Source organism: Camponotus floridanus, unplaced genomic scaffold, assembly GCF_003227725.1.
Source record: "Camponotus floridanus strain SB8 unplaced genomic scaffold, Cflo_v7.5 scaffold3, whole genome shotgun sequence".
NCBI classification, from domain to species: domain Eukaryota; kingdom Metazoa; phylum Arthropoda; class Insecta; order Hymenoptera; family Formicidae; genus Camponotus; species Camponotus floridanus.
In genome coordinates, this window is record NW_020229436.1 from 3,798,567 (window position 1) to 3,913,033 (window position 114,467).

The 114,467-nt window shown below is 31.4% G+C and overlaps 8 protein-coding genes across 24 annotated transcripts; 4 read left to right on the forward strand and 4 right to left on the reverse strand.

Annotated features, from left to right (window-relative positions):
• Window positions 1-3,221: 3,221 nt before the first annotated feature.
• Window positions 3,222-6,015, forward strand: LOC105251315 (26S proteasome regulatory subunit 6A-B). The gene is made up of 3 exons (XM_011258016.3): window positions 3,222-3,413; window positions 4,079-5,212; window positions 5,519-6,015. The coding sequence occupies exons 1-3, from the start codon at window positions 3,372-3,374 to the stop codon at window positions 5,627-5,629; spliced, it is 1,287 nt and encodes a 428-aa protein (XP_011256318.1). The 5' UTR covers window positions 3,222-3,371; the 3' UTR covers window positions 5,630-6,015.
• A 138-nt stretch (window positions 6,016-6,153) lies between these two features.
• LOC105251321 (RNA-binding protein 8A) lies at window positions 6,154-7,427 on the reverse strand. The gene is made up of 4 exons (XM_011258030.2): window positions 7,228-7,427; window positions 6,725-6,871; window positions 6,387-6,648; window positions 6,154-6,287 (listed from the first exon to the last, which is right to left on the reverse strand). The coding sequence occupies exons 1-4, from the start codon at window positions 7,286-7,288 to the stop codon at window positions 6,257-6,259; spliced, it is 501 nt and encodes a 166-aa protein (XP_011256332.1). The 5' UTR covers window positions 7,289-7,427; the 3' UTR covers window positions 6,154-6,256.
• Window positions 7,428-10,284: 2,857 nt separating this feature from the next.
• Window positions 10,285-12,448, reverse strand: LOC105251405 (E3 ubiquitin-protein ligase MARCH2-like). Its single transcript, XM_020027526.2, has 4 exons — window positions 12,148-12,448; window positions 11,531-11,700; window positions 10,790-11,031; window positions 10,285-10,571 (listed from the first exon to the last, which is right to left on the reverse strand). The coding sequence occupies exons 1-4, from the start codon at window positions 12,275-12,277 to the stop codon at window positions 10,472-10,474; spliced, it is 642 nt and encodes a 213-aa protein (XP_019883085.2). The 5' UTR covers window positions 12,278-12,448; the 3' UTR covers window positions 10,285-10,471.
• A 537-nt stretch (window positions 12,449-12,985) lies between these two features.
• Window positions 12,986-15,122, forward strand: LOC105251326 (testis-specific serine/threonine-protein kinase 4). The gene is made up of 7 exons (XM_011258043.2): window positions 12,986-13,026; window positions 13,183-13,377; window positions 13,504-13,673; window positions 13,831-13,980; window positions 14,110-14,383; window positions 14,694-14,870; window positions 14,942-15,122. Exons 2-7 carry the CDS (start codon window positions 13,207-13,209, stop codon window positions 15,080-15,082), a joined length of 1,083 nt encoding a protein of 360 aa, XP_011256345.1. The 5' UTR covers window positions 12,986-13,026; window positions 13,183-13,206; the 3' UTR covers window positions 15,083-15,122.
• A 78-nt stretch (window positions 15,123-15,200) lies between these two features.
• On the reverse strand, window positions 15,201-19,344 carry LOC105251333 (glycerol kinase). Of its 8 annotated transcripts, none has more exons than XM_020027547.2 (12): window positions 19,028-19,344; window positions 18,193-18,391; window positions 17,601-17,859; window positions 17,298-17,515; window positions 17,009-17,221; window positions 16,719-16,829; window positions 16,374-16,630; window positions 16,073-16,278; window positions 15,921-16,008; window positions 15,651-15,784; window positions 15,488-15,565; window positions 15,201-15,419 (listed from the first exon to the last, which is right to left on the reverse strand). In XM_020027547.2, exons 2-12 carry the CDS (start codon window positions 18,271-18,273, stop codon window positions 15,322-15,324), a joined length of 1,743 nt encoding a protein of 580 aa, XP_019883106.1. In that variant the 5' UTR covers window positions 18,274-18,391; window positions 19,028-19,344; the 3' UTR covers window positions 15,201-15,321. The 8 variants fall into 8 exon arrangements, 5 of the variants coding, with proteins under 5 accessions (XP_019883106.1, XP_019883102.1, XP_025265899.1 ...); XM_020027543.2 differs by having other exon boundaries at window positions 18,962-19,344; XM_025410114.1 differs by lacking the exon at window positions 19,028-19,344 and adding an exon at window positions 18,716-18,777.
• A 4-nt stretch (window positions 19,345-19,348) lies between these two features.
• LOC105251351 (zinc finger protein 431) lies at window positions 19,349-23,897 on the forward strand. 7 transcript variants are annotated; one of them, XM_011258097.3, is made up of 12 exons: window positions 19,349-19,517; window positions 20,453-20,676; window positions 20,756-20,911; window positions 21,001-21,204; window positions 21,281-21,609; window positions 21,694-21,935; window positions 22,072-22,252; window positions 22,354-22,591; window positions 22,686-22,826; window positions 23,026-23,142; window positions 23,349-23,501; window positions 23,579-23,897. In XM_011258097.3, exons 2-12 carry the CDS (start codon window positions 20,461-20,463, stop codon window positions 23,807-23,809), a joined length of 2,208 nt encoding a protein of 735 aa, XP_011256399.2. In that variant the 5' UTR covers window positions 19,349-19,517; window positions 20,453-20,460; the 3' UTR covers window positions 23,810-23,897. The 7 variants fall into 7 exon arrangements, with proteins under 7 accessions (XP_011256399.2, XP_011256409.2, XP_011256418.1 ...); XM_011258107.3 differs by having other exon boundaries at window positions 19,407-19,517; window positions 20,456-20,676; XM_011258116.3 differs by lacking the exon at window positions 19,349-19,517 and adding an exon at window positions 19,528-19,662.
• A 182-nt stretch (window positions 23,898-24,079) lies between these two features.
• On the reverse strand, window positions 24,080-114,061 carry LOC105251396 (midasin). Its single transcript, XM_011258204.3, has 20 exons — window positions 113,834-114,061; window positions 113,201-113,442; window positions 112,166-112,417; window positions 110,992-112,046; window positions 108,112-110,853; window positions 107,515-107,998; window positions 106,839-107,202; window positions 106,426-106,743; window positions 106,045-106,353; window positions 105,725-105,949; window positions 105,502-105,630; window positions 36,724-36,868; window positions 36,378-36,604; window positions 35,364-35,575; window positions 34,039-35,030; window positions 32,733-33,868; window positions 27,848-32,274; window positions 25,162-27,600; window positions 24,713-24,953; window positions 24,080-24,582 (listed from the first exon to the last, which is right to left on the reverse strand). The coding sequence occupies exons 1-20, from the start codon at window positions 113,900-113,902 to the stop codon at window positions 24,403-24,405; spliced, it is 16,188 nt and encodes a 5,395-aa protein (XP_011256506.1). The 5' UTR covers window positions 113,903-114,061; the 3' UTR covers window positions 24,080-24,402.
• On the forward strand, window positions 58,564-101,540 carry LOC105251377. Of its 4 annotated transcripts, none has more exons than XM_025410115.1 (9): window positions 58,564-58,969; window positions 76,845-77,254; window positions 94,104-94,305; window positions 95,464-95,716; window positions 98,174-98,428; window positions 98,757-98,876; window positions 99,194-99,376; window positions 100,661-100,972; window positions 101,220-101,540. In XM_025410115.1, the coding sequence occupies exons 2-9, from the start codon at window positions 77,245-77,247 to the stop codon at window positions 101,388-101,390; spliced, it is 1,506 nt and encodes a 501-aa protein (XP_025265900.1). In that variant the 5' UTR covers window positions 58,564-58,969; window positions 76,845-77,244; the 3' UTR covers window positions 101,391-101,540. The 4 variants fall into 4 exon arrangements, with proteins under 4 accessions (XP_025265900.1, XP_011256468.1, XP_025265901.1 ...); XM_011258166.2 differs by having other exon boundaries at window positions 76,871-77,254; XM_025410116.1 differs by having other exon boundaries at window positions 58,564-58,730.
• Window positions 114,062-114,467: the final 406 nt, after the last annotated feature.

The following is a 114,467-nucleotide window of genomic DNA, read 5'->3' on the forward strand; positions in this document are numbered from 1 at the left end:
ATTATTAATATTCTTTTCTTAAATCTATCGCATCTTCTTGATTTTCACACCAACAAATAGAAGATAAGGTATGTGCAGAATTATCTAGCTTGTTATTTCATCTCTATTTTACGATATTTCGTAAATATACTCAAAAATGAAAATATTGACAGAGAAAAAGAGAGAGTCATAAAATTTAAAGATGTTACGAACAATATCTCTATTTCCTTTATTCATTTTCTTGATACTTTCACAGTTATCATGTTTCAAAAATAAACGAACTCCAATGAAATAGCAGAGTTAAAAAGCAGTAAAATAATAAAAAAGAAAAAGGAAAGATAAATTACTTATATTTCTTATTTTTTTGCAGTACAACTGTAAAATTTTGAAATTGGAAAGATAAAATTGCAGACATTTTTTTTCTTTAATTGGTCACACATATTAAAAATATAATATTGTCTCACAGATAATTAACAGTTCTAAAACAATGAAAGAAATTATAAAATTATAGTACAGTTGTAAAATCTTGAAATTGGAAAGATATAATTACAAACGTTTTTTTCTTTAATTGATTACACATATTAAAAATGAAATATTGTCTCATAGATAATTGATAGCTCTAAAACAATGAAAGAAATTATAAAAGACCCAAAATAAATTTTAAATAAATTATATGTATAAGTGTCTAAAACTGAAGGTAAAACGAGATGTTTGCGATGATAGATGACATCGACATATGCTTTCGTGGTTCATTTAAGAACATTCAGTCTTGTCTTTCATCATGCTTCACTAAGAGAAGTATTATTATACGTGACTCTCTCAAGATGACAACCAAAAACCTGGCAAGGTTGATAATGCACGGCTTTGAATTACGATGGGTTATAAAAATTTGGAGTCGACGGACTCTTATTCGGCGACAGAGGACGTCGATATGGAAATTCGATAATATATCCTTCCAGATATTTTGCACGCCCGCGATAAAAGTTGTAAAACTTCCGGCACTTCTCTTAAGACCTGAACTTCATAACCGAGATGAAATCTGATACTTTATACGATTCGGGATCGTGCTTAAGAACGCGATAGTTAGTTACCGGTAAAAGGAGGCATAAGCATTCGATTTATTGAGCGGCAAACTTTCTTGGCCAATTTAAACACGATAATTTCTTCTGATACTAATCCGATTATAAAGTACAACTAATGTATAGCACATTGCGATGTTCAAATTTCAGAATCACGAAGGTATTATATATTTCGCATTCTTTATATTACCATAATAAAAATATACGTTATAAAGAGATACATTAAATCATGTTTATTTACAAGTCGTCGAATCGTATGTAAGCAAACAAATTTATCAACGAAATTATTTTGCCTCTTTTCCAAGGTATAATCTACTCTACAAAATATCGCACGGGCACTTGTTTGTAGCACTTCTACGTTATTTTACACACTTTGTAAAGCCAGCTGGTAATTAAAAATTATTGCACGGGGACGAGAGTTGCAGCTCGTCCCTAAAGTAAGATTTGGTGTTCAGGCCACGGTGCGCGATATATCAATATGTAAATTAAGTCATTTATTAACTGTCCTTGCGCGCTACATAGAACACTTATTTATGTGTGCCATAATTATTCTCTAATTAGCCTTCAGTTATTCTGTAATTTGCGTTAATGAAAGCTGCAGTTATCCGTTATAAACTCGTTTCTTACCGATTAGCTGGAACATGCCTAGATGCATCCCTTGGAGATGCGAGCCACAGTACAGCATAGTGATCCTTGTATGTAGAATTCGTGAGAAAATAGTGAACATCTTCGTGACTGTGGGTGTATAGTACGTAGTTTCTGCAACAATTTATCGCAAATTATTAACTCTGACCTTGGCAACATGTATCTCATTAAGTACATTTCTGTTTTTCATTGCTTATAATATTTATAATTTCTTATTTGCAATAAAATTATGTTAAAATATGTTAAATTCCACGCGATTTGTTACATATTCTCTTTTTAACTCATTGTAATTAATTTTGATAAAAAAAGTACAATATTCAATGTAATTAATTTTTATTTAAAAAAGGCAATATATCCTAAAAAAATTACAAAGATTACAAAAAAAATTATTATTATATTTGCAAGTTCACAGGCATATCTTTTCTTTTATATTTTTAATTGTAATATATAATCTCAAGATATATCTGTGTATGTTACATTATATCTGTTACATAACTGTTATATCTATTACATTACTGTTACATTAAAAACAGCTGCGTGTATTTTGGTGCAATTTATATAGAAAAATAAAATATTTTGCTTGCAATATAATATATATACGAGAAAAAAAATGGACGTGATATACAAGGGCTCCGAATGCTTTGTTTTGTCGTCTAAGCCTAATGTTACAATTTTCGTACGATACATTTTTTAAGCACATTGATTGGCTACTAAAGATTCAAAAAATTATTATTCCGCAGCCAATCAACGCGCTTAAAAAATTTGTCGTACGACAAATGTAATATTAGGTTAATCGAGTGAAGTTAACATTTAGAAAGAGAGCGAAAATAGAGGATCTCGTTTCCTCTCTCTTTCTTTTTGTTTTTTTGTTAATTCATCTACGCAGAACAAGACAAAGAACAGAAAAGTTAGATTATCTGTCTCTTTCTATATGTTGGCTTCACCTTTTTGGTCATATGCGGAGGCGCCAAAGCCAACATATAGAAAGAGACAGATAATCTAACTCTTCTGTTCTTTGTCTCTTTCTGCGCAAATTACAAAAAAAAAAAAACAAAAAGAAAAAGGAAATAAGCCTCTCTATTCTCTTCCTAGATATTAGCTTTACTCAATTAAACAGTAAAACAAAGGGAGTCCATGGAAAAAAACAATTTTAACACTGATTTGTGATATGTCATGTTTGTACCTTGTCTTCTTTTCAAAGTGATATGTCATGTTTGAACCTTGTCTTCTTTTCAAAGATTTATACATTATCAGATTTTAATTCTTAAGTCTCAAATAACTTTCCTTAATACTTACTTTTAAGTAAAGACGAAATTAAACTCGAAGAATGAAGATTTCAAACGGAGACTTCACATTCGACTTGTTTGCCTCTCAAAAAATTATGAAACTTCCAGACTTAAACTGAAATAGGAGAGAGAGGGAGCCACATAAACGCGACATGTGCTGTCATCTACAGGAAGCTTTGCTAATTTAGCCAAACAACAAGTAGTCGGTGACAATCATGAATTCATACGACTATTTCCGCTTGTCGGTATTATCGGTAATTTTACGTTCGGGGAGAGAGAACGCTATTCTAGAAGTTCTAGGATACCAGGCTGTCACATCTCAAGGATCCCCTTAAAAAATTTAGAACAGTGGACTAGGAAAGAGTGACTGAAGAGCTTTCAAATGGCTACGCTCGAGGATAAATCTATTTGGGAGGATGGCGAGGTACGTTTTTTCTTTCTGTTGGAAAGAATAGCTCCGAGAAAGAGTTATTTAGTTATCCATAAATACTGTGTTTTGTAGGTTATGGCACTGAATGACAAGCACATCTGAGCATACATATATGTACAACATCGTGCTATTTATTTCCTAGCAAATTAATTATCACTTTTATTGATAATATTTTCTGCTTCTTTTTCATGCTTTTTCAGTATAAGTCTTTATTGCAATGTCAATGAATCACTGCAATTTTCTATCTGCTTAACTCAAGAAATTTACAAGAAAAAATATACTAGTCAAAATCTTTTATCATTTGTTTTCTTCCATCAAAATTGTATGTCTTATCTTTGCGAAAAATTATAAAAAATAAAACTTTATTTTAATTTAATTTGATTAACGTGATTAATTGCATTGATTTAAATTCACTATAAATCATAGAAGTCACACCAATATTCCTGAAATATTTGTACAGTAAATATCGCATATTTAAAAAAACATTTGTCTTTATGTGATTATATAAAATATTGTTGTCTAAATAACTTTATATGTTTTTAGTTTCAATTCTATGTATATAAAATATATAATATATAAAAACATATTTCTGTTACATATCTATTGTTTTTTTATAAAGAATAACTCTATAAAAAAGATAACGGATCATTGTTTCACAGGAGACACTAGGAGAAGATGTACTGCGAATGTCCACGGACGAAATCGTATCACGTACGCGACTTCTAGACAATGAAATCAAGATAATGAAGAGCGAAGTGATGCGGATTTCGCATGAACTCCAGGCACAGAACGATAAGATCAAAGAAAATACAGAAAAGATCAAGGTAAACAAGACCCTACCATACCTAGTGTCGAACGTTATCGAGTTGTTAGACGTCGATCCGCAAGACATGGGTGAGGAAGATGGAGCGGTAGTCGACTTAGATGCACAGAGAAAGGGCAAGTGCGCAGTTATAAAGACATCTACTCGTCAAACATACTTTCTACCTGTGATCGGGCTGGTTGACGCCGAATCGCTCAAGCCAGGTGACTTGGTGGGTGTGAACAAGGATAGTTACCTTGTGTTAGAGACACTTCCAGCTGAGTATGATGCCAGAGTCAAAGCCATGGAAGTAGATGAAAGACCCACAGAACAGTACTCTGATATTGGTGGATTGGACAAACAAATTCAGGAGTTAATTGAAGCTGTTGTATTACCCATGACACACAAGGAGAAATTCGAAAATTTAGGAATACAGCCTCCAAAGGGCGTTCTACTCTATGGTCCACCTGGAACTGGAAAGACTTTGTTAGCTAGAGCCTGTGCTGCTCAAACAAAATCTACCTTTCTAAAACTTGCCGGTCCGCAATTAGTGCAGATGTTCATTGGTGATGGCGCGAAATTAGTTAGAGATGCGTTTTCGTTGGCCAAGGAAAAAGCACCGGCAATAATATTTATCGATGAGCTGGACGCTATCGGCACAAAGCGTTTCGATTCAGAGAAAGCGGGCGATAGGGAAGTACAGCGCACTATGTTGGAGTTATTGAATCAATTGGATGGCTTTAGCTCGACGGCCGACATCAAAGTAATCGCCGCCACGAATAGAGTAGATATTTTAGATCCGGCCTTGTTGAGATCCGGACGTTTGGATAGAAAAATTGAGTTCCCACATCCCAACGAAGAAGCCAGGGCACGCATCATGCAAATTCATTCACGCAAAATGAATATGTCACCCGATGTGAATTTCGAGGAATTATCCAGATCAACGGATGATTTTAACGGAGCACAATGCAAAGCTGTTTGTGTGGAAGCAGTAAGTCTCTTTACATTTAACAATAATAATGCAAATGCGGCAGTGAGTTATTCAATATGATAAAAATTTATTCTTTAGAGAGTGTCTAAAATTAAATGAAGCTTTTTTTTATTTATATGTACAATATAACATTATTTTATTCAATGATTGTTTTTATTTTTAATTATTTTATAACAACTCTTAATAATAAATCAAATAATATATTTTATTTGTTGTATATATCCAATTAATTTATTCTAACTTATTTTAACTCGATTTTTTATACACACAATTCGTCAAAATAATTAAGACATGATGTATTTATAGGGTATGATAGCATTACGACGCAATGCAACAGAAGTAACTCACGAAGATTTGATGGAAGCTATCAATGAAGTTCAAGCAAAAAAGAAAGCAAATCTTAATTATTATGCTTAATATGCCACGCCGAACCATTTATTTATTAAGGTATCTTTTGTATAATATAGAAGAAAAAAAAAGAAGAGAAATAAATCTTGTCTCAATACTGCAGATTTTTTAACAAATTAATTATTTTAACAGATTATTGTTTATACAATAAACGACTAAATTAGCATTCTTCAAAGCCGTTTGTATGAAAAGATTTAAAGAAAAATATTACATTTATCTTATCACTAGTTTTCTTGTACACTAGTACATATACTATATATTTAGTACATATTTAAATATATTTGCAATATGGATTGAGAGAGAGAGAGAGAGAGAAAGAGAGATTAGACTTATCAATTAAGATTTGAATGTTATTTGTTGCTAAATCATTATGGAAATAAAATTTTAACGATTAATTTAGCATTTAAATGTCTCACTCTATATATGCTTTATAGGATTTTGTAATATTTAATAATGTATAAAAACAAAAAATTTTCCTAGGAAGATAATGAAAGGAATATAGAAGTAAAATATTCGTACAAAATATTAATATTTTCTTATGTGATTGATTAATATAGATTTGTGATTTTTTATTGATTGATTAATTGTATAAAGGTTTTTAAAGTTTTTAATGGATATATTTTACATAAGATATGTTTATCGCCTCCTATGACTTCGTTTTCTGATTCTGTAAAAATAGACATATCAAACAAATATTAATATGTACATCATTTTAAAGTATCATAATTATTTAAAAATCTTAAATTAGCTACATAGTATTACTTACTTTTTGGGTCCTTTCACGAAACACCAATCGACAGAAATAGCCTGACCTAAAATCTCTGTACCATTCAAAGCTTCTTTTGCAGCTTGTGCTTCCTTAAATGTTTCGTATTCCACCAATGCGTAGCCTTTCAGAAATCCTGTTCTTCTGTCCAAATTTAAATGCAAGTTCTTAATTTGACCAAATTCAGAGAATTTATCTTGAATATCGTCCTCTTGTGCTTCTTCATGCACTGAATTTATGAATAAAATCCATCCTTCCACAGCTAAAAATATGAAGAGATTAAAGATACGTTGTAACAGTTTCATAATTTTAAAAGTTACAAAGAAAATATATCTTACATCTTTGAGGCCCAGGCTCATTATCATCTTCCTCAACAACATTCATGGACTCATAATGACCAACATCATCTCTTGTAGATACTAATTCTGCACCATGGCCTCTACCTTTCCTTCTCTTTGCCTTCTCCTTAAGACGAGCAATACCCTCTGAAAGCATATCAAAGTAATTAAAAGTCTGTCACATTCTAATTCGAATATTTTTATAACAATTTCTTTTTATAAAAATTTGTTATGTAATGAATTTAGTCAAGATTGAGAAAAAACTTGCTATCAATATTACTCAATTATATGTAATAATTATATATTATTTTAAAATATAATAAGAGAAATTTCATAGTATTAAACTTACAAAAAATTAAAAATATAAATAATGTATATTGTATCATTAAAAAAGTATCTAAAACAATACAAATAATAAAATATAGAAAACATTAAAAATGAAAGAAGAGGTTATGTACTAAAATTGATGCTTGCAAACATCCACAAACGGAAACGAAACTTACGATCTCCTTCATCATCTACTTCGAACTCTTCAGCGTTATCAATGTCCAAAACATCTGCCATGGCGATTTTAATAATATGTAAATGTTTCTGTTTTATATTTTACTTTATTATTCGATTACAAACAAAACTTGCAAAGAATAAGATGGATGACACGAATCCTCCCCGAAGAACAGACACAATTCCAGAAGAGCGCCACTAGGAAGCATAGATGATATAAACAATCTAGAAAGCGGTCATCTCAACGTTAACTAACTCATTTAGTGTCGCCATCTATATATGCACACACATAGACACACACACAATATATGTATATTTTTATATATATAAAAAATATTAAATATTAAAAATCTTATAATTATGTTACATTTTTATATAATTATAAAATAGTCAGATATGCATTTTGTATTGCTTTATTCAATATACATATAAATTCAATAACAAGTAATATAGACGCATAAAATGTACATGTATGAAAATTATATAAAGGATGCAATCTTTTTGTACCTATGCATAAAGAGGAATTTTTAAAAATTATTTTTGTATTCAATAAATCACATTAGTATTTTTAGAAATACAAAAAGCATTTTTTCTTTATTAATATTAATATATTTATAATATTATGTTATTATATTAATATTGTAATATTATATTACTATATTAATAATAAAAATTTATAATATTATATAATTATTAATATTAATATATTCTCTTTATTAATGCACAAAAAAATTTTGTATAATTTAAATTTACACATATATATATATATATATATATATATATATATATATATATACTTATATTTCTAGAAATATAAAATTAATCTTCTTAATGCATCGTCGAAAACCAAAAAGAAACATCTTATAAAAGATTTTCTACATCTTTATAATAATACATATTACATAATATATATAACAAAAAAAAATTATTTACATTCAAATTTCTCGAATGTAAAATTTTAATATTATTTTTTCATTTAAATTTAAATGTTTACATTTTAAATTTCATTATTCTCTGTAAACAATAAATAAACATAATTTATTTTATTAAAAAATTTTATTAAATCTATTATTCATATTTCTTATTTCATTCAATTTCTCGAATGTAAACATTTTAATATTATTTTTTCAATTTAAATTGTAGAATGGTTTCACACTGTTGGTAAATTTCATATATTCTCTGTAAACAGATAAAAATAAGACCAGTAATTTATTTTATTAAAAATTTTATTAAATCTATTATGTCATATTGCTCTCTCTCTCTCTCTCTCTCTCTCTCTCTCTATATATATATATATATATATATATATATATATATATATAGAGCAAACCAAAATATTGCAGCTACATTGCCGCAACATTGCCGCAACATTGCTGCAATTTTATGCTGATTATTTCAGATCTTTCATGACTCACCTGAAATACTGATTTGTATGTTATTTTTATGTGATAAATGTTGCATATGACAATGTGAACAAGTGTTCTCAGTATTTCCCAATATCTCTAGACATTTAACGTGTATAAATTGTGTGTGATTCTTACACGGGCTGAATATGAATAATTTTTCCTCCTTCACATCTATTATAATTATATACAATTATTTTACAATTTATTTATGTATGTTTGCAATGCAAAATACATAAATAACACACATTTCAAATTTTATTCTGTAAATATTTTTATAAAGAAAATTTATTCAAATTATTATATAAAAAGAATGCATACCCTTATTATCCTGCAACGCCAGCAAGATATTAATACAATCCTCTTTGTTCAGTCGCTTATCAATAATTTCATCATAATTTTCCATTTTAATTATGTTATTGATGTTAATTATGTTAATTATATTATTAATTTATTGAGCAGTAAAGTGTTAAATTTTTATTGCGATAATATAAAGTTAATATTATCTAAAAGTTTTATAAATTTTACTCTACACTTCTATCGCTACGGTGAATTTATTAATACTGTTACTTTTGATATTGTCTTACTTTATTTACATTTGTTCTTTTAATAACAACAGCTGTTCAGAATCCATATTTGAGACTTCGAAACCTTAAGATTCTAAGAAGCTTTTTTTAATATTGTATATATTAAATTTTTTGTTACTTATTTTTAAAATATATACAAAAAACCGTCGAAGCCAAATCTACACGGCCTTTTTTATATTTTATATTGTATTTAATTAAAATTTGAAAATTACATAATCATATTTTTGTTTATTATTATATAGATGGAATATAAAAGTATTATAGGTATTGTGTATAATAATATATATAATCTCTGTTGAAATATTAATTATTTTAGCCGTTTCTACAATTTAGATTCTATTTATATATTACAGTTCAAATAGTTTTGACTTGTATATTCATTAATATTTTATTTTGGCTCTGAAGTTATTTGATTTTGTTATCCTTTTTTATATTAATTTTATATAGGGCCGTTTTTATTTCAGTAAGAGGTACAATTTTAAATATATTAAAATCTTTACTGTTACACAAATATCAAAATTAAATTATTATATATATATATATATATATAATCCCAGGTAGCAAGATGACGTTTCCAAACGTCTTAATGACGTACAATGATGTCATTAAAACGTTATTAAGTTGTCATTTAACGTCACTCTGCTACCTGGGATATATAATAATTTAATTTTGATATTTGTGTGACAATAAAGATTTTAATAAAGTAACGGATTTGGATATTTGTGTGACAGTAAAGATTTTAATAAAGTAACAGAAATATATTTTCGATAAATAGAAAATATATTTCCATTACTTTATTTCACATTAACATTTAAGTTTATTTTATTGAAAAAGAAATAATTATATATAAGTATATACATATATTGCATATTACATTATTATTATAAAAATGGATTTTTTTCGTCATATTCATATATAAAGGAAAATTTTACAAACTGATTTTATAATTATAAAATTAACCTATAAAATTTTTCTATGTTCACTTAGATTTCTGAAAATAAGGAGGAAGTCATTTTTCTTTATATTCCTATATAAAGAAAAATTTTGCAAACTAAATTCATTATGGTGCATTCTGCAAATAATAGTGCATTCTGAAAATATCCAGATTCTAAATTTAAATTTTATTTTAAAATTACTCAAAATGTAGTCAAAATGTAAAATTATAAATGCAATTATTTTTTTACATTTATAGTTCATAGTATAGTCATAGTATTTATAATTATGTTATAGCATGAAAATATAATGATAAAATTATTTTATACTGTTTCTTCACCCGCAATCAAACGCTGATATGAAATTGACTCCAATTTCATTTCTTGATTACTATCATACCATCTTTGACAACTTTCACGCATGCTGCAAACAAATAAAAAGTAAATAATTCATTTTACTGTAGACTAAAAAATATATGTTGCATTATACATGTTTAAATATGACAATTACAATTAATAAATTTTCTTTTATAATCACAGTTAAAATATTTTTCATTTATGCATAAACTATTTTACTGTTCAAAAGAATCCGAATGTAAAAAGCTGAGCATAGTTATATGTAATTAATTAATTCCGACATACCTTATAATACATTTCCGCATTATGCGATATTCGTTAGCAAGTGGAAGTAGAAGTAGACCAAAAAGAAGGATAACAATAATTAAAACTGGTATAAATTTTCCAATCTTTGCTACAATAAGGTATTCAATTAAATATTTAATTATAATAATTAAACCAATCTTCAATAGTATCAAAATAAGCATTTTAAAACTAGAAACACAGCAACATTTTAGCATGTTTGAAGTAGTTGTATTTGTGCACCACTGTTAAAAAAAAATTAATAACATCATAAATTATCATTAATAAAATATTTTATTTTTTTTAAATTAAACGAAATGTTTTTATAAATAAAACGTTTCTTTTTTAGTATATTATTTTTATTACAATTAATATCGAAAACACAAGTTTGAAATTATTACTTTGTCATTAAATTTAATTATTCTCATATCTTTGTTATATTTGTGCTCGAAAACGCTATAACTTATGTTATATATTAAATTAAATAATCATATTAAGTTGTAAACAGTTCGCGATAAAAAACATTATAAATCTTGTTACAAGTTTTATTACTTTTACATATAATATTTGGATATTGATATTTCTTTATTTTATAAGTCTCATTTTTTGTAAGAACATTATTCTTTGAGTTGCAAAATAATAATCCATTTTACAAAGGAAAAATTCTTTTTTTCATTTTCTTTTTTTCAAACTTACTCTACTATTTTCTTTAAATATTCAATTTTTAGCTCTTTCAAAATTTACCTTTATTGGTGGTTTATTTTCTCGTCTTAATGGCAAAGAAACATCACAAATTCTGCAGTGATAGATACTTCTAACGTTTACCGACTTCTCTAAACACTTAACATGCACAAATTGTAAAACATCACTACATAAACACAGACGTATGAGTTTTCCTTTGTCTATACTTATACCTAAATATAAACAAATTTATATATGCAATATTTGATTAATAATTGTATATGTACATACACACACACACACACATATATATATATATATGATACATTTTCATATTATCATATTCGTCCATATATATTATTGATCTTGTTAGGAAATCATTTTTAATCGGATTATTGCAACTTGCTTGCAATATTAACATACTTCTTATTTATAATAATATGGGCAAGTTTGAATGTAGATATAAATAGATAATAATCGAGCAATGATTATATTGAAATAGATAATTTATTATTTCATACAATTCTCTTTCTTTAAAAAGCGATAGCTATAGAAAAATTTGTAGTATTTAAACTTATCTTTTATGTTTACTTTAAATTTTACAATATAAAATTTGTTATGCAGATGAAAGTTTTATCATTTTCCTTTCTTTTATTCATGAAAAAAATAAAATTACGTACCTTCGTGACAACGCCAACATTTAGCTATTCGCAGAGAATCGTCGCTGAGAGCAGCAGAATTTAAATTTTCGTTCTCTATATTTAACGTTTCCATTTCTATTTTCACTGTTGGTTCCTCTTTGAATTCCATTCTTAGTTATTAAACAAACCAATGACTATTAAATAATTATATACGTTGTTAAATAATAAAGAATGCTATATACATTTATATATTGCACTGTATTAAAAAGTTCAAATTTTTCACTTTGTGCGATGTCACCGTACGGTTGACTTATTCATACTGCTATCTTTGAAGGAAAATATTTTGATGTATTTATACAAACATGATTTAAAAGCAACTGTTAGGAATATTTGAGAGATTTGTTTTGAAAACATCCTTTTTCATCCTATCACATATACATATTGAAAATATACGATTCAAATCGTCAGTTAGAACCAATCCAAGCAAGTGTGATTATTTATACATTTTTAAATATAATTAATAAGGGTCGACACGTCATAATTAATATATTATATAATTATTTTCTTAATTTTCTTAATTCTTATCTCTTAATTCTTATCTATGTGAGTTGATGACTCGATTCTAGCATTTATTTAATTTTTAATTTAATATTTATCCCCCTATCCCTATCTGTTTCATTTCAAATAATTGAATATATCAACTTTATCATAATTTCAATCCCCGATATTTCTCACATTTCAGTTGTTACATTTATCTTTCCAAACATATTAAAAATTCAAAATTCTTGTTCACATATATCAAAATCAAATTAAATCTATTATTTCAACAAATAAAAAACATGCAGCTATCCAATATAAATAAAATAAATCATCTCTTAAGTAAAAATTTACTTAAAGTAATATGAAGAAATTATTGAGGTTTGTATCCAAAATCCATTCCAATGAATTCTAATAAATTAAATAAGAATCTAGTTTTTATAAAAAAATAATATTAGACATATAATATATGTATCATAGAATAAATTTTTTTAAATTTGTAATTTATTCTATTTCTTTGTCGTTTTTTTTTTGTAGCCAAAAACCTTATGTTCGCCGGAAATGGCGATGATACCAGTAATAAAGCATACATTAAACGAACGAGTGCTTAGTACGAGATCGACAGACGACAAAAAGGATGACGAGAAATCAGAAAAAAAATTGACAGTTCTCGAGTCGCACGGTTATATTCTCGGAAAGACTATAGGAGCTGGATCGTATGCCACAGTCAAGGTAATGCATTCCAAATCTACTCTATTTCCTTTTAAATGTCAAATTTCTTTTAAATTTTAAATATTTTTTATTCATTATTTTATTATTTAGAAATTATTAAATTATTTAAATTATTTTATTTGTTAGATCGCAAAATCTAATCGGCATGATTGTCACGTAGCGGTAAAGATAGTCTCGAAATTCCAAGCGCCTGAAGATCATCTTACAAAATTTCTACCTCGTGAGATCGAAGTGGTCAAAGGATTAAAACATCCAAATCTGATTCGCTTCCTGCAGGCCATAGAAACCACTCATCGGTTGAGTTGTGCTTCCAATGTTTTATTGTTGATTAATTTTCAATAATTAACATTTTTAAAATGACCTGACGAGAATAGGTGTATTAAAAGCGATTTACAGGATTTTGTTATATGAAATTTTTGTCGATATTTTATAAATCGTTCTGCTTTTTCATAGAGTGTACATTATCATGGAATATGCACAAAACGGCAGTTTGTTTGATGTAATACGTCGCGATATTTACATCGATGAGATGCGTAGCCGGAAGTGGTTTCGCCAACTCTTGGAGGCTATTGATTATTGCCATGATCGTGGCATAGTACATAGGTAAAAAATTAAATAAATAAATAAATAAATAAATAAATAAATAAAATTAATGTAAAATGAATATTTGTTAAGCTTGTCAAGATCATCTTCTAGTGTTTCGCAATAATTTTTTTCTGGAAATCTTTACAGAGACATTAAGTGCGAAAATTTGCTTATGGATCATAATTTTAATATTAAATTGTCGGACTTTGGATTCGCACGAAGTCAAATGAAACCAAAAAATGGCGAGTCGCTTCTTAGTACAACTTATTGTGGCAGTTATGCTTATGCATCACCCGAAATTCTACGAGGTATTCCATATCAGCCTCAACTTTCCGACATATGGTCCATGGGAGTGGTGCTTTATACTATGGTGTACGGTCGGCTGCCATTCGACGATACAAATCACGCGCAACTATTAAAGGTATAGGTATATGCCAGGTCCGGGAATATTCATTGTAGTCCAGATCGATGCTAATTTTTTCGTATTTACGTCTTTGGGATATAAATATAATGCATTTGCACCTAGAAGTTATAATATTTTTAACTTAATCACATTACAAATAAATTTAAAATATTAATATAGAGTATAAATAGAAATAATAAACTTATGCACACAATGTAAATTAAAAGAGATTATTTGTTATCATTTTTTACATAAATTATTTATAAATTACCATATATTTCACATATTTATTCGCTGCTTTAATGTAGTCCTTTCTCTCTTTTTTCAGCAAGTACAAAATAGAGTGGGATTTCCTAAACTTCCTAAAGTATCTCGATCATGTCGTTCTCTCATTAGCCGTATATTAGTACCCCAATCGATACGATTGCGCATCAAAAGTATAAGAAATGACGCCTGGTTAGAGACATCCGTCGTCGCTCAAACGTCGATCAGTGGCAGATTTTTTGTAAGAATTAATTGATAAAATTATACAAGATTTTCATGAATTGTGCTTGATTGTATTTTACATGTTATCAGGAACTAATATCTGCTGTACCATCAAATAAGGAATCCAAAGTATTCAATGAACATATAATATCAATTGCTTCAGCAAACTTTCAAAAAAGTGAGAATTCTGAAAACGCTATTGTTCAAGATAACACAAAAAAACCGATTTAAAATGTGAAACTATAACTATACTAACGTAAACTAATGTAAAAAAAATTAATTAAGATATTAAAAATGTTTGAAATAATTTGATGACGTTATTACATTAATATGGCACTTTTTATTCTTGACTTTCTTTTTAAATCAATAATACTATATTTATACTGATATAAAATAATATCACGCTTAAATGTTATTTTCAGTTCCATTGATTATGGCTTGCTTAAATGAAATATGTTGTATACGAATCATTATAAGGTAGATCTGCACTTAGCAATCATAAGCACTATCATACTGGTAATTATAAATACACCGGCCGCAGTCGACCTATGTATATCTATTATATTATCTGTAATAGAAATATTTGCCATTTAAAAACTTATGTAATAACAATCATCGCTAATATTCATTACTTACCATTTGTTTCTGGAAGTAATTCCCAACCTAAGCTCCTACCAATAGCCATTTTCCACTGAGAATATAAAATATCACGTTCTAAAATAAATATATTCAAGTAATTTCTATAAAACAATTTTAATGTTTAATAATAAAAAAGAGATAATTGTTGTGTTATAAGCACCATTTTCAGTTATTGACGGCAAAAAAATGTCACTAGGAACGGCGGCATCAATCTTGACATCCCACTTGCGTATTCCTTCTGCGCTTCCTGCGGCAATTGCGACCCCAAGTGCAGTAGTTTCACACATCAGTGGCCTGACTTATAGAATTTCATATATTTGTTTATTAACTTATAAATTATAAATTAATTTGTATTATTTTTTGTGTATAACTCATTATATGTATATATGTATATACATATAATCTATTTAGTAACAAAATATCAATGGACCTGATGAAAACTCGTTCGTTTCGCCAAGTTTCTCCATGGAATGAAAAAAGCCAGTAGTAACATGCCACATTCTCCTTACTTTGCTCATCTATGCATAACATGTGTGTGTGTATGTGTGTGTGTGTATATGAATTATTTGATATCTTATTTACCTACTGGAATTCCACAGATATCAGCTTGCATTTGCATTAATAAATCATTAGTAGTCATTGCACCATCGACTAATAGTTTTGACAATACTAAGCCAGTATCTTCTTTCATAGCTTCCAAAATGTCTCTTGTCTGAAAGCATACTGCCTGCAAAGCTGCCTTTATAATATGTGCGCTATTAGTATCTTCACTGATACCACAAATGATACTGAAACAATTGATTTATAAAAATTTAAAAGTTGTGCTTCAAAGTTTAATGAAATGCTTCCATATTAAATAAAATTCCATATAAAATTAAGAAACCTTCGCGCATCTTTTCTCCAATATGGAGCATACAGCCCAGCAAATGCTGGTACAAAAACAACACGGTTGTCTGTTGGTATTTGTTCAACAATAGTTTCACAGTCTTTTACATTAGTCAATATTCCAAGATTATCTTTCAGCCATTGTATAACAGCACCTGCGATAGCAACTGACCCTTCAAGAGCATATACTGGGGAAGCATCTGCTCCTAATTGATAAGCAACTGTTGTTAATAAACCATGAGATGAATCCACAATCTGAAATGTATGAAGACAATTTTTTACAATTAAACTTAAACATTTATTTTTATATAATATTGTAACAATGCAATAAAATATTTCTTACAGCTGTGCCAGTATTGTAAAGAAGAAAGCAACCAGTGCCATAAGTACTTTTTGCCTGTCCTTGTTGTAGACACATTTGACCTACTAGAGCTGATTGTTGATCACCTAAGCACTAGAATAAGTAATTTTCATTTTAGAATTAAATCTTTTCTAGCACACATTTTACATTTAATATTTTAGAATGAAATAAAATCTGAGGATAGAAATATTATATTATCATCATTGAAAGCTCTATTGAATATTACTTAATATTTTATATTACAAATAATTAAATATAAAACAAGGGATTACCCCAGATATAGGAACGCCCTGTAGCAATTCATCTTGTATATAACCATAAATCTCGGAAGAGCTTCGTATTTCAGGCAAAATTTCAGCAGGTATTTTAAAAAATGATAACAGAGTAGGATCCCATTTCAGAGTCATAATATTCATTAACATTGTTCTCGAAGCATTTGTAACATCTGTACTATGAACACCACCATTAGCACCACCAGTCAAATTCTAATTGCAAAATTGAAACATAAACATTATATATTAATATAAGATTTGTTATATTATAATATTTTTGTAAACAAACCCAAATTAGCCAGGAATCAATGGTGCCAAACATAAGACGTTTAGCAATCAATGCTTCTTGAACTTTAGGTATATTTTCCAACAACCATTTCAACTTTAATGCACTAAAATAGGGGCTAATCGGCAAGCCACAAAGTGGTTTCAAGTAATCTTTGTTTTTATTCCGTATATTCTTTAATATATCATCCACAATCGATGTGGTTCTCATATCCATCCATACTGTGTTTTCAAATCATAAATTATTGCAAACAGAAAATATCTATTTTATATATATGTATAAATATTTATTATAATGCAACTTTACCTATGGCATTGTAAAGTGGTTGTCCTGTGATAGAGTCCCATACAACTGTAGTTTCTCTCTGGTTTGTTATACCAATTGCAACTATGTCGGCTGGGTCTATCGTCAGTTGTCTTAAATTAAATACAGTTTGTTTAAGGCATTCTCTAACTGCTTTTAATATTTCTAAAGCATCTTGTTCAACCCATCCCTCTTTTGGGTATGTTTGCGATATTGGGACTTGATGATATGTTAAAACTTCTGCTGTATTCGCTGCAAAAACCTATATCACAATACACAGAAAAATAAGTACATTCTTATATTAGAAATATATTAATTAAAATTAATAATGAAAAATTAATTTCAAGCAAATATAAGCAAGCATAAAAAATTTACTTATAATTCTTATAATATCACTAAATTATAATCTACACGCACACACACATTTACAAGGCACTGTTATCATTTTAAATTTAACATTAGGATAATATTCAATTTATTTTCATTATACAAATTACTTGTGACAGATATGTTTTAAAAGTTAGATTATTTCGTAACTCATTATGCGTGCTTATCGTTGCAATTATTTATATGCTACAAAAAAAATATCTCGTACCAGAAACCTAGCACTGCTCGTGCCCTCGTCAATTGCGCCGACAAGAGGCCCGTATCTGCTCATCGAGTCATTTTTGTTCATTTGAGCAAACCTAATTATACCTCGACACGAGCACGATTGTCACACGAGATTACACGTGAGTTTACTGTTCGTGCGGCAGTGATACTCGAAGTTACAGCTTTTTGATCGCGTCAATAATCTGAATTAACCAAGATTATTGAATGATTTTACGTTATTTCTTGAAATACAATATAATAGAGAAGAATCATGTCAAATGAAATTTAAATTAATGTGCAACTGGAACTTTGAACAATTTAATTGAATTCCAATGTAAATTCAAATGCAAATTAATTAATCCAAAGTCACTTGAACGACTTGCTTAGAATAAATAAATGATACATACATTTTATTTTTAGAGGAAGGTTATAAAAAAATATGTAGATTATAAGAAGAATAGGAGATTACAAGAATATCTTTTCCTTTATATTAATATTTTTATTAAATAGGATAAAATAATTTATACCCCTTGATTTTAACAATCAATAATTTCAAGGAAATTATAGATAATTCACCTAAATGCTGATCTATATACAATGTATATATATATATTACAATATTTATGTCATAATTTTAAATTTTCATCAAACACAGATATCAGAAATCCGACTATTTTCATTCAATAAACTATTTAAATAAACTGAGAATTATTTTAAATCCGTAAAGACATCTATTCCTGTCAAATCTACATCTTCCTCTTCCCTTTAATTACATCGATTTATCTCAATTACAGCAAGCGCAAAATTACGAAGAATGAATCTAACAAAATTATACACACATGCAACACGACGTTACCATCAGAGCACCTTGTAAAAGACTCGAAACGTCTCTATTTATACGAAGAAAAAAATAAATAAATAAAATAAATTGACTTCTCATTTCTCCTTTCTTTCCTGTATCTTAAGGAAAAAGGGATTTTTATTGCGAGATACTGTCTCTTAATATCTTCGACAGAGGTAAGTCTAATATCAGCCGCTTGCGTACAAGGCAGGAACGCGGCGTCCTTTGCCGTGTTTCCGGCAGAGGGCGCGCTCTACCCGCCGCAACCTTTGACGCGACACATGTAATGTTCCAGGTCCTTTCTGCGGTGGGACAGCTGCCGGGGAGTAAAAACGCGCGGCCGAATAACGCTGACTCGAGATTCCAACGTCAGTCGCCATTTTCGGACCGGATAAGCCTCTCGCGCAAGGGCGTGAACGCCGTCGTCAGGACAGTTTCGCCGTTTCACTCGCTGCCAATCGTCCGCATCCGTGGGACGAAAATTTCAAGTCAGTGCTGGCAACTTTTTGTCTGTTATCATTATATCTGCCTCTCGCTCTGCGTGCGTCTCGTCCGGACGATGCGACACGCGGAGCTTTGGACGACGACGTTACGTTTGGCGACGATTAAACATGGCTGTGTCGAGACGACTAGGTCTCTATTTTCTCCTTTCTCGCGCTGAATATCCTCGGCGATCTAAGATGTAAGATAAGACGTAAACGTGGCATGAGACGAGACAGCCAGGTTTAACGCCGAATCGAACGACGATGTCAATTGATGGCAATCATTTGATTATCCAAGCATGCCAACAAACCTTATCGCGTCTAGCGCTAAACCCAATTGTTCGAGATCCCGGGATTTACGCGTTACTTGATTCACGTCGGGTGTAAACACCATGGAAAGCTGAAGGGAATCGGAGCAGCCATGTTTAGCGCTAGAGTCGGGACAAACGACACGCGTTCACGTTTCGCTCGTCAAGGGCGAGCGTCGTGTCATGGTTCGCCTGGCGCTCAGGCATAATTAATTGACGATTTTAAATATTAAATACTTTCGAGATGAATTATAATTTTAAATATTAAAATTAATTTCTCTCTATATGCATGTTCAATCCATGATAGAAATTCCAAATTATGTAAAAATATACAAATTATGTAATAATGTTACAAAAAATATCGCTAGATTTTTAAGTGGCAGAAACAATTTGAATATTGAAATAATATTTGAATATATGTTTCTTAAACAATTTGAATATCAAATTTCTAAATAATTTATTACATTCGATATCGTATTCATACTTTTTTTCATATTTTAAGATAATTCTCGAAATTGAATTTTTAAACTATATATTTAAAGTCTGAATTTTTGAATTATATATTTAAAGTTATACTATATATTATATACTTAAATCTAATATCCAATAAGAGAGAAAATTTTTTAATTATAGCAGAAAAAATGACAGCTGATAAGGATTGCACACACTGCTTAGTGTGCAATAGTAAAGCTGGAGTATCTACTAGAAATAGCGTTCGCATCTTCAATGATTCGACTAATACTACATCGGAGAAGTCACTTGCTGATATTATAGCAACCGTTTTAAAAAAAGATATTAATGAGGAATCTGTTCATTCCCTTGTCATTTGTAAAAAATGCTTTAAATTATTCAATGAGGTAAGGCATTACGCTCATAGTTTTGTTAACAGTCAATTTGTTGAGAAATCTTACTACAATTTTTTCATGATTCATATAGGTTGATGAACTTGAAACTAGATTAACAGAAATCAAGCTTGAATTGTTTAACAATTATAAAAAAACAGTAAAGAAATTGCCTAATATACTTTATAATGAAGAAGAATATAATGATCATGATTACATAGACAGTACAGAAAACAATGATGAAACAGAGGTAAAATATGCTATATAAAACTTGATAAAAATCAATAAATTACATGTATGATACGTAATATTCTATAATTGTACTAATGATATTCATAGGAGAGAGATGATGTACGAAATGATAAGGACTTTACACCAGATGATACACCAGAAGAAGAAGAAGAATTTCTTGGAAATACAGAAGAAATTGTATTGGAAGTTGAAGAACTAAATGATAATTCGGATGAATCTGTCACAATACAAAATTTAAAAAAGAAATTGAAAAAGAAACTCAATATGAAAGTAGACACTAATCAAGAACAAGTATGTACAAAACAATTTTTTTGTTTACATTAGTTTATAAAAAATTATGGTACATATTAATATTTATCTTTTTCAGATTGTACTTAGAGATGAATCTTCATACAGTTGCTTGTTATGTACAGATGAAAAGGAAAAAGTTACGGCAGATGCTAAAACTATTATAGCGCATATGAAAGATGTACATGACGCTCGTTTGTATATTTGCGACGTGTGTGGGCAAGATTTCAGGAAAAGAAACGAACTTTCCTTACATCTTGATGATCATGTTGCAAAGGAGGAAGGGGATTTTCAATGTGAGATATGTAATAGAATATTTAGTAACTTACGATTATTCCGAATTCATAAAAGGATACATTATCCGCAAGTGAAGTCATGGCCCTGTGACGTATGTGGAAAGAGATATAGGTATAGTATACTATGCAAATAAAGTAAAATTGTAGGATATAAATAAAATGAGTGAGATGTATAAGATCATTAATTCTATTTCAGTTCTAAAAATTTATTGGATGAACACATGAATATACATATGGGTGTACGCCCATATGTGTGCGAGACATGTAATAAAGACTTTGCATCCAAATATACATATAAAGCGCACGTAAAAACACACGAAGTACGACCTCGTCCATTCGAGTGCACTCAATGCGATAAAACATTTTTGAACCAGCAAAATTTGAATCAACATGAACGAACACATAAGGGAGTAAAGGAGCATGTATGTCACCAATGTGGTAAGATTTATATGATATTTTATTGATGAGAGTATATTTTTTGACAAATTAATGTCTTTATATATCAATAATCAACAACTATCTTTTATTTTAACACTTTCTTATTTACATTAATATCTGTTTTTTTTTAAACTAGGCAAAGCTTTTGGCTCACATCACAATTTAGAAGTACACAACATAGTGCATACTGGATATAAACCCTATATATGTAGAATATGTGGCAAAGCATTTGCACGTAAAGCAGAAATACGCGATCATGAACGAACTCATACAGGTGAGAAACCTTATCAGTGTGAATTCTGCGGAGCAACATTTAGGTAAGTATTCAGCAAAATGGGATTTATAGCAATACAAGTCCATGTAGTTACATTAATAATTCACAAACGATAATTGACATAGTTGTTATTTTTGTATTCAGTCAGAGATCAAATCTGCAATCCCACAAGCGAGCAACACATTATAATGATAAACGTTACATATGCGACAAATGTCAAAAAGGTTTCAAACGAAGAAGGTTGTTGGATTATCATATAAAAGCAGCTCATACTGGCGAAAGACCATACAAATGTGACGTATGTACAGCTACATTCGTCTATCCTGAGCACTTTAAGAAACACAGGCGCATACATACGGGCGAGAAACCTTTTCTTTGTGAGGTAAGAAATTAGCTTTAGAATTATTATTAAAATAATGTCTTTTCATTCGATTTATTTTCATTCTTGAATGTTTAATGTAAATATGTTTTTTCAGGTCTGTGGTAAAGCTTTTAATAGCAGGGATAACAGAAATGCACATAGATTTATTCATAGTGATAAAAAACCATATGAATGTTTGAGATGTGGAATGGGATTTATGAGAAAACCATTGCTTTATGCCCATATGCAAACTCAGGTAATAAAAAAAAAGTTAATCTATTCTTCTCAACATAAATATATAAATCATATATAATTTATTACAAAATATTTTTTATTATTTATTATGTGTTATATTATTTATTATATATATTTATTATCTATATTGCTCCATATATTGCAATGCATAAAAGATTATTAGTAACATTACTTATTAAATATTTATATTTATTATCTAGGGTCACTTAAATGATACCATAGTAGTGAATCAACCACGATTGACAACAGAAGAAGAGCAAGTAATAACGATTCCTGATAATGGCGAACTATTGATGGAAGACGCTGAAACTGGACAGGTAATTTTTTTCCATAATATAATTCCATGATATAATATGCTATGTAAACTGTATCAACTCTTAATGTTGTGCATTGACAAATAGAAAATGTAAAAAGATTTTATATAACATATTTATTTTTAATAATAATTTAAGTATTTTAAAATGTAAAATTTACATTTTAATATATACGGAATTTTAATGAAATGCTATATTTGTTTGTTTAGTTGAATGAAACCGGATTGTATGTGACTGAATTGAAAGACCACGTAATTATACAAGAAGGAGATCAAATTTATAACGACGAGGCTGTTTTATTGAAAATACCTGCAGAAGAAACTGTAAGCGGTGAAGTGAGTCATATCGTTGTTGAGGATCAGGTAAACTAATATTTCTCGAAAGCTTGCAGTGATACTCGTTTGTCGTATCAAATATCTTTATATGTTTCCTCTTATAGATGGATTTCGTGGAAAATGATGATATTGAATGCAAAACCGAAGCTGTAGAACAAGTGGAAACGGTTTACACTTATAATGAGAATGATGAAGGTGAGACAATAGTTGTGCCAGCCACTACGGATTATAAAGAGATAGTAGAGGACAAAAATGTGCGATTAGTACAGATCAGATTTCCCTCATCTGTTGATGGAGAGGGTAGAAGTTGGTTGAGTTTAGTACCAAATACTTGAATTTTTCAACATTATTAATATACCTTACATAATTGGCTGAAAAACTATAAACATCTAATTAGAAAAATGATATTATTTTTATAGGTTTTATTAATAGGTAATATTAAAAATTTGATAATTAAATTAATTATTTATTATATTCAAATGCTTAATTACCAAGTTTTTGTCCTTATGTGACAAATTTATATATAAAAGTTTAAATCAATTAAAAAAAAAATGTTAAGCATTATTTTCATGATATATATTAAAAAGAAATATAGCATGTGATAAGGTGTGTTAAAGAAAATAATTTAGGCTTGAGACATAAAATAGTAAAAAATAACAACAAAGGATTTTAAATACTGCCTGATTATTCACTTTAATACAATGTAATTCAGTTTATATAGTATAAGATCTGCAAAGGATAAATTCTTATTACTTAAAAACCAGTAAAGTTCATAATTTCTGATATACACATGTCCACAATTTCTGATATACATATGTATACACGTTACATTACACATTACATACTTAATAATTAAGAATTATATATGAATATAACAAATTTCTAATAACTAACTAATTTTTTAAAATTACTTAAGTTTAAAATTACTTTAAGTATCCATTTTCCCAACTATTTCAAACCATTGGCGTAAAGCATCACTTAGAACACCTGGTAATGTGTTTATATCTCTAAGAATTATGTAAAATGGAAATGGGAAGCTATCCATGTATGATTGAAATCTTACTTTTGAACCTTCAAATATAGGTTTACGAATATCCAATATGGAATCCTGAAAAGATAAAAACCGAGCTTTTTAGTAATTGCTCTTTTTTTTTTAATGTATCTATAATTAATTTGAATGAATAATATATCGCAATGATAATAATATGATATCACTTTAAAATACGATTAAAAATTACCTTGTTAATTGGATTATCAACTGCTATAAACACCAGAAAAATATTTGCCAATTTAGCTCTCCTTATAGCATCGTTCACGGTTTTTATTCCTTCTGAAAATATTCCTCTACCATCCGATAATACTACTAGCAGCTTAGCATTATCAGATGAAGTACACTGATTTTCAAACATATTCACTACAGAATTAACTAATTGACCAATCATTGTTTTTCTTTGATCAAATCTCACTTCTTGTATTAATCTAAAAAATGAAAAGAATAAAATATTAAAAGATTTTCATATATTGAATAAAATAAAATTATCTTAATTAAATGAAATTAAAACAAAACTGAATAATGGCTATTGAAAGATTATTTATCACTAAACTATATTTTTAGTTTATAATTTATTGAATTAAAAATATTTATATTAAACATTTATGTAAAATGTTTATATTAAAATATAAATACCTAGATCCACTTTGTTCTGTGAAGGCTTCTCCCAAAGGATGCAACAGCTTTACCCGTTCTCCAAAGCTTACAACACCAAGTTGCCCTACTTCCAGATATGTCATAGCTTTGCTAATCAGTGATAAGGATTCGAAAGCCAATTCTTTGGAATGATTATCCGCCATGCTGCTGGAATCATCCAATGCAAGAATAATCTGATAATCACGTTTAAAAGGCTTTGTACGCCTGAGCCAGATTTTATCCTTGCGAAATTGGCTGGCTATATACGGAATGATCTTCCGCATATTGATGCGTTTGCCTGTCTTATAATCGCCCCTCAATCTCGACGCCTGCGTAGGCTCCAAAACCAGTCTCAGTTTCTCCGATAAATCCCGAGCAGCTACATCCGTGACTGAACACAAACAATTCCACGCGACTGCAGCTTCCTCCGTAGATGGTATTTGCGTCCATTCGGCTAACATGTTTTCTACTTCAAATCGTTTTTTTTCCATATAATTAGAATCAAGATAGTTCTCCTCCATATTCCATTCCATCGTATGAAATGTGGTCTCATTCCCTCTTTGTACCCTCATAGTCTCTATTATGTCTCCTTCTAACTCGATCATCGTCTCCTGATTGTTCTCAATATTATTTCTTTTACCTTCGGAATCCTTGCGTTTATCATTTGAAGTCTCAGAAATTTTTTCCGGTCTCTGCTCCTTTATTTTATTATCTGTCATGTTATTTTCCTCATCTTCATGCATTTCCACATCCATAACGTCATCTTTTTTCTCTTCCTGATTCTCTTTTTCTTTATCTATGTTAGAAGCTTGTTCCCTGACTTGATCTTCTGTCGCGGCATCGAGCGTGTAATCGTCGAATTTCTCAGAATCCTTTACGTGTTTGGCTAGTTCGGCTTTGTCTCCATCAGCGTTACTCGAATCATCCTCCTTCTCCTCCTTCGATACTTCATCCTGCGTGTACATTGTTTTCAACTTTTTCAGCCTCGGTTCGAGTTTGTTTAGCAAACTGCGATCTTCATTGCTCTTGCCTAGGTTCTTTCTTTTTTCAATTGATTTTGTCATGTTATTCCTCTGCGAAGCTGGAATAATTTCCTGCTTAGAAGACCCTGAATGCCCATTTTCCTGCTGCGACTCCGATTGACCGGTGCCATTATCATTGCTATCCTCTTGAGTATTTTCAGCTGACGTCTCCTGCTGATCGTTGGCCTTATTTGATTGTTGTGCCACTGTATCTCGCGAACCTTCCATCGTTTCTTCAACTTGCTGTGCAGCGTCCATTTGCTTGCTCGCATCATTTGCACTTGGCGCTGCCTTCTCCAGCTTTTCCTCTTCTGTTTCTTCATCCCGATTTTGTTCCTCATCTGTGTTTTCGGTTCCTGCATTTTCTTTATCATTCTCTTTAGCTTCCTGATTAGTTTCGAGCTCTTCCTGCGTTTTATCCAAGTCCATATTTTCGCAATTCTTGTCTTCGTCTTCGCTAGATTCCCCCTCATCGTTTTCTTCATTTTCTGCAGTTTCTTTCTCAAGTTCCATATCCATATTTTCTGGCAACAATTCAGAGTCCTTCATCTCATCGATGTCGAACGGATTCTCCTCTTCGCCATTATCTTCTTTATCCTCTTCGTCTAAATTTATATCTTCTGGTAAATCGAGTTGCTGAGGTTCGGGTTGAGGTTGGAATTTTCCATGATGAGGATTAATTTGATCTTCATCTATTTCTGGCTCGTTCAATTCATTTATTTCTTTTTCCTTTTCCTCTTCTCCTTTATCATTCGTATCGTTATCATCATACTGTTTTCTTTTATCTTCGTCGTCTTTTGCATCTATTTCCTTCTCACCGATTTGTTCACCCGTACCTTCCTCCTCATCTTCATTTTCTGATTGCTGATTATTCTCTTCGGATTCTTCTTTATCATCACCCCAGATTTGTTTATCAAGCTGCTCAGCACCTTCTCCTGTCTCTCCCATTTCCTTATCCAAGTCATTATTCTCATCATCATCACTTTGCTCTTCATCATCATCATCATCATCTTTCTCCATATCCTGTGGCTTACTGTCGAAATCCTCGGACATGTCAATTCCCTTTTCCTCTTCCTTACACATTTTATCGTTCTGTTTTTCTTGTTCTTGATCTGCGGGTCTTGCATCCTCAAGCTGGTCTTCAGATTCTATTTGATCGGAGACGTCTTTCGTTCCTTCACCATCAGCTAAGCCCATTCCACCTTTTCCCGTCTTCTCCCCCGATTCATCTGTTTCGGCTTCATCGAGATCTAAATCTTTTGGCACACAGAATCCATTTGCAGCCAAATCCAGGAAAACATTTAATTGCAGATATAGCATTTTACACGTGATGCGGAACGACGCTACTTGTTCATGTAAATAAAACTGGGTAAATAAGAGATATTGTTCCAGCAGTGGTAAACATTTCAGGAGCAATCTGAAAGAAATAAAGCATTTATCTATATTAATTTATTTCATAGAATTTGAAATTCGTGTTTCATATTTATAAAATTTTGATATTTAATTTATTAATTTTATTAATATTTTTTTCATTTATAAATATGGATCATATAGATTTTTTTCTAAAAATTTCTGAGAGAAACATTAAATTTTATATTAAATTCTTATATTAAATTTTAAGATCATGCTATTTAAAAAATATTGAATAATAAAACAATTCTTACCCGATACAGTAATTTGCTGATTGTAGATCGAATTTATGTATCAATAGTAGAAGATTGAAAAATGAATTAGATACTTTGGATAATTTCAATTCGGTTATATCCCGCTCGAGGAATTTAACAAGTTTTTCATTTAATCCATTATCTTCTATTTTTTCGTCTACATTTCTATCATTTTCATTATTCTCATTATTCTCATTATTTTCCTCATTTGATTTCTCATTTGAGCGTGTCACATCGTTATTCAAATTAATATAATCTTTATATTTCTTTTGTATAATAAGCAATATCATATTTATTAACTGTTCTAGAGCCAATTCATATTGCTCGACAGCGTTACTGCTTTCTTTTAGTTGCACTTCATCTTCTACAAATTGTCGTAAATTTTCATCATAGTCACGAAGGAAGCAGTCCATTTTCGTATCCAAGAACGCTATATTTTCACAGATAGGATGCACAACATCCGAATTCTCAAACAGTTGTTTCAGTTGTTTAGCTTGCAATCTTACGTTTTCGATTGTCGCGTAGCAATTCTCCAAGAATTCAAAGTGCTTCGAACTTAATAAAGCATGGATAGAATCTTCGGAATGATCTACTGGTAATATTTCAAACGGCATGAATAAGATATGAAAACGTTTCACGGTTGCTTTTATCGATTTTAAACTATCTTCCAGCAGAGTGTTCGCGCTTTTCCAAACTTGGTCAGTTTGAGAGATGGCAATTATAGGAAGCGCGTTCGCGTTTAATGTGAGCACGGCTCTATTCGAATCCGCCGGTGATTCTGTGGGACAGCATTGCAGAAACAGTAACAGCTGTTCGAATCCAGCTTCCAACGTTATCAACAATGTCTTTAAGCTCTTCACACAATCTTGGCCATTGTGTTGCTTCGATATATTCAGATCCTCCTTGCGCATCTCGGACAGATTTGAAATCTGTATACGTAACGATGAAAACTGATCGAACGACCGGGCTAACGTCATCTTCTGTCTATGAGCCATCAGCATCATGTGCGCGGAATATCCTCGGCAACGTTCCATATTTTGCAATCCCAAATCGGTTTGGCTTGTGCTGAGCATCGCGTTGAGAGCGTTTAATCTGATGAGAGACTTGTAATAATACTTCTCGCAGCCCTGCCATTGCCTCAACATGTGTTGATCTGTATTTTTTAATTTGAAATACCGATCGATTGTGGACAGATTCAAAGGTGACACCGTGTAGTCTATCACCTTGTCCGTGTTGTTCTTCAACGTTAATGCACCGGTACGATAGGACACACCCATTTGAGTCAATGCCTTGAAGTAATTGGCGAGCGTCATCCTCTTCTGCTGCAAGATACTCTTCGCCTGAGATTTTTGTTTGCCCTTTGGCAAGCTTCTATCGACGTTCATGTCCCGAAGACGTGCGCTCTGCTCCATGAAGCTCATCACAAAATTCTCAAGTTCTGATCGTATACCTGGATACGAGCTTGTCAGGATTATTTCTTTACATAGATTCTTGGCCGTTGTCAGCAACGTGTCTGCTCTTAGAATAAGTCCGCTTGTAAACAGCGTTTTCACCTCCATAAATTGCGAAGGTTTCTCTACGATAAAGTCTTCAAAATTGATCATATACTTGTGATGTTCTTGAACATCCCAGATGCCTTGTTGTTTGATCTCGGTATTATAAGATCCTGATTTAATAATCAAACAAGAAGATACACTCTGTTTCAACGCCTTCTGAAATTCCTTCACATACTTATGCAAGGTGCGATGCGTCTTATCGACCGTCTCTTTCACCATCCAATAATTGAGCTCGTTCCATCGCGCAATTTTAACGTAGTCTTCTAATTTTTTCTTGATGGGCGTTTTCAATGCGGCAATTCTCGCGTTTACGTCGTCCACGAACTGCTTGTAATAATTATATATATTCCACAATACAGCCGAGAGCTCGTTCTTGACATCACTGTCGTCAAAGTAATACACGTGACAATGGAATGTCAAGAGAAGATTCAATCGCGATTCAAATTCGACGAGAGATGACTCATTCATGAAACGCTCTACTGATTCCACCAACTTTTTCCTAGTGACAATCTCATCGTTCGCATTCATACGCTCGATGTCACTCTTTACGGTTTTCTTATTGTAACTTTCGATCAATGCATATAGGAAGAACCACCACTTTGACGTGTTTGATCTGAGATCTTCATACGTTGCATCGAGGCATCCCTTCCAGCAAGACAATTCCAGTTTTCTCCACGATATTATTTGCTGTGTCAATACAAGTATATAGTCTTTCATACTGACGCCACTATGCGCGTTGTCTTCCCATTGCTTCATCTTGACAAACAGCAGCTCGAGACCTGTCAAGAATCTGGAGATAGGCGATGTGATCGAGAATGTATAGATTCTCTCTATTATACATCGTATCGATTTTAGAACAGGATGCTCTGGCCATTCTTTCAGCAGCTGATTGACGCGATTTAGAATTGTCTCGCACAACGGCAGACATTCCTTTGCTTCCTTGATGTTGCATTCTTTATAAAAATCGTATGCTTTTGTTTGTCCACTGTTCTCACGTAAAATTCGAGCTGCGTTTTCCTCTTCACTCGCTTGCAGGCCCAAAGTAACTAGGAGGTTTAAGCTGTTGTATAGTTTAATTGTAAGGTCTTCGCTCAAACTCGGTAGTACATGATCGAGCATTCCATGTATAATATTATATCTCTGAATTAAAGGTCCGACATAATCCGTTGAGCATACCGAAGTAGAATTGTTGCATATCCATTTGGACGTGATGAAGGATGTAACAATGTTTGAATGGATCTCTTGAATCTCCTTGATGTCATCCTTAGTGATGAGACCGCTAAAGGTTGATTCCGATTCATTTGATTTGGGTGGCAATGCATTATTTTGATTGAAAGAAGACTGCGAGTCATTCTCTATGTCGTGAAAATCTCTTTCGCGATGCGTGGGAAATAGTTTGCGAACTTCCAAGGCGAGTTCTTGTTCTTCAGTCAATGTACTGCCGTAACTTTCAATCTTGTTCTTGTATAGACTGTCTCTTTCTGCGGCTCGTTTCTCTTCCTCCTGTTGCTGCTGCTTCCAAATCAAGACTATTTGCTGCAACAGCTCGTTCGCGTCTCGCCACAGTGCTTTAGTCAGGCCTTTGTTGAGAATTATATGATTTTGCAATTCATATAAACCTGACTTAAATATTTGAAATTGTTTTTGCATCTTGACGAACGCGTCCGAATTTTCAATCAGACCTCTCGTGCTTCTAGAAACGCACAAATCTCTCAGATTCAAAAGGCTTTCCTGTCCTTGACCAATCGTCGGAAACCGGATTAAATTGTATATTATAGTTTCGAGATTGACCATTCCATTTATATGCAAAGATATCCGTCGTCGAATTTCATTACTTAGTACATCGATGCCATGATTTAATTGTGCTAAGGCTGTCAGCAGTGGAAGAATCACATCTGGATAAACTGAGAAGTACTTTGCTTCAATTTGTTCAGTGAATCCTTGCAGCGACAAACTCCAAATTTTCGTTTCTTCTAAAACGGTGTTGAAAGTTAAAAAATTGGCTAATTCGCACTCTTGACTTGCGATCGCGCATAGATTACTCATGTGCTTTTTCACCATTTTGTAAGAACCTATTTGATTCCTGAAATTGGCGCAGTCCTTGCTGAGCGAAGCAAAACTGACGGATGGTGATCTGAATGCTTTCAAACTGCTAAGTTTATCTTTCATTTTCAGCAAATTTTTCTCGCAATTCTTCGTGGCTACGATTCTGGGATGAGCGTATTCATTTTCTGCTGATAATCCTAAAATACGATTCTGTAACGATGTAACATATATCGTTCTTTTGCAATCAACAACGTCCTCCTCTAGATACTTGAGCTTCAGTTCCACCTTGTACACGGGATCGATCAGATCCAAGTTTCCAAAAATTAGCAACTGAATATAACCGAGTAACATCCACGCTCTTCCTCGAAGAATTATATCTTCCTCTTCACCGATACTTGTCTCGTCGATGCTATTTATCTCATTGCACACTTTACGGAATTCTTCTATAGGTTGAAAATAATCGGTTTGCATCCTGTTTCTTATTTCAATCGCGTTACTTCCACCTTGCTTTTCTATAGCCTTCGCAATTAGATCGGGTACGTCATCCTCGGCGTTCATTCTATCGATTGCGGATAAGTACAAGCGTAAATAAAACTTCAATGTTATCAAGTCACTGTTAATTAAATCATATCGTTTGTTTGTTAACGAAATGCTATTTCGCCATAAAATCTCATTCAGCAGTTGCAACTGATCTATTTGCGCCGTATATGTTCCAAGCGCGACCGCAGAAAGTACATTCTTTCTTTCTTTTTCTCCATTTGTTTTATTTAACATTAATTGCAGCACCAGGTTTAAGAGAACGGCTCCACCAAAGTAGCTTTCCGTCTATAAATATACGTAAATAAAAATTAATGTAATATTTATCAATAACATTTTTTTCAATGAATGACTTAGAAGTTTAAAGAAAAAAATTTCAATGAAGATTAAATATATTTATGTATATGATTATTAATTTGAAATTAACTTGAAATTGTATTTAATTAATTAATATATTATTATATTATTTTAATTTTGAAAATATATTACAAGTTTTATATATATATATATATATATATATATATATATATATATATATAAGATTTATAATATTTACTTATTATAATATATATGTGCAAACACACATTAATGATTTAATATATCGGATCTTGAAAGATTCTTATATTACTTCTGACAGAAATAAATGATAAAATCAGAATAATTCGTTTTAGAGGAAGAGAATTTCTGACTTCTAAAGTTAAATATATAAGTCAAAATTCTTTTCTATACAAAAACAAGATACAAACCTTGGACTCGACATAGGAAGTTTGTGATCCCTCCATATCTTCTTCTGTTATTCCATGCCAATGTAAAAAGCGGTTCGTGTTCTTGACTGCGTAAGATTGCCGAGCGAATTGGGCGAGCTGATAGAACAGTTGCGGTAGCAACAAAATCTTCTGCGTATATTCGATCTCCGCTCGAGTTATCGCATTCAGCAAGCCGATCAAATTGCTTGGTATACTGGGCACATCTGCGAATCTTGCGAGGCATTCGATCAAGGTGGCAGCGGAAATCGTTCCTTCCTGACATATCTCTGCCTGCAGTCTACAGGCAAACAACATAAAGACATACTCATGAATCGGCCACAAGTGTATCTTTGCGTTCAACTGCGTTATTTCCTTCTCTGGAAGTGAACGCACTTTATTCAGAACATTCTCGATATCTGCGGAAACTCGTAGACGAATGTGGCTCTTCTCGCAGAATTGCTCCACTTCAACGATGCTCGTCATTTCGTCGATCGGTTTCCTCGAATAAACATCACTCCACAGAGAGATCATTTGATGTCTCATCGATAGCGCGTCCTTCAATTGTACAGATATAATTTTCAGTTCTTGTTTTTGGAGACCCGTACCTCCTTCGTTCTTTACATTGAAATCTTTCGTTAGTCTTCTTAACTCTGAGTGGACATTCATGCAGCTCTCCGAGGAGTGAGGCGGTGGAAGTATTAAGTATTTCTTAATTCTCTTCGATATCTTTTTGATAGGATCAAACACCGAATCTAGTTGATTGTTTACTTGAGATACTATCTCCCATAATTCGATCTCGCTTGCCGTCTTCTCATTCGGAAATTGTCCAGCTATTGTGAACAATTTGCGTAGAAATTTTAGCAGCCACTTATAGTGCACCTTTAACAACGAAGAGATCTGTTTCAGATTCGTAAATTTGCTTTTGGACTTTTTCAACTTGTTTATTAATGTCATTTCGCCCAGTGTCTCGAATCTCGTATACCATTTTAATTCCCTCCTCAGTTCAACATATTCTTCAGAATTCATGTTTATATCGCTGTCTCGTAAAATTGTCTCGATATAAGAATTCGCTCGTTCAACGAATTGCACGAAATATGTTATAAGCGGTTGGTTCTTCAATTGCGAGAATAGTTTACCTGTAAATATTATCTTGTTAATAACTTTGATTTTAAATATCGTGTCTTGGACTGAAAAGAATAAAAAATAAATAATCGAAAGAAGCATTTCTTAAAAAATATTAAAGATTTTAATTTTAAAAATAAAGAAAAATTCACACGGCACAGAATAAACAATCTAGAATATTTACCATCATGTACAATGCTGGAATATTGTTTGACAGATATCACGTTTTCATCCTGTAATATTTTCACTTCCCGTATGTCATTTTTGAGTATCGTACTGCGAGCATACAATAACAGTAACAATTTATTTGCGTCATTGCATGAAACGTCTTCATCTGCCATTCTGCCAACAAGCTGCCGCAAATCCCAAGGCAAACTTTTCACATTTGCAGAACGGAAGCGAAACAATGCAATTACATTCGCCATTAGCGCGTTCTGCTTCTCAAGTTCACTAAATATTGTGTTTTCTCGCAACATCCTCGAGATCCACTTCTTCCTGAGTGGTGCATCCTCTCGCGAGGATTGTTCGTAAAAATTCAACAGGAAATATGGTAATACCTCATTAACGTCAACGTTTAATATATATTCCTCATCCTCTTTAAAGCCGCAAAAGTCGTTTAATAATTTCGATGTAACAATATTTTTTTGAATATTTTCTGGAGTAGATTTCAGACCTAATTCGCACACGTTGACAGCCGCCTTCAACAGTAAGCTTTGCTGTCTGATTAGAGTGAGTCTCGAATTGTCTTGCAGATTTTTTACGCTCCACGTAGCGGCATCCAAATCGATCACCGAGATCTCTTCATTGTTCGAAATATGTCGGTCGATGGCTTCATCGATCAAAGAAATTAAATACTCCCTGGATCGCGAGTCGCGCATCGATCTAGCTTTTATATAGACGTCAATACACGCGTTTCTGATCGATTGCTCCGCGGAGAATCCGCGCAGGGATCGTTGCTTCGTCAGGAACGCGGTTTGCAACAAATCGACCATACTAAATCGGTCCACCGTGATCATTTCTTTCGACATCCTGTCGTAAATCTCGAGCAATGCATCGCAATTTGTCGATCTCAGGATACCGGCATTATACAGCAGCGACTTGAGATCGATCACATCATCATAGATGTTCTCTTTCGGACCAAACATGTAAATTTCGACTCCTCTATTACGCATAGCCCTAAAATCCAAGATGATAAATACATCAAAAATAATAAATATGTTATTATCATGATAGATTATTGTAGCTCCATCTCTCACAACGATTAATTGCGATTATCGTATTCTTTGAATATTATAACAAAGTCATCTTGCCAGCAACTTTTTTATTCTATTTGTGTTATATGTATATTGATAAATATGTTTATATAATAATATAATGTAGAGTTATGAATTGATATATTTTTGGAGTCGAATAACAACTGAATTTTAATTTTTATACACGATTAACTATAATGAAATCACATGATTAAAATATGATTATCATATGATTAAGTACCGAAAGAGAAATTACCTGGAAATTTCGCCGTATCGGGGATCCATAGTTAAAAATAGACGGAAATTTTCATGTGGCTTAATGGTGATGACATTGCCTTCGCTATCAACACCTCGCTCTCCGATACTGAGAACACCGTTTGGCTCTAACAGTCCATTAAGTCTGTCTAATACAGCGGGGCTGCATAAATTAACTTGGTCAATGAGCAACCAAGTGCCATCTTGCAAGCACTAAAAGATTATATTGTTATTATACTGTCTTAAAAAATGTTTTGTTAATCAAAAGACAAAATTCTACAATATCAATATATTTTCTTAAAATAGGCACAAAAAAGATATGTATATTTCAACATTTTCAATTTGTAATTAATATATTATTCTGTTTTTTTTTTCTTTTTAAGATAAATGTCCTTTTTTTATATTTTATTTTAGTTTCTTTCTAAAAGCGATTAAAACTTTAGAAAATACGAACTTTAGAAAATACGAAAAGAAAACAGACAATTAGAAGTTTATCTGAATAATATATGTATGCGTAATATATGTAGACACAAAGAATATGGATATAAATATGAATATAAGATATATTATCTAGATGTAGAAAGGTTGCATATAAGATATTAAAGTTTCACATTTCACAATTGCAGTAAAAATGAAGTAGCTTTACGCGTTAGAAAAGTTTTGGAAGTCGCAATTTTTGACTCTATTAAAACTTCAGCAACACTTATACATTATCGTATGTCAAGGATAAAATATTGAGAAAGCCAACGTGCGAAGTAAAGTTCAAAGTGGTGTGACTTTACCGCTACTCGCGATATATAAAATATGAGAAGCATTATAAAGGATACTTTTAGAAAACTATCATAAAAGTTGCCTAAATCATGTTCGGTGAATATCAAATATGACGAACATTCATTTTAAAACAATCTTGCCAAAATGTTTCCTACAAAATATTTGTATCTCACAAGTTCCGGTAATAGAAATATAACTCTTTCTATCTAAATCTACAAAAAAAAGTTTGTCGCTGATAGAATACCTTTACTAATACACTATCCACCCATTCGAATTTTCCACCGGCATTCAGACATCCCTCTTTCTCGACGGAAATTGACAGGTTTTCCAATCTTGACTCGATATCTTGTAACTCCAATTCGCGAGAAGATTCCCATAACTTAATCGCTGATACCAATTTCGACAATTTCTCGACTTTCTCTAAGAAATGGGTTCTTTCTGCTGCCATTGTTTTATCAGTAACATTTTCATCTGGCGATAAATGAATGGTGAATGATAAAATTAATCATTGTCTGTAATAAAGATTAGACTTTTCTTTCTAATCAGTCAAAAAGAAAATTTCATCCTGATAGTTAAATCCCTTTACTTACCGAATAAATGTCGCACTTGTTCCAAATGCTCATGAAGCTCGACAACTTGGTCCAATTTGTCAATGGCTATCTTCGTCTGCAGGCTATCCATAAGCAGAGTCGTTACGCGTTCAAATAGTTGCTCGAGATGTCGATTGTAATCCGTCTAAAAAATGATAAAAAATGTTTTCTTGCTTATCAGGTTCAAATTATAATAATAGAGAATATAAAAAGTTATTTTATTAATTTAAATTTATTTATATAACATTAAAAATTAAAAGAATGATTCTTTTCTAAAATAATACTTTGCTTAATAATAAAAAAATATAGAAACACATATAAATATTTTTTGAGAGATTAAGATATGCACGAAATAAGGCTCAATGTAATATATTTATATATGTTATTAAAATGTTTTTCCTCTTTTTATTTTCTGACCTAGGAAATTGAATTGCAATATCAACGAGCGGATCGTTGAAGATGTTGCAGTCTTGCTCGTCGAATAATTTGCGACCGAAGACGACGATAAAATATCGGCCAAAAAGATATTTACCGTGGTAAATAAGTCGGCATATCGACGAATAAAAATCAACCACCGAAAAAATTCTATATTGCCGCAGTGCGAGAATTTTATACGTTCGTATACATACAGATATACGTTCATCGCTATATATCACTATATTTGTGCCGCGAACGCAATCAAACAAATTTTCACGTGTCGTCCGTTTTCATGCATATGCACGCATGACACTCTTTTCAATCGCAACTTTCAAATTTTTTGTACGGGAATTTAAGAATATTAAAATTTAGTTAGAGTTGCGCAAATATTATGCAAGTGAAATGCATGGAATAATAATTATAAATATAATATAAATATAATAATTATAATTTAAATTATATATATGTTTATTATATAGTTATATATATTTATTATATATTTTATTATATATATAATTAAATCGACTGTGGTATAACATAATTGATTCGCGCAATAATGGTTAATTTTACGTTCCGAAAATTATGTAAATATGTTCAAAGACCAAACTATTGTTTAACGATATATTATGACAAATTATATGCAAAGTTAGCTCAATGTGGGATGTCAATTTAAAGAGGAAACTATAATTAGTTAGTTATAGGAAATACATACAGTATTTGCTAAATTGATTTATGAATGAACAGTAAGAGAGCATTCGAATTTCGAGGAGATTTCGATGTCAATGAAAGCTAGAATCGCGCAAAGTATACATAAATTAAAAGAACATGCTATAATCAGCATGGAAAATTAGGCGAATGATGGTACGTATTCGACGTAAAATATTCACAGACAAGATTGCAATAATATAGCATACATAGTGTTACATAATTAACAGCTTTAGTAGCTTACGAACTGAATACAGGTTTCGCTAGGAAGTTTGTAAAGCTTTTGCTTTGTGCACGATATAATATCTTGTAGGAACTTTATAGGATCGACTGCATTTGATTGAAAACTTTATCATATTGTAAATGAAAACTGAAAATTAAACTGGCATGTGTAAAACGAACTTGTAATCTTTTTAAAAATTATGTGACAAAATAAGAAATTATTTTTGTAAGATATACTGTAATTAATTAATTAATTTTTTATCAAACTATAAAATTTTTATCAAGAGATTATCGATTTTTTTCTCTTTCTTTCTCTCTTTAATTAATGCATGAAAAGTCATGGAAGATTAATAACAATCGTATGTTTACGCGCAAAATTTTAGAAGCAAATGTTTTCACATGAGATCAAAATTTAATATCCATTATTATTCTAGCCGACTTGATATCTCTTTTCTTTCAACGATGAAGCCGCTTTCGTATTTTAAGAAGGCGCATTAACTCTCCGACGCGTTCTCGCAGTCGAGGGGGAGATTCTCGAAGAATATCCGGCAGGATAATCTTCTGAGTGAATCGAAGGGTATCCAAAAATATCAAGCATTAAAGTGATTGATGTCGGTCTGATATGGATTTACGTACGGGTGATAATCTCTCAAAGTCGCCCATTTTTCACAAATCCGTCAAAAATTAACGTGATCTGATGGGACAGTTTGCCTCACCAGGCGAAATCGTCAGGTGAAATCGCTGCCGATGAAATTAGCAGCTTAATTTGCTTAAAGCAAATAAATTGATTGCAAGTAAATATTCGTCATGCTTGATTGCGAATAATCGATCACCAATCGTGTAATTATTCTCGATTAAGTTTAGAAATTTAATTACATTGAAGCTCGTTTTAAAATCAGAATTCGTCTCGAACATCCGTCATTTACTTATTCGTTATTTTTATTACGAATAACGAGAAACACAAGCATCACAACAGCTCACATCACAATGCATTTTAATTGGACATAATGTTGATTGGCATTGAATGTATGCATTTATACAAAATATTTATATTTTTGTTCAAAGTGCTAATAATATATTTTGAATGGAAGTTATAAAAATGTTTTTGCGAAGATATTCTGTACAGATGAATTTGCTATCGTGGTTCGCCCCCGTTATATTTTCTATGGAAAACGACATCGTCGAGCATGAAATTGCTAAATGTGTTTTCTGCGTGAGCAATATAGATTATGAGAAATAAATGCAATCTTCAAAGAAATCGGTCACTGAAGAAATATCTCACGATAATTTGCCTCGTGACCTTTTCAGCCCGCAAAATATATGTCTATTAACAGGAAAATATAACGACTGTTTTATTCGAATATTACATTTTGAAATATAAAGATAAGAATATTGACAAATGCACATGACAATCGCATTAAATATTTTTTAAAGGAAAAAGATATGAAGAAAAATATCCGATATAGAAATGACCCATCCTGCACACTTTGTACATTACACGCGCATTAAATATTTATTGCATTCGTATGCAGAAACCTCGAAACGACGCCATGAATTCATCTCTTGTTGGTTACGAAGCGAGAAAACTCAATATCGAGTTTCTGCGAGCGCGCTTTTCGGCGCGAGCTTCACTGCCGGCTTTCTTGTGTGGGAAATATCTCAAATTTTTTACAGAGAAATTCAAGATGGTGAAAAAAGCAAGTGACATTCCTCACCAAGTTGCAGCAAAAATTTTATATATGCGTATCGACAAAGAGAGCTACCAACAGACAAAAAATTGTGATGTAAAAATATACATTTTCTTTTAGTATTTTCGAGAGAATATAACTTTAACTCAATTGTTTCCAACATTTTTCAACAGTACAAACAGAAAAAAATTAATTTCTTATAAGTCGTATTTTTTAAATCTTAATATTATTAATTTTGCATCAAAATGTAACAAAAGATAATGACATCAGGGAATATTAATTGCTTTTAATATATATATTGATTGTTACAATTACATCATCTTTTCATTTAATTTTGGAAAAGTATTACTTATGTCATGATTTGTACAATAATTGAAATACATTGTAAGTATATTCATTATTACCAGCATGAATGGTCAATTACTGATATATCCATTCTACTTTCATTCGATTTTATATCTAAAAATCTGCGCTCTAAGATATAAAAAAATATGTATTTTGTTTCGAGCAATTTTATTGCATAATGAAAGATATCAAGATTGAACATTTTCGGCTTTTCAAATCTTTAGTCTCGTTTGCAATAAAATAAGGAGTGTGTGATTTTTTTTTTAAGAATAATACTCTTTCACGACAATTTTCTCGAAGGATTCCCGTATTCGGAACACGTAAAAATTCAAGGAGGAGTCAACTATGAAGTGCAAAGACGAAATTCGGAAGGTGACAGAGGAATGCAAATTCCACGATAACGGAGAAAGTAGAGAACCGTCTGGAATAAACTCTCACGCAGTCAGAAATTTTTGATTTCCTTTTAACGACTTCTTTATTGCGCGAGAGATATTACATTCGTGAACGCAATTGTGGTGCGACAAACGTTAACACATATGGAAAGAAAAAATTTAAGCTAGAAATAGAATGATTGTTGCTTGTTTTGTTTTCTTTTTGGAAAAATAAATATATTTTTAAATAACTCTAAATAACATAAAACACATTTTACTCTCTTCTATTACATTTAATTATTACATGCTTACAGATGTTATAATAATTTAAAGCAAATTAAAGCTATCATTTAGATTCTCTTTCTCTATTAACAATTTTAGATACTATATATTAGATACAAAATTATCGATAACATTTGCAAATTTAGCATCATTGAAAGAATAATTCAGATTCAATCGGAATAATATATAATTTTTATTTATTTAATAAATATATTTTATTACTTAGTAACATATTTCTAAACGTAATTCAATTCTGCTTTCATGATTTGACTATGATTGTAAAAGATTAAAATTATGAAATTAAGGAAATAGTACGAACTAAAAAATGTAATAATAAATAAAAAGACAATGTGAAAAATTATATATTTATTAATGAGAAATTCAAACAGATTTTCCGATAAAAAGTTAATGTAATATTCGGGCAAAATATATTAACTTCGCGAATTGATAGAAACGAGCTCATTAAATTGATTAAATTATTTCACCCGTATGTAAAAGTTCATTAGTCAGCAAAAAAAAATATTTGTTCAACCGATCTCTAATCTTCTATAGTATCATTGAATAACGCAGTCTATCCAATCAGTTTATCCAGTTTAGAGGAAAAATAGGAAGCACATTCGACTTTGCCCAATCCAACGCGGAAGTAAAACAGGACGTGACTTAACAAATCGATTGCTCAGAGTCACTACTAATGGAAAAAGATTCTGTTTTTGAAGAAAAGAAAAATACACACAAAACGCGATATCTCCACGATGGCGCCACGTATTTTAAACTATACGTATATATGTATAGTACATATATATGTATAGTATGTGTACGATTCGATTTCTATATTTTATTTGTATTTTGAATTTTTATTGTAATCAAAGTAACAGAGTGAATTTTATCTCTTAAATAGATATCTTTAGACAAAAATTTTAGAAAAATATTTAATAGTATTCTATAAATTAATATAATTTTTATTATAATAATTATATAAATATTATAATAAAATATAAATATCTGAAAAATCTTTTTATCGAATAAAAGTATTCTTATCGAAAACGTAATACAATTTTATATGTTTGTTTAATGTTAAGCTATCAGATAATTACATTTGAATTAAAAATAGTGGTAGTAATTCTTGAAAATAAAATTTAATTTAGCAAGGTATTCAATTTCAAGAAATCAAATATTAAAATTCCAGATTTTATGAATACAAGAATATGGAATAATATGGATCAAAAAGGATTAAAAAACTTATCAGAGCTAGAAGTTCAAAAATCCAACGCGATTCAAATAATAATATTTAAAGATTTTATATCTCAAATTCCATATAAATCTGAATTTTTAATTAAATCCCTCTTATCAGCAGAATTGCTGTAACATTTATAGCTCAACTGTTACAGATTCTGTCATTTTAAAAAATTGATATAGTAAATCAATAAAAATAGATAAATAAGTAATCTAAACACGACGGAAAAATCAAGAGCATATTCTTAGAGATTGCTTTAATAATTTCATACACTTTTATTTTTTGAGGGTTCCGAAAAATCAATTCTAAAGGTGAAAATGAAGTTATAAGATTATGGATGAAGTGCAAAAGAAGATTTAACGAGTTCATAAGAAGTAGACCATGAGTCGTTAGCGTAAATTCTTACTCAAAGATGTGCGCTTTTTGGCCATTGACTGGCACTAGTAGAGCGTGATAATGATGACAACGGTCTTCCTGAAAGGATCGCGCAAAAAAAAAACGATGCTTTTCAGCTTATTCCTTCAAGCTTGTCTTCTTGCGATATCTTATTAACGAAGAATGCTGGTTGCGTGAAACTGTGTAAATTTCTACGATAATGTAAACTGATTTTATCGTAATAAAATTCATTCTATTAAAAATAATATTTATTTTTAAATACTTGTAATTATCAATTAAATATTGAATTAAATTCGTTGGCAGACAAAGACCAAAATCAAGATTACGTTTGATAGAATTATATTAAAAAATAATCGTTGTACTGTCATAAAAAAACTAAAAGAATAAATGTGGAGATCATGTAAATGGTTTTATTCGGTGAGCACGAATAACGAATTTTTTATGACATCATATAACATCACTAGACCGCAAAGGGATTTACGTGTTGACTGTTATGCGTTTTCGGATATGGTTTTAAAGTCTACCAATGCAATATCATTTTAATGCGCTTTCATCACGATGACGCTTCTCATACATTTGAAAGAGGTTCGCCACCTTCATAAAACGAAAAATGCATGAAAAGATTATAAAATACACGAAACAGTTTTTTTGTCAATTCATAACGTTAGCTTTGATACAGTATTTTAATGTCAGCAGCAATCGGATCTCAAGCAAATATTGCAGTTATATTTTTATAAAAATATCAATTTTAAATTTGTCAAGAATTATGTCAGTCGACGTTGATTTAAACGATATTTCTGAAGCTATTATATGTTTATATTTATCAGAAATTTTCTATTACTCTATTAATAACTTATATTATTATACATTATTATGCACGTACATTTATATATTCATAATGCGTAAAAATAATAAGTTATATTTTATGTAAATTCTTCTTCTTCTCTCCTTTAAAATACAAGCTTTACAAAATTTTTTATATTAAACCTTTATCTGACGAGAAGCAGCATAATCTTGTTACAGTTTTTATAAATTGTGCAGAAGTTTTAATTGCATAAGAGAGAGAGAGAGAGAGAAAGAGGGAGAAGGAGAGGTAATTGTGGTGAGAGTGACATAATATCGCGCTAAATTTTAAATTTTTAGATGTTCAGAGAGTAGGCAGCCTTACCATGTAAAATATGATTATCGCGCACTATGGGGATATGGAACAAAAATTTTGGTATATATAGAGTATGTACCGTTCGTCTCTCTCATGACTATAAAAATAAATCAAACATAATATTAAACGCAATTTTAGTCGGCGCGTCGTAAAATGGTCCTGCAGTTTTTGGTGTCTTGAGAGAGACGATACATCTTTAACGTTCCGCACTTTACTCGAGACTTCCGAGTTTCTCAAGACGATCGATCCCGGTTTGATGTACTTAGCGATTTTACAACATAATTAAGAAGTACTTACGTATAAACCGCTAATATTGAGAAATATATAAAACGATTATTATCTATTAAAACGATTACGTGCATTTCAACATTTAAATTCATCAGGATTTGAAGAAAATTTATTGATGTAAATTCACTAAATATTATGTTTATCATCAATTAGTATAAATATGTTCTGTAAAATATAACTATATATATATATATATATATATATATATATATATATATATATAATTAAAAATATGTTATAATTTTTGCATCGATTTTACACAAAAATTTCAATTAGCAACTATAATTTTAATCAAATATTTTAGTAAAACGTCCGTTTGATATTTTACAAATTTCAGTATAAGCTTTTTATATAGATATAATTTTTCTGAAAAACTTATTCCATAAAAAGGATCGTAAGTATATCACACATTGTAAACAACAACAATACATATAACTGAAATTTATCATTAAAGAAGAAATTACGGATATGAAACAAAAGAGAATTTTCAGACAAATACATTTGCCAGGCATTAAACTTAAAGTACAGCAGTTCCGTACCATTAAATGAGGATAAGAAACCTTTATAGAGATAAAAGTCTTTCTCTCCCTAAAGTAGAAAACGAAGCAATCCTTCGAATAAATAGGAATTTTGTCATGAATGAATATTTTTAAATATTGGCATGAAACTTTTTTTTAATCATATATCTTAATACACAGTGGAAAATAATGCAATATTTTATGAATAAAAATTATGAATAAAGAATAATGCAATATGAAAATTATGCAATATAAAAATGCAATATAAAAATTATGAATAAAGAATAATGCAATATTTTTGCTATGAATAAAGGATAGTATATTTTTTTCTACATATTTAAAAAAAACCTCTTAAAATTCTAAAATTGTGATAATTACTATAAATCTTTACATCTTCTTATAGTAATATATTTTAATCATATTTACTTTTATATCTTTAAATTTTAACTTGCTCTTTAATCTTAATTATTGCATTATAATTATGTTCTTATGATAACATAAAAAGCAATTGATATTTTTAACTAAGTTTTCATTATCTTTCTATGTAAAATTCTATGCAGGTAGGTCACTAGTAAAAAAAGTTCACAGAAAAGCTTTTTACTTGATTGCAAATTTTTATCTAAATGTTTGCTTTATCCTAGGAACTTATTCTTTTTCTACGCTTCTAATAATGTGTAATATCTTCTTCGATAAAAGAATATCGATAGCATGTAATGAAAAATTTCTTTAATTTTTATTATGAGAAAATTAATAAAAAAATTAAACTTAAAAGAAAGAGTTATTCGTACTAAATTTATATGGCTTCAGAAAAAAGCTCTTTAATCTCAAAGTATTTCACACAGTTACTTAATTACATGATAATCCACCACTATTGTGGCAAGATGTTCTAACAATGCAAAATGCTGTGCACATTATTGTGCATTTCAGAGAACATTAACGGAATATTGAAGATGTAGATAGCTACTTGGAAATTGTGAGTTAGATATAGAATTCACAATTCCTTCACATTCTATGTCATAATCAAATTAACAGTTACTATTGTCTTGCGCCGGGAAGTTAAATTAAACTTTGAATTTTACGTAGGAAACGAAATGAATTATTTGAATGTAGATATTCTCAACGAAAAGTTTGCAGGTGCTTTCCGTCGCTGATAAAACTTGTAAAAACTTTAGTACTGATGATACTTTCTTTTAGTAATTCCCTCGTAATAAAAATAAAAAGAAAAGCGTAATTACATGCTGTCGATCTTCTTTTATCAATATATTGCGAACTATTATCAGCGTAAAAAAGAAATATAGTTATATGATAAAAATTATAATTTTTTATATGACAACGATATTGTAGTAAAAAATTAAAAATAATAAGCTTAAAATTTAATTAAACATATAATTAAAATTAAAATATTATTATATTAATAATTAAAAGACAAAAAGAGATATATCTTTTTTCCGTTTTGTAGAGTTTCTGTGTTTTCTCATTTAACTGAGCATATGATGCTAACGAGATTTCATTGTATTTTCGCGACAATGACTTATTAAATTTGAATAGAATGGAAGAGATGGACGCAAACCTCCAAGATTTCTCATGCGCGACGATTATAAAGAAACCAACCAATTGAATGCCGAATGAAGTAAAAGCTATTCGAATTTTATCGAATTTCTACTGAAGATTGACATTTGGTAATATTATCGATTAGACATGAAAATATATGTCACATAAAATATTATAAAATCCACTTGTCAGATTAAATATAAATATTTTATGTTTATAGACTATTTCATAATTGTTGCTTAATTTTTAGTGACGATCTTTTTAATACATTTGAAATTAAAAAGATGTTTTACACTTTTTCGCGTGCTTTTTTCAGCAATTAAAAATATCATTAAAAGTTTATTCCATGCTTGTTTAATTTGATTATTCTCCGGGGAGAAATTCAAATTCCAAGGGATGAAAATAAGTACGTTTAGTTAGTGCGACTTGTTATCACATTTCAGATTTCAGTTTAGAAAGAAATCTAAATATACCAAAAATGAATTGTTTTCGATTTCTTTTCTTATTTTTTTCAATAATCACATGTCTATAATGAAGTAAACTATTCGTGTCAAGATCTTTAACAGTCAATTATGCGCTGTAATACTGGTAAAAATATTTTATAATTTGATCGCAAATTTCACGTAATCCGATTAAAAGTTTTTCTACTTTTATGTGCGCTGTCTCTTCCCTCTCGGCCTATATCGATTCGATACCATTCGTTCTTCCACCGTGAATTTTTCTAGAAATAGAACGACTATGCTGAAACGAAGCGAAGTGGCAAATATCGAATCTTTGAAGCTGGCTCATTCAGCTAATCTATCAGCAATATTGATGTTTCTCAGTTATTTTTACGATTGAACTCGTGATTTGTGAAAAAGTGCGATTTACTGTCATAATTCTAAATTTTTTTTACACAAATCAATTTTTTTCTTATTGAATATGATTATTATTAGTAATATTAAATATTAAAATTCTCAATTTATATATTAATAATAATCAATCTAATACGATTAATATTTTTTTTATATAAAAGAAAATAGAAAAATAATTTTTCGTCTAAAGATAAGTTATAAAAATGAAGAATAAGTTTTTTGTATGTATGTATGATTTTTATTTTCATGATAAAAGAAAATTGGTTCCATAATTTGCAATTTGGTTCCATAATTTGCAATTATTTGCATTAATTATAATATATTATCGTACAGCGCTTATTATACATTATTTTTATACAAAGAATAACGAGATATTCTTGCTTATATCACGAATATGATACTCAATATAACTATAATATACTTTATAATGACAAGTTTATAGTTAGGGCGGTTCATCTAAATCTTCCCTATTTTATCTGAAAGGAATAGAGATCCATTCCCTCGCGTACTCAGATGCTAGATCCCATTAAAAAGCTTGTCGTGCTAGATGACAGGAATAGCCACCAGCGAAAGATGGTACTTTTCCCAGCCTCTGCAATGCGCGGAAGTGTCCTCTTCACGAAGATCTGGGCAAACATATCTCGGCATGTCGCTCCTAGAATCACGGACTCATAGTCAGCAAGAGAGAAACCCTCGCTCTCGACCAGTTCGTCGACTCTAATTCTGATTTTACGATCACATCGATGGCATTTTCTTTCTAATTAACACGAGCGAGCCCAATTTCAACGCGATCTTTTATTTCGAATCAAGTTATATTTCGCGAATGTGAAAAATGGAGAAACAAAAAGATATCGTCATCAGAGATATTACATGAAGAGAGAATATATCCTAATTTTATTAATCCCAGAATATTTAGAATTAATAAAATATCCGCGCAAAATGTCTTGCTTATTGAAATGATTAAAAAAAAGGAAAATACAAAAATATATACTTGTCAATATTTAAAATTGAACTACTATAATATATGCATTTTACATGCTGTTATAACAGTTTGAAAATTATAACTAACGTCCTGGGTTTCTCGTATATAATTTATAATTATAATTTATAATTTATAATTGTGTATAATTTATAATTTATAACTAATTTATAAATTATAATCCCTTATTTGTAAAAATATTATATTAATATGTATTATCGTAACAGCGTTTAATTATATATTAAATATTAATTCAATGATGCAAATGATAAATTCTGCTTGAATGCTGATGGCACCGATCCAAAGATCATTTCTAACTAGTGAAGCAGTGATATATGTTGTTTTTGGGGAAATGTGCGGTATATACCCAAAATGATTTATTAGCCGATGTTGTATAGGTATACACGAACTACTCTCTGCAAAGGTGCAGCCGGTGTACGAAAGTGTATGCACGCGCCCCAAATTCCAGAGAATCATTGAGCCAGATTCAATGAGATTTAAGAGAACCGCATGCATATGATATTAGACAAAAGAGATTTCACGATCGATATCGTTCTTCTGACGTTATGCAAGATGCTCTTAAGTTCCTCTTTTAATTAGATATATTTTAATAAGATATAAAATACAATATAAAAGTGAACATTAAAATAACTGAACTAATTATTCGTATCACTTATATGTATCAAAAGATAATAATCTTTGATTATTTAGAAGAATATTTATCAAATTAAGCATAAAAGATTTCAATAAAAAATCAAATTTAATCTTGTATTTAATTTTTATCAAATTTGACTGTATTTAATTTTGTCTTTATATATTTTGAGAAGTAATTAAGAAATAATATAATACTTAATATTATTTAAAATAATAAAATATTTACTAAAAAAAATCGATTTTAAACTCACGAAGAAAAATTTGCTTTTGGAAAGAATTTTTAGATCATTACTAAAAAAAAAGTAAGAGATATTGATTTTTTTCTCTATAAACAACATCGTAAATATTTTATCGCACGTATTTCCTAAAAGCTGAGTTTGGAATCTGATGTATATATGCGCGAATATGTGTCCTAGACTTAATATTCAATTACCTTTCTGAGCTAACTAATTGTAAGCGTCATTTGTCTTTGTTCAATGTCGACGTGAAATGGAAATTAGACATATAACTACAGGGTTAAACGTGCGGTTGGAATACAATAGGAGACATCTTTGAAATTGTAAAGTGTATAATTTGAAGAGGGAAGTGCGTCATATATCGTGTTGCCCAGCACGTAACGTAACACATGTCACACGTATTTTATGCGATTGTTGCATAAAATAACATTGGCCCACGACGTGGGCGTAGGTTTTTTACGATTCTCTGAAATTTCAACAAGCTCGTCGTGTAAATACAGGATAAATATCTCCCGTAGTGAAACTATCCTCGAATAGGCAGACACGTAACTTTCCTTCGAGAAAAACCTGGGAGATAAGGAATTGCGGTGGCATTTTGGGGCCGGTTATTTTATGAGATACCCTCAAAAGATTACCAGAAGGTAGGTAATTTTGCGGTATCAAACATTATCCTCTACGGAATAATAATCCTCGATGAGATTACTTCTTTTTATAAGATGTCAAATCCGATATCGTTTTGCGTAAATAGAGTTCGTGCGATAGATCTCGAAAGTCCACATTATATTTTTGGATATGATGTATTAAAAGTAAATATAAAATTAAAAGTTAAAGAAGTGTAAAAGAAAAAATAAAAACATAAATTGTGATATAAAATTTTAATAAATCTTTGATAAATTTGAGAAGTTAATCTTCTCTCTTAAAAAGAAAAAAATTTTTTAAATTATGAAGATATTTATATAAGTGTGTAATACCTGTACAAATACTGTAATACCTGTATAAATACTTGTGTAAATAAACGAAATTATTTTTCAGCAAAATATTAGTAATTTAAAGTAGATTTTATATTAAAAACTCATATGATATTTAACTTCAATATTTAATATATATTGGCAATAAGTAGAATAAACTCCAAATTTGCCGAATATTTTATTAGCGATTGAAATAAATAAAAGTACAGATTAAAATAAGATATATTAATATAATTGTTTAAGTTTAATTTTTTTATAATCCTAGATAAAAATATAGTTGGTCATGACATTTTATACACCGCAGTACTTATGACTTGGTTAATCCATCCGAGATGCACAATGGCCATCGTTTGTCTCTGTTTGTTCCTGCTGTTACATTTTATCCACGTTTTCGTAATTTAAAATGTAATTCCATTTAGGAAGATCGCTTAGCCTTAGGATGAAGTGCGTGCGGCCGATAAATCTTCGAAGACAGTAGTTAACTCATGTTAAGGAATCGTGTTAAATCGGTTAAATAAATTATACGCTCGCTATATCATAGATTCAGTCCCTAAATTAGAACTAATACCATGGGATTTGCCAGATGCTACAGATAAATCGCAGTGCACTAAACGGGATAACGTTTACCCGGAAAGGCCGATTGTCGTTATCTACTCAGTTATCTTTAAATAATTAAAATATACATATAAATATATAAATATAGGGCTTTAATAGTTGATGAAAAATTTATAAAAATTCAAATTAGCAAGCGTTAATGCCACAGAAGTTTGCCGTTTCTTATATTAATTTTCCACTTGAATCAAATAGTTAATTTGAGGATGAACAACATTAATGTAATCTAACTTAAATAGACAATATATATAAAAAATTATTAATGCGCTTATGCAGACATTGAATAAAATACCATATGCACGATATGAACTTTGCATGTTCATATGGCTTGTGTGCAAACCACATAAATGAGGAGCATCTTGAAATGAGAAACAAACACGGGTTATGATTAATAATTGGTGTCGTTATAAAGGTCGCATCTTCGCGGAGTGAAAATAAGCGAGTAAATAACGGTGGGCAGTGACAAATGAGATCACAGAAACGAGCGACGTCGCTGACCTGTCTTTGGCACGAGTTGCCCGCGTAGTCCATTCTCTCTCTTGGAAAGCGCACAAAGAGATTTCCCTGCTTCGAAACTGATCGATGGATTCGTCGGGATCGGAATTGATGAGAGGAGAAGAATAGAAAGCGCGCGCGCGCGCGAGAGAGAGAGAGAGAGAAAATCAGCAAAAGGGGTTACGTCGAAATCGCGCATTAATCAAGGTAGATCAAGCAATAAAGAAGGAGAAAAATTGTTAGATCGTCGTATTCGCGTCGAGAAAAAGAAGACAGCTTTCTCTGTATACCCTTTGTAAGTTCCGCTTGTGGTACATCATTATTGATGGTTACACGCGGATCGCACCTGCGTTCTCGGAAGTGAATTAAATCCTTTCCGGTGTGGAAATTTCAAGTAGAAATTTCAATAATATCTACAAAGAATTTATCACTTAAACAATAAAGACAGAAAATAATGTAAATTTAATTTGAAATTTGTTATTTTTTTTAAGGAAAGTTAATCTAAATTAATTTCACAGAAGCTTATAAAAGCTTATATTAAATGTCGAGGCTTAGTAAAGACCGAAATCTCTAAATAAGTTTATTTCATTTATAAGAAGATTGTAAATAAGAAGAAGCGAAGAAGAAAATAAAATTATTATTTCGATATTTATTGTTTTTAATTTCATCACAAATAAAAGACTCACATTTCTCTTCCAATCAAAATAATATATGCAGAAATGTTAATAGAAAAGCTTTTTATAAAATGTTAAGGAAATTATCCACAGATATATAATTAATTATGGAGAAAATTTAATTCGAAAGGCTATTTAATCGAGTTAAAATATGATTATTGCATATTGAGAATGTGCAAAATTTGTGCGCTTACATTTTAGTGACACCCTGATCTTACTGATTAAATTGCATGCCCGATAACAAAACTTGATTGGAATAAAGCGCACTGTTCTGTAAAGCGCGATTATGTTCGGTACCGCACCCGTGTATCGAGTCTTGAATTGTGTTCCCCGATACTAGTAGCGTGAGCTGCTGCTGTCAGTGTTCATCAAATGCATCGAGATACCGCGGTCTCGCGTACATAACGCTATTATAAGCTGTCCCAGCATGTTTGTGCGTATTGGCATGCTTGAACAGTTGGACGCAGCCGTGCTTGAAGCACGACTAACATAATGTCTGTCTATGACTGTATATTTGAAATACTGAAAATTACACCAGGGTTGGAAGACAAGCAAGATGGATCAGGTAGCAGGTAACGCGATAAGAGCAATGAAGATTCTTGCCGAGACACCGAGAGAAGTCAGTGCTCACAGCTTGTCTGGAGATACTGCATTTATCTTCCGGTCAGAAAAGATATGGGAAATTTTGCAAGAGACGTCTCAGAACTCAGTGTGTAACATTTGATCAGAGAGCGTTTCTGTGTCACTTGATTCGATGGATTAAATGCGCTAAGAATAAATAATATAATCCATTAAATATATCTTTCTAATCTTCTCTATTTTTCTCGAGAAAACTCTTGAAACTGATTAATCGCTATAAATGTGTACGAATAATTAATATACTTCGTATCCTTTCAGATCCAATCGTTAAGTAATCTATATCACAATAGTTCGAAATTGAAATAAATCGATAATAATTATGATAATGGCCTTATTCGATCAAATCAGTCAAATAAATTTCGAACTCTCATTAGATATCTGACTTAAAATTATCTGTTATTTATTGACATCCACTATAATGATAGTAATATTAATAATAGTGATGGATGCATGCGAAACAACCGTAATCGATTTTTAATTTAAATTTCGATTTCCGATTTTTATCATCGAATGACGCATCTTTTCGCACGCAATCGTGTCATATTTCTGCTGCGTTGCACATAATCTCTCACTATTATCGACAAGGATGAGTATCTCGATGGAATAGAAGAGTAAAATCTCCCCCGAGAAATTGTGCCATTTTTCATCCTGCAAGGATCCTATTGGGATTTTTGGCCTTCTTACTGGTCCCTTTAGCCTCGCGACACTTTCTTCGGCAGTCTGTTGGACCGACAGGAAGTGCTGCAGAAGGCCAGGCTTATACATAATGAAATTGTCGGTCGCTTGCGGCGAGAACAATATCGTTCCTGTCGTCACGGAAACTGTAATAATCTCGCAAGGACAATGGAGTTCCTTCGAGAACTCTATTACATCTGACAGCGAACAATTACTAATAGTGTTATTAAGATATATTACAATTAGAATATATAACATTATATTAAAAATTTACAATATTATATTAAATATTAATTTAAGATAAAATCGATCATCATAAAATGCGATAAAATGTTTACAACATTCTCATGTATTCTCATGTTATAAAATGTTTAAATAGTTTTTAATAGTTTTATTCTATAATATCATTTTTGAAATAATTCTCTCAACTAAATTTTTATTTTTATTTCAATTAAAGTTTCAAAATTTTTGAAAAAAATTTCCAGATTTTTACAGTTTGTATGATTTAGTTTTTTTCTGTTGTGGAATATATAATAGAATACGTCAGAGACTCAATAATGAGATATACTCTTTAAGCTTCGATGACAATGGTCGATTGTTACAATTGACAAAACACTATTACGATAAGGTTCGGTAATTCCATTGCAACATGTTCGTCGACTTTCAAAGATTACTACCGTTTGCCAACGACATTTTCCAACAAGCTTTTCTCGAAATGCTCGAAATGCGAAACATAATCGCATCTTCGAGACGGAACTTAAAGGATTATGGAAGGATACAAGTATCTACGTACATGGATTGCTTCAAAATATCTTATCTCGTGATAAGATTATAATAAAGTTCATTTTAAATTTAGTTTTAAGCTCTTTGATTGTAACGTTGAAGTTAATAGAATAAAAAATTCATGATAAAACAATTTCGAGCAATTAAAATATAAGTTTCAAAGGATCGTATATAACTTTTTTTCAAGTTATCAAGTTTTCAAATTAATGAAATTTTAAATTATATATGCTCTGATATTTTCTTTCAAATCCTTATTGAGAATTTTTGACCGTTTAACATGAAAAATTGTATGTCCTTCTGGTTATTGTAGAGAGACTTGTGGGTGGGTCGACGGCCACGTAAATCACCGGTTACATCGGTCGATGCTCCGATCGATGTGACGTCCCAGGTGGTCTATTCTTGTAGTATCGGAAAACAATGAATCTAATGTGTAGCGCGTGCAAAAAATGCCAAAAATCCTATCCAGAAGCCGAGATGAGAGATATAAACGGACGGAAGATATAAATACAATCGTATCTGCAATACATATGTACACACCATACGTTGCTTTTACATAGGATCTAAACAACGATAAGCTGCATCTATTGCATGTATAATTCCGTATCGTCAGTAATGTTTTTGTCCAAGTAATTTTTAATCGAACAAAAATGAGAAACACGCATTATGCGATTTATCTCGCTGAAAATCACATTTATATAAATTCGTAATATTGTAAGCACGATTAAGAATCGTGCTTATGTTATTAAAGTATTATTTTATTATTCCTCATCGAAAAATAAATCCATGATGAATGAAGACTAAAGATGCCATCTTCTCAAATATAGCAGAGGGAGAACGATCGCGCATCGCATAAAATTCTCGAGAGGATAAAGTTTCCAGCTTACAATACTGTAATGCACTTCAAGCATAACAACGTCAATCGTAAAATCGTGAATCAAAGCGCAATGTCATCCAGGATCTGTTTAACATGCATGGAATTTTTCAATAAGGAAAAGAGAGATAAAGCAGTCGGTTTCTCGCACGCGAAATCGCAAAAATCAGAGAATATCCGTTTGCATATAAACGAGCATTCGAGAGATCCACCAATTCTCTTATCCAATTAAATAAATATCCGCGTTCTACTCCTCTCATTCGCGTAATACGCGGAATTTTATTTTTTTTATCAGTTTTTTTCGTAACAAATTAAATTTACATGATTATTTGCGGACCGCGAAATCGAGTCGAATATGTATGAATGCACTCTTATGACAGGTAACTACATCAATTGTGTAATCAGCTTTCTATTTCATTTTTATCATTTCGTGTCACGTTGAATTTTATACTCATTTTTAATTAATGATAAATTAATCAACTCTCGCGAACTTAAGCGATTATTTCAAATATGCGTATTTTTGCCAAACGGAGCATAACTAATATAACATCCGTTCAAACGAACAAAGGGAATACGTAAATTTGATATGTAATAGCGGTTAACTCACTATGCTTAATGAATCAATCTTAAATTCTCCATTTCACACCATTACGCCTTTTTATTATTTATTGTTCAATGAATTATGTTATTAATGCAACATTTAAAATGTATATTTTATCTAAATTGAATCAATTGTTTCTTTCAATTAATTATTTTTCAATTAATTATTTTTTGCTACATATGTTAATTTTTAATACGATTAAATATTATTTGTTTAATTATTAAAATTTTCGTTATTGTTTTCTCTTCTGAATTAGCTGTAATGGGACGTGTGTATTTCTTTTGACAACTTATATTCTTCGTCTCGACAAACCAACCACCCTAACGGCTGACCTATTTTCAACGTCAGAGATCCCATCGATCAATCAATCGAGCATTTAGATCGGTAGCCGAGGCTAATGCGACACGACGAGCGATGAGATGGAGAGCCGAGAGGTTCCCGTGTGAATCTCGAGGCACTTGAAAACTAATGAAAACCTATGCCCACACTTTTCGTATTCGAGTGTCCATCACACATCCAGTCAATATTTGTCAATGTTTTTTTATAACAAATAATTTTATAAAATTGACAATTATAAATAAATATTTCTTATCAAATATTTTTTAATATTATTATTGACTTAAATTTAAAAAAATACGATGACAATTTTTATCGAAATAACTCTCTCAAAAATAGAGAAATAAACATCCGAAATTTTATTTTTTAAGCAAACTTTGGAAATGTTCGAATCGAATAATCGTAGTTAGAATCTTTGATTCGTCTTAGTTTATTCCACAAATTCTTAGAGCTTTTTCTTCTACTTGTATCGATAAAAAATGTCAAAATTTTTCAAGAAAATAAAATCAAAATTATAGACACAAATTAACTTTTATTCCGAGGAAACGCGGAGTTGAAAAACACTGCATTACCACTATATGTTGCAGTAATGCGTAAGCTTGTAGTGCACAGCACAAGTGCACTCTATGTAACTGCCAAAGCGCATCCGAGTAACATACATGCGGTTCGATGCAGCAAGGATCGAGCGCAGCCCAATGTATGTATGTACACCAAATTGCCGGCAGCTAAATGATTAATCGCTTCTTGCAGTTGCTTACAATCTCTAATTACTTTACCATCCTAATACTCTCGGCATTCTATAGTAGAAACTGTGCATTTTCTGCCGATTATTTTATCATTCCCTATTCTATTAATTTAGTATATTGTATTTAGTACACTTCTCTTCAATAAAATTTAATTGAAGAGTGTCTTTTTATATCACATTAATTCCCAATGCTAATTATTTTAATAAGTATACACAGTGCGATTAACAAAATCAATTCATCTTTTCTTTAATAATATTTATTTATCGTATATTGTTTGTACGGAAAAAAATAATCAAAATATTTAATTTAATAAAAAAATTGTAACTTTCTGAAAAACTACAATTCTAGAAAAAAAGTGATTCGATATTTCTCCATCAGGATTAACGTATCTTAGACTTTCAGTGAAAAAGTCTTATCACATGTATGAATGAATAAATTATAGCGTCGTAAAAATCACCCTCTATAAAATAAATGTCGAACATTCGCCGAACAATTTGGTAAAATGGAGGGAAATATCCACTCCGTTGTAGCCAATAAAAAAAGTTGGCGACGATGTCGCCAGCAGGATGTGATACATACATAGCACATATGTATCTATGTTAAATGCGCAAGCTTTGATGCAACAAGGCGCGTCGCGATGCAACCGATGCGAGAGCTGCATGTCCAAGTTGTTCGGGATAAATTCTACAAATTCGCACTTCATTAGCTTATACTACAATTGTTGGCGCTTTTCCGATATATTACTTTTTCTCTTTCTGTCTCTTTTTTCCTGTTTTTCTTATTAAACATATTATACTCGTAAATTTCAAATGTTCCAACGCTTTATGAAGATTTACAGAAAGAAAAAAATATTAATTTTTTTAGGAAAATACATTTAACGAAAATACATTTTGATTTTGTAAAATATCCTAAAAAAAGGATATCCTAAATAAATTACAGAAAGAAAGAAATTTAAAAAACAAAATTTTTCGATAAAAAGGATGGAAAAGGGATTAAAATAATAGATGTATTATTAAAATAGTCTCATTAAATATCCTTTAATGTTAAAGATTTATTATTATTTAAATTTTTGTTCACTGATACTAGCGTGTGTTATTAATATTTTATTATATAATTACGTCTATTATCGTTAATCAATTTAATTAATTGATACATTGTTTTGATATTTCTCTCCCTTTCTCTATTTTCACATTTTATGCGTTTATTAATGTATAATTTATACGTATATTTCTGTTCTCGAGAAGTACGCTATATGTTTTATTGGTGCGCAAAATGGGATTTACTTATCGGATCATATCTATTGATGCTTGTAAAAGCACTGCAAGTGACGTCACGGAAACGACGTATAAATTTATTGTGTTCATATGCAAAAGAGAAGTATGGAACACCCACACATGAAACATTGTACGTATATAACAACTTAACTGCAGTCGTTTCGCGGAGAGTTTGTTGAAACGTGCATGTATTTTGCATATAACGTTAAATACAGCGAGTTAAATGCAATGTGTTTCCTCATTGCGCTTTACTTAATCTGTTTACGACGTTAGTAAATTTTACATTGTCAAAATAATGGCATAACGGGCTGTTGATCTTGTGTGTCGCGAAGTATAATATGAATTTGCGCTTGGATCTCAGCCACGTCGAAATTAACGAATTGACTGTTATTAAACATATATCAAAATAATATTTTTATGGCAAATTTAATTGGACTAACAGAAATTCGATTCATTATTTCGTTTGAAATATTTGTTAAGTTATTGTTCAATTATAAAATTTGTTTTCATAACTTATAACTTTCATCAAAATTGATATATATAAAAGTTACAAAAAAAATTAAATGTCGCGAAATAGCTGTCAATATCCTGCATTTATTATCTATAAAAATATTATAGATTAAAAAAAAACAAAGTTGCAATATTGATTTTTATCACGAAGCAGGATCAAATAAGTTTTTTCCCAAATATTTCGTAGCGATGTATTCCTTTTCGTGTCCACGACTAATATTATTTATCCTTTGCAAGTGGCGATCGTGTTGAAGAAAACAACACGGTCGGCCACTCGAAGGAAACGCACACACGTTACAAATCGAGGAAACACACGCGAGCTCTCGGAGAAGAAATGAACGAATGTTAAACGAAGAAACCTCGTATAACTCGTATAGATGACGAATGGTGGCATTAAAAAAGTTTGTCGGCGATCGTGTTCAGAAAAATTGGCGATCGACCAATTCTCGCTGTCATCGAGGGACAGCTTCAAGTTATCCGAAATTGAGTGTGTGTCGAGGACAGCATGTCGGAGGAGGATGGGGTCAGAGAGGAAGAGGAATACGAAGATGGAGCAAAGTGAACACAACAAGATGGCAAGACGGAGATAGAATTCCAAGGGAGGCGAAATGAAAAAAAGAGAGAGAAACAAACGAAGTGAGAAGGTGGCGAGTACGAAAGGAAGATCGAGAGAGAAATACCAAGAGGGAGAGGACAGAGGATGGAAGGGGAAGGAGCGGTGGCGGTCCAGGAGCAAGAGTAGCGGGGGAGGGTCGTGGCTTCGAATCAGGGGCTGCTTTCAGAGAAGCACGCAGTGCTCTCTCGTCTCGCGAGCCGGGAGAACGAGAGAGAACGTGCGTATTGGACCGCGAAAAGAGGGTAGTCCTCGCGTGTTCTCTTCCCAGGTGTTTTCACTCTCGCGTGCCCCTCGTTCCCGCCAAAAAAGTACGAAGTACCAAAAGGAGAAAATTGCGGAAATCACCAATCAACATCTTGTACCCCTTTCCTTTCTCCCTTTCCCTCCCCCTCCTCCGCCGCACCCTTGCCTCGTTCTTTGCTGTTCATCTCCGTAAAATCTGGACGAGGCATTCGGGGATGAGACGACAGCTGATTAACGCGTCGGGATTTAAGAGCAGGTGGAAGATCAGGGCTAACGCTCGAGACTGACAACGTGATCTTTCGAGGTATCTCTCGACAAAGTGACATCGGAAAAATCTCAAACGAGCCATACATTAAAACGCATTGATTAAGATTTAAGACAAGTGTGAGATGAAAAATTAACGCTCGCGGAAGATCAGAATATAATGATTTACTTAAGATAACTTTCGTTCAAATTTTTCTCCTCATTTCTTTCGCACGATCGATGGAAAGATTGATACATCTCCGATCGATCTGAAACTCTCGATCTTAATCGAGACATTTTTAGAACATTTTAGAAAGATACCGATATTTCATCATGAATTAATTAACTTCGAAACTGAAGAGATTAACGTGGCAAGTGCTTTGGTTTCAACTGTGACGGTGATATTTCAGTGAGTTCACTGATCCGCGATATTCTTTTATTATCACAGAAACGAGAAAAAATCATTTAATTCAATTTAAATTTCGTTTCCTTTTATTTTCAAATTTTATAATGGGACTTTAATTAAACTTGATTAACATGTAAATTGTTCTTAAAAGATAATATTGCGAGACAAAGAGATAAAAACAGTAAGGTGAAAGAAATATAAAAAAAAAATAAAAATGTATAATATAAGAATAAGATAAGCATATAAAATCTATTTAAAATATAAAAGCTGCAGTTTTTAATTTAGTTTTTAATTAACAAATGCTGACTAATCTGGAATATACCAAAGATTTTTTAAAAGCACTTTATTTGCACATATTTTTAATAAAGATTAAATGCTTAATATTAAAAGCGAGAGGAAAATGTCCACCGCATTACTTAATATTAGAAGTGAAAAAAGTAGTTAGCGCGTGCGATCGCACTTAACTGGTTCAACGAAATAAACGTGGTTTAAAGACTCGGGCGAGAATAGTAGAAGGGTTAACGCCCAGAAGAACCGCAATAGGATCCTCGTGATATTTCGGACTAGAGACTAGTTGAGGCGGCGACACACGCCGCTTTTGGGAAACTTTAACTCGTAATACATATCCAGGATTTTCTCGTTGACATGTTTGTCGCCCATAGTTAACGCTACAGTTGCGATTCGGAGAGAGAAGCTCCGTCCAGCTCGGAACTTTGACCCATATCTTCTCACCGTGTTAACTGCATTTATTTGACATGAAAAAAGCATTTAGTAAGCACGTAGCAAGATTAATCTCGAAGAAAAGTTATTATTTTCGCAACATAAACATAATATCAATTTTTATTTATTTCTATTCAAAGTACCATTTCCTTAAAACATTGATTATAAGTTCTCTCGCAATCATATGTAATATGAAATCCGTTATTATTGTTAGAAGAGATCTAAAAGCTTTGATACTCAACTTTGTTTTCAACTTTTTCTCGTAAAAATTCCGAGCGCGGAATTATTCTATCAAAGAGCAACAACAATAAATGCAAGCGGATTGTATCACAGTCATTCCATGAAATAGGTTGATATAAAACAGCATTCTTTAAATGAAATCGAGTATCATTCGTTTATTAATTTTATACATAATATAATTGTAATTTTTTTCAGAGTATGTCACGCTTTAAAACGCGAAAGTTATTCTGATTTTAATAAATTATATAATATTCAAAGTATTATTTAATTATTATTTAATTATTATTTATTTATTTTTTAAACTTTCAAAGAACTTCTCCACCAATAATTTCCATCATTCACACTGTAGTCAACATGTTAATAACTCAAATATTTAACATTACATTATTAATAATCAAATGTTAGAATAACCAAATATTTAGAAATTATTATTATGCTAACAATCATACAGAAAATAATCACTTCTAGTGTTAATTAGGTTAAACAAAAATTTTAATTTAATAGAGAATTTCAATATTATATACCCAAGTTTTTTAGTGTTCAATAAAACTTCGACATAAAATCGTGATAAAAATAAAATGATCGTTTTTCTTATACATCTGTAACAATTTTTATATAAATCAGGAGAATTGAGCTTTTAACATCTTACATAATGTTTGCGAATTTCTGCAAGATTCAGGATGGTCAAGCAGTCAGCCTCGTTGCTGCATACGGCAAATCTGAAAAGCAATTCCGTCAAGGAGGCTGGCCTTTCGTTGATCTTACTCCGCGCGAGATTCTCGTCGTTCTATTTGCCGAGCCGAAGAAGAGTTTGTCTTTCCGGGTCGTGGGTCGGGCTTTATTTAATTATTCCTCTCGGCAGATATACTCGCTCAAATCGCGTTGAAGACCGAGTCTTTCACTGGACATAGATATAGCTGAAGACTCTAATTTGAACCACGAATTCGACTGATTTGCGAAAAATGAGAACAAATGGGTTTAGAAATATCAGCAATCTCATAAATTGAAAGTGATTACGTGCAAACGTTAATATCCATCCGAATGAAATATCGGCGTCTTCGTTATTTTGCACGCTGACTTTGTAATATTTGTCGATTCGATTTTGTTCCGCGTAAAATTAGCGAATCCAATTAAGCGTACGGCATCTAACGAGCGAACTTAATTTAACTCGTTCTTCCGAACGCGTCTCTTTATGTCGGTCGCGTCGCCGTTTTGGAAATTACGCGCCAATAGGGCCGCGCTTTTTGCCAGGTCGAGGACTAATTTTGGCATAAATTCACCCTTGTCACTCTAAATAGAGAGGCTAAAAAGGATGCACATATGTTCGTGCGAGTATAGAGATTGCCTTTGTCTTCTCGTTCTCTCTTCCTCTAAAGATAAGAGGCAAGATAAATTAATTTGGCAATGCAATTTAATCCCAACTAAATTGAATTAAATTTCAAAGACTAGGCATATAATTTTTCGTCTGATGTTGAGTTTATCTTTCTGCTTCGAGTCGTCGAAATAAAAAACTGTATCATAAAAATCGCGACAAACTAACTTTTCAAATCGAAGATCATCGAGAATTTAGTTAATTCGAATTAATATAATAAAATGTATAATTCGCTTTAAATATCAATATTATCTTTTTTTCATACAATTATAAATCAATTTAATTCCGTATAATTTTATCTGCTAAAGGGAGAAAATTTTTACCGGTATCACTGTAGAAAACCATAGAGCAATAAAAATAAAAAACTCGCGAATTCTCTTCCCCAAAGTAACGCGAAAGGTTGCTTTCAAAGTAAGATCTAATTTCGGAACAAATTCGCTCTCGCTCGTGAGTGGTTCACCAAAGGAAAGGCCGGCGTGTAAGTTTCCATCGGCAACCGAATTTGTCTTTTCCGTTCGCGTCGATGAAAACAAGGAACAAATCCCGTTGCTAAACTTGCAACCGAAACAGTTCGATTGTGCTGATGAGTTCGAATGCGCGATGGAAACTTCGGTGCGGTAAATAGCCTCGACGCGTTCTGACGTAACCGAGGAAGTTCTCGGGCTGCGATTGTGTCCAGACTAGCGGAAAGAATAAAATGAGATCGAACTTCGATCAGACTCGATTATAGTGCTTATTCGAATTAACGGAATACAAAGGGTGCATCTGCAAGTTACATTAAAGTAATCAGCGTTATTTGAATCAATACAATACTTAGAACACTATCAAATTTATTCTGATTTCGGAAGATTAAATAGCAATAAAGAGAATACAATTATCGATATAAATGTTAATATATTTAATTTTTTTTTAAAGTATAATATATTTAAGAATATGATAGAGAAAAATTGGTCACTTTTATCATATTGCACAAAAGAAGGGATCAGACGATCAGACGATCAAAAATAACAAGGGACACCAGTTATTTGTTTATTCATCTCGTATATCGAATATTAATTCGACCAATAGACGGAGTAATTAAGATGGAATTGATTAACATATCGAACGTCGGTGACGAAAATATTCCCGCGTCGAGGAAGCTAAATCGGGCTGGTAGCTACGAGATAATGACCGTAATTGACACGATAGTACAATACCGATGTATTGAGCCACTGGAGGTAGGTTAAAATAATCTCGCAGCTGCTATGTGTGTGCTCTTGTTTCTCTCTTATCTAAATATACTTCGTTAATTCGGATATGTGTGTGAGTCTGCACACTTTACGTCACATACACCGTCATAGGAGCTCCTCGGAAACGTTGAATGTAATATTAAACAATGGTGTGGCAGGAACGAACGTTGAATATGATTGACAAAATCCCGCGTTCGCATATTAAGTTTGACGTTGCATCTCACAAATTCGATGTTGAAGAATTTAATTTTACGTTGCACGTGTCGTTTACATGTCATTAATAAGCTATGGTTTTTTAAAATATGCATAGTTCTCGATATTAAAATATATTATTCGTATCAACTGCGCGTGAAACGCATGTGTAGTAAACATTTTTCTCCCGTATAAATTTCAATTGTTTCATTTATTTTTGTAAAAGATAAAAGTTTTACTTCTTTTTCTTCTTAATAATATTTTCAAGCTTGAATATTCTGCTCACATTCTTCTAATAACGGTTTTACTCAATTGGTCTTTTAGCGACTAGTGGTATAAAATGAATTGTAAACATTGCATTTTGAGATGCTTCTTTTAACATGGAATTTCTTCTACGCTCATTAAATTTAATGACGAATTTTTTCACTAGTAATTATTATTGCTTCGTGAAAAGATACTCTTTTTTAGATTATTATATACTTTTAGTAATATAAGATATATCGAATTTTATTTGAATTTTTTCCATTAAAACGTGTCTTAAGAAATTTTATTCTACACAAATATTTATTTTTTTTTCTAAAAGAATATTCACTTATCACTTATTTATAAGACTACTGTCAATTTTCTGTTTTTTACTTATCAGATTAATTAAAAGCAAATTTCCTGAAATATTTTCTAAAACTCAAGAAAAAGTCGTTTAATTTTTCTCATCTTTACATCATCCTTATATCCATGCTAGAAAATTAAACTTCTTGAGGCTTCTCTCATGCAGGAGAATCACGATGCAGACATGAGGAGTTTTATAGGCGAGCATAAAGTGCGATAATATAAGACGCTCTAACGAAACGTCTTCTTTCACACAATCACAATATACAAATAAAAAGATATTAGATAGTAGAGAAAAGTGGTGGTTGCTTCAATTTCACATTTAACTAACAATTTAGCTAACAATAAGTTAATAAGGTTTCACTAATTAAATCTCTTAAATATATATAAAAGTAAAATCTTATTTCTTCGACTGGAAGCAAGAACTTGCTTCAATCTTAAGCAATTTTGCTCATCATCAGATGGTTTCATTTCTCATTCATTTTCCAATAAAAGAAAAAGAAAAATAGAAAGAAAAATCGAATAAAAAAATAAAGGAAGGACAATCCTGCATGATTAATTAACTATTCGATATTTCATGTTGATTATTTCTCGCGCCCACGGCCGCCGAGATAAAAAAGTGAGACATAAAATACGTGAAAGATTTATTGTCGATATCCACATGAAATAATCAAATCTTTCAAAAATGTCAAGGATAAAAGATGTGGAAATTTAATCAGTCGCAATAGACATATGTATCGTGAAAACAGATTATTTCAGAATTGTTGCAATCAAATAATCTTTCTATCTTTAGATGACATTTTTATTTCTTTCATATTCATATCATCTCGCGCATCGAACGTAATTTACATACGTGCGAGATCGAATTAAAAACGCATTTCCCAGCGGGAACTCTTTATAATGCGCCGTTCGTAGTTACATTTTCGCAACAAACTAAATTTCACTCAGCAGCAATTAGCGACTATTGCCCGCAGCGTGCGTAAAGCACACCTTTTTACCCATTTGCGTCATAAATTATCCAATGGACAGGTGGATTCTATGCAACTAGCTTGCTTCTTCCGCGTAAAGCGATATTTGTAATGCTGTTTATGCAAGTAGTATATTTGTATTTATTTGCCTTACAAAGTACATCCACGTTAATTCGCCACGTTCGCCAGCACTTTCATCAAAGACTACCGCGTTTTATTGCACTCGTGACTTGCATAGAGTTGCACGCAAATTCACGCCGAGGTGTACGGATGATAATCACCCACTTCTTAAAGAGCATCGGTTTAAATTAGATCGGAGACATAAAATAAAATAAATTCCATAACATATAAAAATAACATGTTCGTATTCAGTTCGTATTCAGTTTTAATTAATTTAATAAATTAGAATGATAATAAATTATCGGTTGCTTATTTTACACATGAGTTTAAGTGCCGGATCAATAATGATAAGCAAAGACAAAAATTATGCTCATGAATAGCAAACATTAAAAACTAAATAGAGAATCATGAATGGACATTGCCATAACTTCGTTGTTTAGGGTCGGATTATTTCTCCCCTGGGCGAAAGCCCAAGGCTGCGCCCGTAGCTCCTGAATATTGTAACATCGCCGTAGTTTGTAGCACTTTGTACACTGTGATAAGGACATTTGCAATATCGATGCAAAACCAATTACATCGCCGCGAATATATCGATCCAATTCATGTCTGTGAATATTTTAGAGTGTCTCTTTGCATCCTTTTATAATTAATCAACTGGAGGTACATATTAATCTCATTTTATCTTAAATAGAGGATACGTATTATTTTATTTTTTATCTAATTTTTTAAATTCGAGATTGACTTTTTCTCAAAGCATATTCAAATACACATACAATATTTCAATTATTCGAAAATAAAATTATTTCTTTGTTCTCGAATTATAGAGAAAATTGACAAGGATTTCTCTTATTCTATTATTACTTATATTCTATATTTTATTATTTCATAAATAAGAACAATATTTTCAAAATCTATTTATCAAATTTTTAAAATAGAATACTTAACAATTGAGAAAAAAATATAATTTTAATCAAAGCTAAAAAATTTGTCTTCTTTTTTTTAATTTTTACTACATATCATTTCAATCGATATAAATAACAAATTCTGAATATCCTTGCTTATTTTGAAAAAGGAGAAACTTAAAGATAACGAAGGGATAATACTCATAAAAGAATAACAAATATGATTCAAGTTCTTTTGAAAAAATAAGTGTTTAAAAAACGTCGTAAATGTAGATTTTATAAAACTGAATGAAAATTTCCGCACTTTTCATTATCTCACAAGAATATATTCGTTTCAACCGCCTAAGAATTTCTGAAACGACCATTTCACCATGAGGAAGAGATAAAAAAGAATGTCCTCATTTTTTTTTTGATGAATACTTGCGTGAAATGATCAGTGAGCGTTCACAAGGGAAACGTTACTGCTCTCTTTTTGCCTATAGACTCACTTTACGTTCTACCATAATAACATAAGTATCTCTCAACCTATGTGGCAATACTTCCGCAGCTGGGATATCTGAATACTTTTATATGCTAAGATGCCTGAATATTGTTATAATGAAGACAGATCTAAAAAAAGCGTACCTCGTAAATTCTAACTGCATAAATTTTGGCTTTCATAATTTCGTGTTATAATAAAAAATATAATAAAAAATATAATAATATATTTAAGTAGAAATAATATATTTTTGCCTAAACATTCCATAATATATCATTTTTTTCATCAGAAAAATATTAAATTGTATTATAGTTAGCTGTTATGATAGTTATTGAGTTGAAAAAATATTATAGTTATGATATAGTTAAATCTCTGTTTATCGCAAAAATTGTGATAAAATTTTAAATATTTTTTATTATGTAAAAAATATTCTTCATTTAATTTTCATTATTATCACAGCATCATTTAGTATGTTAAATAAACATGTTAGCAAATGTAAATTTGCAAATGGTAATTTGCATACAATTATTTATCAAGTTTAAAATCTATTTAAAATCCTTCATATAGTTTTAATGTTAAAGTTGTGTTTTAAGAAATTAGAAGATGTTGAAACGAAATTGAGAGCATTCATCGATATCATTCTTTAATCTCGCATAAATAATATTACAATAATTCATAACATAAAATAATGTAAAATGTATCTCAAATGAAATAATCTGAATTAAATACATTATCATTTATCATTGTGAAAAATAATTTACGTAATTCCAGGTAAAATCGTAAGTCTCGACTTTAAAGATTTTTTCCGCACAAAAAAGAATAATTGCATTCGCGCAGGATTAAAGGAGGATACGATCGACAAAACACACACAAAGACCGCATTTGCTCGTTCCGGTACACTATCGCACGAACGCGATAAAGCTAACGGCATTATCGGCTCGATATGTCTCGATATCTCTCTCAATATGTCTTTTCGCGCGACAGGGCAGTTTTGCATCTCCGTCGACGCAGGTTTTGCGCCTCGTTGCATCGGGGCGCGTCGCATAATCCGTTCTGCATTAGAGGACGCACGAAGAAAATGCGCAGACTGGTGCACAAAAGCCGCGGATTCGTTTTTCCGATATGCCCAATTGCATCTATCAGCGCCGGCCTTAAAACGTTCAGCTGCGACGAGAAACTATTTTATCAAAACGACTTTTCTCTATTTCTTATGTAGAATGTAGAATAAGATATGAATTTTAAAATTTCGACTTTTATTGTTTTCCAAAGATTTGGGACAATATCTTAATAATTAGAATTAAAGAGTTAGAATTTGATGTAAAAAAAGATTTCACGCATCTCTAAAACCGGTCCTGATTACGATTACAATGAATATTTATAGCTTGTATATTTTGCTTACATTTCTTGCACAAAGATACCTGCTCGCGCATCACAAATACATCGCGGTCGATCCGTTCGCAATTTTTATTCATCCTTCTCTTTGTGCGCCATTCCTTTGTAACACGTGTTACAAAGCGATGCAATCGAAAAACGAGTTTTCCATCGCTACCGTTGTTTTCGAGATTTTTGTTACATATACGATTCCGCGTTTGTCTTGTTAGCGATAGCTTCGATGACTTTTGCATAATAAGACGATGTATATAAGAAAATAATAATTTTCTAATTCTTGTAAAAATAATTATCTTCAGATAGATTTTTTTATTCAAATTTCGTGTAATATTGGTTCAACAAAATTGCAGACTATGCGCAGATTTTTCACGCATCATGCGATGATGCGTGACGTGTAAGCAATGTAATATTTTGTAAAATTGAATCTCAAAACCACACGCAACCAATCCACGAGTGCATTGTGCAAAATTTCCAAAAAAACGAGACATTTATCGATTAATATTACGTCACGCAAGGAATAAAAACACGCAACGCGATTCGTGTCACGCACTTGGTACGAGCTTCTAAAATTGACGTGCGCGTGAATCTACAGATTTCGTTTTACATATTTTTCACGCGATATGTATTAAAATTTTAGCGTTTTTCAACGTTTTTTGAGTGACGGTACTTGTCCTCATATTACGTCGTTGAAAATGTTATAGATCGTTTTCCTCGACCATTCTTGACAAGACGATACATGAGACAGGCTCACCTTGCCTCGGTCGCCTTATCATCGAATTCTCATTAACTGAGTATAAGACTCTTTTCTCTCGGTAAAAGAACGAAAAATGATTACCGGGAATGTTAAACAATGTTTTAAAAGCATTTTCAAAACAATTTTTCTGGAAACAGTCTCGAAATATCGTTACAAAATATTGTAAATCGATAAATGTAAATATGTATCATGATCATTTTATATCAATTTAAAAATATATATATGATATTTTATCGTTTCTCATTTAATATATAAATAAAGAATATAAATCTACAGATTAACGCAAAAAAATTTTAAATGTTATAAACATAAATGTGTGTGTTATAAATATGGAGAAATAATCGCTTTACAAAACTTTAATTAAAACATTATTCTGTAAACAGGATAAAGTAACATTTATTTTAATTATTTATTTATTATTCTTACTATAGAAAGTAATATAATATCATTATAATATTATAATATTAAATAAACTGATGAGAGAGAGATAAACTCAGAGAGAAAAATTTCGATTATCATATGTCTCTTCATAATACGATTATTTTCCAACGATTTATTTTAAGAAATGATGCAAAATTTCCATAAAGCTACTTTCTGTGTAGACCTAATTAAAAGTTTGCAAGGCTCAGACATATTATTTATATTACCGAAAGCGTCAAATATAAACGGAAAGAAGTAAAAATAGTATTTTGAATGTTCAGGAATAATTTTGAAGCGGGAGAGAGTTAATTCCTACATCGATTAATGGGCTATTCTCGTATGTCGAGACAAGAGCATGATGTATCTGCCTAATTCCGGGATATTGTAGATTCGGCATTCGAGATACCGGAAGCTGTGCTACCCCGTAAAAAGCGTTGACAGACCAGCTGATATGATCGTCGCGAAAAAAGTTCAAGGGAACAGCGTAATCCATCACGAGGATCATAACGCGACTTTCTTTAGTCCTCGCATAACCGGATGCGAGGCGTTGTTAAAAATGGACGGCGGGTTTTCTTTAAAGTATTCTTTCAAGAGGTTTACCCGACCGACTGCACTTCCGGGATAAAACGAGCATGACCTGAAAATGCTGAATTGAGTTAAGTAAAGTTTAACTTTTTTTGCGCTAAAAAGAATTCTCGTGTGGGCAAAGAATCGCGAAATTGATCCTCAAGCGGACCGTCAGACAAGATTAACTGACGGAGTTTAAACAGAGGTATACGCGAAAAAAGTGGATGAAACACGGTAGGAAATTGAACTGAAAGGAATAAGCCGGTTTTAGCGGTACGTGCGAATTAAATGTAAGTTGGGGAAATTATCGATGCAATAAAGATAAACGAATAAGTTAAATACAACATTTAATTGAGATCTCTATAAAATAACGCGGAGAATTAATGAATTATATATCATATATATTGAAAATTATTAAGTTATATTGTTATATTACAATAATAAAATAACGATTTCTTTTTTATATAGATCCCACAATTTTATTTTCAATCGCAAAATTACTTATTTGAAGGATTATTACATTTATTTAAAACAGCTATACTTAAGCTTTACTTTTTGCACTTAAGATTGCAATAATAATTTTCAGTGTCTATCTGTCAAATGATCGAATTTAAATATTATTACATTGCAAATTAATTAACGTATACTCTAGATTCTTTTAATTGATTCTATTTAACTAACACGTTTATTGAACTCATTTCATCGCGAGTTATTAAATCTCAAACGGAATTCATCTTAATGCATATAAAACTTTCTTTTCACCTTCTCGAAGCATTTTATTTCAGTTAAGTTAGCGCGCCCTCGGTGCAATTTTGAATGAAATATGACGAAGGTTCAGAATGGCAAACGTAAATCGTTATGCATGTCATTAAGCATCTTGTTCGTAAACACTTATATTAATAGCATATTGTCTTATAAATTTTTTCTTCATTTGTGTGATGGAATAATTTACGTATTTTTGGAAGACCAGGAAAGCAAGTTGCACAATAATTATGATATATCTCGCGATCATTGAGACACTTCCGTTCAGGCACGGCAAAAAAGAATTTACCTTTGAAATTAAGAGTATCTCACGTTTCACGCAACAAAAGGTATGTCGGAAACGTTTTTTCACTAGTATTTCATTTCATGCGCGAAACAACCGACATTTTTCTCCACCCACATCATAATGCGAAACTATCTACAATACCGTACGCATTGAGACTACAGTCACCGTACAAAACAATCGGACAACGACGTGTTTTATTCTCACACTCGTATAAACATTCATTTACACTGTCGGGCGTAAAAATGTAGTGTGTAATAGCGGAAAAACGGTTTCCCCCTCCAATGGTTTATATACAACCAAATTTAAAAACTTGCTGCAGGAAAAAAATTTCAGTCTCTTCCTCTTTCCACGAATAAAATAATATAATCTACGAGGAAAAGTTACGATGGAAAGTATAAATTATTCTACATTTGTTTTCCATTGTGGTTGATGCCGACCAGATTTATGCTGACCAAATAACATAAAATTGGAAAAATTCAAAAATCAATATTGTCATGACTGTGATTAATCGCGCTTTCGATTTTCCAAAAACATTTTTCAAAAATACACGTTACATTTATAACGTTTTATTTGAAAAATCTCTCTCTCGATAATAATAAAGATAATATTGAATAACTTGTCGTAAATATTCTGTATTTAAATAGTGAGATAAAATACATTTTTCAATTATAAAAAAGTTAATTATTGTGAGTAACTATATCTTTCATAATAATTATATTGTTTAGTTTTCCACAATGATAACACATACAATAACAAGTAAAATGTAATGTGAAACAAAGTTTGCAGACAGACATTAATTAGAGACATAAATTAGAGTTTGCCTCAAAATAATCACGATATCTCTTTAACTTCGCGTAAAACTATTCTGCTCGATGAAAAGTTAATGATCTCGCTTCAAAATTACGATGAGATATATATATATATATATATATATATATATATATATATATATATTTTCTTGAATGGAAAACATCAAATAAAATAGTGTATGGATTTTGGCAAACTAATAAATTTTGTTATCATATGACATTTACACAATAAAGAAAATTGGAAAATTAAAGAAAGAGAGAGAGAAACGAGAAAGGAAGAAAAAGATCTAAATTCTTGAAATCTGCAGGAAACACTGCAAGAGAAAATAACACTTCAAATTCTCAATAAAAGTAGAATCCAATAACAGAAAAGGGTCTAATACTGTCAGTAATTGTTGTTGCATTAAAGTACATTTAACATTTTTTAATTACACAGTTGTTTTCACCGTGATATCTTTATTTGAACAGAATCTTTTCTCTTTAATTTTAGCGTGCGTTAAATTTACATTTCAAATTGGCAATATCTAACGTAATTTTAACTCTTCAAATTTATATAGAATTGAAAGGAAAATAGGCTTAAACTATATGTAGCTAATATAACGCTTTTTCATACAATTATCGGTTGGCGAATATCGAATTAGTTCCGGATTATACGTGTCATAAACGAAAATTATCCGAGGCACCAAGCTGCTATAGATAGGACGACTTGATTGTGTTACGACAAAATCAATATTCTATTAGCTCGTGTACGTATCGCGTCGCGTTCGCGGGAAATGAGAATCATTTTCGCATTGATGGAACACCAACGAGTGCGTGAGACGTGAATGGTACGCACGGACAAATACGCTTGTCAGCTGTGTCATAGTTAAACGTGTAAGTATATACGAGTACTCGTTGGTACCCGAAAGCACTACAAAGAAGCGCTTGACTCGAGGAGATTCGATACCTGTCAATCTGTCCGATAGTTCAAGTCACGTGCGCGTGCCGGACATGCATCCGCGCATTCAAGGTATAAAATATAATTTAATTAAAAACATAATTTATTAAAATTAATATTTTAACAATAACTCGCGTAATTTACCTTCTGTCTGATGTATTTCTCATAAAATGCACGAGCGGAATTTTACGATCTTAGATCTTTCTAGATTAATTATTCTCAGTCATAAATATAATTCTCATTTTCTCTTTTCATTAGAGTAAGTGCAATACACGGAAGAAGAGAAAATTATAGTTTGATGATATTACGCAGATTAATCAGTCGTATTAAAGGCCAGCAATATAAGTCAATTTATGTCATTCAGTAGATAAATGATCTGACTATTCGCATTTATTATTACAAAACATGTATGATATATAGTAATGATTCTGAAATATAGAACAATGAGAAATAGTCGTCACTATTTATCGCAAAATAAATTATTCATAGACAAACAACTGCTGTCACTGCTGATATTTATACTGATCTGCTAACGTTGCAAAATGTTAACGATAATATTGCCGATATGATAATTTGCGATAAACGCACGTCGACAAAGGACGACGTTAAGCCAACTGTGATGAATGGCTAACGAATCGAGAATGAATCGATTAACGACAATAATGAATGGCAGCCGTGCCTCCAACGTCAGATCGGCGGAGATATGAAACCGGCTCGTCGCTATCCAGCTATCCCCTGGGATCTATCCCGGTCATATCCCGCAAAACCCTCCGAATGAAAAGTCGATATAGCAGACAATGGGTCACCCAGGCGTTTTCAAAGTTTTTCATATGATTTTTTTATTCAGAAGGAAGAAGAAAACTTGCCGAAATCGAAAAGAATTCCACAGAGACGGCGCGCGAAAGTTATTGATTCGTTCGTAAAATGGGATGGCTCTATTGTAATTTTTTTGTAACATGTAAATTTGTAATATATCCTCGTTTAGAGTTAATATATTTTTTTTATAATAAAAAATTTTAGCATCATTAAAGAGAGAATTAAAGGAAAATTTATATTTTAACTTTATATTCTTAGAACGTCTCTTGATGTCTCTCAAGCAACTTTTTGAATACACAAAAGATGCAATAGGTTTGTCGTCTCTTTCAATTCTTTAACATTTTGTATCAGTTTCGACAAAGTTCCAAACATTATATAAAAACTTGAACAATATGTTGTTAAAATATTAAGTGACAAATACGCGAGGAATAGATTGATTTCCGCAAAAGTTTTCTAATGCGAAAAAAGTGTATCATAAAGAAGAAGAAAACTTTCCAATATTTATTCACGGCCGTAAAAACAGGTTGGACGGCTTTGAGACGAAAGAAATTTTGCGACAGTCTCTGTGTTCGCAGAAAATAAAATTTTTTTTAAATATTAAAATAATGATTCTCTTACGTTGGGTTATGTAGGGAATACAATAGTTGCAAAATAATATATTGAAGAACAAATATAAAATGTTTCCAAACTCTATTTTTTGCCACGATAGGAAATAAAGTGTACAAAGACAAAGCAGTTAATCTTCTCTCTCTCTCTCTCTCTCTCTCTCTCTCTCTCTCTCTCTCTCTCTCTCTCTCTCTCTCTCTCTCTCTCTCTTTTTCTTTATCTTTTTTTCTCTCCGTATTTTTTTCATCTTTCAACTATAATAGCATAGCATCTATCTGAGAATGATTCAATATCATTATATTAATTAGTCAAATTGTCGTCATATGATAAAATTTGTCTAATAATGCAAACTTAGAAATTGTTGCAAAAATTTCCTTTTATTTCTACTCTAATCAAATATTTTTAATATTTTATTTTATAAGACGATTTGCGTTAAAATAATCTATTAAACTACATATTGTTGCTAAATATGCCATAGTTGTGTAAATCGGAAATTTTGAATGATTTCCATGACATTAGATTCTTACATGAAACATTCGATACATGTAATGCATATCACTAATTAGACTTAGTTAGAAAATGATTTTCAATTATGCGTTACAATATAATGGCTAGTTGTTTCGATATAATTATATTCTGAATCTATATATATATATTTAAAATTTAAAAACAACGTAAATACAAAAATCGTATTAAATATAATCGCGATTAAATGTTAATACTTATAAGATTTTCCAAAAAATTCATTTTTACAATTACTTAGCAAAGGCTAAACTTTTATTACATCTAAAATTTAATTAATAAAAATCTTTCAATTTTCAATCATTTGTAATTCGAGAATTATCTTCTATGATATCTTAAGAAATGTGTAGATTAAAAGAATTATAATTATTTTGAAATATTTACTATCAAGTAGTTATACAAATAAATATCTCATTAAATTGTGATAATTAAAAATATATAAAAAACGTTTAAATTCACTTCATAAGCAAGATTGGATTTCAAAATTTCTTCGAAAGTAATTCTGGGATGATATAATTTTTTACGATAGTCAGCACCGATTCTGTTCGGTATACATATTTAATAGCGGTAAGATCTCGCATACAATATCACGAAATTTGTTTTTTTTTATGGAATATTCCTCGTTGTGAAGCCACGCGCAATAACATTTACATATTCACAACATTAGCACTGAAATGCAGTTTCCGGGAAAACGTGAATGTACTTGTGTATTACATTAAAACTGCTAAACTTGCCAAACCTTTCCATGATAAATTTTCACTATTTGCATGCATACAATGACGTTCGCAAATTTGTGAATGCTTGATTTAACAGAAAATGTAATAATTAAAATTTTGGAAAGCGCTTGCTTACATAATTTTAATAAAAACAATTCATTAATTTAGTAGTCATCAATATAATGATAAAAAAATACAATATTATCAAGTAAATTTCTTCGTCCATAAATTTCGTTATATTTCTTTGATTTATTAAAATTTATTAATATTCCTAAATCGTTGACAATGCGCGTCTGTTTTATATAATATAATATAAAAACAGCATAGAATTGTACACACTGAGAAAAAAACCGGTGAAATGATAACGAACGAATATTATACCGATCACTTTAATCGGAAAAAAAAGATCAGATATCCAATCAGAAAATATCGATCGATCGGATATCTGATCAGATATCGGATCAGAAAATTTAAAATTCGAAATTTTCCAATCAGATATCCGATTAAAGCGATCGGTATAATATCCGTTCGTTACCTTTTCATCGGACATTTCTCTCATTTTTCTCAGTGCATGTATATCATTACAAGAAATAATTTATTATTAACAAAAAGATCTTACAAAGATACATAAAGTCAACATTATCTGCAGCTTTATACAGATCCTTCTCAAAGAGACTCTACGAGTCTAAAGGGATAAACCTTTAAAATATTCCAAACGAGGAATACGTACGTGTTTCGATTTCCAATGCAAATAATTCACATTTCCGTCTCTTCCTTGGAAAACAGAAATAATTAAGAACCTTTGATCTTCAATTATCTGTTAATTAAATCTTCAATTTCTCGCGAGTGATTATTGCGGTCAAGCAAATGTTTGCATTTTAAGATTAAATATATTTGATCGTAGTCGCTAGATTTAACATATTTGCGATAATCAAAATTACGATTTTGCACATTTGATCGCAAATATTATTCAATTCATTCGCGTTATTTTATTGGAATAAGGATATCTGGTATCTTGCACATATTTTGAGCATATGTATTTTCTTACGATTAATTATAAGAGAAAACATATATATATATTGTACATCCGTTTTATGTAGCATCTCTTACAATTTTCAACAATTGTCCTACAGACATCCAACCAAACAAACTTTTTGATTTACATCCACCAAGATTAATTACATGCAAGAACTTGAGAAAACATCATAAATATGAGTAAATTCAAATAATAAATCATTCTATTATCAACAATCTCGTAAAACGAATAATCCGACGTCCCATCCATTATTTTATCCCATGAAAGTTCCTCGCTACAAAAATCATTAAGCACAATATTGCAACGAATATCGCAGGAACTTTAATGCTTTCGTACTATTATTATCTCTGAAACAAATATATATAATATTTTTCTAAAAAAAATTATTCTACGAATTAATAATACTAGGTGAGCGATATAAATTATATGATTATTTTATATAGAGGTATAATTTATATGAATAAAAGAAAAAATGTATTTGTTCAGAATAACGTTTGACTAAGAGAATAAAAAATATCGCCGGTATTTCGAAATAATCTCGTATGATTCATCGTTCAAAACCCATTTCTGGTCCGCTAAGAGCTAATCTCGAAATTGAAAAACGCCCGCGGCTTCGTGCCGACGGTTTGATTCGATTAACAACTCGCACAGAAATAATTTCATGCCGCGTTACACACCTTCATTAACCCGGAATCTCGCCCCAGAATTTCACGAGATTTCACGCTGCCGGATGCGTTCATTGCGACGATATTTCTGACACACCAGCTAGTGGCCTCTCCTTTTCCGCGACACGTCGGATGCCGCATCATCTCTCGAATCGCGCGCGCGTGCCTCGGAATATCTTTACCTCTTTTCGTTATAAGCTTATGCAAAAGTAGGCATAAATATAGACGAGCTCAATTGTTACTTAAACTCCGATATTTAAAAACCATAACGAGTCTTCTCCATTATATTAAAATAATAAAATAGATTGTGCAACCATATTTTTTTCATCAAACTTACATTTATGCATAACGGAGGAGAATACGAATATTAAACTAGATATGTACAAAGTGTCATTAGTTACAAACTCTTTATCTGCAGATTGCATTTACTTCCGATACATTTAGACGATTCGTCACGTTCTCCTGAGAGAAGCGACGCGCTCAGCAGAAAAAAATCACCATCGTAGTTTAACGAGGCATCGATGATTAACGAAACGATATCGATGATCGGAAAACGAGACACCCGACACAGAAACGCGTCCTTAAGAGCGACACTGGGTGGAAAAGATGACGCATTTCTCGCACGAAAGGACAACGGATCAAGAAAAAGCATTTTACGCGTCATCAAGTGTCGCCCAGGATCATCGGCCGGCCAACTAGACACAAAAGTGCTCGGCGAAGAGTAAGAGCGAATCGGGAAGAGAAAGGGAGAGAGGAAGCTGCTGCAAAGAAGGCGAAGAAAATCGCCGGGCGAGAAGAAAGCAGAAGAGACGAAAGAAATGGCCGCCGGTAAGTGGAAGCGGAATATGAGCGAATTAAGCACTCGCAGCAATGCACAATGCACGATTATTGAGGGCAAAAGGAAGCGAAGGAGAGCGAAGCGGTAACACACGCCTTCACGTATTAACAGCAGGGACTCGCGCCCAGAAATTAAAACTTCTCTTTTGCTTCTCGCGTCAAAGAGCATTCGCGCGAGTAACGCTTTGTGGCCGCGCGCGGTCGATATCTGTCATCCAGTACGCGCTCAGCTGTTCCGTTAGCTCTCACACGCCGCGTGGTTAAACGCCACTCTGCTTGACTCTCCTTAGACCCACATATAGTCCCAGTTCACGCACAAATGTAGCACAAATTTTTAATTGCCCCGCCGGCGATCGAGTTGCGTCGATTCTCGCACGGTCTGACTTGACTCGCCTGTTTCCACTGGAACGCACTCTTAGAGCGCGACACGACGTAGCCATAGTACGTGTTTGCACTTGTTTTTTTTATGAAATGACGATACTTTTTTAATGCTATCAAGAAGATATTATTGCACAGTTTTCGCGGTATTTCAGAAGGAAGCGATGACGATAGTAATTAGATTTGTTAAATGATTAATTGCTGCATTAATTCTTATTCAATTATAGTATAATCTAAGTAATTTCTATCAAGTTAATTCTTTTTATTATTTCTGTAAATTGTAGCCACGCAACAAGTTATTGATTAGTTTCGAAAAAAGTTCTGGCATCTCATTATCAAGTCCTTTTTTTATATTATTCATCAAAAATTCCGGAAAGCTTTCGCAAGCGTCAATCTTATTACACATAATTCTACATATATAATTTTGCTATGTATAATATGTCTTATGCAAATATACAATTCCTGCCCTAGCGCATAATTCATTATCATATATTTGCCTCTTGTTATCGGTAATTGCCGGCGAACGTTAGCATCCATCAGACACACATCAGACATATGACAGGATTAGCAACGTGTGGGAGATACGTAATATATCAACGATATCGCGATGAAGCGAAAATTAATAGTTATACATGGCATAAACGATTTAGAATGAAATTATTATCCAAGGTAAAATAATTGATATATTTATAATCAATTATTTCAAAAATTTCTAAGCGCATTAAAGGCTTAAAAAAATCTTTAGGTCAATTATCCTTATCTATAATACTGTTAAAATGTTTCAAATTTTATTTTTCACAAGTTTTTAGAAAAAATATATAGTAAAAATATTTCTCAAAATTTATTAAAACAAAATTTCTCTCATAGAATTAAAATTCTCTCGCGAAAAAAATTAAACTCTTTATCACGATTCTCTTAATATTGCGCATTTTTCTACATTGCGTTTAAATCGTTCTTCTAAAGAGCTCTTAACATTCGGTGCATTCATGAAGACGCAATAAGCTTATTCGGGTTACGTGACCCCGCATCAATCCGCCTGCATCTTTGAATCGCTAGAGATGCAGTCGTCTTTTTCAGGAAGCGTGGCAAAATGGAAGGCAAAAGAGATCTGTCAATTTCAGGTGAACATTTTTCAATTTCGATTTTCGCCAGAAATAACTTGTATTGTCTTTTTTTTTTTGATAAATATATTTTTCGCGACGTAAGCAATATTGCAATATTATCATAAGTAATGCGCATATTTTTTAAAAGTATAGATTACATTTGTTAGTCTTCATTATCTAAAAGATTCTCAATGATTTGCATAAAATTGGTTATTATATCTTCTCATATTAATTATATACAAGTGTCTAAAATTTATTAATATTTTTGTATTCTCGTATAACCATTTGTTCGAGACGTAATTACTTGATTAAGGTTTCTACAGCTCATTTGTATGTCAAAAGATTGATTACAATGTCAGCAATGTGCGTATTGACTTAACGAACACGCCTTGCTACATTTCAGAGCTAAATGGCATAATAAATTGAAAGCTAAATTTAAATTTAATTTACGTTGTGAAATTATTAGCCAACCAAGTTAAAATAATTTATGTATTTATAATCATTTATTTCTTTATCATTTATTTCAAAAATTTTCTTCGATAGTCATAAAGATTAAATGTTGAATTATACCAAAAGTTAAATCTAATTCCAATTTTCGTAATAAATTTGATCAAATAAGAATAAATGATATATTTATGTGAGATTTCCTTCTATGATAGACAAAACTGATTAAAAGGTGGAACTGAAATTAAAGCTTAATTAAATTAAAGCTTAATTAAACTAAAGCTTAAAGCTTAATTAAACTTTTGCCAGTGCAATAGAGAAGTTTTCAGAACAACGCAGAAAAATTGATTACAAATATTGCTCTAAATTAAAAGGTTGTAAGAACGTTTAAGCTTTCTTAACACAGTAATATCACGCGAAATGAAAAAAAAATAGAAAAATTTGTAATCAAATATCATTTCCATAGGTCACTAGAGAATTAATGAAATGGAGAAGGAAAGAGACAGTCATGACTCGTTTGCCGCGCTATGATATTTACCGTAAGCATGCAGTATGACGCAGAATTATGTCACATCTCTATGGAGCAGCTTGAATACTATGGGAATACACACACATGCCAGATACATAATATGCACGATACGCGTCCATGAGCATGAGCAATCAACAAAATGGACCATTTGCAGTAAGCGATTAATGGGTGATAAATGATAAATATTGAGAATATAATATTTTTATTCTCTCGCTAACTGTATTTGTGTTGTATCATAAGAAATAAAATCGCATTAGTAGAAAATGATTAATAAAAGATTTTTTGAAATACAAAAAAAAGAATATATCTTAACATTCTTATACATTCATTCTCAAAATTGACGAAGAAGACTCGCGACAGATTCATGAAATTGAAGAAATATTCGAGCATGTGAAAATCCAATGCATGGAAAATGAAAATCCCGTATGCTCGCTTATTTTATCATGGCAAGCATCCACGAAAATTGTATCTTCTATATCTCGGTAAAAGCTCGAGTATCACATGGGATATGGACCACTCCTGTCGCGATATATTTCGTTTCTCTCCGGGAATATATAATTTCGCTTCGATATACACAGTGTGAGCGTCGAGAGAGCAAAAGACAATTTCACAAATGGATCTTTTTTTATCCGAAGGCTCAAGCGGTGGTCTTTGTAACTGAAAATTCATCGCATCTCGCAAAAATCTGCGAAAACATGAAAGCACATATTGAGCAAAATCGCCGGTTATCACTCGAGGATTTTAGTTTCTTGTAAGAGAAAGTTGCGGGCAATATATAACACGCTAAATTGAACTCTGTTTCTAACTTTCCACGGACAGAACTTTAAAAAGAGTACAATTGTTTCTTGCAAAATAATTTTATATCGCGATGTATTTTTTATTAGGATTTTTATAAAAACTTTAACTTCGTAAAACTTTAACATTAGTAAATATTCTAATAAATCGTTATTATTTTAAAGAACTATTTTGTTACTATTTAAGAAATATTTTCTGAAACATTTACTTCAAAGAAATAAAATGTGCTTTGCTCGATCCATTTTATTTCTTGCAACTGTTTCCTAAATTTATATCTATAATGCATCATAATCAATCTTGAAAGTTTTTCACGATATTTCCAGTGAGATAATTTACGCTTAATGTGCAAGTGGTCGAAAAAATTTTCCGGCGCAATTAAAACTAAAAGAGGCGAGAAAAAGTTACAGCGCAACCGTGCGTATCTACACGTGACATTTATTCGGAATAGCCCGGAATTGTGAAGTTATATAAAGGAAATAAACACGATTTTAGTTCTTCATCCATAAAGGAGTTGCAGACTATATTTAATACATTAAATTTATAAATTAATCGCGAATGTAACGCGATACATTTCCAGAAAATTGTAAAACCGCGCTTTATCCCGATGTTTTTTGCATCTTTTATTTTCTATCGCTCACGGCAAAACGCAAGTAGCGTAGCTTTGATGTTGAAATTACTTTGAGGAGGAACGTAATTCGATTTTAATCTTAGAATATGAAGGAAAAGCCTCGTGTGGAAAATTAGTAATGTAGATTTCTAATTATGTAGTTTATCATTTATGCCGCAGCTTTTTAATACGCCTCTATTTTATTAACTCAGAACTCTTTAATGGCACAAAACACTCATAGACTTTATTTCGTTAGACACGAATAGATATTATTTGATCAATGGGAAAAAATAATTTTATAAAAATCTATTTAACGAGTATGTACAAGAATTGAAGAGAGCAAAAATAAATTAGAGATTAAAACAGAGCGTTTAATTTGGATCTAGTACATGTAATAGTACATGCAGTAGTGTTTAATTTATTGTCAAACTTTCATCGGCTGTTTCGATGTTTTCGCACATTTGCAAACTGGGTTGCACTGGTCACATCGTTAGTATCACGTTGAAGCACTCATACTAATAAAGCTATCACTCCATTTTTTTTATGAAACGTGAGATGTATTTTAACGAGTTGAATATCCATGTATACTAACGGATAGTGAAAATTTATTATATTCGCGTCGGCGATTCGATATACAATAATTATTGCCATTGACTATCTTTTTTTCTCTTTTCCTCAGTCAATACATGCTATGGGAATTGTCGAGGATGGAATTAAAAGAATTCCACGGATTCTCTGAGTTGAAGAAAAATAGCTTGTTTATACTTCGTATATCTTCGGTAAATCGCAAGATCTATGATTCGCGGGAAATCCGTCTGAAAAATGACTATTTGGGTTACCCAATTTTGCGGGGCTTAGATAAGAGAGATAATCTTAATGTTCCAGTTAAATTGCTCAGTCGTAAAAATTTTCCGGATGGTTAGGAATAAAATCCTTTTCGTATAGCACATGCAATTATCCGCATTAATGTTATCTAAACGATATTACGTAGGTAACGTTTGCTATTAACATCGAGAGAGAGTATTTTAGATAAAATATGATATATTTTGATTTAGGAGTTGCGTAAAAGTTTGTGACAGAAGTTAACCATAAATATGTCATTTATTACATATATGTTCACCCTATATTACACAATATATATTTGGAAATATATCTTCCTCGTAGCACTTTACAATATTTCGTAAATAGAATAAATCACGCTGGCGTTTCTTTGCGATGCGAATTTATTCGCGCGCGAGTAGGGAAATTTTCGTGGCTTCCCGCAAAAGTGAACGAACTTATAGACCGTGAGAGGCAATGGTGCGCGGATTATCGCTCCTGCATTAACCATTCTACTCGTCCCATTCCTCGCGGGACATTAGATCCGTTCTGGAACGCTAAACTTGGATATAGGCCAAGATTACACGAAGGAAGAAGCGAATATTAGCATGTTCTTGCATTTTGTAATGTATATAAATCTGCGTTGTAGATGTTAATTATTATCTCATGGGCATTTATAGCGACGAATGTGAATATTTTTTTCGATACTACAATTATTATTATTAAATAATTTTTTTATATTAAATAATCGCATCGATATCGATTTTGCATTTTCTTAAATAATTAAAAAAAAATAATTAAAAGATGACATGTTCAAATGAATTATTATTTATTTTATTAATTATTAATTATATTTAATTTAAATAGAAGAATATAATTATATTTAAAATGTCTCGAAAAATATGTAAAATAAGAACAAAATGTTATTTTTTTATGTTTTCTTCTTTCTATATCACAAATTAAATAGGATATTTTTTTAGATAAATTTTAATAAAATGTTCTATAGTTCAATATTGCACAAAATAATTTTATTAACATTAAACTGTGTCTGCACAAGTCTTGTCTGTTGCCTTAACTGCGCACGTAATGCTTGTAGATTTAATGCAAAGCAAAAGGCTCATATAATTCGATTTCACGCTTAGAATAGTATGAATAAGATATGCATATGATTTTGAGGTCAGTTATGTTTATGGTTATCCATTTATATCATATTATTATATTTATTCCGATATTTCTAAAAGAAAAATTATGTTAATCTTTAACTTAAAGCAAATAATAAATATACAAAATTCATAATATATATTTTAAAAATAATATTTATTCGGTAATTAAAATTTTTTTTATAATGCAATATTAAATTATATTAAGACAATAAATTAATACTTAATAATATATTTAAAAAAATAAGAAAAAATAATTTTAAAAAATTAAAAAATTTGCATAATCTTACTTATATCCCGAAAAAATAAAGGTTTTTAAAAATGTATAGTGATTTATAAAATGTATTAATATTCTTATTAAGGATAATTTTACATTCTTTTACATAAGACACAAAGAAAAATTAACTCGTAGAAAACATTGTAAACATTAAAACTAAATGCACCAGACGCTGAAAATACTGCATAATTTTGCTCTATTCAGCGAGAAGTAGTTGCTAAAATATTTCTTCCGCTTGAAATGTATTTCGATGCAATAAAACGAAATGTTGTAGAAATATTCTTATTGTTTTCATTTAGTTTTTAGTAAATTTGAAATTAACTTTTTTAACAAGAAAATTTAAAATTTAAAATAACAAAAACAATAAAAAATTTAATTAATTTTAATTAAACTTAAGAATATACAGCTTTAACAAAGAGATATTTAAAATTTTTCATGATAAATAAAAACTATTAATAATTTTAACTAATTTCGAGAATTTATATACTTTAAGGATTAACAGTTATTTATAAATAATAGCCAGCAATCATAAATTTTCATTTAAAATTGATTTCAAATTCGTCAAAGAATTTATAACCGAAAAAACACTCATAGTTTTAGAGCGCAGATTAAAAGATAAAAGAGATGAAAAATTACTTACAAAACAAAGCATAAACTGTACAACAGTTTTACAATCGCGTTGCCATTTGTATCTCGACGAGAGAGAAAACATCGCGTTATGATTTGTACCGAGGAAAAATTTAACTAGGTTTATCGCGATGTGCAACGTGATAATAAACCACCCACTATTTTTCTCGCAACGCCTGCACGACCAATGGGATCATGCAAACAATATCGGTTTACGAGCGAGAAGTTATGGCGATAATTATCGGACTTTGTGCATTCGCGACCAGACACGCCGATGATTAACGAACACTTCGCACGTTCCATTTGCCTCATCAACGCGTGGAAACGCTTTACAGTGTAACCACGGTGACGAGTAATCGTCGCACGGGGAGTGTCGTCCCCGACTCGATCGTGAGTTCTCCGCAAATATTTGACGCCGTAACATGAGGCGTCCAAGCGGCGCGAAATTGCGGATTTGCGCCCGGGAACCGCCCGCCATAAAGTCGATCTTGTATCATAAGCCGTGAGAAAAATTCTCAAGTGAGACATTTATCTCAAAAATTTGGCGATTTAAAATATTAATATGATGAAACGAAGAAGAGATTCCTCTCATAAATCATAATTTTAAATCATCGACTTTGTAATTCAACGAATAAATGTCCTTAACGTTTACGAGATATGCTTGCAAGTCCGTCATAATAATTGTTTATATAATTTCGTAAATATAATTATAAAAAATATATAGGAAATATTAAAAATTATAATTCAGAGGACGTCAGATCAAAGTTTGTTAATATTTGATATGCAAATAAGATTGTTCAAAGCATATATATGCATAAAAATATCTTTGATGCTTGATAAAAAAATCTGCATATATAAGTATGCGTTAAGCTCTCAATATGCACTGAGAATTTGATAAAAGATCGCCCAACAATTATCCTATCATATATTATATTTAATAAAAGTAATATATATTATGCACAATATCCCGAGTTTTACAGAAAATATTTCATTTTTTCCCCACTCATATGAAGCATGTTATTTTATATACAATTAATGTGTCGTTTATAAATATTCGAGCTTTGTAAAGGATAAGAAAACAATGCAAGAAAGTGTCACATCTAGCTTGAAAACAAGACATAATAACGCGTGCATTGATGTCACTGTTTGCATAAGGAACGCAAGGAAAATGTGAAGAAAACCAGAACAGCGCGTCCCATACGCTGCATACCTTTCGCAAAGTGGTACTCAGGTTCCTGTTGTAGCGACTATCCTTTAAATTTTAAATAAAACCTCGGACTTGCATGCACGAGAACTCACTGTTCAGACAGGTCGACAATGAATTCCCATTGCCGCGGGTGAACCTCGCCAGCAAGTCAGCCTCGAGGCAACGGATGTATTCCCACAGAATTACCCAGTTTCGAGTCGCCGGAATAATATTTGGAGACCCGCGGGGATAAAATATTCGTTTCTCAAAAGTCGGAATAAATTTTACGAGGGAGAAGGACTAGTGAGGGATCTGAGGAGAAAGAGGGAATAGGGATTACAATGACAGGCGTGACGAAGGGTGGCTAGGAGCGGTGAGAAAGAATTCCCTCAGGTTTATGTTTCGACAGGACGTTCATGGAACATTGAGAAGAGTAGAAGGTAAAAGATCACTAGGATTTTAATGTCAACTTTTTCGAGCTAATGCATATTTTCTGTACGCAATAAAAATATTTTTTTAGACATTTAACCGCGCGAGAAAATAATACAAATCGTGTGAACTTTTCATAGATGTTTTGCATACGTTTTATCGAGCAATATAAATTCATGTGATATAACTCTGCTTTGAAATGTATTGTAAGAAAAAATTATATTATGTAAATTATATTATGTAAATATAAAAAATATAAATAAATAAGTATATATCTAAAATATGAATAAATAAATATATATATATATATATATGTATGTAGATAAATATCCGTGCTTTCTTACATAGATATATTCGCGATATTTTTTAAATAAATACTTCCAAAATATATAAAAATATTTTGGTTACGTTTTCTCTTATTAATTTCGTACGATTTGGTAATTTCTATGCTTAGCAGCAAACAGTTTATTGTCAAATAAGCAACCCATTCGATCCGAATCCCGATGAATATCCGCGCATGAAAGCAACCCGCACAAGACCGAAGATATTGAACACCTTCCATCTATAGCTATTGAAATTGCGAACTATTGCACAGCGATAGTTTATATGACGGCAACCATCGGAAAGTCGCAAAAAGATGGGAATTTTTGTTGATCGAGGTTTTATGGATTCTTCGGAAGCCACATAGTCGCGACCTCGGAAAATAGGTTCTTAAACAAAGGTCGGAAGAATGTCTTCTATACCTTCGAAATTCCATTTACCCGCCGTAATACTGAGAAAAATGCGAGAAAAGTGATATCGATGTTGATAACAGTCAGCCATTCTTTGATGCCGCAGAGAATGTTGTATTCTTTAGGTGTTCTTTAGATCTCTTTTATTTGTTTCTCTGTCACAAATTGAATTCAACCCCAATTTTTACCAATTTGAGAAACACGAAGCATGAGATGTCATTTGTAAAGTGTGATACAAGTAAATAGAATTAATCTCGTAATGCTCGTGGTTAGACTGCAGTAATTACTGGGCTGGTCAAATTAGCTTGTGTAATGATTCGGATTAGATTCTGTAACGAAGTGATTAATGTAATCGTAATTTTGCATCAATATATTTAATTAAATATTCTATATTATTTATATATTACTTATATTATTTATATATTATTTATATTTAATTAATTGATTGATAAATTTCAGAGTCTTTTTAATCATAAAGTTAATTCTCTAGTGGCCATTAAAAATGCGTTGAATTAATTTTTCTACGGAAATAAAAAAAATAATAAATTGGTACAGATTTTTATATAATAATAAAAAATAAAATTAATCCGATTTAAGTAACGTCGACAAAGTTTAAAATCAGCTTGGGAAATCACAAACATCGTAAATTTTTATGCATGTAAGAGATAATGCACTATATATGTGTGTAAAATTGTATTAATTATTTCAATCATAAAAAATTTATGTCATATTTAGAAAAAGAATTAAAATATTCTATTAATTTTATAAGAAAAAAAGCAAAATCTCTCTCAATAATGGAAATTCAGTAACGAATTCTCTGAATAATATAACGCACTTTAAAAGAGTCAATAGTGTGAATCTTTTATACGTTAAGATTGTAACCTTCAATATATTATAGCAACCCGATAAAGCCCATAGATTCTATCTGTCGAGGGTCAAACCGTATCTTGGCAGTTCACTGAATGGTTGATTCTGATTTGTGAGTTTGAGGTTTTGGGGCTAATAAGCTCAGAGACAACAGTAATCGGTTACAGTAGTCCGGGTCGATGATAAAGCAGACTCGGCTTCCATCTTAAACTTGACAGGCGGTGATCGATTGGTTTGCATCGCTGTTCGACAAGAGGCGGATAAAAGCATCACTTGCAAACATAAATGAGGAACAACTCTATTCAAATTTAATCTCATGTTTTGCAAATGTACCACATGTTCAAATGCAACAAGATTTCTACTGTTCTTTGTTATTTTAAATAAGAAATATATTTTTGTCCAAGGCGTTATTCAGAGGCAACAAAAATTATTCAATATATTTTTGTAAATTTATCATTCCTTCTTAAAAATATGTTACTAAGATTACAGCTTTCTTTTATATCGAGCTTCTAGATTTCACGCGTTTAGGATGCTCGCGAAGATGAACGAGCGACGGAAGAAATTCGATGAATCATATCGCGCAACTTCTTCACAATACCTCGCCAGCAAAATTGACTTTTGATGCGATCGATCGGCGATCCTGACAAACTGCTCAAGACGTGAAATTTAAAAACGAATTTTTATTATACGTTTTCATGCATTTTTTACATGACTTATGCATACATCTATCAGATTACCTGTATCTGAATTATATCATAGAATAGCAATCTTAATCACGTATTTGCAATTTTTCAAAACGCAAATATCAAAAACTTTCTTGTTTACACATTTTAATTTTATCCTGTATAGTTAATTTAATTCGTTATTTTTTTATCACATTTATGCACATTAATTAATTCATATAAAAACATTAGAGATGTTATATGTGAGTCTGCACGTTTTCTATCACCTGTTTCAAGGAGCAAAAAAACGAACAAACGAGTTAAATCTTAACGAATTTAATAAATATGCGATTTATCACACTCCTATGAATTACGGTTTAACGTAACACACGTAGGCTTATACGCGACAAGCGGCGAATTAGATCGCGACGGCAGTTCACAAATTAATCATTCCCAAAAGCGGCATTCATGAATAATCATGCCATGCGTTTAAAGACGAGCGGTCTTGAATACGTCACCGACCACTTTCAGTCGGTGAGACGACGCCGAACATGCCAGATCCAATTACCGCCGCGACGTAATTAACATCTTTGATGATGTTCGGCATTACCGGTGCACGCTCGATCAGATCTCCGTGCGTGCATGAGCGCGAGGAAACCCTTTCCCGACCCTTTCCCGAAATTTAATTAGTCACGCGACATGATTGCCGAGGACGGAATAATCAAAGCGCGTCTTGCAATCGCGTGACTTCAATAGCGGGGACACATCCGTCGCGGATTTCCGGGCGGTTGTTCCAATCCCATGTTCAGATAAACTTGGAGAATGCGCGTGATGCATTTCCCGAATTATACCCTAGACGCAGTCCTCCACTGAGCTAACACAGTGAGACCCAATTGTACCTAAACAACAGTCTGAATTTGATAAACGTGACTCAGCTATCTCCTTTTAGATTATGATTTCATATGTGATGTAGATTCAACTCGAACCACATTTCCATTTCCCGTCTATCAGCTCTATCAGGAATTGACTTTAAGGATCATATCTCTCTACGTGCAAATTTTAACCGATATTTTCAAGTAATGGCATCCTGTATATTTATGTTTGCTTTACGCGAATATTCTTCGTGACATATAAATATATTCATGTAAATATATATCATATAATTATAAAATATATTTTAAAAGTTGAAATGTAGTATTGTATAAATAATATATGCGTTTTCTTCTCTCTCCGCGTATTAAAACGGTTGTTATACATCAATATTGTAGTTACAAATCGAAGTTATTTAAGACATCGTAAAATCGTTACCTTTAGGAACGGAAACAGCTGATTACGATTTAAAGATATGAGAAACAAAATGTTATCCATATAAATATGTATTCCTTTGCTCTCCGAATCCCAAGATAACTTCAGTAACTTTTACAACATTTTGAAATAATATTCTGAAAATATTTCTTCGTCTGTTCTACATTTATTAAAAATAAATAGCAACAATTTCAATGAAATAATTCGAAAATATTGAATTAATAAACGTAACATAAAAAAATCTATAAAAATTATTACGTAATAAAAATTGTACTCCAATTCGAATTTCCGATCGACCAGACGAATTATTCGGTTCGTTATTCGTTTTCATTCAAGCGAAAGAAAGAGTTATCTCACGGTTGACTGAGGTTTTTAAAAAAGAAAGAGAAAAAATGAAGGTGAGAAAACAGTAAGTGAGACGAAAAAAAAGATAGGATGCTGGAACCTCGTCAAGATTTAACGAATTTATTTAGGTCTGACTAATTGGATTGCTTTAAATCCTATTACGTTCGCGTCTATCGGAATTCACGTGCCCCACTTTATCTCTGTAAACGCGTATCAGCTACCAATATCCTATTTGCACACGTAAGTGTTTATTAACCCTTTGCATACGAATGACATCTATGTGGTAGCATTGGGTAGTAGTAGTATTGGGCAAGATTTTATAGTTTTATATAAAATAAGATAAAAAAAGAGAATAAAATTCTTTTTATATCTAACCATAAAAATATTGCAAATAATGAATTATTCTTAATTATTTAATCTGATGCCATCGTAGAAATTTAAAACGTATGGTGTCTTATACTATCAAGATTAAGATATTATAAAGTTTAGTTTTAGTTCGAAATTTGCATATGCAAACAACAGCGAAACTAGGTACTATTAAACTTCCGTTATATATTTCATTTTATACGATATTTATTCAGTAATGTCATACTTTCAACATTTTTAAATCTGCATAGTTTATAAACAATTTTTTTTGTTTGGTGTCTATAGAAAAAATCAGATATACTCAAATTTACAATTAATTCATATAGTTCAGAAATTCGTAAAAAAAAAAGTTCTGATATTCGCAAAAAGATCATTCTTAAGACGAATTTATTATATTATTGTATACTTTGATAAAATATTATAAATCTTTTCGATCTTTCATAAAAACTAAGATATAATTCGTTGATTCTAAAAAAAATCTTAACGAAGCGCTCTATAACTTGATTGAAAATGTACCTCCAACTACACACTTCTATATCAAAGATTAAAAATAAAATCTCGAAAATGTAAGAGTATAATATTTAAAAATAAAAATATCGATACTTTTTTTTTTATTCACGAACAAAATTCGTAGATGTAGAGCAATTTATGAATCGTTTTGCTTTTAAATTCTTTTCTATCCCATCTCAACATACCACCTGTACCTCACGTGTACCTTCACGTTGCTCAGAAATAACCATGGTAAAAGTCGCAAAGACGAAATGGGAAAACGCCGCGGGGAGAAACTTTCCCGCGAGAGATAACTTCGTTTTGCAGCCAGCTGAATACACATTTAAGTTTTGAAACATGCGAAAAGCCATTTTGAACGTTTGGACGGCAAAGACTAATCCGCAGCGGTACGAATTATCAGCAGGTTAATTGCGAGGTAGTTAAAGGGAGCCTCGGTGCTGATGTACCGCGACCTAAAATTGAATTATGTCATCTCCGCGTGAATATGCATGAGATTTCCTTCAGGCGCCTTCTGGAAGTGGCTCGGCAAAAAAACTCTTGAACAGATGGAAATTTACGATTCGTGGGACAGCCGAGAAGAAAAATGCGAAAAACACAAATTACTCGTCGCGATTTAATCGAAGACATTTCTTCCCTCCGAATTTCTATCAACGGCGTGTTATTTTACACCGATTCTTATAATTTCTAATTAAGCAGATTATTTTAGACAGAAATTTTATATCCGTTATTATAAATTTTCACCTTAAAATCCATTCTTAAAATCGATTCTCGAGATCTTGTTTTGGAACGCAAGAAGTAATATTATTTCTCCTTTAGTTTTCTGTGGTATGAGTTTAATTGATGTACTAATTAACGAAATTGACCGCACTTTATTTCGGAGCGCAATTGCTTCGATTGAAAGTAAAAGTTTAAGAGGCACTTTTTCGCTTTTTGCCTCAAATCTCTCTTGATTTACGATAATGTAAAGAACTTCACAATGAAAATTGATCTATAACAAGGATAGTTATTGATTCTATAATAACATTCATAATCAATTCACTGGCAGCTTAAAATCGATCGGAATCGACGGATATAAAAAGACCAGTAGTAATATACTTTTGGGCGGTTTTCCTTTTTGACTTTGACTAGTGAAACTTTTTATCGCGATCGATTTCTTCAAGAGAGAAGACCCGCAACGGCTGATTGCCAAGCAACTTTCAATCGTTCCGAAGTTGAAAAAGTAGTGATGAAAGAAACTTTCAAAAGATCCATGACGAAGCCGACTGACAATCGTGAAACTAAAGTCGTGAAAATATTCGGTTTTTCTGTATTTATAAGAAAATAAATAAAACAGAACAAAAGAAGAAAAAGAATAAGATATAAGAATAAACAAAATAAGCGAATTATAATTTATTATTAAAGAAAATATGACTAAAAAATTAAATTTGCCTTATCCTCTCCATAATTCTCTATTGCTTATCTACTCTTAATTTGTAACAATTTTGTAACTTCAGTTACTTTTGTAGCATAATTACTGAAAAAGTGCCACGTAAATATTTAAATTATCATAAAATTGAAAAACTTTGGTCATATTTAAATTTCTCATTAACGCTAATTAATAGTTTTACATTAAAAGTTTAATTTATACTGTAAAACCGATAAAAAAGTTTGCCCCGAAACTTTTGCCCCTCCTAAAAACAATATTCACAGTTTCATCTCAAAATGATTGACTTGCTAAAATGCAAAAAAATGCAAGAGAAAGACTGGCGAGAGGAGGTTTCTCGAGAGAGATTCAATGGTACTAAAATTACGAAAATCTTATAATCGTAGACGAAGCTTCGAGTCATGATGAGACGCGCGCGTCAACAGGCGACAGGAATCTTTTCTCTTTTTATTCTCGTACTTCCTAACACAATTAACTGCAGCTACCTGAAATCGAATTAGTTCGGATGCCGCTTAATTTCGCTGATTTAGCTGTACATTGATAGGTACTACAATTATCCGAGCACAAACCTGGCGCGGCGACCGACTTTTTACAGGTCGAATAAAGTTGGAGTTGTTTTTCATCTCTTCTGCTCTTCTTTCTCTCTTTCTCTCGGTTAACACTTCTCGAATAACTGCATCTCTTTCGGGTAACACGGGTCACGAGTCTCGAATGTGGGTCGTGTATACGCGAAAACAACCAAACGTTTCGAACTCAACGCGCGCTCGCATTTATTCTGGTAAACGTGAACCGAGTGATTTTGCCTAAAGGCAGGAAAGAAGGTATATAATCTTGCGCTTGAAGCGCTTTGAAGCAATAACTCTTGAAATATACATTGATGAATGTTCATTGAACGATAAAAGATCAAGTTTTTCTTCAACTCTTTGATTGAAATTTTCGTTAATCCATATCATACGCGTGTAACCTAAATATTTTTATCTGTTTAAAAAAATATAGAAACTAAACTAAAAAAAATAGAAACTAAAAATATAGAAGCTTAGTTCTTGAAAAAAGCTAATTATATAAAAGATTTTTTTTCTTACAATTTAATTTTACATATCGTGATATTTCTAACAATCGACTGCACATAAAAAAATATCAAAAATCTGTAAGTGAAGAAAAATATGATGGTTCCGACACACATTGTGTATATTTCAGATATCGCTATCTGTAAAGTTCGGATGTGCTTGCCCTTTCAATTTCTCCTCTATTTTCTTGCTTCTTCACCTCTCTTTCAGCAAAATGCGCACGCAACTGAATCCTGACGAAAGAATAAACCGATATCGCGTTCAACTGACTGGATATTTCACGCTTGTTTTCGAAAATGTAATGATACTGTGTTCGATGAATTTAAACTAAAATCCAAACTGAAATGTGAACGTAACTTTTTCGTAAAACAATTTAATGGGATATATTTCGACATTTTAAAATTTGCTACTGATCAAAAGCCGGCGAAATAATATTTGTTTGTAAAAATCATGCTTTATTCGTAGAATGAAAAATAAAACGAAATGTATCACAAGCTATGAATGATTAATCCATCAAAAATATTGTATTATTTAATTTTATATTCAACATCATTTTTGAAACCACCTAAAGTGCACATCAACAAACATTTTCAGGAAAGCTAAATTATATGGCCTACTCTATACATCTCAATTATTTACATCTCTGTACATATCAAATTATTTTCAATTTTGTTTTCTATCAAAGTCTAATTGAATCGATAAAAATCATGAGATCATTTTCACTATTCTGTAATCATTGATACGATTGATCGAACGTTCGTTACCTCTAGTTACATGCAAAGCACGGGAGATAATGAAGACCTAACTAGAGTAACCGAATTGGAAAGCATGGGTAACTCGAGATTTGGCGAAAGATGGAAATGCCTGAGATTCTCGCGCTCTTCACTGATAATAGCTCTTAACGCAACTCCTAGTAACAGCGGAGATTCCTGGTCTGCACTTAACATAACTTTGCGTAATTATAGGCTGTACTGATTAAGAATAATCTTTACTCAACACCTGTATATCTATATATCTATATCTCTATATTAATAATTTCATGTTATGATTTCATGATATATTTGCGCTAAATATTTCGTATATGAATCAAATCATTTTTTTTTTCGCACCCTGAGATGAGAATTCCGAAGTATTTTGTAACTCTAACAATTCATCGTAAAAACATTCGTTCGATAGAGGTGATTAAATGGAGTGATTTTCTCTTGTGCAGGCTCAGCAGTAGCGATGATCGGAGCTAATCTGAGGTTCGGCATCGGCGCTTCCGGGAATGTCACGTCCAACGCCACTAAGGTGTTCCAGTGTCATCCCGGTGGTATGACCGAGGCCACTGTCATATTTAGCCTCGGTGCATTGGGGATGGGGGCGAATATCATCCTCATGGCGCTAATACTGGCGAAGCGACAGCTGCGCAGGTACGATAATAATCCGTCGAAGAACGATGCTTTACGATCGTGTTTCGATCCGGAAATAACACCAAAAATACCCGCATTATGATATTCGAGCGATGTTAGCTAAATAAAACCGCTTTGTTGGACGTGACATGCGAGCATTTTGTACAACGTTGTTAAAAGTTATAAGACCGTGATTTTTTGCGAATGGAGAGAACATAGGTTCGCAACATTGAACGCATGTAGAGCATGTGCATTGCTCTATTATACCCTTTATATTTTCGTAATATTCAAATCTATCATGTTCAGCTATTCGTATAAATTCGTATAGAAGCATTACGATAAAATAAAGCGAATTCACTGTAATATAACTTTTGAAATTTTCGGATAAAATTGAGTTAAGTCAACTCTCTCTCTCTTTATCCATGTCACGTACATGAATTTACTTTAATCTGGTGAAAGAGTATCTTTCTGAAACTTGTTAAACTTTAATTTGGAAAGTATATTGTGGCCAGGTGGTCAGATAAATTCCATACCTGTTTATCGAAAATTTTGTATATTATATAAAATATATTATATTATAAAATATATTATATATTATATATTATATATTATATTAAAATTTTGTATATTATATACTTACTATGTATTTGCGAATAAACAAAATATATATAGTCTATCTCTCGATATACTAAAATATCTGAAATATGATACATGAGAAATTGCAATGTTCCTAAATGTGGTATAAAACATATTGTGTTATCAATCTATAAAATTTTATTAACAAGAACGTTGAGAGAAAATAAATATTTTTTTTTAGAAATTACAAGCAAATAAAATATTTTCCCAATCAAATTTAAATAAACTTCAAGTAAAAGTTGTTTCAACAGAATTTTTAGTTTAGTCGATATTCGGCATAAATATTGATATGGAACACAATAAACATATATTTAAAAAAGATAAAATTTGATAAAATTTTATAAAGTTCGATGTATCACACTTTAGAAATATATTGCTTGTATATTTATAAATTTTTACTTTAAATATAATTTAATTGCAAATAAGACGTTATTTTATAGAATGCAATGTTGAGTCTAAAAATAGCGAAATAGGCAAAGATACAGCGAGACGGACAGAATAACGAACGAACATATTGACGCACATTTATCCTGGGATTTACAGATGGTCCCAGGGATTGTTATTCCACCAAGCCATGGTAGACTGCGCAAGAGCCGCTATATTGTTGCCTCTTGGCTCTAGTATATTGAATTGTCAGCCAGTTAACAAGTGCTCCCTAGTCGAGACTGCCTTTCTGTTGCTGGTGACCGTTTCCACGGTAAATATGCTAACAACCGTGTTAAACGACAGCCCGGTATTTCCAGAGAGCGACGAGGAGGCAGATCTCGCCGCTCCTCTACTGATGGACTCGCCCCAGGTAAAAATTATAACGCGCGCATTTGATGTGATTTCCATTCGCATGATTAGATATATTGCAACATTTAATTTAAAATGTCAATTCGCATATGTTCGTAAATTCCCAATTTCTAAGTCAAATTTAAACATATGTACTTATTGTTGCAATTTTTAGTCTCGAATTCTTTTAATTCACAACTTTAACTTGTAACCTTTAATCCTCCATTTTCAAAAAAATTTAAATCGCATATTTAACTTTTATCTGTTACAACATTCGCATTTTTATTGTATGTGTTGATTCTATGTTGTCTATGTTGTTGAGTCCGTCAATATTGAAATTGAAATACTTATGCAATTGTACTTTTATAATTAATTGAATAATTGTGTCAAATCTCTATAATTATAAATATTCACTTAATAAAATATATCGCTGTTAAGTATATTCTTACGTATGCTCAAGTCAATTTATATCGGTTTGCTTATGGCAAGCAATTGATCAAAAATATTGATCTATGAACAAACCGCGTGATTTTGACTAACGACGGTCGTTCATTTCGCATTCGAAATGAGAGAGATTTCCACCTAACCGCAGCATTGCGATGACGAATTTAGTGGTGACTGATTGCGGTGCAAACTGTCTGCATCACGCAATGCGGACTGTCGAGATGAATTAAATTTTTCAAGGAAAATTAATAGCGCCGTCGCAGTAAGACATTAACGTTCTTAGCAAAAAAACATAAAAAACATAAAAAGCCCGTTTAACGAATTAATCATTCGTAAAAGAAAATATAATGAATTTTTTAATCAACTTTAAAATGATCTTTATATTGAATTATAATAAATTCAAATATATAATATATATTAATAATGTTTTAATTTGCAAGTGTTGTCTAATTTAATTTAATGTAAATTATTAAAAAAGTATTCCACATCTTTACCTAATTTCTCACTCGATACAAAACAAATTTTGCTTTAAAAGAAATTTTTTATTTCAATTTATCTACCAATAAATTCATTTTGAAAATTGCGAGAAAGAATAGCGAATTTTCATATAAAAGAATCATTTATTTCCAAATTCATCAAATATGCTTCTAAAATTTGCAAATCTTATGAGAGATTTTATGCGATGACAGTGATTCGAGACATTAAATTCGTGCAATTAATTCCCCAACGATTCGGCTTCCCTGGGCACATGTAATAGCAGTCGGTTCCAAATTAATTTAACGCGATAATTTGCACGTCAAGCGATAGCCGACTCGCTTTTGCAGCAACAAAATTCTAATGACATGACGATAGTTAAACATGTAAAATGCCTATTACGATATACGCAAGAACATTATAACTGTGCTTTTAGCGTCAGAATAATTTTCGCGACTATATTAACCATATTGTGTCTTTCAGCTTCAGATTTTAATCTAATTTTTTTCAGTATAATTTATTATAGTTTTTCACAAAACAAGTTATCATGTTATAAATAAATTTTAAGCTAATAATAAAAAACTTACTTATTATTTAATTTAAAATAAAATTTATAAGAATTTTTACTTGCAATGTAATTATCAAGATATTCAATATTGAAATATTAAAAGTTGTAACAAAATGGAAATTCATTGCAATATTTTCAATTGCGAAAACAAAGAATATTTAAAATAACATTTCTTGTATTTTCCGATGAACGATTGTAACAGTATTTGATCAAAACTTGGCTCCGATAAACTGATCTCTGTTCTTTAAAATGGTGGATCAATTGCGGATTAGAGGATTTCACGAACCACTTTAAAGTAAACGAAGACATTGGGATTATTGTAAACTCGTTAAACAAGTCAATTAAAATATTCTAAATTAAATTACGTTTAATTAAATAAATAAATATAATAATTTATGTTTTCTAAAAATTTACATAATACCGTAACAATTAATAATTTCTGAAAATATTTTTGTTTTACATTACAAATTTATAATTGTATAAAAATACCCTATTGTGTTGTAAAAGATGGATCAGATGCATCGATATTTAATTTAAATTTGCAAATTTAAATTTACCTTTATGGGAGATAAATTCATACAAATTATTAGCGTTGATCAAATAATTGAATAGAATAACTTCGATTGAATATTTGCGGAGCTCGCCAAAAATTATTTGCACAACATCAAGTGTTTTAACTGAAACACGATACATGTACATTGTATCTTATTAATACAGGTAAGAGCAATAATAATTTACATTTCATATGTTTTTATATATATTAAAAACAAGATTCATATTTCTATCTTTGTAAAAATCTCCAAAAAGTCGTTATTAAATTAAATTAAATTAAATTTAATTAAATTTAATTTAATTTAATTTTTTACCAGGAAAAATTCGTAAGATTCGATTCGCAAAACGTTAGAAGTTTGCGAAATTCGTAAAACTCAAGAAAAATATCACGCGAATGGGAAAGTTCTTTTTCGCGAATTTTTTAACGATTTTTCATTGCAGTGCGTGCTCTTTGGCACTTTCATGATCTGGTTCGCCAGTATAACGATAAATTTGGGGCCTACGTTTCTCAGCGGAGCTTTAGCGGCTAACACGGAGAGCGGGCACAATACGCCTAGTTGCCCATTGATACATGGCCCTTTTCGTCACTATATACTCAACGTTCTCTGGATTGTCATCAATATCATTTGCGTGGCGCTCACGCTTTTTCATTTGAGAAAATTGCACAGGGATTTGACGAAAGCTAACGTCGAAGCGGTAAGCGACAATATCAATCATATATATTAAATAATTAGTCAAGATATTATTATGTATAACTATCGAAACTTACATTAATAAAAGTGTATATCAAATTACGAAACAATAAGAAAATTTATGTATATACTAATAAAAATATAACATCAACTTGGAATACAATTTTGGACGATTTTTATATATTTTAAATTTTTGCGAGAAGATTCTATTTAAGAGTTTTATATATTTTCTATTTAAGAGTTTTATATATTTTCTATTTAAGAGTTTTATATATTTTGATAAAACATTAATAAATCTTTTCTATTTTCAAACAACTGCGTTTATCTCTCAGGTACGAGTAGCTGGCCTTGTCACAACGCTCGTTAATGTGACAGGTGGACATCAGGGTGCAACTAATGCGCTTGCAACCGAAGACAGTGTGGTTGACACGAGAAACGGCACGACGCCGAAAGTAAGTCATTATATTAATAATTTTCCATGCATAAAGTGTATCTCTGCATGTATTAAAAATTAAATTTTCAAAAAAATAGAAATTTTCTGCTAAATCGTCACTTTTATCGATCCATAATTTATATAATTTTTTTTTACTTTAAATATAATTATCATCTCTAAATTAGTTTTTGGATACACTCGTTGCTTTTTACACTTACAAATGCAAATAAAACAATTGTATGTGTCAAGCAATGTGACAATGAAAGCGGCAGACGAGTATCAGAGATCCATAAAGTTTTCAAATTATTCAGAAATGACGCTCTCGATATATTTTAGAGGACAGGCGCCGTCGAGGAGCATCGGAAAATGAGGAATTACCTTAGAAGAATGGAACGCGAAGGCGTGCAAAGGGTGAAAATGTTCCTGGTCATAACGGCAGCATACGTCATATTCTGGGGACCATTGTTTTTCGTTACCTTAGTGCACCATCCTGTTATAGGCAATCCTACGGGTGTCGAGGTAATTAGAATGAATAGAGCATCGACGGAATGAGATAATGGGAAGTTTGTATCTGCTGTTGGCTTTTACGAAATTTAGACACTATCGATATTTGCTTCATAAATATCCCGGTCAATCGTAATAGTATATTGTGCGCACTTGCGATATCAGCATGCGAATATTAATACGCGTACCGCATACAAATGTTTCGCGCAAAATATTTTATTTTCGTAAAAAAAAAATAACAGTTAATATCACGTTTTTTTTATTTCGCAAATAATAATTATTAATTTCAGAAGATAGGTTCTTCGGAAATAATCAATAATTAATATATTAGCAGCTTAGGGCAACGGATGCATCATAGATATAAATAAATCTAATTGACAAGTCTCAAGTAGCGACAATCACGGGATTGAAATAAATTGCAAATATCAATGTTAATAATCTAATCTAGAAGAGCACAACATCTATAAATAAATATCTTTTTTTTTTCAATTCAAATATTAATGTTATGCATTCATCATTATAATTTGACATGGCACGGTATCTGAAACACGTGTGAAATATTATGAAGCTTGTGGAATAACATTGATTTGATTTTCGATACAAAATTGCGATAGAAATAAATCGAAAAGTTCGCGAAGAGACACGAAGCGTGAAAGTGGAACTCTTGTTCGATCGTACTAATATAGCTGATCGTGAATCGTGAGTCGATCGAGCGACTTCGCAGCTACGAGCTGAGAATTTCTTCCTGCGAGAATATAAATTTTCGAAAAAAGCAAATGCGCGTCGAAAAACTCAAAGGCATCGAAAAAACGCAGCAGTTTTGCTGATGCACCGTCGTAGCAGCTATGCACGAAATAGCTGCATTTAATCTTCTCAATAGATTCCCGATATTTTGGCAAAGCAAAAACCGTGATGCAGTGAAGAAATTTAAGAAAAAGAGATGATTTTTATTTATTTCCTAGTTAGATAAACATTTCAATATTTTTTCACGTACAAATTTGATAAAATCGCACTTAAAAAATCTCTTTTAAATACAATTTTTATTTATCTGGAGAGAAATTCATATAAATAAACATATTTTTCATTTTCTCGTAATTAATTTTGCTATATAATTCTTTTTTTTTAACTGCAGGTTAAATATTAGATTTTTTGCTCCTATTACTTCTCTTTCCAATTTATGACTACGTTGCTATCTAATTTTGCGTATCGGTGTTTGTAGATTTACATGTACAATTTATATCGTGCTATTACATGCTGCATCTAAATCACCGGGTTTCGCGGTTTCGTTTGTTATACCAGGTGACTCTGCACATTGCATATGTACATGCCTTCGTAAACCCGGCTCTGTTTCTCGCCCTACATCGGGGGTTACGACAGGGCATGTCGGACGTGTGTTGCGGCTGCTGTGAAAGCATAGCTCGATGGATCCTTGGATCCACCGCCACTAGTCCGATACAAAATGTCACGTTACCTCGATACGGGGCGCCGATGAATCTACCCTCACCGCCGGGTCCACCCTTAGCGGCGCCAGTTGCGCCGTCAGGATGCAATCTTACCGATGTGGCGCTCCTAAAACCACCCCTGCCACCGACTGCCAAACACTTACTGGTGGTAGGACACTCGGCCGAATGATCGTCGAAACTTATCGCGGAATTCGTTCCTAATGACTTAAAGACCGATCCTTAACGACTCAAAGACAATCGTCTTAATCACTTGAAGATTGATTCTTAATAGACTTTAAGACTAATTTTCCTTTGTCTTCTCGAAAATATTGATTTTTTATGACTCTTATCATATGAATATTTTACTAATTAAGTTTGTAAGAAAATATACAAATGTATAATATATTATTATACAGGACAATTCTATCGCGGTACCCGATCCCTGGAGTTTGACTTCAAGACCGAAGAGCACCTCCAGTCTTTACGAAGAGGAATTGTCTAGAAGACCGAGCCTTCTGCTGCCCCCACCTGCAGAATTGAACGATCTCCAAATGAGTCCGACAAGTAGCGACTTGCCCAGCGAATAAACGAGCAAATCAATTGTAAAAAAATTAACAACGCATCAGAAGACGATAACGTTAATTGATGACGTTAATTGGCTACAATGTAAGAAAAAATAATCGCAAAAATGATAAAAATAAATTTTTCGGGAAAAAACCTTCCTATAAAATCCTCTCCTGGAGCTTTATATATTCTAATCAGATTATTATATGTATATTGTCGATAAAGCCGAAATCAAATGAATCATATACTATAAATATTGCATCATCTAAATATTTTTTAAAGACGAGAGAGAGCAATTAATATACGTATATATGTATATATCAGCGAAGGCATACAAATATTTATATTTACGATTGCTCTTAAAACGTCTGAAAAACTTTTCGTTTTTATAGGTTTTAATAGTAATATCAAAGAGCCAAGATGGAACTCCATTATAAAATTATTCAATTTAATTCAAATCAAATTGTAAACTAGGTTGTAATGAATAAAATGATTTTCTGTGATGTTAAAAAGCGAGATACCAAGCTGTCGTGCAGTATAAAATTAATCACAAGGATAACGTATCTTGAATTTAAAAAATTATCGAAGACTTGATGTATACATTTACTTATACTTTTATGAGATACACGTACACTAGACTTAAAAATATCGACAGACTGACTTTTTTCACAAAATTCGTACTTATTCGTCCATGTCAATTTCAAACAAATCTCACGTCCAAAATTGTCAGTCGAAATAATTACTAAACATCATTGCTTTTATACCTGAAGAATAATCATTTTGTCGTATTTCAAAGATGTACATTCCATTTATCACAAATTTATGATATGAAACAATATATTTAATTGCTCGCAAGATGTCTCAGAAATAATAAAATTTTAGATTGTAAACAGTATTATAGTATATCTATCTATAATTATTAATTAATTGAAAATTAATATAGATAATAAAAAATAAAATTTACTTTATACAATTGGCAGTAAAATTCTAATTTTACATCAATTTATCAATAGTACATTCTTTGGGACATCTTGTACATATACATTAAACGATGAAAGTATGTTTGTTTATTATAAACCGTTCATCATAATTCCGCATATAATTTAATATAAAAATTAGAATATAATTATTTTTTATTAATTACGCATATTATGACAAAATTAATTAATAATAAGTAAAAAAAAAGAATGCGATAAATCGCAAAAAAAAAAGATTTAATCAACTGGGCATCATCTAAATATATCTGTGATTGCTTATGAACGTCCTAGTCTTCGTCCTGTGTAATATCACTAATAGATTTATATAAAGAAGATATATATATATTATGTTTATAGAAATAGAGAAAGCAGGTGATATGTGTAATATCTTAGAAATGTTGGATAATCGTGTATAATTTATAATCTGCTTTTTTCAGCTATACTTTTTGTAAAAACCTAACAAAACTGAAGAAACAAAGTGATTTTCTGACAAAGCAGAAGAGAAAAACAGCACATTAGAAAATGTAATTAAAGGAAAAAGATTTATAATCCCTTTCTTCGCGTTTAGGTACACTTACTAGATGTATATAATCAGATATGTGCAATTTTTCATAAAACCGCACTCGTGTGAGCTTTTTCATCTGGGGACTCAATCTTTTCTCGAGAACATATATTATATATATTGAATTACATATATATTTTCTATGCGAGATTTTAGAGACTGCACTCGTTGCAACTGCACGTTGCATCAGCGTTTCGCTGATTTAATTGCGCATTACACATCAATTATTTTACTTTGCCAATGAAAAATAGCGACTAAGAGTAAAACAGAGATAATATAAGTATTAATTTTATTCATTTATTTTGCAAAACTGGTAATAATCATAGCTCTTGCAAATGTAGGCAATTTTTACACAATATTTCATTTACTGTTAAAAATTCTATACAATATGTATTTAATCCTTTTTAAAATTCGTATTAATTATTCTTAAAGTGAATTCAACATTTATAGCAAAATAAAATTATGCTAAATTATTGTTATATTTTTAACTAAACTAAGAGAAAAGCAATATATCCTCCCGATATATTTCAAACTTTTGCTCATCTTACTTTTGCAATAAAGAAAAGCTCAAACATATTTCATATAATCCTGGTTAAGAATTTATGATATTGAATAGATTAATGTAATATTGAAGAATGCATTTAAAAAATAGCAGACTTTAAAAAACCAAGAAATAAATGAGAAAAAACTGTAATATTATATTAAAAAATTGAAGCTCAATTAATCGAACTTAAAAATGCTCAAAGTTCGATCAAATGATTTAAATTTTTATGTCACGTAACTTTTTAAAACACACAGAGATATATAATATTTCATACAAATTAAAAATATAATCCTAATTATGAGGATAAATAACGAAGAAAAATGATTTTGTATAAAAAAAATTGTAAAAATTATTCATATCAAGCTATGTCATTATTATCAGTTGGCAAATCATGATCATTTTTTGAATTAAATTTTTTAACTATAATATTTTAATATATACATATATATATATATATATATATATATATATATATGCATACATACATACATATATGAAGAATAAAATGCAAATATAAAATTTGCTTAACGGATCTTTCTTAATGTCTTTTTATATTGTTTATAAGTCCGATAAAAAAATCGAAATTATCGAAATTTCTATGAAATTACCAAAAATATGCATATTATTGGCCTCATTAAAATATATCTAATATATATATTAAAAATATATTAAAAGTGTTAGTATAGAATATTTTTTATTGTACAGCGAAATGCATATCAATGTAATGTCACGTATTTAGAAAATGAGTATGCAGCATAATATGTGATTTATGTGTTTATTAAAATTACGTGAAATTAATTCCTCACTTAATCATATCTTTCTTTATTTGCTGCAAACGTGTAAAAGCGGCGCAAAAAGATGCTGCTTAAATGGTCAATTAACTACTGTAACTATCACACTTTCTTCTTAAATATATCTCTCTCACATGTAATAAATGTCTAATATAAATTAATATAAAGTACGCGTAAGAGAAAATATCAGAATAAGACCGAAATTTTTTATTGTAATTTTATATATGCAATATCAAGAAAACAAAAATGGCCTATATATCCATAAATGGCAATTATAATTTTAAAAAAAGTAAAGAGAAAATAATAAAAATCATTCAATTGTATAAAAAAATATACAAAAAAATATATCTGAGTCGAAAATTTCGATGCTGTCATTAATTAAATATGTATTTGATGCACTATACAACTTATTTTTGCAACAATATTATCTTATTATTAATTGACATATATACGCACATATTCTACGATTGATATTTTTATTTCTTAACGGATTGAATGTAAAATTTGAAATCGTATCTGGATAATTTGAAATTTATCGAGAAATATACAAATATATATTAATTATATTAATCCCTGTGTGTAGAATCTATGTATTTAAAATTTTATAACGCGATATTTTAGAATTAGATTTATATAATTTGATTTATTTTCAACCCTTCATTTTGTTTCAAATTTTGTAAAAATTAATTTTTTTGAAAGCGTGCTTGAAAGCTAAAGCACTGGAGCGAATTATTCTAAATAATCTCGTCAGGGAAAAGTATTATTAAGAATATGTCTAAGCAAATGGCGTCTGAGAAATTATTGTCGCAAATTGACAGCAAAGTATGCGACATTATATAAGTTATATAATCCATAAATCATGAATATTTGTCATAGGAAGAAAAAAGAGAGCATACATTATATTTAAATGTAATAATAATATAAACCTGTTCACGTATTTGAAATAAAGGTCTGTGTAATGTATGTAACCATATGTTTAATTTCCTATCAAACAATTTTTTCTTTCAAATATCAACGAAATGTGTTTAAAATATATGAAATATGATGAAATATATATATATATATATATATATATATATATATATATATATATGTCATCAAAAAACTATTTTATATTTTCTTCGGAAATAAAAGCGAAAAAATTATACCATTTTACATTAATATAAACTGAAAATGTCATAGCCTTATTATTATTTTTCAAGATATTCTAAACACATTGTTAAGAAAATATTTAATTATCTGTCTCACGTTGTCACTTACCTGTTCGAAACCACCTAGTATTTCTGTTGTGTCCATCGCCGAATTCATAGCTATCGATCTCAGCTTCTGACCCGTCAAAGTAGCAAGTAAGCGAACTACATTGCTCTTCCCACAACCTGAAGGACCAACCTGTAATATTAAGATTAAAATATGATTAATTAAAAATGAAAAATTATCATAGAAGACATATATAAAACAATATAATAAATAAATATATACATACAAGTATAGACATCCAATTCATCTTAACGCATTGCATGAGGCTTTTTAATATCGTTTTCTGATCTCTGAGCACTAACAAATTACAGTCCTCGTCTGCGTAACAATTTTTCCGGTTTAGCATCATATCACCGACGAAAATTTCATCTGCCGTGATGTGCATCGGCAGCTGATTAGGTGGGAGTGGATATTTTTCGGATGAAAACATTTCTTGATATATATGATAAATCTGTAAAATAAATTCATAATATAAATACTCTATAATATTAAATAGACAATTCTACGTAATTTTAATTCGCGATCTTATAATATCGATGAGCTTACCTTTTGCCGATCTTCATTAGTCCTCATTCTATTAACATAAATAAGTTCCACACTATCACTCGGATTAAAATACTGTTTATCGTTACGAAATTTATTAGAAGCAGCTTTAATAGTCATTTCACACCATCGAGTGATATCTCGCAGATTCATTTCCCACGGGGATCCGGCATGTCCCCACACAACACCAATTTCCGACGCTAATTTACTATTAAACTGTACCATATCATTGATCAAGTGCGTAGGAAGTTGTGGAAATTGTACACCGATTATAAACTTTAAGTCATCCTCCATTAATGCTTCTATAGAAACCTGCAAAAGTAATAATCTTAGAATACAGAAGTTATACTTTGACAATATTCTATCAAATTCTGTAAATAATACCTGAGTAAATCTATTTAAAAAGGATTTCGGTAATCCTCGTCTAGCTCCGCCCTGCCGTAAGGGATTTTGACAACCAAACAATCTTGTGCCAGGTTTGACCGAGAACGTCTTCCCTAGTTCAGGGATATATATCTCTCCTCTGTGATCGAAACAGGCGTTAAGGCCTTCTAAGACCGACTGTGAGGCTAGATTTAATTCATCGAGCAAGATCCAATATCCAGCTCGTAAAGCTCGCAAAAACGGCCCATCTCGCCATGCAAATTCGCCGCCTTCTCCACCTTCTACAGGAAGATCGGTGCCGAACAAATCGGATACATCCTATAAAAAATTTCATTTATATTAATTTTCAAAACAATATGTATTACTTTGATGACGATGCTGAAATGCTCCTGTATCGCTTTTATGACACATACCGTTTGGTCACTTAAATTGATTCTAAGCAAAGTTTGTCCTGCGGCTTTGGCGAGTGCGGAAACCAGACTGGTTTTTCCAACACCTGGACTTCCTTCCAGCAAGATCGGTTTGTTTAACTGCAATGCTCTTAATAGTTTCAGCGTATTCAGCTTTGTAACAGGAGTTGTAAATGTAAAAGCATAATTTTCGGAAGAGGATAAACTTTTCTTAATATAAAACGGTGATATGCCAAATACATCTGAAGTATCTATAACAACTTCGTTCACCCGAGAAGTTTCCACATTAAGATCAGATCTTATATTTTTAACCTCTAATCTAATAAATCGGAGAGCTGCCTCTGCAAAGTCTCTTAATTTGCTGGTACTAAACAATAAATAAAAGTTAATTATTAGATATTGAATTCTTTGTTGCATCAAGTAGATGAGTGTTATGTTAAACGCGATATATCTCAATAGAATTTATATATCTATCGATGTAAAATTAATAAATTAATAAATAAAATTAATAAAGTAAAATAAGTAAATAAGTAAAATTAATAGATAATTTAATTTGATAAAATTTATCTTAATAAATTAAATTCTTTATGTAATTTCTTGTTTGTAAGATTTAACAAATTAAATTCATCCAAAATTTTCATATGCCAAATTAATATTAATTGCCAAATATAACGCTCACCTCTCCGATCCTGTGCAACCAGATCCGAGGCTATCGATATACGTAAGGCAAGCACCGTGATAATATGCTTCTTCGACCGTTAATTTTGACACGAGTGCATCACACTGAGTGCACGTGTTTATGAAATCGACCCAAGTAAGTACATCTCGTATGGTCACAATAAACTTTTTGCCCACTTCAGTCATGTGTAACCATTCGGTGAATTTCAATATCGCAGTAGCGACGGATTCTTTCGTCGATTGCGAATCGATGCGAAGATTGTGCACTATTATGTCGCACCAATCGTCCCTTGCCATACATCCTTCGCACCACACCTCGGTGAAGCGATTCCGCAAAGCAGGTGAGAGTTCCTTCTTACCGTAATCACCACCAGGATTCATCGTGCCAATAAATACAAATTTTTCATCTGCCACAATCACGGCATTTCCTTCACCATGTGAAGCCTCGATTCCCCTTTCGGGCAATAAAAGACTACGTTCCGGTTCTATAACATAAAAAAATTAAGAAATAAATTTCGTAATAATAAAATGAATTAAATTTTATGTTCTTTCTTGTTATTTTCAAGTTTTTATCAATAAATTCGCGGTTTATACTTACCCAGCAATGAATTTAATCGCTCCAAAACGCTATCATCGGCCAATGAGATCTCATCGGCTAAAAACAGATCGCCGTTACGCATGGCATTTATTACAGAACCGTCCACCCACTCGAAAAGTCTCTTGTCACCTTCAGCACGCTCTCGAACTGGTCGTAAATTTCCCAAGAAATCGGATGACTCGGTATGCATGTGACAATTGACGCTGCGCATAGTTTGACCGTTGATAGCGGCGATCAATTGGCAGACAGTAGTTTTGCCTCCACCGGTCTCTCCGACTAAAAGCACCGGTTCCTTGAATTGGCATGATTTCTTTACCAATACCGCCATTCTACGCATATGATAAGTCCACACGATGTGCTCGAAGCCTGGGATCTTGTTGTTCAAGATCTTCTCCAAAATGTGTCTTGTCACAAGCGAAGTTTTGTCATTCAGTGTAAACAAATTATTAGGATCCACGTCTCTCTTCAGATGCTTTTTTATCACTTGTCTTATTTGGTCCGCTTCCTCCGCACGGCGGACTTTAGCTGCTAGAACGAGGTAACCCTCATCCGCCATATGTTGATTCCAATCGTAAAATGTGTTGCCTACATCTGCTAATCTATACCTCTCGCCCCAACGGAACAGATCTCGCAAAGTTATAAATCCCTTTTTACCAGCGAAAGCCGCTGTACTCTTACGTCTTATTTGAAGCTCCATCATTACGTCAATTACTTGTTTGCAATATGATTCGGGCATATCGCATCTTTTGTGAAGTATTATCTGTAATTCATTCGGTGGTATTTCATCGAAATGTAATTCTACGAATCGATTTCTGAACGCTCGAGACAGAACTTTTCGGCCACCGTAAAGTCCAGGAGGATTTTGTGTCGCGAATAGCATAAAGTGTTTGTGCGCTTTCACGACTTGTTGCGTTTCGGGTATAAAGAGTTCCCTATTGTCATCGAGGACTCGATTTAAAGCTTCCAGGACGTCGCTTGGGGCTAAATTTAACTCGTCCAAGATAATCCAATATCCTTTACGCATCGCATCAACTAGAATACCTTCTTTGAACACCAGTTTACCAGTTTCGTCCGCGATATAATTTCCGACATACTCCTCTAAATCTGTATGTTCATGATTGTTTATTCGAACACAAACATGTCCTGTAATCTTCGCAAGATAAGTAATCAAGCTAGTCTTTCCTACTGATGTATCGCCTTGTAATAAAACTGGGATTTTCCCAATCGACACTGCTCTCACCAAATCTTTCAAATTTTTTCTGATAGAATCAGTCAATATGTAATTACTAGGTACTTCAGGCGTCAAACTTCCTTGAAGAATCCAATATCCTTCGATATATATATATTGTTCATCCGGACTGCACTTTAGCTTCGGTATGCGATTGCCAAGGAAGGCTTTGGCATTCTGATTATGCAAGATAGCTTTCGTGATCATTTCCTGCACGATTGGATACGAATTGTAATCTAACTGTGTCAAAAAACTTAGAGAGAAAGCTTCGTACAGAGATCTCTGGAGATTGCTACAGGGATTCGATGCAGAAATATACAATGCGCGACATAGAGTTCTAAGACTGTAATGCGGCTTATGCGCCGTACCGTCGAATAATGTATTCGTAGCTTCTTTTCTTACATTCAAATAGAATTTCACGATCTCCTCGTGCATTTTCACAGGTATATCCAGAGTTTTCAGATAAGAGTTCACAAGTAATCGGAGATCCGGTCGTGCAGTTAGCTCGTCGATATAGAACTCAGTAAATCTGTTCCTCAAACCAATCGGTAGATCTTTCTTACCGACATCTGTGGCTGGATTCATACAGGCAAACACTGTGAAGTCAGGATGTTTCTTCACAAGCTCACCCTCACCATGTTCGTATAACAGCGGCTCTGAAGAATTTTCCAGCAAACTGGAAAGACATTCCAATGTCTCCGCACTCGCAAGATTTATTTCATCTAAGAGAACCCAATCACCATTTCGCAAAGCTTTGATCAAACTTCCTTCCATAAAAGAGAATGCAAAATGACTCTTCACTTGACTTTTCAGTTTATTAAGTTTATTCCGTATGTTCTTCCATCGTTTTAGCATATCTAGATTCTTGCGTTTCTTTTCATACAGCTCGATGCTTGGTTTATCTTTAAGTGCCAGTAACTCTTTTAGCTTTTCCGTCTGTTTTGTTACGCCAACGTGCGTAGCTCGAAACATGTAAGCAAGAACACGATTCCAATTCTCCTGTTTATAACTCAGAAATAAGTTCTCCAACCATTTCTTGTTTGGTTCTTTCTTAAAATAAATATCAAACAAATCGTTGAATTCATTTAGAACAGGTGAGACTAGGAATTTTAAATCTACCGGTTTGTAGCCACCTAATAAATCGATACTGTCACTCTGCTGATTCATATTTATAATTGTCAACTTGTGATTAGTGCTCTTAGCCAAATATTGTACTGCACTCGTTTTTCCAGTACCCGTCTCACCGACGAGGAGGACAGGCTCTTTTTGCATGATGCAGCTAGCTATGCGTTCTAATAAACATGCAGAAAGTCTTGTAAACGAGAAATTAATATTTTCTATATGCATTCTCTGAAAATTTTGTGCTTTCTTGCGAGGCAATTGCGCTCTACCCGCTATCAGAACATTGGAACGCAAATCTATGATAGGTTTATGCAAGTCGCAGAAGAACTCTGCTTTAGTTTCTACAATACCGAGCTTGCCAGCCACCATCTTGGCCAAGTTTAATCGTTGGCCTATAAAAAAATCATCAATAATATAAATAAAATCTTCTTTAACTAATTCTCTTAATGTCACATTATAAAGAAAAAAAAAGAAATAACATACTTAACATACTTTATAACATACTTTAAAAAAATAAGATAAAAACATACTTTTATCAGATACCGAATAGCAAAAGATATCCAAGGCATCCTGATATATTTTTAATGCAGTATTTGGCGATGATACATCAAAATCGACGATAGCTCTGGAACACCATTTTAATAAATCTCGTGTTGATGTCTGTCGTCCAATCTTTAATAATGTTATAATATTATTTGTATCATTTTCATTATCATGATGTCCTACAGAAAACAACAAGAACACATCTACTATTCTAGTAGCAATAGTGGTCAGTTTTGGAAATAATGTTCCGACTACAGTCACTAATTCATCCTTGGATAGAGATTCCATATTTAGACAGAGCCAATGTTTTTGTAATAAACTCAAAGATCCTGTGACATGCTTTTGAATGCCTGTAGTAGATATCATCAATCGCCGAGTGACAAATAATTGAAATCTACTATTAGCATAAACGGTATCGCGATAGCCAGGTACACAAAGTGTTCCTGTTTCCATCAAATTGCTCAGGACGCTGATTATGTCCAGAGCAGCGCTATCTATGTCTTCTAATAACAACCATTTGCCAGCAATAACCGCTTGTGTGAGTACACCCGGTTGCCAAACAAATTCACCAGGTACATCAGTACACTTGTACATCCCCAGTAACATCTTCGAGTCAGTCTGATCGCCTAACTGCACTTTGACAAAGTTTGACATGTCGTGTCCAGTGATTTTGGCTAAATACTCTACTAAAGCTGTTTTACCACAGCCCACTGGACCTTGCAAGCAGATACATTTTCTGGAACCAATAGCCATGGCCAAACTTTGTATATTTTTCATCATAGATGGGACTGGAACTAAATTATGAGAGCTTTGATTATTCCCAAGAGTAGGTAATAAGATGCCACTAACTGATATGATAGATGAGATATTTTTAACTATATTTTCCATCGATTCAAAGCTTGCACAAGCAATTCTATTATCTATCTTCTTGTCTTCATAATCAGTCAGAAATTTTTCAAAATTTGGAATAAATGCTTGTGCACATAACAATTTTGTTAATTCAGACATGTTCAAAACTATCGCTATGCATTTTAAGGCAGCCCTAGAAAAAATTTTTTGTTTTCAAAAACAGATAATTAAAATTTTTTTGTTATTATAAAATTGATTATTCTTTCTAACAAGTCAAAACTGCTATTAGTAAATTCACTGCAATGTTCCTACCATTTTACTCTATCATCTGCATTTGTTACATATTTATAAAATTTGGACCAATTCCATTTATGTTTAAAATGGCTAACAGCAGACTGTAAAATGTTATAACACGCAATAACAATATCATATTCAGATACTGTAGAGACATTATATGATAATTTTTTTGTATTTCGCCTTTTTGCAGGTGTAACCGTTTCAGAAGAGTTTGTATCGTGAAACTCAAATGGTGCTGGATTAACATCAAAATAGTGTAAAACAAATCTGAAATAACAAAATATTATAATATATTAGTGAAAAGAATCTTAGTACTATATGCAAAAAGATAAATTTAATAATTTATATTTTCTATTATTAGCAAGAAAAATATTTATATTAATATATTTATATATATTTCATATATATTTAAATCATATACAGGGTGGCCCCGAATGTCCCAACCAGACTTTGAGATCTTATAGGAAATTTAATTCTGAACAAAAAATTGCGTATAAACATGGGTCAAAAAATGCTTCCTTAAGAAGTTATCGCTCAAAAACCTCTGATGAAGGAAGAACAAAAGGTGAAAAGAAAATGAAATAAAAAAAAATTGAAACTACATAAATTTCTTGAAAAAAATGATAAAAATAAAAAATAAAAATCTTTTTCTTTTATGAAAATAAAATAATTTTTTTTTTAACTAACTTTTATTTTACTTCTTAAGGAAGCATTTTCCGACTCATGTTTATAGGAAATTTTTTGTTCAGAATTAAATTTCCTATAAGATCTCAAAGTCTGGCTGGAACATTCGGGACCACCCTGTGTATGTATATATATACATACATGCACATATCACATTGTCAATAAAGTTTATTAAAACTAAATTAAATTTAAAAAATTTCAACAATGTCAAAAATCAATTACTTGTCAATCTTGTATGAATAAAATATATAAATGAATAAAACAGCAAAATGTTATATAAATTAGATTTCCTAATATAAAAAGTTGATTGTATATAAAAAATTATACACAATTCACAAAATAAATATATATCAAGAATGTACATACGTTTTTAGTAAATCTTGATTAGCTAAAAGCAATTTTCCTAATATAACGCAATTTAATCTATGAACAATATCCTTGTCGATTAGTGCAGACTGTATACTTCTATCACTTGTAGATATCGCCAATGAAACAAGTGCTGGTAAAAATTCTGGAAAACAGTCAGCAACATCTTCTGTACACTCTGGCTGCATTAAAAATTCACATAATATTTCTAAAATTCTGTGATCCTCGAGTTGTTGGGATCCCTAAAGAAATAAAGAAGAAATTGAATACATATTAATTTTACATAATGTGTCGTCACAGTTCCCTAACAACACATATGTCCAAAAGACGTCTATAGAATATCTAAAGAACAGCCAAAGGATATTTTATATCCTCTGGATGTTTTCTCGATGATCTCTGGATATCTTTTGAACACGTGTGTTGTTAGGGTTATATTTAACCGTCTCTTTCAAATTTATAATAATTATAATCTAATTCAAATTATTATTAATATATAATTATATAATATGGATATAATTCTGATAATAAAGATGAATAATAATTTGAACTAGATTATAATTAGTATTAATTATTTTGAAAGAGACAAACACGATTAAATATAACGTTAAAAAATATTATAAAAATAATATTTACTTCGGAAGAAAATCTTTGCTTATACTTCTCATTTCGCTCAAAGAAACTTGACAATTTTGCAACTAACATTGTATCTTTTTATTTTACTCTTTTATCACACAAGACGCGGTGCCCACATGCAACCACATGTACTTCTTCTTCTTCTTCTTCTTCTGTTAATGGCACCGCGCAATTTAAACTATGCCCATGCTGCCAGATGACTTAACCACATGTACGATTATGCGATTATTTGAAAAACCACGTGCAGAGTGTGCAGAGGCAGGCGAATCAGGCTTTTCGCGCATGCGCGGCAAACGAGGCCTCAATGAAGTATCTCATACAGACAAAAAAGTGTGCCAATGGTCAACTGAAAAAATGTTCTCTTAGAAAATTATTTTGAATCATCAACAGCACACATTTTTATCATATACTATACGAATACGAACTCACGATTATTTATTAAATATCACAAAACTTTTAATAAACTGTGTCTCACTCAACTATATGTCTGTATGCCAAGTAATTTTCTTCGAGTCCGCCAAATCTTCCACAAGTGGTACATCGCTGATGCAGAGAGCAGAGAAAAGACTGAGAGATGTCATGGTCTGCTTTTAGGCACTTTTAAGTGATCCCTGAAAGCGATACTCCCTCTATG

Bases quoted from the DNA above. Each gene is read 5' to 3' on its own strand.
- LOC105251315 (XM_011258016.3), top strand. From the start codon at position 3,372: ATGGCTACGCTCGAGGATAAATCTATTTGGGAGGATGGCGAG. The intron at 3,414-4,078 runs GTACGTTTTTTC...ATTGTTTCACAG, and splicing joins CTATTTGGGAGGATGGCGAG to GAGACACTAGGAGAAGATGT. The intron at 5,213-5,518 runs GTAAGTCTCTTT...ATGTATTTATAG, and splicing joins AAGCTGTTTGTGTGGAAGCA to GGTATGATAGCATTACGACG.
- LOC105251321 (XM_011258030.2), bottom strand. From the start codon at position 7,288: ATGGCAGATGTTTTGGACATTGATAACGCTGAAGAGTTCGAAGTAGAT. The intron at 6,872-7,227 runs GTAAGTTTCGTT...ATATGCTTTCAG, and splicing joins AGTAGATGATGAAGGAGATC to AGGGTATTGCTCGTCTTAAG. The intron at 6,649-6,724 runs GTAAGATATATT...TCATATTTTTAG, and splicing joins TGAGCCTGGGCCTCAAAGAT to CTGTGGAAGGATGGATTTTA.
- LOC105251405 (XM_020027526.2), bottom strand. From the start codon at position 12,277: ATGGAATTCAAAGAGGAACCAACAGTGAAAATAGAAATGGAAACGTTA. The intron at 11,701-12,147 runs GTACGTAATTTT...GTTTATATTTAG, and splicing joins ATGTTGGCGTTGTCACGAAG to GTATAAGTATAGACAAAGGA. The intron at 11,032-11,530 runs GTAAATTTTGAA...TTTTTTTAACAG, and splicing joins AAAATAAACCACCAATAAAG to TGGTGCACAAATACAACTAC.
- LOC105251326 (XM_011258043.2), top strand. From the start codon at position 13,207: ATGGCGATGATACCAGTAATAAAGCATACATTAAACGAACGAGTGCTT. The intron at 13,378-13,503 runs GTAATGCATTCC...TTTATTTGTTAG, and splicing joins GATCGTATGCCACAGTCAAG to ATCGCAAAATCTAATCGGCA. The intron at 13,981-14,109 runs GTAAAAAATTAA...AAATCTTTACAG, and splicing joins GATCGTGGCATAGTACATAG to AGACATTAAGTGCGAAAATT.
- LOC105251333 (XM_020027547.2), bottom strand. From the start codon at position 18,273: ATGAACAAAAATGACTCGATGAGCAGATACGGGCCTCTTGTCGGCGCA. The intron at 17,860-18,192 runs GTACGAGATATT...ATTGTGATATAG, and splicing joins CGAGCAGTGCTAGGTTTCTG to GTTTTTGCAGCGAATACAGC. The intron at 15,785-15,920 runs GTCCATTGATAT...TCTATAAGTCAG, and splicing joins AACGAACGAGTTTTCATCAG to GCCACTGATGTGTGAAACTA.
- LOC105251351 (XM_011258116.3), top strand. From the start codon at position 19,641: ATGGCTGTGTCGAGACGACTAG. The intron at 21,610-21,693 runs GTATAGTATACT...ATTCTATTTCAG, and splicing joins GTATGTGGAAAGAGATATAG to TTCTAAAAATTTATTGGATG. The intron at 21,936-22,071 runs GTAAGATTTATA...TTTTTAAACTAG, and splicing joins GCATGTATGTCACCAATGTG to GCAAAGCTTTTGGCTCACAT.
- LOC105251377 (XM_025410115.1), top strand. The intron at 98,429-98,756 runs GTAAGCGACAAT...TTTATCTCTCAG, and splicing joins CGAAAGCTAACGTCGAAGCG to GTACGAGTAGCTGGCCTTGT. The intron at 100,973-101,219 runs GTAGGACACTCG...ATTATTATACAG, and splicing joins CTGCCAAACACTTACTGGTG to GACAATTCTATCGCGGTACC.
- LOC105251396 (XM_011258204.3), bottom strand. From the start codon at position 113,902: ATGTTAGTTGCAAAATTGTCAAGTTTCTTTGAGCGAAATGAGAAGTAT. The intron at 110,854-110,991 runs GTATGTTTTTAT...ATTTTTTTATAG, and splicing joins CTATTCGGTATCTGATAAAA to GCCAACGATTAAACTTGGCC. The intron at 33,869-34,038 runs GTAAATATTCTA...TAATATTTACAG, and splicing joins TTCCAGCATTGTACATGATG to GTAAACTATTCTCGCAATTG.